Source organism: Protomyctophum parallelum, assembly GCF_964188405.1.
Source record: "Protomyctophum parallelum genome assembly, chromosome: 21".
Lineage (NCBI taxonomy): Eukaryota > Metazoa > Chordata > Actinopteri > Myctophiformes > Myctophidae > Protomyctophum > Protomyctophum parallelum.
Genome location: NC_139713.1, coordinates 20,316,106 through 20,455,550, shown reverse-complemented (window position 1 = coordinate 20,455,550; position 139,445 = coordinate 20,316,106). Strand labels below are relative to the sequence as shown.

Genomic DNA, 139,445 nt, shown 5'->3' with positions numbered 1-139,445 from the left:
TTTCTTCTACCGGAGCGAACATAATCGGTCTCGTTTGCAATAAAGCCCTACTTTCTAAAAAAAGAAAAAGAAAAAGAGAAGAACAATCTCCTCAGTCAGCATCTAAACCATATTCCTATCTTCAAAAACCGCAGCTCACTGTGTGATGTGATGGTGTGTATCATCTTTGTGTTCTGTGGAGTGTGTGTGTGTGTGTGTGTGTGTGTGTGTGTGTGTGTGTGTGTGTGTGTGTGTGTGTGTGTGTGTGAGGCTCCGCTGTGAAGTGATTCCACTGATGATGCGACGCTGCAGGCGACCCTATATGCGCTGTCCTTGGTGCTGACAGCTGTGTGTTTGTGTGTGTGCGCAGCCTATATAAGTATGTAGGCTATGTATGTGCATGCGCGCGTGCGCGCGCGCCCCCACCTTATAGCCGAGCTAGTCATATACCTCCACTGGTTTTTCGCGTTGGCAATACAACTGAAACGAAGTTTATCGTTAAAGATGAAATGCTCTAATATAAAGGACATATAGGACACGTAAGATCCAGATTGAGAACAATAGGCTCTATATAGACCAAAGACAGACACATTAGGATCATCACATATACAAATATGCTCGTCTTAACAGGCTATAGCCATAGGCGTTATAGGCAACAAAACCTGTGCCAATTGATGGCAACGCATATGCGCCTTATGTCTTGTTATCCACACAGTAAAATCTGTTAATTTATGAGTGCTCAGAGTGCACACATTGATAGATGAACACCGAGGAGTTTGCTGCGCAGACGCCTTTGATGTTTGACTCCTGTTTTATGTATTTGTCCTCAAATGGACACAAACAGCAGATGGAGAGAGAGGGGTGTTCATTCCGCTGGAACGGCCGGTCACAAAGTTGAGTCGGAAATGCATTAAAATGCATTGATGTATAAGGAAATAAATAACAGAAAAAGAAATCCACCATTCCTATACTGGACGGAATTAAAGGAAAGTATGACATGCAATGATGCACAGCACATAGCCGCCCTATAATGAAAACAGGCAAACAGCAAATTGCTCATGCATCCATGCTGTTCATCATTTCAGCTTTAAATCATGCACACACACACACACACACACACACACACACACACACACACACACACACACACACACACACACACACACACACACACACACACACACACACACACACACACACACACACACACACACACACACACACACACACACAAATCCAAACAAACATGTTTAAATTACTAACATTTTGCCAAACATCACACACACTCTCCTGGAGACCTGTGCCCAGAAGGGCACTTTTTCTAGTTAATTTCTGCATCTCTTAAGGCCCATTTAACCATATAATGCATTTGGATGGCAAAAATGGCAGATCTGCAAGTTCAGTGTCTTGAATGAGATGTGCTGTGAGTTTGCATATCTGCTATTTTCCAGCATAGGACCGTTGCACAGTGAAGTATAAACAAGGCTTTAGGATTTATAAGTCGTTTTTAGAATCCTCCTCCTCAGGAGCATATCCATAATCCACGGATATCCCAAGCTAGCCGTGCATATCCACGTCTTCACAAACCGTGCACATCCATGCCTATTCCCACTATAGGCTGAGGAAGAAATGCCACTTGACATCAGTTTTAAAATCAGCCTCATGGTGGCGCTACAACAGGCCAAGTTGCGTCACCCACACACACATACCACACACCACACACCACCACACACCACACACACACACACACACACACACACACACACACACACACACACACACACACACACACACACACACACACACACACACACACACACACACTAACCCTGCACCCTGGTGCTAACAAGGTGCAACGTCATGGCAGCCCATTCATCCAAACAGAAAAGTCCTATCTGATTATTACACAACGTCAAACTCACCAACATGTACGAAAAGCTTGAATTATCCTCTTTCTATCCTCATCCAAGTGTTTGTTTCATAAAAATCCACTGCAGACATGTTATGAGCTACTTTCTGTCCTTGCAGGTGATTCTTTTTCTAAGTGTTGCAGTTTGGAAGCGCTATCACTCAACTGCGCCCTGGTACCACCTGTTTTTTTGCATTTTGCACATAATGCAGGAGGCATTACTGAAAATGAGTGCTTCCAAACTCTGATGGCAAGATGGCCTCGTCTGCAAATTATGTTCAAAGACATTTCCATGTCATGGTAGTTTGTTGTTGTTGTTGTTGTTTGTTCAAGATTGTTTTTATTTTTATTATTATTAAATTCATGATTTAAAATGTAGTCCTATACAATACACTTGCCACGTTGGAGACCAACACAGGTGTTTGAATTTGTCTGATTGGCGGAGAACATTAGTTCTATGCCAATCAGACAAATTGAAACACCCTGTGTTGGTCTCCAAGGTGTATAGGACTACATTATGAATAGCAGATCTACAAGCTCACAAGTCAAATCTGAGCTTGCGTTATTTTCAAATAGGCTAGCTATAGGTAAAAGTAGTTAAACCAAACTGATGTTATCATGTTGATGCTATTAGCACATTTAGCTGGGGGCCATTAGTCCTGCACATTCTAAGACATTGACCTTATATGCTCAGTGGTGTGTAAACTGTAAAGTAATATTATACTATACATGTACTCAAGTACTGTACTTAAGAGGTATTTTTACTTTACTGGAGTATTTTAAAATATCAGTACTTTTACTTTTACTCCAATTATTTGAAGACTTTAGTTACTTAGATTTTGATTATTATTACAAAGGCTACAATATATACCAGCTCAGTGGCCTTGTGGTTAGACGTTAGAGTGTCCGCCCTGAGACGGGAGGTTGGGGTTCAATCCCTGGCCGGGTCATACAAAAGACTCTAAAAATGGGACCGAATGCCTCCCTGCTTGACACTCAGCATCAAGGGTTGGATTGGGGGTAAGTCCCTGCGACATACTAGCGTCATGTCCAGGGGGTGTACTTGTACATCAAGCTGCCTCACGCTACAGAAGATAGGCTCCTGCCCTATGGGCCTCATGGCTCGGCAAGGCTACTTACTTTACAATATAGCCTAGTAGCCAAAAAATTAACCCGGACATGTTGAGTATACACCAACGTTTTATGTTAGAAATGTTTAGTATGGGTCCCCAGCATGTAGAAACTGCCGGATGCTAACTTGCATATGTTGAGCAATTTTCATAATTGGCATAATATGTGACAATACCATTAACAACCTATAGAAGGTAAAATATTAAAAATTTCATCATGCTTTATCTAGCATGTGATGTGTCAAACTAGGGGCTTGTCATGATGCTGAATCCATTCCATTCATTGGGCTAAAAACGGCCAATGCCGTCATCACAAATTGATAATGTTAGTGGGCATGGTCGTTTTAAGCCCAATGAGTGTTTTTTTGCAAAACTAATGCTTGGAATGGATTCAGCATCATGAAAACCCCTCTAGTTTGACACTAGGCTATATTGTAGCCTTTGTAATAATAAGTCCTTCATTTAATTTAATCAGGCTCGCGAAAATGTATAACAGGCAGTGCATGGAGTGAGGTCATTTCATTAAAGGACAACCATCCCGCATAGAAGAGATGGAGCCCAGCATTTAAGTAACCGTGAGGGCATCCCCAATAGTGAGGGGGGAAAAATCAACCTCTTGGTTACCTAGGAAACTAGCTCCCTCTTACGAGAGGCTGTGCGAGAGCGCAGGCAGGGAGGCGTGCGCGCGCGCGCGCACACACACACACACACACACACACACACACACACACACACACACACACACACACACGATTATTAACATGCACACAGTATGGCAAACCTTTTCCACCACGGAGGCAAATGTCATATCACTCTGATCCGCTAAAATAGAACCCATAAGTGAGGTAAACACACGACACAAAACATGCCCTAATAGGCATTACCAAGTAGATGGATAGTGGTTTATTCTGTGATATATTAATCAATTTTAAAATGTCCCTCTCGAGGGGAATCATTCCTTGGCCTGCTGGGTTTCTATCACAAACACACTTGGCCTTGATTGAAAATGAAATTGGAAAAAGGTGGTTTTGGGCCAGTAAAGCCGTTGGTTGAACGGTCTTCTGAATAATAAATCAAACAACACAGTCATGTCCCAGTGTGTTCCTGTGAGCTGATAAATTAATAACAAGGCTGAAGTTATCGACATGGCCTATAGCTGTGCTGCTGAGATGGAAGCAAACGTTGCTGCTGTGCTGTTATTACTCCAGCATGCTGCTGCATCATTTAAAAACAAAATCACGTAAGTGTTTAATACCGTATGTATAGGCTACTGCATATGGATATTAAATAGGTATATGACAGGGTTCTTCCCATATTACGTAAACATTTTCTATCTCGTCAATTCCTATGCCATGTGATGATAATACATGGATGCTTTGCTGATGCAGCATGGCACAAATGCACATTAGGCTACTCTTACTCAGTACAATCCTCCAGCAACGCATGCACACTTGACTGTGTTGGAGTGTGATATTGTGCAGTTGAAGGTGTTTATGAATAATACTGAAATAGTATCGTCTTTGTTTTCTGTGGCCAAATGCAGCATTTTAATGATCCTATACCATCCGTGTGATAGTGAGTGATGTGTTGCTCAAGTAGCCACTAGAGGGCCTAACCTCCAACCCGCCCCCTCTTCAAACATCAATAAAGCTGGACGAATGGGCAAAGCAATCATTATAACAGTCCTCTGCCAGAGAAACCTGCCACTGTGCTGCACTCACAAATTCGAAACACGTGTTTTGTCTGTGTTCTGGGGGCAGAACAGCTCCAATTCATTTTCAATGGAAGTGCATGGTTTGACGAGACAGCCTTGTTTGATGGCTGTGTTCTGCCCACCCCCTCCCCCCATCAAACAAGGCTCTCTCGTCAAACCATGTGCGACTTCCATTTAAAATGAATTGGAGCTGTTCTCCCACCTTCTCCCCCCAGAACACAGACAAAACACGTGTTTTGAATGAGTGGGTGCAGCCTCATGGCCTGTTTGGACAAACCGTTGAGACACTGAAAAGTGTATCATGCAAAAACGAATGCGCGTGTGTGTGCGTGCACGCACACACACACACACACACACACACACACACACACACACACACACACACACACACACACACACACACACACACACACACACAGTAATCCGCCCACACACACTAAGAAGTGATAGACTCATATATGCCGCCTACAGAACCGTTGCTGTTTGAACTGTATATAGGAGCAAAACATGCAGTAGACTCACATACTAGACGATTCACACTGTGTGATTTGTCTGTATGTCTGTGCACATGCATGTGATGGACATAATATGAAACTAGAAAAAGTGCCCTTCTGGGCACAGGTCTCCACCAGGTTATCCACAGATCCGTGCAGTTAGAGGTAAAAACACTTTTCGGCCAGTTATAGCGCCACCTTGAGGCTGAGTTGAAATTGTTCATGTGGCATTTCGTCCTCGGCCTAGTGGGAATGTGGGTGCACAATTTCACGGAAATCACGCGATGTGTTCATGATTTGCAGCATTTTGTTTGAAACTGAGCCAATCTTAACCAATCAGGATGGAGTCTGAGAAATCTGAAAGACCGGTTTCGTTGAATGGCTCTAGAGAGACTGTGTACCAATTTGCGTGATGTTTGGACAAAATCTGTAGGTGTGCTGTGCAAAAACTTGTTTTGCACAAAGTGGCCTCCTGGTGGCGCTATAACAGGCCGTTCTGGAAAGTTTGGGGCAGAGGTTCATCGTTGGCATCCAGGGAGTGTGTGTGCAAAATTTGGCATCGACCGGGTTAACGGTGGCCGAGATTAGCTGGTCACGGACGGACACACACACACACACACGGACGGACGGACGGACGGACGGACGGACGGAGTGCAAAACATACTCTCTCCCCATGCCTTCGGCTTGGTGGAGACAAAAAGGGCGGATTAAGAGGAAGAACAGCGATATAACATGTGACGCATGTCGCACTTTACCCTTACATGCTTTACGGTTTAGCCTGACAGTAGTGCATTTGTCGACATACACTGTACATCTTAGACCCTCACATTACCCGTTTGTGCATTCATTCAGAGGACAATGTGCTCTGACTGGCTAACCATGTTGTAGCGGAGTGGCGCGAGGAAGCGATAAATAACACCACATCCACTTTACGAGCTATAGAGCACAGCATCACAGCACCAGATGTGCTCTCGCAGAGTTCATCTGTGTAGGCGGCACCGGTTGGTTGGACACGGAGTCCACATTAGCTGATTGAGAGATTGGCCAACGCAAGAAATAATTCTTAGTCCACTGATTTGTTGACACGTGCGTGAGAAGATGAGCCCTCTTCAGTTGTTGGAAGTGCATTCCCGGAGTAGTAGCATGTGCCATCTTCAGATGCATCAGCGCTGCTCGCTGATGTGTTTCTCATGTAGTGTGAATCCCTGCATGAATTAGTAATGCACAAGCTAGCCCTCCAATGCTTACTTTGGTCGTTTCCCCAAGGTAAACTGAACTATACATGCTTTGGTAAATACAGATAAAATTCCCAAAGTAGATTCTATTTTTGTCTATACTAGAGTGGTGCCCGTTGGGCACTGGCCTACATGGAATGATGCAAGTTGGAAATGCATGCCCCACCCAGTTATTATGTGTGTCCCTTTTATGCCCATATGGAGTTCTTTGTCAGGCATGCAGATGTCAGAACATCATTGTGATGTCAGAACAGGCCAGATCCAAATATGGAGATCAGGGAGTGATCAGGTACGATAAAATTGGCTAATTTGGGCCCTGTCCAGAGCCCGCGGGAAGGGCTCTGTCCAGAGCCTGAGCAGAGCCTTTTGTGGTGGTTCTGGACAACCGTGTATCTGACCGACTCAAGGCCGGGCACTGCACTCCCTGTGGTGTGGAATGTGTGTGTCAAATTTGAAGTCCGTGGGAAATACCACCTGCTTTCATTAATCCACGTATTAATGCAACTAATGTTTTAGACAGCCCTGGGTAGGCAACCCAGCCTGGTGGATCGATATGCGCTCCTTTCTAGTTTTGTTTTCTAGATAGATAGATAGATAGATAGATAGATAGATAGATAGATAGATAGATAGATAGATAGATAGATAGATAGATAGATAGATAGATAGATAGATAGATAGATAGATAGATAGATAGATAGATAGATAGATAGATAGATAGATAGATAGATAGATAGATAGATAGATAGATAGATAGATAGATAGATAGATAGATAGATAGATAGATAGATAGATAGATAGATAGATAGATAGATAGATAGATAGATAGATAGATAGATAGATAGATAGATAGATAGATAGATAGATAGATAGATAGATAGATAGATAGATAGATAGATAGATAGATAGATAGATAGATAGATAGATAGATAGATAGATAGATAGATAGATAGATAGATAGATAGATAGATAGATAGATAGATAGATAGATAGATAGATAGATAGATAGATAGATAGATAGATAGATAGATAGATAGATAGATAGATAGATAGATAGATAGATAGATAGATAGATAGATAGATAGATAGATAGATAGATAGATAGATAGATAGATAGATAGATAGATAGATAGGGTACTAGGTTTGATGTTACCTGGCATCCTAGTTACTTTGTAGCCGTTGATTTCTTTGCACTCCATTTACTGTTGACCATTACTGGTCATATTGACCATTACTTGTTTATTGACTGGGGTTCATGCAATCTTGCTCTTTGTAAATTACCCTGGAGAGCCTCTGCTAAATGCCTCAATTGCAAGGTGTGTCTTGGAAAAACGTCCTTTATTTGACTTTATCTCTAGTGCTGTAATGCAGTATGTCATGGGAAATGTCATAGACCTATGCATCAAGGAATAGGACTCACACACAGAACAAAAAAAAACAGATTCTGGGTTTGATTTTATATGTTTCTATTTCTCAACATTATAGGGCTGCACAGTCACAGACAAGACAAGTGTACAGACTCTCTCAACTGAGATAGACTTCATATGCATCTTGTCTGCACAGCCCTAGCTCTGGTCCATAGCCCTAAAAAAGTACATTTTATACGTGTGGTGGGGGGCTCAGAGTGCGTCCACTAAGGAAAGTAGGCTTTCTAATTACACAAGCCGCTTTTGTTTTGGTGAGTAAGTAAAACGTTTTTAATATTTACGCTACAGACGAGAGGCTGGTCTGCATTTATGCGAGCATAGGAAGAGAACAGTCCCAAAGCTGTAATGGCTAAAATAGGGACACAATCCAGACCTAGTTTGAACTATTTTGTTTTATGTACTCCTTGTGCTCCTTGCTGGGCATAGATACAGTATAAAATAGGTCATAATACTTCCGTGTTCACAGCCACCTACTTTAGTGAGGACCAGCTTATCACTATGGATACCAATGAATCGATCGCATTGCATTAAACAAGCTTGTCATGGAGGCTCCCATAGCTTGATTACTTCCTGTTTTGTCTAGACACAGAAGCACAGCAATATTTTGAATAGAACGGTCTACTTTTTAGGTCCATCCATATGAGTATGCTATGGCAATATCTATGAGCATTTATTATAATATAAGTGTTTATATTTGTATTGATGCAGATTGCATACGGTGTAGACCATGGGCCTAGTCAAAACAGTATTGTGTAATGTAGTGTATTGTAGTGTATAAAATATATTCTTAAGATAGGCCTACAGTTTCCCTCTCGTATAAATTATTTGTTTGCTTTTGTACATTTACCTTATCCTCCACTTTTATAGATTAACGGATATGTTTAGATGAACAACAAGTGTATTAGAACCTTTTTTTGTATACTGTGAATGGGTACCATTTTAAAAGTAAGTACCGGTAACAGGCCTTTCACTAGTAGGTGAGGTAGGGAAAGAGCTGACAGCCATCATTGCTCTACTCAGGGAGCGGTCGGTCGTGTCTGCTCTGTCAATACCCCCCTGCAGATTAGAGACAGAAGGAAGAAGGGTGAGAAGCGAGGAGGAGGAACTTGAAAGCAATGAATAGCAGAAATATCTACATATGCAGTGCTCACAACCTATGTTTGGTCTGTCATGAAGTAGAACAAAAAAGTTGGTTGAGATAGCAGATGTAACAAAGGATTGGCTGTGATGAGTGGAGGCAGGTGTAGTGGATACGGGTGATTGTGAATGGGGAATATGGCTAACAGCGCAGGCACACCTGAGATTCCATGCGTGGCCAAAAGCCGCTGTCTGCCGGCGTCTCTTCCGGGTTTTTAGACAGCTGGTGAATGGAAATGAAGCTCCACCCATGCGGCAGAATGCCGCGGGGCAAGCTTTTCCGGCAATCTGCCGCGTGGGTGGAGCTCCTTTTCCATCCACCAGCTGTCTAAAAACCTGGAAGAGACGACGGCAGACAGCGGATTTTGGCCTCGCATGGAATCCTAGGTGTGCTTACACCCTAGGCCTAAGTGATGGCGCATGGGAGGCGATTGAGAATGGGTTAGGGTAATGTTATAGAAATATAATGCATTACATTGTGGGGCCAAGCCTCCCTCGACCATAATATGAAAATGGGATGACGTTGAGTGAACTTGTCATATTGAATATTTTCAGCACGCAATGCCGTCATACAACAAGAACACTAAGAATATGCAGCAGCTATAGCAGCATCTGATCTGCTCGGCTGAGAACAGAAGTAGGTCAAAGAGGAGAGAATAGCACAGGACTGAGACACTGCAAAGATAGTTGGGTTTAAAAAGGTGGCACAAGGAAAATTACCTATGAGAGTCACTGGCTTTTATGTAATTGGCATATGAAATGAATACTTCTCTTAAGATACTTCATATTCCAGAGATATGGTGACATGATGAATGTTTAACTTGATTGATTTCCCACACAAAATGTACATTTCAACTGATTCCAGTGGCTTTGTTAGTTGTCAGATTCAGATGTATGCCAGTGTTACCATTCATTGTTAGTTACCATACTGAAAAGGGATATTTCACATTCAAAAACACTTTTGGTCATTTTATCGTCTACTCAGGCTTTTGTGAACGCTCCAGACAGTTTTGATTTTTTTAAGTTGCTCGATTCAGTATTTAGATATTTAATATTCATTTTAGCTGCCCCGCACTATACAAAACTTATACAAACCAATAACTTCAACTCCCAAGTTGCATCGTTCCACTGGCCTACTTGGGAATGATGCAACTTGGGAACCTAATGATATACATTGTCATAGCACCCGTTTTAACTGTCAGCCTGACAGTTAAAACGTCCCACATGGAGATCTGTGTATGTGGCTGTGTGCCTGTGTGTGAAGACTGCAAACTGAAAAGTGTACTTGGCAATCAATTCGGCCCACTGGCAGAGCCTGATTGGTTGAGCCTCAATTGGCTGAGGCAGAGGCTGGAAATTGCACAGGTCATCATTAGGCCCACTGGCAGAGCCTGACCAGAGCCTTCTGTGGTGGTTCTGGAGAACCGTGGGTCCGAGTCCGACCGACTCGATACCTGGCACTGCACTCCCTGTGGGGGTGTGGAACGCGTGTGTCGAATGTGAAGTCGGTGGGTCAAACGGTTCTCGAGTTACGTGCATTACAACCGTACACACACACGCACGCAGACAGAGACGTGGCACATTTATAGTAGGATGATTCATCGAAAACACCCAACCTTTTTTCTGGTGACTAATAATGTCCTTATAATACCTCACGTATTAGGCTGTGGCTTTTCATTTATTTTCATATTATTTATTTTTGGTGGTAAATCAACGCACTCAGTGCTCTCAACGCTCCAGAAAAACACCCTGAATAATTATTAAAAATAAATGAAAAAAGTAATAAAAAACACGGCCCCCTCACGTATTAGAGGGACATCATCAGTAACCAGAATAACAATGGGTGTTTTCGATGAATCTATCATGGTTAAAATGAAGTTTGAAGTTTCAATGGGTTTGTATAGGAAGGGGGTGAGGCAGCTAAAATGAATATCAAATATCTAAATACTGACTTGAGCAACTTAAAAACTGTCTGGGGTGTTCACATAAGCCAGAGTAGATGATAAGTGAAATATCCCTTTAAAGGATTGTTATATCTCCTATATTATATCATTGATATATCTTTGCGAGAAAGTAACTCAAAGTCCAAGGGTAAGTTTAATTCCTTGTTTAAGTTGTGGATTTACATTTTGTTTAACGACAGCAACTGGAGCCATTTGATAACAATTGATTAGTTTGAGGACAAGCTGTGAGTGATTACAAAATAAAAACACAGATCACTCCTTATTTGAAATAACTGATCAATAATACATTCTCTAAAATGTCTTTGTGTTGTATACAATACTAGTCCTGACCCGTTCTGAATATATGAACAGCAAATGATGTTCAGTGTGGGTAATGTGATGTAATAGATCACATTACTGATAGGGAGGGAATTGTTTTCAGATGATTGTGGGAAGTTGGGTTGGGCACAAACGTAGGCTAATATGGACGGACGGACAGACAGATAGATGATGTTGCTGGGTGGCCAACCGTTAACCCTAATGGCTACTGGTGAACCGATCAAATGAAACCAAAAGCCTTGATGTGTGATGTAAATTTGTTGGCAATATTCTGCATATAAATTATGAATATGAATATTATTGAATATTTTCACTTTCGGTGTGGCACTTTGCAGACGGTCCCTAACCACCCAGCTAACCGTAGAGCCCACAGAGAGCCATAGAATCGATTAAACTCGGAAGTTAAATTAAACTTTTGTTTGGCAAATAAATGCTGTAGTACAATCATAAGTACACCATTGATGTGTGATGTAAATTTGTTGGCAATATTCTGCATAGAAATGAAGTTATTGAATATTTACACTTTCGGTGTTGCACTTTGTAGACGGTCCCTACTCTCTACTGCCCCATCATAAGTACACCCAACCAAACATTACCAAAACTTTTTTTATGTCACAATCCCTTTAATGAAACTAGTAACAAAAACAGGAGCTCTCAAACAAACTGAAACACAGAACACACAACAAGGGTTGACCCAAGGTCATACACACGAGCAGTGATTACAAAGGAAATACAGCTAGAGCAGACATCAACATAGAACAAAACTAGGCCAGGGAACAAAATATGCATAACTACAAACCTAGACAAGACAACAAATGTTAAGCCCCCCCCCCCCCTCTTGAGTCGACGAGGAAGGGGGACTTTAGTGTAGGAAATTGGGGACAGGAAAGGGACGTGGCGACTTCCATGGTCTTCCTTTTAAAATGTAGTATTTATGGCCTACCAGTTAAAAAAATCAAAGTAGAATTTGTACAGATTCCCAACTGCTTGTTTCTTGTGCTGTCTCATTCTTGATATTTTGTTTTTGTAGAGATCTTTTCAAATGACAAATGGTCACATTTGGCTACACTGCCATTTGAACTAAAGACAATGTATTTATTCATTGGACTATACAGCTAAAAGAAAAGGCCAGGGGAAAAAGGCTGAATTGTTTTTGTTTTGTTCACAGCTCAGATAAAGTAGCTTACTTTTGGCTTCCACTGCCACTGATTTGTAGTGTAAACTAAAGCAATGCATTTGTACGTGACTTTATGGTCCAAAAGTACTATATGACAGGAAATGCTGTTGGCCCTAATGTATTTTCATATTTTCAAATTTGACCCCCTTCGAAAAACATTTGGACACCTATATGCATTCACACCTATATGCATTCATTGCATTACACAAATCTCCTCCAACAGTTGACCAACCAGAGCATAACCATACAGGGCTCACCGGGTGAAGGCAGCTAGGCTGTGTGCTAAAGCCTGGTGACGCGAGGACCGGTTAGGCTGTGTGCTGTCCTCTGGGTCCAGATTGGTTGGGTCGTTCTGTCATGTGTTGTTGTGGTAAGGACCCAAGTGTAGACAGTAAGGCAGGGAGAGACCCATGTCATTGTTCTGACCTCCCGTTAGTCCGACCGATTACTAACCCTATAACCTCAGTCTTGCCGGTTAAGACCGGGAGGTCGGACTTATGGGCATGTACCCGTTTTAATGCAGTTGACACAGATAACTAAAATACTGTAGGAGCTCTCAAACATAAACTGAAACATAACACACAACAGTGACTCAACAAGGACTGACTGGCAAACAACTGAAGGGTATAATTACAAAGGAGATACAGCTGGGGCAGACAGCAACATAGAACTAAGAAAACTAGACCAGGGAACAAAATTCACATAGAACAACAATATAGGCTATAGGGCATGGACACTCACTCTCTCACACACACACACACACACACACACACACACACACACACACACACACACACACACACACACACACACACACACACACACACACACACACACACACACACACACACACACACAGGCCTACATCTGAACAATGAATCAAGTACAGCAGACTGTATGTCGATCATTCTCTATGATGAAGTCTAAGGCATCTCCGAACAATCATGTAAAGAAACCAGGCCATCGATATCAGGAACAGCAGCAGCATAAGGCCAGGGCGTGGGGAATATCTTCGGAAGACATGTGCGACTCTCCATGGGAAAGCTTCCAGCTGTAGCTGCAGAGCAACGCAGCATGACGTCGCGGCTGACTCAGGCCGGGGATCTGGTATTTGGGGGTCAGGACCCGGAAGAGGCTCAGATGTTTGAGGGTCATGGCCGGGATGTCTGACCAAGCCCAAAGCCGGTCCACGGTCATGCACGTTGTGGTCATACGACTGCTCCTGCATTCTGCGGATCTCCCACTGCGGGAATGGTGTGTTCTGCCGACAGAAGGGGCACTGCACTCTGGTGGGATCTTTTGCGCGCCTCAGAATGCACGCCAGGCAGTGATGGCACAGCATGTGGTTGCAGTTCAATAAGGCCATACGATGATCTCCCAGTGGGTCGTACAGGTCACTGCAGATGGGGCACTCGTGCCCCGTGCCGTCGTCAACGGCACGACTATTGAGACTTCCGCTGCACCGGGGCCCATCATCAGTGTTGTCAAATCCCGGCTCCTGTGGAACAGCTGTCTTTTGGTCATCCCAGGCTGTTAGAATTTGTGAATCTTTGTGATTCTGTCGCAGCCCCTGTCTGCCCTGCTGTTGTTGATGCTGAAGCAATGGTTGCCTTACTGGCACCCTGCTATCCACCCTGTGTTCTTCTGGTTGCATAGCCATGGTGGCTGTTACTCCAAGACAAACCTCTTCCAAAACAGGCAGATACTTTACCCTGACTGTCACAGTTTCCTCCTCCCCGATGTCAACAGTTTCGTCCATGTTTAGCAACCAAAATAATTGTGAGGTTTGCCCTGTTGTGAATCAAAGAATGCTTCCCTGGTAGAGTAAGCTCACTTTCCACCTGGACAATATCTCACCGAATGCAGTGTTGTTGACGTAATGTTTGTTTATAACAAAGCTTTACAAACTGTTTGACCCCAGCTCAGATTACATTAATAGATAAGGAATGATAAGTTGAATTATGAGCGATACACAAGTAGCATTTCACCAAGTTCACTCAATTTATCATGTTAAACCATGATAATGTATGTATGAGTATTATGTATTGTACATATGTATTGTACAGCCTGTATCAAGCATTTTAGGAAGAAATACCCCACAAGGGAAGCTTGTTTTTATTCCTCACAATGTCATGCTGTCAATGCACGCTCACCAGCACAATACAGTTCAATGTCATGCATTATGAGAATGCACGCTCACCACCACAATACAGTTCAATGTCATGCATTATGAGAATGCACGCTCACCAGCACAATACAGTTCAATGTCATGCATTATGAGAATGCACGCTCACCACCACAATACAGTTCAATGTCATGCATTATGAGAATGCACGCTCACCACCACAATACAGTTCAATGTCATGCATTATGAGAATGCACGCTCACCACCACAATACAGTTCAATGTCATGCATTATGAGAATGCACGCTCACCACCACAATACAGTTCAATGTCATGCATTATGAGAATGCACGCTCACCACCACAATACAGTTCAATACAGCTACATTTGTTTTGCAACATATTTTTCAGTTGAAGAGCTATATTTTTATTTGACTGAAAACCATATTTAGGAAAATCTATTATTTTTGTTGAGCAACACAGGCATGCGGCAACGTATAATTGGGCTTTAAATTTGAGAAGAGCCTGTCATCATTGTGGTTGGCACATCATTAATTTCCAAACAGAACAATTACAGTAAATAAACAAAATGCTGTGAAAGTGCTGAAACACAGAATTGCAAACATCTAGCGCGTAATGTCCTGCCAAATGTGGTTTAGGACTTATCAGTTGATAATTCAAAAAGTCAACACTGGATAGCTTAACTGAAAAGGTCATGGTTTTGGACAAATGACAAAATTCATAATGCTCTGAATGATTGTCATGTGTCAAGAATAACCATAACTCGTTTTAACAATCCACAAGCAAAGGTCCCAGGGAAAATAAAATAAGTGGAACTATGGTAACAAACGTTGCATAATCATGTGGTGCCCTTAAAATAATGTAGATATTGTTTTAATTTGTTTCTATTCATGTATGACTATGTACACACACACACACACACACACCCCGCCCCCCCCCCCATTAGACTCAAGAAGTTATATAACCAACAGTCTGACAAGCATAAACCATTAGCATGCTTTATAAGATGTCATTGTTTAGACCTGCTAGGCACATAGCCCAGACTTAATCATTTAACCTCCAGATTGGCGTTTCCCTCAGCCTCAGTAGACAAGTTGAATAACAAGTTAAGGCCATATCATGTAGCATTGTGAGTAATGCCCAGAGAGAGAGAAGGAAAGAGATGCCTTCTCCCTGACCTATTTCTTAATATAGCTATGTAATGTGTCAATAGCGCCTCTGGCTGCATTAATGAAGCTAAGGCCAGATGGAGGAGGAAAGAAACAAACTAAGACCATGTAATAAAAGGCACATTAAGCCAGCAATTAGAAACAAGAAATCTGAACTTGCAGCCCCTGAATGCTGTGCAGATCCTAGTTAAGCCCTAACATCACCAAAGGGTCAAGACGGTTTTAGCGTTGTCCCTGCGGTGTGATATGTTTTGTCGCACGTTGACCCATGTTGACCCAAGTGATTCAAGCATGGAATTCAATGGCCCAAACCACACCAAAGGGTCAAGACGATTTTAGCGTTAACTCCTTGTTTGGATCCAAGGAGTTGCATGGTGAGTTGGTGACCCTTGGGTATGGTTAGGGCTTTACACCCATATTATATTATATTCCATTTAATGGGTGGCACTAGGGTCACTCAAATGGTTGGGGCGGGACCCAAGGGAGTGTGCTCAGTCACACTACTTTGCTGACCATGGCGAGCATAGCCTACAACCGCGGTCAGCCAACCATGCTGGTGCGGGAGGGCTGAATGACGCAGGAATTCAATGATTGGCTTCACAAACACATCGCCACATGTCGCCAATTAGCACCGGCAATTGTTCTACCATCAATTTCAGTGGTGTCATCATGAATGGAATCTCCATGGAAAGCCCCCACCCTGAATTTCCCACAGGATCAATAATCTAATAGGCTTCATAATGCAGAGGTAGGTGCATGCATGCTGGGTATACAGAAGCGGCAGCCCCAACATGCATACTAATTCTTTCCTATTTTGCGTAATTTACATTATAGGGGCCTCTTGCAGTCTGCCTCCTTCTCTCAACTCTGCCCCCCCCCCACCCACACACACACACACACAGTGTACTGTAGCTTTATGTTCATGTAAAGTGTTTTGTGTGTTTGCATTTGGTTGTCTGTGTGCTCCGTTTCCCTGTGTACCCCTCCCCCAGCCCATCCTGTGTCTTGTGTAAGCCTCATCTGTCTTTCCCTACTGACCTGTCTTACGTAAGTCTCATCTCATCAGTCTTGCCCTGTGTATTGTCTGTCAACCATCCCCCCCCACTCAACCACCCACCCACCAGCCTGCCAGACAACTCGTTACCAAACCGCCATGTTTCTCCAGCTAATTCAGGTCCCTGCCCATCCCAGCTGCACCCTTCATTGTCCTGCGATTATATAGTTATCTTATGTCACAGGGAATGTCCCCTTATGTCACAGGTGATTTGGATAATCAGTGAATCCGTGAGGACAGTAAATATTCCCTTGTGGGTTAGGGAGTATTATCATTCCCTAGGGAATAATGTTAGGTAACACTCCCTAGGGAATGTTAATATCCCCTACCCCACCATGCAGGGAATGGGGATGAAAACAAAAATCCCTACTATTCATTATGGCTGAAGAAGAACGTGTCTTCCCTGCGGGAGGAAAATAGTGAATTTCATGTAGATGAAAACAAAAAGGTTGGTAAAGTGGTAAACACGGAGGAAAAAAAGAAGGCCAAAGTTGCTGCAGGAGACTCTGGAGTCCGGGCTGAGTTGATGCCACCACCTCAGTGTATTGGGGAGCGCATGTCTCTCTGCAGTACACAAAGCTGAAAGCGGAACACGGTGCCATGTTGGCAGAGAGGGCTGAGAATTCTCACTGGTGATGACACAGTGATGCTCACGTCTCACTGACGACACAGTGATTGCTAAAGTGGACAACTCTCTTGTGGGACTTGGACAGACCGCTGGAGAATGACTGTAGCCTGGAGCTGCTCAAGTTTGAAGATGAGGAAGCCGTGTATTGGTACTCCAGCACCCATATGAAGGTTTTAACCACTTCAACCCCAACATCCATATACCATTAGCCTAAAATAGATCAAAAAGCTAACAACGTTGTGAACTGGTAGATCTGCCCATTTTTGGTCAAGAGATTACGAGTAGAGGGGCCCAGGGGAAAGTCTAGAGGAGAGATTGCAGTTTGCAGATGATGGCACAGTCAAGGCCTGCAGTGACGAAGCAATGGCACCGAGTCTCCTGGAAATATCAACGTCTGGGTTTCCAGAGGGTACACAGAGTCTGACAACAACACATGCTTCCAGACACACAGTGTAGCTCTAGAGAAGCCTCCAGCAGTGTCTGTCTGGGTTGTTAAAGCAAATCACCACTGCAAGGAAGACCGGTCATCTACATCAGGGGAAGGGTAATGCATTCAGCCAAAGAAAAATGACATTTCCCTTTTTGAGTAAGTGTGTCCCTCACTATGTAGGTGACAAAGTGGCGCTGTTGAGCTTCACACTGTGCACAGGTGCATGATGGGGAGCTGAGTTTTTAGTGTAACAGTGCAGTACAGACTACGCAATAGTGTTTGTTGGCCAAGTGTCACTGTTGCGCAGCCTAACACACATACACACACACACACACACACACACACACACACACACACACACACACACACACACACACACACCAGGGAGGAGGGCTTGTACAGTACAGTACAGTACAGTACACCACTCAGTTCAGACGGGTCTGATTTTTGAGGGTCGCTAGCCCTTCCAATGTCTGGCTTTTGAAATCATGTCATATATAGCACTTTAAACAGAGTGGCAGCCAAGTCTATGGACTTGTAATGTTTGTTAGAGCATTTTAAACAAACAGGCACCCCTCACTTCACACAAATGTGATTTTTTTAATAGCATATCTACAAATTGTAAGCTTGTATAGGTTTAAAGTGCTCATGAAGCCTATAGTAACTTCTTTTGGGTTTGTTTTCATACATACATTTCGTAGACATGGTTGCTAATTTCAATCGCAAAATCTGGCAACACTGTCAGTTTGTGCTGGATTAGATGGGTCAGATGGAGGGGGTGAGCGTTTGTTTTGTCTCACTCTCAATTGAATGACTTTTCACATTAAGTGACAACAAGGCAGGCACGCCGTCAACAAGGCTTTGAGGTTCATGAAGTGCACCCAAGCGAGCCGCTAAGCAAGCGTACACACTGAACAGCCAACAGCCTTGCATGCTAGCAAGCAGGCCGTTCAAGGACGTTCTCCGCCGGTTTTCTCCCCTGTGTGACATAGGAACTTTCCCTCCTGTGTGTACACATGTTACCAACAAGAATCTGTATGATGGAATGCCAAGGGTGAGCCAGATAATATACAGAAGCCAAGAGAAAGAGACTAGCAGGACACTGCCAAAGACACCAAGAGCTGCCAGCCAGCAAATTTGTACTGTGGGAACCAACACATGGGCACCGGTCACGAGGACGTCCCACATTAACATAATGTGGATGTATGCACTCAAGAAAGACACAGGAGCGCAAAGCACCAACGAGCTGGCCATGGACAACCGGGATGACTGGAAGCAACAATGGAGTGCTCCTCTGAGGACGACCTAGACTAGAGAGTGCACCTGTCTTCACCAGTAAAGTAGGTTACATACGATTTGTCAATTAAGCATTCAAAAAACAAAGAGAAAAGAAGAAAAAAATCACACAGATGCCCTTCTTATTCATTATTATTATTGCTTCTGATTTGTGGCAATAGCAGTATAAATCTGCTGAAGTCAAACCCCAAACATGCCAAAGAGTGTGCACTGCATCACCATAGTGGCTGAGGCAGCTATTTTACAAGAGGCCATGCCCACAAATCCCCCAAAACAGTGAAGCATAAACAAAAGGTGACAAAGTTGTGCAATAAACGGGGCCATTCCTTTGGGAGCGTGATGTATCTGTGCTGACACTCGTCCAATCTGACCGAGGAAACATTCCGTGCTTCGCTCTTCTTGCCTGGTAACCTTGGTTGTTTGAATCAGTGGTTCTGAAAGTGAGGTCCGGTGGCCCCCCAGGCGTCCTTGAGTGGGTTCTCAACCCCCTTATTATTTTATTTGTATTTTTTTTTTTTGCAGCTGGAAAATGGAAATGAAGACTTTACATAGTACATGCATACATTTTCTTAATGATTATATCTGGTTTCAGACAGTATTCATTTACGATTATTATTTCGTTATTTTTGCAGTCAGTTTGTACTGGGGTGAGGAGGGGAGGGCGGTGCGGGGCGGGGGTCGCGATACATGGCCAAAGCATTTCCGGGGGTCCCCAGCCAAAAACATTGAGAACCCCTGTTCTAGAGGGTTCCAAGCTGAATCCTGTAATCTATAGTGTCAAAATCATTTAAAACACTTTAACCATACATACTGTAGATCGTCTATTTTATTAAAGAAAAAACTAATTAAATAAATCTTATATGGGGGTACCTGCCACTCTCTAGCTGGCACAACATATTTTTAGATGGGGGGGGGGGGGGGGGGGGGGAAATACATCAGCATGAAAAAGTTTGAGAATCACTGGTCTACATGGCAGTGTTTTAAGACTTTATGAAATGTCATTTCACTTGGTTACTGTGGCAGAAATCTCTTTGGCATTTACTAGAACGGTAGCAGAACAGTGACCATATATCACTATGGGCCTGTCTGTCTGTGTTCCCCTTAGTGGCATCTTGCCCGTTATATTGGAGACTGTTAAAGCCTAAGGCCAGCTCTCTTTAGTACTGCCTCTTGAATTGTGTGTGTGTGTGTGTGTGAGAGAGAGAGGGGAACTGTGTTGTTCCCAGTAAACCCAGTATAGGTTCCACTACCTTCCTGCTTCAGCTATGTTCTGCATGAGTGACCTCTCTTTTTGTTTTGTTTTTTGTGGCTTTCGCCTTTATTTTATTCATTTTTATAGAGAGATAGGTATACAGTAGGCTGACAGGAAATGGGGAGAGCGAGATGGGGGGGGGGGGGGGGGTGTCACGCAGTAAAGGCCATCAGGATCGGGAGTCGAACCCGCGGCACACTTCCAGACGAAGTGAATTTTGGAAATCTATGGGAAATATGAATGGGGTCTGGAACGACGGAACGAGAAAATGGCCACCGCTGCTATGCCCTAGAGTTATCACGCAAATTACAGTTGTCATTGTCCGAATTGAAAAATATTTTGTGAAATTACGTCCATGGCCTTTTGTCAGTGCGCACAAGAAATATGATGCTTATCGGCTTTGTAGTATGCGAGAGTAGCTGCGGATGGACGGACGGCGCACATGCACACACACGTGTAACACACACGCGTAACAATGACCGAGTGAATCAAGCAACAAAAGAAAATCCAACTGAAAGCACCAAAATACTTTGAGCCAGAGTGCATGTTTTGTGTGCAGTCAGCCCTGTCACGTGTGAAAGGTGCTGACATGCCTGTGACACAGAGGGACATTATGTGACAGGGCCTAACGTCTTGGTGTGAGGCCCTGTCACATCCCTGTGACAATTGTGACATGATACTGACCAGGGTACTCAGTATCATGTCAGTATTAAAGACACCTGTGCAAAGTGTGGCGGTACCACAGGGGCTGATGTGGGCACTCAAGAGCACGATAGACAGTCACATTCACATAGTATGGGCTCGACCCCGCTGTCCGTAGGCCAGATAGACAAACCTGTTCTTGGCCATATAGACCGATTCACAGAGGGTTTCCTGGGTGCGGCCATTACTGAGGTGTACCATTAAGCGCAACAGCACTGATTAGCTACACCTGGCCTACGGAGCACCTGCTCCATGGATTACACCTCAGTAATGGCCGCGCCCAGGGCACCCCTCTGTGAATCGGTCTATATTCACAACTCTTTCACTTTTCACTCTTTCACATTTCAGTGCATTCAATTATTCCATGTCAGAGAAATAAATGTGCTCATGGCTTTTTTTTAATTAACAACCACTTTATAATAACAGTAATAGCAATCCTAACAACAGTAGTAGAAGTAATAAAAATAAAAAATAAAATACCATCACATGACAGTCTGGGGTGCAGTTTCTTTCCTGGTAACAGGTAACAGCAGCACTTCTGTCAACTGGCTTGATTCAATCAACAATAAAAGGCCGTCTTCTGCGTGTAGTAACACTAGAAGTATAATATGAAACAGTAACAGTCAAGACATTTGAAGAATCATTTGGCTTTGAACGGTTTGAAACCAGACATGCTGCTTTGTAGAACTAGAGATTGTGTCCCGACCTAAAAGGACCATACCGGCATCAATAAATGCGATTTGCTATTCACAGCTCCGACCATTGTGCCATTAATTAAAGGCTTTATGTTTACACTTGAGGTTTGTTTAAATTTTTTACAGTAATTAAAACGTGGCTGAACTTAGCTGAATAAATTGAGTTGATGTTGGCCAAACATAATTAATACATGTAGCCTACAGCAAAAAGTATCTGAGCAACAATTAACGTGTAAGATTACCTCCAAGTCCATTTCAAGTCTCGGTAAGTGGATTTAGAAAGGAACAGAAACCAATGGCTTCCTGGAAAATCGAACACACCACAGGAGGAGTAAAAAATTATCGTGGTAAATGTGCTAAACATGCCAGACCACCACTATGGTCCTTTAAAAAGGTGAAGTTAACCCAAAATACCACATTTATTATGAGTCAACGGTCTATCTCTGTGCAGATGCAAGCAATAATTATTGTTGGACTGCACAGAGCTAAATGGCTGGCACCTAAGTAACAATGAAAATTCCTGAAAGACATTACTGTTGAGGTTTTCAGTGTTGAGTGTTTTGGTTTTAGCTTTTAGCGTTAAGCTTTTTTGCATCTTGGGTAAACTTCCCCCTTTAGCCTGTGTTCCAACCCATGGAAATAGTGTAAGTACATAGAAACACAACGAGATGGTGTACAATGAAAATGTAGGCCTACCTAAACAAGGCTAATGTAGGTAATATAAGGCGTTTCACCGCAATGGATGTACAAAGTGTACAATAACCGTTTAAACATACCATGTTGCATCACTTTACATTCTGGATTTAGGAGATTCATTATATACTAACACTTTCCCCACATGTTAAAATACAGCTTACCACACTGCCGTTATAATGTAAAGTTTTACCTGGCAAAATAAGTTTGGTCGCATTTTGTCGTAAAATGATCCAGCTTGAAAGCATTGATATGCTGGAAACGTATGTAGAAAATATGTGCTTTCTCAAGAGAAAACATATCAATGACTTTACAGACGGGACAATATCATAACCACCAAAAGAACAAGTGACGATATAGGAACATTTCATAGTAAGATCCAGCACTGAAGGAATGCATGACAACACTAATCTGTTGAAAGAAAGGTGAAATCCCCTCAAATAATGTATGATTGTGACACCAATCTGTAAGTACACTTTGGAGAGCTGATTAAGGCAGTAGAGACAAAACCATTAACTATTCACAACAATATTAAATTAAAAAGGTACGTATGTAACATCCGCCTTCGCTTGCATACCAAACCACATTCAGATTTAAAAAGGATAAAGTGATATCTTGATGTGGCACATTTTAGCCTGTTTATCCAACTCTTGGGCACTTTGTGAAATAATTTGTTTTTTGTTGTTACTGTTACACATTCGTTAAGCAAACCAAAGGTTTGGTTAACGGCTGAATGGAAAAACAGAGAAATATTTGAACATTTTCACCCAAAAATGCTGAATTCCATTCTCAATAAGCTTTTTGCATGTACCTTTATGATTACCGTATGCAAATTATGTTAAACAAAAGGTATGAAACGGACAACTTTAAGGGTTATAACTGATAAAAACAAACATAATATAATTGCTTCACTTTCACAGCAGAAATTAAGCAGTATGTATGTTTCAAAGTGATCAATTTGCCTCTTCTCATTTCCTCTGTACTGTTACAAGTGCTCAGAGAACAATAGGCTAAAACCGCATAATATCAAAGTATCCCTTTAAACGTAGACTCAGTTCCATCCAGCCCATTAGTTCCTATTACTGTCAGAACTATGTACGTAACCCCTGTCAACCTATGGTACCAACTAAGACTACAAAAATAGGGCTTTTAATTTAAAAATCCTGAGTTTAACAACATTGTTATGTCACGCAACAACGTATTGCATGACATCAAACCCCACTGACGGCGGTTTTTGTCTTCGGTGAGCTTTGTTTTGCATGTTAAAAGAGTCTGTGCATAGAGAAAATGCTGCCGTCTGCAGAGTCTATGAGGCCACAAGACCACCGGGGCAGAACCACAGGTTCAACCTACTTAAGGAGGACTTGAATTAAACATTAAAAAAATAAAGAATTTTCACCGTCGCCTTCCAGTGCACCCTCTGTGTTGTAGACACAAGGGATGTAAATCAGAGAAATCACTGGCAAATGAGAACCAACTCAAATCCTCATGTTTCTCCCGTTGGAGACCCGAGCACCCTTGATGTCAATGATCCACCCAACCCGCACACAAACCAAAAGCTAAAACACAAGCGCTCCAATGCATAGTTCCACCTAAACGTATTTACAACATGATTGCCAATGAACCTCCTTAAGTAGCTTTGACCAGTCATTCAGAAACGAACCAATGACAGTTTTGCTCCGTTTCTTAGACCTGCAGCCCCACAACACCTGGTCAGATGTTCTCCGCCTCTCTCTGGGCAGGCTCCGTGACGTTGTCCTGAGGCGGTGCGGGCCGCCGCCGAATGCTTTGCCCGGACGAGATGAGGTCGGCGTAGCCCCGGGAGTGGGAGAAGGCGTAGGCGGAGCGCCGGGAACGTCTGCCTCGCTGGAACGCAGACACGGCTGAGGGCTTCTTCTTCTTGTCCTCTTCCATCTCGTACTTCTTCCTGTTCCGCTGGACCTGGGTGTGCGTGTGAGGTAATGAGAATGATTAAATGTTCAGATATCGTCACGGCTGGATTGGCTATTTGTGCAACTTTTGTGTGACACTCTTCTCTTGTAAGTACCTACTTGTAAGTAGTCCTAGGGGTTCCAAGGAGGCAATAGAGAAGCAATAGAGAAGGGAGGAGACTACTGCACAATGCAAAAATAGATGCAATGCTTTCAAACAGGCATTGTACAAATTCTTGTTTAGGCAAACAAACACAAAATTCGCTTAAAATCTTATAGACTACTCCGCAATGTGTTTTGAGTATATTTCATCAGGCAGCAATCGCCTTCTGATTAGCCTGCGAGTACAGCATTAATTTATTAACAGAAACGTCCTGTCCGACAGCAATGATATGTTGTGACTTAAATGAGCTTCTCAACTTCAATTAAGTCTACTTAATAAACGTATAGAGAAAATAATGAATATAATTAGGGTTGATCATGTGATCGGAAATCGGGGGCGATCACATCATTTTCAAATGATCGGAATCGGATCGGGAGGAAAAAAAACGTGATCGGGACATCCCTAGTATCAATATTATATCCATATCATGGACTATTAGACTGGAGGATATTGTCTTTGATTTTGGATATTGTACTATTGTGATATGGCATAAGTCTGCAAGTCCCTTGAGTGTACAAATGGAACTAAATGAACACTGAGGACCTTACAGTGTAGTTTGGGGTCCCATGGATAGAAATAGTATTATCAAACTGGGGGTCCTTGAAATGAGAAGGGTTGAGAGTCACCGCTATAGAATACAGTTGAAACACTGTCCTACCTTGTCCCCTACAGAAGGCCAGATGACTTTATGCAAGAACTGGATACAGATGACGGGCAGCAGGCTGATCCCTACGGTCAGTATGATGGTCAGCCACAGGTAGGGCTGTCGGAGGGCGTTGGACGCTGCCCCTGTAAAGCACATACAAAGCATTTATACGAGCGTCACTGATGCATGTCACGCGAGTGACACGAGTCCGCCTGTTCACATCGTGTGCTTCATTGTGAAAGCAAACATACAAACATTGCAATACAGGTTTAGATTAGAAAAGAGGTTGCTTTTCTGCATTGCTCAAATTCGTCAACAGGTTTTGACGCACTCAATTGACGCCTCCAGTGTGGTCAGAGTGGCTTCTGGTCTGTACCAGCCGACCCGCGAGGGCGTCTTTCCCCTTACGAGGCACTAGACCAGGAAGTTGGATCTTAGCTCCCACTACTTACTGAACTGTCTTAGGTCACATTCTCACCTAATACTTCGGTAGACTCGATGCAAATGGAGTTGGAATTCTTCCATATTTAATTTGCTGCGGTTTGCCTTCACACTGGCTGTGTCAAGCGCAGCAAGGAAACACAGCAGGGACCTTATCAATGTGTTCAATTCATAAACTATAGCCTACACAAATCTATGGTGTTTTGTGTCGTGCCGTCAGGGACTGGACTGGACTCTCTCTCACCCTCGCTCTCTCTCTCACTATACGCACGCAGCCACGCACTGTTCTTTTGGGCATGGAGGCACAGTGCTGAGCGCATTGAGAACAGACAGCAGCACAAAATGTTTATCGAGATGAAAGTCCCTACTACCCCGTCCCCACACAGTGACAGCACTCCATGTTTACGCACAGAGACAGACAGAATATTCTGTAGGCTACACTGCAGTGTTTTTATGCGTTTCCTTAAGCAATTGATAAATGTACTCGTCCTCATTTCGACCAGGGCTTCAGTCTCCTCATTCGACCACGTCTATCCTTTATAGCTCTATGGTCTATCCACGGTAACGGCACATCTTTGCGCTGCGTAAAATATGCCTTCTCCGTCTCCAACTGTGTTTAGCTCCTCACCCGCCAGTGTTTGCTTCATTTCCTTTATTTGCTGCGGATTGCATTCCCAGCTGCACCGAATCATAATCAAGTGCGATTGGAAGCGAAGCAGTAAAGCTTTCTGGTGTGAATGTCACCTTAGTTACCCAAGCTGTGGTACTCAAACGCAGAGTCTGGGATCAAACCCAGAACATTTAGATTCAAAGGCGAGGGCACGCTCCGTCGACTGAGCTACCCGGACCACAAACGTCTTCTAGTTCTTTTTAAATTACCTGTGAAGGTGAAGTAGGTGGGGAAAATGACATGGATCCCTGCACTGTGGATGTCGAACATGATGCCGAAGTAGATGGCTATACTGCACAGCACCGCAAAACAGTTCACGAATGTCCAGAACGAGGTGTCAAGAGAGATCTGAGGAGAGAAAGTTATCGTCTTTAGTGAAAGTAATGATAGTAATAATAGTAGTAGCACTTGAAGTGGTAGTAATGTTGTAGTAGCTGAGGTAGTAGTAGTAGTAGCATTATAGTAGTAGCATCAGCAATAGCAGTAGTAGCTGCAGTAACAATTGTAGTAGTTGTAGTATTAGAATAATTAGTAGTAGCGTGTCCTATTACAGCAATAGTAGTAGTAGTCATAATAGCACTATTAACCAGTTCTAGAGTATCAAGTATGTTAGTAAGTGAGCAGTTAAGTATTTAACAGTTGTATTCAAGGATGGATATGAATGTCACACCTGCAGGTTGACAGTGATGATGAGCGAGGATGCGGTGACCACGGCTAAGGACTGGTAGTCTGACGGAGCCTCTCCGTCCTGTCCCATGGTCTGGAGGAAGGCTCCGTACGGGATGAAGAAGATGATCAGAGAGGTGTAGATGCCGTGGAACAGGCTCACGAAGAAGTTCTTGTAGTTAAACAGCGACCCCTGCTGGCCCGGTAGATACAGCTTCGGGAACTTACAGCTCAGCTTGTCGTTCACATCCTGTTTGCCAAGAGGGGAGAGGAGGAGGATTCACATTAATAAAAAAAAGGGGGTATAAGTGTATATGTGTTTTGTTAAGATACGTGTTAAATAGTTCCGTATTCTCATTGCTGTAGAGAGCGTTTGCTCAGTAACAGGGGTCTCCCCAGTAGAGTAGAGTCTGTGGGGGCCGGGCCAGGGACCCCATGAGGATTTTCGGGGAATTGCACCCAACCGCACTGAAGACAGTCAAGACACTGTCCAACACCGCCCTCCCCTGGCTAAACCAGGCATGGGCCCCCATGAGGATTATGAAAATTATTCGTTTCTGCTCCCCATCTTTCCAAAATTATTTTTCAGCTCAGGATACCAATTTCATCCAATCAGGAGAGAGAGCTCATACATAATACACAGGGGAAATTGGAAGTGATGAATGAAGTTTGACAGGACTTTGTGTCTTTGTTTACACATTATCTTTTATATGAATCATGTTAAAAGTGTATTTTCAGCCATTTAAATCACTTAAAACCCTCTTGAGACATGAGACCTCTGGCCCTGTATTTGGTCTGCTCTTTCACTCTACACACCAACCTCTTCACCCAAAATAGCCCATATACAAGCTTGTAGATCGGCCATTTTCAGCAAATGTTCCCCACAGAATAAGGATACTAGGGTTCAAGAGGTTCATGTATAATATACAAAACAAATATATATATATATATATATATAAAAAAATATATATAACTTTGGGAATTACAGAACTGAAACTTATTGTATAGATACACATCAGCTAAATTATTAAAATGTATATGGCTAAAGCTAAAGATGAATGTTGTTATTGTGACCTGATCCAGCAGTCCAACCAGCAGAACAGGTAAGCTGCTGTAGCACACGTTGTACAGTGTAATGAACCAGTCTTCATACGCAATCTAGGGGAAAAAAACACAAAGAGTTGAATTACCGTTATGCCAAAATTGATGTCGAGGTGATTCTTTTGATATTCTTCACAATTTTCAAGAGAAGGCAGATCTAGTCACACCGGATAGTCATGTATTATGTACGGTACTCGCTGCATTATGTATGTCGCTGCACAAGATTTATGTCAACTACTGTAAGAAATACAATGTGTTGAATACAAATGCACAACCTCTGTAGACAGCTCAGAGTAATTATACAATACAGACAATGTGTACGAAAAACTATTGTAAACTACTAATATAAGGGTAAATTTTGTCTACTAATCATTTTGATTCGCCGACTGGTAATGAGAGGAGCAAACAAGGTAAAATAAATTATGTATTTTTTTAACTTTTAGAGGCAATTTTTTTTTGTGTAACGTGTATAATGGAAGTATTAAAGAAAAGAAAGACATTGCACAAAAAACAATAATAAAATAAAAACAGGTGCAGGCCAAACTGGTCAAAATAATTAAAGTCTGCATACTGGAAAGTGACTTGTTCCCACTTCCCACTCACTTTTGAGCGAGGCACTGTCTAGTGTGCAGCAGACTCCATTTCTTTTTACGTCATGAAGTATAAAACAGCCTGAGGCATCGATGCATACAGGATCAAACAAGCGTGCCGCGCAACACTCCGGCTCGTGACCGGTGCTCAGTGCTCACCTGGGCGGAGAATCCACTGAAGAAAGAGTACCAGAAGTGGACCAAGGTGCAGGCAAAGTTCTTGAAGAAGAAGTAGCGCAGGAACTTGCACATCCTGATGTAGGACCAGCGGCCGTGCACCAGCAGGAGGCGCTCCAGGAAGCGGAACTGGGCGAAGGCGTAGTCACTGCTCATCACGGCCTGCATGCCCTCCTGACCGCTGATACCCACGCCGATGTCCGCCGCTGTGAGGGAGGGAGGGAAGGGAAGCAGCCGTTAGTGGAACTACAGTAAACAATGTCATTGATTAACAACAATGAAAATTTAATATAAGAATCATTCCCAATTTTGTGAAAGGAAATGTAATGAAATGAAATGAAAATGGCTGACAACGCCATGTCCACACAAATGGTGGTTCATTGTTTTGTTCATATACAAAGTGCACACGTGCACACACGTGTGCGCGCACACACACACACACACACACACACACACACACACCTTCTCAACTAATCTAATTAATGAATAGAAAGGTTGCTAAGATTCATTTATAGTTGCAGCAGTTGGGAATATAAGACACAATAGTCATTATCACTGTCATTATCATCATTATGACTATTAATAATTACTCTTGATCATGTTGACGTCATTCGCTCCGTCTCCAATAGACAGCGTGATGGCCTTCTTGTACTTCTTCACCAGGCTGACGACGTTGGCTTTCTGTTTGGGCGTCACGCGGCAACAGATCACCGCCTCACACTCGCACGCCATGTCCACAAAATCCACCTGGCCAAGACGAAAGAGAACATTAGAGGATGCTCCGCAACCAATACCTACAGCCATGTTATGAAGTGCACATAGTACTATGTTATGTTAAAGTTAAAGTGTAAAGTGTTAAAGTGTGTAAATTAAACTACTGATTTAGAAGGCATTTGTAGAATCGACCTCAGGTCTTAACGGGGTAATATTCAACACACCTGTCTCATCTCCTTCTCCCATTCATCTATGGGCTGTCCGTCTGGCGGGCCGGAGTGAGGCTGCCTCTTCCCCAAGCGAAGCCGCATGCGCCGTCGCTTCTTCTTCTTCTCGTACAGGATCTCGTTCTGGCAAAAAGACAAAACCCATTAGAGCCGACCGGGCGTTTTCATTTCCCAGCGAAGAATGGAGAAAGTGAGGACAGTGCACTCCACTTAGAATGTTGACAGGAGAAAAGCAGAGGGAGACAGAGGCAGTGTAGGAGAGACATACAGTAGCAAAGCTGAGCGAGACAGACAGTAGGAAAGCAGAGAGGGATTCAGAGAGGAGGACAGTGTAGGAGAGTCGCACAGTAGCAAACCTGAGAGAGAGACAGACAGTAGGAAAGCAGAGACGGAGACAGTGTAGGACAGACATACAGTAGCAAAGCTGAGAGGGAGACAGTGTAAGAGAGACAGACGGTAGGAAAGCTGAAGTTTCAGTTCTTTATGCAGGACTCCAAGAATACAACATGCATTTACAGAATCCAACTGTAGTGTATACCTTACTGTCTTTTAGAAATTGTGTTTTTCATTATGCATAATATGTTATTATTTTCAGAATAAATCAACCATTACTGTCAAAGGACAATATGGAAGTTCATGGTTTCATTCTATTACCAAATGTGAGAAATATCTGGGTAAAATGCGAATCCACATGGATTGACTGGGAATTCCATAACGTCAGCCACTAGAGGGAACTAGAGTAGCAGAGATTTGCTTAGTTCAACCTAAATACTAAAGTTTTTAGCACCAGCCATTCTTAACCCATTTTGGGCAGGAACCCCTTTTGGTGTTAGCATTGTTATGCTTTAGCTATTTTTGAAAAATCGACTGACATAGAAACATAGCTTTTTCAGAAAACTGTCAGGATGTAGAAGACATTTTTAGAAGTGGCAGTAACTGTAAATAATATATTTAACTTAACAAAAAAAAACAACAAAAAAAAAAAACAACATTAAATAACAAATATATAATTTAAGTTGACTGCCTGCCTCCAAGGACAATGAAAAATGTGCTATTATTTCCAGTTACCCAGCTATATTGTGGAACGGCACTGGAATGTTTTACATTATACACAGTTCAAAAACCTACTTATTTAGGTTATATGCAGTCCTTTATTTCAGCTTTAAAGTAACTTCTTTTTAAACTGTAACTCACCAGCCATCCTCCAGTGATGATGAGGGCGTTCTTTCCTGGCCCTGTGAAGAATTTTTGCGGAGGTTCTTTCTTCCTGGTGCCAAAGGAAGGAGCTTCATTCCTCCTGTTGGCCTGTCGGAGCGTCAGCTTCTCACTGGAGACACACAGAAGAGCATTCACTGAAGAGTACACACCATGCACTGAGAAGAGCATTCACTGAAGAGTACACAGCATGCACTGAGAAGAGCATTCACTGAAGAGTACACAGCATGCACTGAGAAGAGCATTCACTGAAGAGTACACACCATGCACTGAGAAGAGCATTCACTGAAGAGTACACACCATGCACTGAGAAGAGCATTCACTGAAGAGTACACACCATGCACTGAGAAGAGCATTCACTGAAGAGTACACAGCATGCACTGAGAAGAGCATTCACTGAAGAGTACACACCATGCACTGAGAAGAGCATTCACTGAAGAGTACACACCATGCACTGAGAAGAGCATTCACTGAAGAGTACACACCATGCACTGAGAAGAGCATTCACTGAAGAGTACACACCATGCACTGAGAAGAGCATTCACTGAAGAGTACACACCATGCACTGAGAAGAGCATTCACTGAAGAGTACACAGTACACACCATGCACTGTGAGAAGTACATTCTCTCAAAAATCACTGTCAGTGCTGGTGGTACATGACTCAAGTACTGTACTGTACTGTACGTACTACAACTTTGAGGTACTTTTACTTTAATATTTCCAATTATTAATACTTTTACTTCTACTCCACTACATCTCAGAAACAAATACTGTACTTTTATTCCACTACAATTATTTGAAAACCTTTAGTTACTTGAGATTTTGAGTATTATTACAGTACAAAACATATACATTAACCACTTTGGCCTCTTAAGGACAGAGGAGGTATGCTGTTTAATACTGCAATAGACAGTTCAATTCAATTCCCTTTACATAATAGAGCAGTGAGCCAACATCACCCCCAAGAGGAAGCACACTAAAAAGGCTACTGGTCAATACAGTATATACAAAATATACTGTAGTTTGGAGAGTCAGAACATCTGGAGGTGCACAGGTTCCTAAGAAAAGTTCTGAGACCGCCATTCCGAAGCTCGGAATGACGTCAATTTGTAGTTATCGTCTCCCTTTCCGAAGAAAAGTTCGTACATTGGAAGGAGTATACTGCGCTTCAACTTACTTAACGTCCTCTCCGTAGTGGATCTGCATGTTCTCCGTCAGTAGTTCACAGGCGTAGCCTATGTTCTCAGCAGTTTCTGAAAAAATACACACGAGTTAAAAAACACTTAAGTTGTCTGAGGTTACCCAACCGAATGCCGGCATATCAGCAGGCTACTTTATTGTTGTTGCCCTGCCCTTACCTTATCTTTGCCATCTCTAAACGTCTACCACTGTTTAGTTTTCTTTTTAATCATTCATCAACAAATTAAAAAGAAGGGAGGGACCATACCTTTCTTGTCTCCAGTCAGGACCCAGATCTTGATGTCGGCTTTGGCCAACTTGGCGATACACTCTGGGACTCCGTCCTGGAGTTTATCCTCTATGGCAGTGGCTCCAATCAGCTGGATATATGAATTAAGAGCATTACATAAGTATATGAATTCATATTTTGTTGTTTTAACTATTGAAAAATAGCAGATCTACAAGCTCATAGCGCGCCACCGAGTGGCGCTACAAGCTTGTAGGTCTGCTATTTTTGAAGAATCGTGAAAATGCAGCACAAATCTTTAACATATATTCTTTCAGAATACTTTTTTTTTTTTTATTCGACGTCAGGCCTAAATGGGTTAACCCTGCACTCACCATCAGGTTGCTCTCGATCTGTTCATACACCCGGTCCAGCGCAGCGTCTCGGTCGCTCATTGAGACAGCGGCAGCCTTGTGTTTCTTGGACCAGTTGTCATACTCCTGTTTGCTGATGTCCTTGTAGCAGAGACACAGTGTCCGTAACGTCTCGTTGGCAAAGATCTAACACAAACCAACAGAAGAACATTTATTCAACGGGGTTTCAAAATCAGGAATAGTACATTAAATAATTGCAAAAATGCCATGAAGTTGTCTGTGAAGGATATGTTACAAAATCTTCTAAAATATGCAGAATAAACTGGACCAGTTCTTCTTTCTTTTTTACTATCAACGTAAAGCACGGGGAACTCTTTTTTGCAACTATACCTCTCAGGACGGGAACCCCTTTTGGGGTAGTTATTGCCATGTACAGTATATAGCAACATAGTTTTTTGTAATTTAATTAATATTTGAAGGTTTTGCGAAAACGTAGGTTTTTTTTTTTTTTTTTTTTTTTTAGAATCGGCCTCAGTCCTAAATGGGTTAAAACATAGAAAATACAATACTGTATATGTGCTGTTCTTATAATTCTAATCAATCAGTTAGCAGATCGGAGACAGAAAACAGCAGGATCTGTCAACAACCCGGTAACCTTGAACCAACCGACGCACATCCAAGGCCGTCTGTGATGACTCTTTGTGCCTGGACTCAGGGGACAGACGCTCATAAATGACTGTATCTGCTCCTTTACAGTAGAGACGTATGCGACCATCAGGGAACCGCACTGAGGAAGAGAAGCGTGTACACACACACACACACACACACACACACAAAAGAAAAGAAAGGTGAGTTGTACGACAGAATCTAAAACAATCCAACTCTTCCTCACATTTTTTAATAGAACAATTTCATTGGTATAGTCACTAATGAGCCCATAGGGGACACTACCGTGCAACGTTACTCAGAGACAACGCCATGTTAATGATATACGTGTACATCAGACTTTATGGGTCTGTTCATAAACTTTGATTAGATTTTTATTAGGAATTCAAAGCACAACAACTCTAAGAAAGCTTCATGCCATACAATCCCAGATAATGATATAAAAAGGTAAAATGATTTTTTTTAAATCCAGTATTAGACAAATATGAATTTGAAGTTATATTGTTGTTGTTACTGCAGTTTTATATACGAATATGAGTCTGTCTGTGCTTGTCCATCAGCTATGCATCTATATATACGCTCAGGCCAACTCACAGATTATAGACATGCGTTTGCGGTCAGAGTTGAAGTCGAGGAGGGCCAACATCTCATAGGTCTGCTCATTGCCCAGCTCTCTGATGGTGATGGTGTCCTGGGTACGAGACAAGAACACGAAGCCAAAGTTCCTGGCTGCAGTGACGAGAGCGCCCTCGTCTGGAGATGCAGCCTGGTACACCAAATCACCCGTTTCTATGACGTAACAAACAGAGGTCAATAATGTCCAAATTGTTCTTTAGGTTTGTGACCAAATCATCCGGGGGAAAGCCAACAAAGATCACAAATAGAGAGTGACAATATAAGCAGTGCTACGCTAGGCCCCATTTAATCCACCCTCATCAGCAATTATTTCAATAATACAACATGAGTGCTTCTTTTCGAGTATACCGAGTTTGAATACGCAAATACTATTTTAATGTGGTTAGGTGTGACAAAATCTGAAAAGTAATTTAAAAACAAAACAAAAAACTAGATTGACCATATTAGAGACTGCAGTTGAGCCTATTTTTATTTTATTTCATCCCACCTAGACCTCTGCACTCTCCTTCTCTCCCTCATCGCCTCACCTTCCCTGCCTTTACCGCCCTAATGTTCCCCGCCCCTCCTCCATTTCGCTCCCTCCCTCTTCTTCCCTCTGACCCTCATTACTTCCAACTCCACCCCTCCCCATTAACCTTTGGGTGCGTTCGGAAATGCGCACCGGGAATGTGGTCAGTTTGTTGAGTGTGGTGGGCGGTGACGTCACAGTGTGACTTATTTACGTACGACCACAGCTGTGACGCATTCACACGGCCGACACCAGATAACCCCAGCTTCAGGGTAGGGTTGATCAGTGCGGGCACACACGGTGCGCAGCGCACTGGATTTTCGAACGACAACGCACCGAGTGCACTGAATAAACGAACAACAAGAGAGCACACCAGTGCGTTCAGGGCGCATTTCCGAACGCACCCCTAATCTCTCCCACCGTATGACACCCTCTCCCCGCTCCTCTTCTCTCCAGTCACATCGCTTCATCCCCTTCTCTCCCACCCTTCCTTCCCCCCCCCCCCCCCCCTCTCTCTCTCTCTCTCTCCATCTAGTGGTCCCTCTTTCTCATTCTTCCTTCACCTAAGTTCCTCACCCTGTTTCTGTTCCACCATCACTGTGTGACAAAGTGAGAGCAATTTGAAGAACTCCAGGGCTTCTTTATCCTTCTTGGATCGGATGCAGGCAACAAGGGAATGGTCCATGAACTCGAACTTCTTGTCAGCCAAGTCGTTCCAGCTGAAGTCCACTTGCTGGTAGGAAGGAAATGAATTACATTCTTTAGTCAAAGTAAATGGAACATTGTTTGAGTAACATGGTCCCTTTGTGGCTCAAAGGCTAGGCCGCACAGTTACTTACATTCAACTTTATTAATTAAATAAAAATAGCATTCAGACAGATACCTGGGGAAGGCCGAATGACAGAAATGTAGTATTTGCATTTGATAAAACTACTACAGTATATAAGTGAGGACACTGTGTGCAGTAATTTACTCTTTTCATTTGACTGCCCTCCAACCCACCTTGTCAAGGCACACATGTGTGAAAATATAGACCTGCATAAATTACATTACATGGATAGCACCGTTTTAGACATTTTAACTTAAACACAAGTAAAATTCTGTGTGTACTATGGATCTGTCTTCTGTGGTTAAAGCACAGATGGTATATGGGAAAGCCCCCAGCAGCGCTGCATAAATAATATGGGCTTTTACCTTTCCTCTGTCCAGGGACACTCCTTCTGCAGTTGTAGGGTCACCTGTTGGAAAGCAAACCTGGAGTGAGAAAAGTCTAGAAGGATAATATTCAAATTAATTAATTACATTTGGACAATGAAGATGGAAGTACAACATACTACTAATAATAATAATAATAATAATAATAATAATAATAATAAAGTGAGCAGCACAAACTCGAAATGAACAAAATTCTACCAAGGCAATTGACAGTATTGACAAAATGCTATGACGACCCATTTCTTTTTTCTTTCCACATAATTTCAGCAAGAAAACTAAATTAATTTGCATCAGCATAACTGTAAGCATGTTCTAACCATAGGTGCGTCCCCCGATGGTGCACTTTTTGAAGGCCATGACGTTCTGTGTGAGGGTCCCCGTCTTGTCCGAGAAGATGTACTCTATCTGCCCCAGTTGCTCGTTCAGTGTGGTGGTCCGGGCCTGCAGGGTTTCAACAATCGTTCATTTAACAGAGAAAACCAACACATCCAGGTGCTCACAGGAGGAGAAACAACTAACACAAGTTAGAAGGAGATAAAAGCATCCGAAGTGCTGCTGGATCAAATAAAACATGCAGAAGCAGAGGATCCGGGCACTCCATAGTGGGCTTGATAAGAACCCGGCTTGATAAGCCTGCGATAAGGTGCTCGTTATCAATAAAGAATTAACGAGCTCCACCCCTACTCGATAGTGAAAGGAAGGAAAAGCCAAAACAATGCAAACGGCAACATGTTTCGACCACACAACAGGTCTTCATTATTTTACCCTGACGACTATTGGTGGTTTTAAGTTCCTGGATGAGAACACCAGCTAAATGACTGAAGTGTAAAACTAAACGGTACATGCCTTGGCTGGAGTGTCTTTCTCTGCATAATACATCTGGAGGTCCCAGTTGATGAACTTGCTCTGCCCCAGTCGAATGACCTCCACACTAAAAAAATAACATACAGGACATAAAATCATCTATGATACTAATAAGAAGCAAATAATAGAAGTAAAGAAATTAGGATTATACAAAATAATATTATAAAAAACAAGGTTATTAGAGTAATAATACATACCTGACGTATAGCGATATAGGCACCATGGTGTTCAGGACTATGATATAGCCCCAGAAACTAAGGAATCCTCTGTAGGAGGACGACCGCTCGATCCCGTCATACAGATACCAGGCTTGGCTTCCTACCTCTTCATACCAGAACGTATGGCCAATAGCCAGGCCGGCTGCCACCAAGATCAACACAACAAAGATCTACAGGAGAGGACACACATAATACACATGGACATATTTATAAATGGCTTTGGAAAAATAAGTTTATGAACAGTTATGTCCAATACAAGCTTTATCGAATTCAATTGAGAGGTAGAGAGAGACTGATGGAGGGAATAAATTGAGAGAAACAGAGGGGAGGAGAAAGAGAGAAACAGGAATGGAAGGTGGTTAAGAGAGACAGAGGGGAGGTAAAGATTAGAGTGGAAGGATGAGGGTGATAAGGCAACAGAGGAGAGGGTCAAATTCTGGACGACAAGAAGAGATGCGATAAAAGAGAGGGCAATCAAAAATAAAATAAATGTGTGGATATAGAGAAGAAGACAGGAGCAAATAGGAGACGAAAGGTTAAATTAAGGAGAGGAGGGAATGGATGAGACATTGTTCCGTTGGTGTCTTCAAGAGGAAGGAAACAAATTAAACGTATGAGAATTGTCACTTTGTAGCATGACAAAACTTACCGTGTAAACCATGTAGTTCATCAATTCATCAATTTTCGTCCTCTTAAACCTGGTCTTCCCTCCGTTCCTCATGATTTTAGTGTCAGCACCTAGATAGCATGATACGAAATCAAAGAAATATAAAAAAATAAGATGCATAATATGAAACAAGATGGAGAAAATATGTTAGCGATTTATTTTGTACTCGACTTCATCTTCCATTAATTAATCTGAACGAACCTGCAAAGATGACCAACCCACGACATTCTTCCGTGTTTCTGATCTTACAGCCTCGGAGCAACAGATGGTCCAGATCCAGAGGGTACCGGTCCTTCTTCCAGCGCATGGTCCCAATGAACTTATCCAGACGGTTGTTGGGCTCTTCACACTCGATCAGAGCTACACACAGCGAGGAGAGGAGAGTCACAATGTCACATGGAAGCACAGGAGAGGAGCAGGAAAGGAGCAGAGTGGTGTAGAGGAGAGTGGCGTCATTGCGGTGGCAGAAAACAGCGCTCGGGCACTGTTTGTGCACTGCTGGACAGTGACATGGTGCAGTTTTAAATACATTGTTTTCAATGAGAGCGGCACATACATCAGCAATTTTAGGCATGTGTGCAACATGACAACTGCTTCAAAGTATTGTACAGTGACAACTAAAGTCTCTGTAATGTTTATGTTGTACTATTACTAAAAAGCGATCTAAATTAAAGGGATCATTTCTTTTTAAATGAGAACAAATAAAATAAAGGCAAAATACTCAGTTCCTTTTTTTTCTTTTCTTTCCAATTTTCTAATATGTTATCTATTGTGTAGGAGTGGTTAGCGTGCCATGTCTGGTAAAATCTATCTTCACTCCCTCTCAATTCAAACTTTATCTTTTCCAATTGCAAGTAGTGCATAACATCTTTCATAAGTGTAGTGTGAGTGGGAACCTGTGCTTGTTTCCAATTCAACAGTATCAGTCTGCGTAGTCACATATTTTACCATGTTATATTGGAAAGTAGACAGTTTGACCCCGGGCCCCCTGACCCCCAGAACTGCTGTCAGTGGATCCGGGTCAAAAGGTCTTCCAACAATGTCTGACAGTGATTTAAATATACTTTGCCAATATGATGTTAGTTTAGTGCAGTGCCAGAACATATGAGCTAGAGTGGCCGGCGACTTCAGTAACATTTTTCTAGGTTAGTCTTGAAGGTAAAGGTACGTGCTTCAGCACAATAGCCTTCCTCAGCTATTGTAGAACTGCTCACTATAACAGATACATATAGGCAGGGGTGCGCCAGTGCGCATGCTTAACGACGACGCTGTCTGTGACTAGGTGTACTAGTGTAGCTTTGCATCAGTTGCATCTGCCCCCCCCCTCACTGTGCGCACCAAACTACATGGGCAGGTGCTCCTTTGAGTACTAGCCCAAAATAATAGTGTGCACCCCTGCATATAGGCCTACAATCATAATGAAAATGAATATGTATCACACAATTTAACGTGGCTGTAGTATAGAATTACAGGTTTTCAGAATAATCTGTAGCTCTGATTGTATATTTTGTCCACACAATGTGGGTATTTCAGTCAGTATTTGTTCTCTTTAAAGACAGCTTTACATTCCACTTAGTTGAACGTTCCAACAAGTTGAACGGTGAGTCATCATGGGAGGAGAGTGAGACTACCCTTGTTTTCATTTGTTAAACAACACACGCTCTTTTAAAAGAACACACAATGAAATGGACTACCTGCAAACGTGATGTAATTGATAGGACAGTAAACAGATAGACAGGAAAGGACAGGAGAGATCAGGGGCGGGGGCGCGGGGGGGATGACACATGCAATAAAGTGCCTCTGGGTGGATCTGAACCCAGGCAGATGCAGGAAGGGACTATAGCCATATTTATGTGGCATCATGCATTCTTTCTCGGGTGAGTCACATCAAAAGTAGGTTGTGTTGGGGATGACAGCAGTATTGCAGCAAGGACACTTATTAATAGGCCTTGAAGATAATCTGGGAGAATCTTTGCAACAACAGACACTAATCAAGCGAGAAAGAAATCATCACATAAGTATTGATTAAAGACTTAAGCCCTACACACTTCATCTTACAACAACACATAGCAGAAATATTTTTTTTTGAGTGGTGCAACCACTCCTACATCCAGCAATGTCCGTGTACCTGTGTGTGTACCTGTATGTATGTATGTATAAGTGAGCACGAGTATGTTACTTATTTATACCAGTAGAGGGGACCAGAGTGGTGCAACCACTCCTACAACCAGCAATGATCGATACAGAGAAGAAATTGGAACGATACAGAGAAGAAATTGGAACGATACGAAGAAATTGGACGATACAAATTGGAATGATACAGAGAACCAATAGACGGGAGTTGCAACACTCAGTTCACACTGGTGTGATTTTTTTATATTTATGAAGAAAGCCCCAAAATCACTGACATATACAGTATCTAGTACATACAGGAGAGAGGCGTTACAGAGTTACAAATACATACTGTAAAAGAGGAGTCACATATAGTATGTTCACTCAATATGTAGCCAAAGTGCCAATACTTTATTATAGGACGCAGAACACAGAAACCAACGTTTCAGCAGGTACCAGTGTGGGCTCTCCCTAGATAGGCCAAGTACATCAGAAATGTATTATAGCACCATTACAGTATGTAAAGCAAACATTGTATATCTCAACACAAATACACCATATCTCAAGTTATCCGAGATATCTGCTACAGCAGATACCTGTAGCAGTGAGTGTGTGCAATCACGCAGCAGATGGTGACTGTAATTAATCCATACAGAACAGAATCATGCGATAGTTCTGCTAAATATCGTAGTTGTGAATGTACTGTAGGCAGCGGTGTAGTGCTGCAGTATGCACTGAAGCTCCGCTGCAGACACTCATTCACAGTTTCATACCTGAAATATCTTATCTCAGGCACTGTGTAATTATGTAGATACTGTTTTTCTTGTTCGATCACCCCTCTCCCCTTTCGTTTTTCTAACGAAATACAAATTTCACTCACTTCTTTACTTCTGCAAACCTGTGATGTGACTATAAAGATTCTGATTCACATCCAGAATAGCCTCTCCTTTACTGCACCACTACCAAATTCCTCAAGAAGCAGCAGCATCTACAAAACTTGCTACTCGCCAGAACCCACTGACTCAAGAGACCACATCACGCCAGTCCTTGATCCATTACTGTCACTGGCCAAAGCACCACAACTCAGTTCTCAACCGATTTACAAGCGGTTTGGTTTGGATGATACAGGATTAAGAATGCTGGTTTTCATACCAAAATGCTTATGTGCGTAGATTGTAAAAAATAATATAGCCTAACTAAAACCAAAATACATTTTGTCTGTTGTTAACTTGTTATTGCAGTGAATGGTCAATACAGCAGTATTTTATTATTAGCCTTCAAGTACAAAAAGGTGTAGTACTTTAAACCTGTAAACCTTTGCTCAGACATGCCATTAGTTGTCTGTGTTTCACAAATGATTCTGAATGACTAGTAGCCTAGGGCAGGGCCTATCAAAATAAACTAACATAATATATGTTATTGTTGGCTTAATCTTTGGTGTAGCAATACTTAGGCAAAGATCCACCTGTCGCCATTGCTTTATTGTTATCCTTTTAGCCCACGTGTCTTTCTGTACTGTACTTCTGTGCGGTTTATATTTTTGACTAATAAAGTATTCAATCAATCAAAGCTGCTCCTTCATTTCAAGGACCCATATAGCTCTATATAACTCTCAGAGTTGCAGACCTGTAAAGGTCCCTGCACACTCGACGCGTTTTCTGATTTTTATCAGCGTTTTTCCCATCGGTTTTCTAAAAAACGAGTCCAGTGTGCAACCACCTTAAGGGTCCTTTTGCACGCCTACTCAAGGAACCCTGGACCACTCTTTGAGAACCACTGTCCTACAGCGAACAGTATATTATGACAAGTTGTCAGTCACACATCCACTGAGGACAATGCCTGCAGCCCACTACAACACAGTATGTAGGCTACGGTGATGTGTTAAATATGATCAAAAGTGACAGAGATCACAGAATATCTGGGATGATTATATGAATGGTTATTAAGCAGTGAATAATTTCCAGATGTGTTTACCGTCATAGCGTGCTAGTTGTCTCTCCTCTTGTAGTCGTTCGTCTGTCACTCTCAGACCCATCTTAAACTTCAAATTAGTCTCTCTGGTAAAACATGCAGCACAATACAGAGGAATGTTATTGGGACAAGAAGTACAGTACATTAGCAATCAATCAAAATATGAACAACAAATACAAAATTATTCCGTGTCTCAGTCCCTTCCTTTAGTAACAATGGGATTAAGCACTATTTGATTTACAGGCGTTTACCAATTCATCAGAGAATTTGGCCGGACTGACTACAGGGCTGGGTCAGGTAATGGCTTACTGGAACCATCTTACCATAACCACACACACACATCTTATCAATTTCAAGAAGTAAGTATTGACCCAAGACTATTTGACAGCTCAAATAGCTGACAGCTCAAATAGCCCAAAAGCTGAATAGCTGAAAAGAAGCAGCTTGGACTCCTCATGCATAGAAGGAAGCATGAGGTCTGTCCGCTGCCAGCCCCCCCAGGTTGGCAGAGGAAGTGTAGCGCCCAGGATTACATTAGATAATTTGACACTGGGTGAAGAAATGGGTTGCAAAATCGTGGGATAAAAAAAAAATAAGTGGAAAAAGGAGTGATATGATCTCGTGAGCTTGTAGATCAGTAGCAGATCTACAATCTACAACATTGTATATGTTGTGAGCATGTAGATCGACTATTTTCGCTATTTGTACTACAACAAAACAAACGGGGCTTGTTCGTTACAGAGAAACACTAGGTTTCATGTGAGTAAGGAGAGCAAGTGCAAGTCAGTAAAAACATCTTACCCGTCGAGCTCAGCAGTCTCTACGTACGCCAGACTGTTGGGGTTGGTACTGGATAACATAAGGATGTCAGCCTAGAGGACGACACACACACACACACACACACACACACACACACACACACACACACACACACACACACACACACACACACACACACACACACACACACACAATTAGGGTTGAAATGATGCATCACGTCTATAGATACTGTACATGTGAGCGTGCAGATTGGCTATTTTCACCAGACACTATAATATATAGTATAAACTTACCGGGACAAAATCATTTTTCTTTAGACGAACCACATCCCCAACTTGAATGTTCATCCATTTACACTCTTGAAACCTGACAAGGAGAACAATATGCATGTTAAGTTCCCATATATAAAATAATTAAGCATGAGCAAGAAACGCAAGTAGTAGAAAACAAAAAATGTATGCAGCCATCTTCTACTACCTGCCATCTAGAAGGACTTCAGTTTTCCTATTGTTGATCTCCTTGTCCATCCTGTGACGTGCCTGAGTGACGGAGAGAGAAAGAAGCACATAGGGAGAGATGTAAACAATGCACATAGTGCCATTTAAATGACATATTTCAAAGTGGTCACTGTCTGCTCGTGCACTGTGGTTAAACTCAAATTTGACACACAACAACACACACACACACACACACACACACACACACACACACACACACACACACACACTTACCAGGTCATCTACTAGGTCTTTAATGGCTGTGATTCCCAGGACCAGTACCAGTGGAACCAGTGTCGTGTACCAGGGCAGTGTCGTGATCTCTGGTATGATCTGAAAAACAGACACATCCGAAAGGGGAGATAGTTAGTTTATGTCTAGCCTCGGTACCAGGCTTTCATTTTTGTTGGTGCAAAAATGGAAAGCCTGGAGGAACGCATTGGCCGCTCTGGTCTAAAAGTGGGAGTCAACCCTTCTGGGTGGGCGTCGCTCCAAATGATGTGACGTAGCGCTGCACTAGGGGGGAGAGGAGGGGCCAGGGGTGACGGACAGATCGATGTTTATGTCTAGTTTATGTCTAACTTACCGTTACATTGTTGTAATCATTACAAAAGCATTCATTTGTGAATGTCCTTGCGTTTCATTTTATAATAACGCGTTATTGTTTTTAGTTTAATACATATTAGTTATTTAATTGACAGAAATAGTGGGGGGGAAAAAGTCACTAAATAAGACAGAAATAGTGATGCACTATTGGGACACACAAACATATTAGGAGATGTTGGGCTTCATCTTCAGTTCGTCACATCACACGTTTACACCAGGTATAATAACTACAATACATAATATGAGAATATTTAGCGAGCTAGGAAAAGAACATAAGCACATACAGGTTGGATGTTGTTCACTGTTGTAGGCTAATTGTCCGTTTTGAACCATCTATAGGGGACTCACAGTCACAACTATGTACCACCACTTTACATCACAGCCATGCTGCAGGTAAATACAATGCAAATCCTTCAATCTACAGTCAGCACTAAGTGCCCCTCCTGCTTCTTGGCTGTGATCCAAAATACTTTAAATGAATAGTTGGTCTCTTTCAAATACCAACTTCTAAAATGGTAGGACAGGTTTTTACTGTGGTTTATAAAGCAAACTATACAGATATACCCGTGTTTATATATGCACCAGTCTCTGCATAGTACTGCATATACTTGTGTTTCTATAGGACTGTGTGTGTACTCTGTACCTGTAAGATGTGTTTCTATAGGACGGTGTGTGTACTCTGTACCTGTAAGATGTGTTTCTATAGGACTGTGTGTGAACTCTGTACCTGTAAGATGTGTTTCTATAGGACGGTGTGTGTACTCTGTACCTGTAAGATGTGTTTCTATAGGACAGTGTGTGTACTCTGTACCTGTAAGATGTGTTTCTATAGGACGGTGTGTGTACTCTGTACCTGTAAGATGTGTTTCTATAGGACGGTGTGTGTACTCTGTACCTGTAAGATGTGTTTCTATAGGACGATGTGTGTACTCTGTACCTATAAGATGTGTTTCTATAGGACTGTGTGTACACTCTGTAGTACCTGTAAGATGAGCAAGATCAGGAAGTAGAGATTGGCTGCTCTCTTGAACTGCTCGTACAGGTTGAAAGGGAGGAAGGTCAGAGCGTTGTATTTGTATGTTTTGATGCCATTTCCCTACAGAGAAAAAGAAGGAAAGAAAACACAGAACATACATGAACACACGTCTACTGTGTTGACACACACAGACAGGCGAACACACAGGGCTCCATCTTGCGCCACCCTTATCCCTTATCCCTAAACTTATTTGCCATTTTTTTTACTATTTTGAAAATCATTTTAAAATAGTTAAACTAGCCTAGATCTACATCTACACATTGTGAGCCTGTAGATCAGCTATTTGAACAATTTTTAACGGTTAAATAGTAAAAAAAAAAAAGTTTAGGAATAAGGGTTAAGATATAGCCCACAATCTCCTGGCTGAGATAATAAGAATGTTAGATAAATTGAAATACTGATTATTATTGCAGAAGGGAGACACTGGAGCAGCCTTTTATTCAGGTACAGTAGGTGCTAGTACAAGAAATGACTGACTTTTTGATCTTCCTCAGAGAAGATTGATTATTTTTAAGACCATTTCTTTCTTTAATGAAATTATAGTAGACATTTATCTTTACCCCATTTGTCTCTCAATTCAGTCACTAACCCTCCCCTCACATGTCTGTGCTGCCACTGCTAATGTACCATAAAGGGCACACCTGCCAGTGAGGAGCCCCCACTGAGAGGACATGGCGCCGCCCTCAGCTTCCCGTTCACAGGCGGCACCCAAACGAATATGTAGGCGTCGCTAGCAGAGTGACAAAGATCAAGAACAAGGCCAATTGTGTTTAGAGACGCTAAGCCAGTTATGCTGCGATAGATCCTAGACTCTGTGGTGGTGGACAGGACTTTATTCCTGTGAGTTACTTTTTAATCTGAGAAGAGCAAGATGCTGCTGTACTCTCAACCACAAAACGTTAGAGCGCACACACACACGCAGACACGCAGACACGCACACACACACACACACACACACACACACACACACACACACACACACACACACACACACACACCTATCTGTCTGTCACTCCTACTATAATACACACAGACAGGCACTTTCTCTCTCTCACTCGCATGCTCGCACATATAATGTTACTGCCGTCGAAGTATTACAAATTTCGCTATAAACAGACGCTATCAAATATCACTGACGACACAGAGACAACTCCCTGACACTATCGCTGAGACTTCTATGAGAGTGCTGACATAATGAAGTGACATTATTCCAGGAGTGTCTCAGCCCTGCGGTCACTCCTTGCCTATATTAAGGCGTCTTACTGGTCATAATAACTTATTTTAGTTGCATATTATAATGATACTCCCAAATAGTACTACTACAGTTGTGCTTTCCTTCAGTCTCCTTCTCCCTCAGCCTTTCTCTGTCTCTCACCCCTAGGTTTTCCAGTGCTATTGTGTGGCTCTTGTTCATGTAAATGAGTGCACATGGAAAGTTCCATTTTAGGGGTGTGCGTGTGTGTGTGTCAAACACAGAAACAGGTCAGTTCAACAGAGCTATATCTTCTTACAACCCCGGGGAGAAGTCACATCAGAACACCACTAAAAAAAAAACCTACAGCGCACACGTCTGTTCAAGGCAAAGTTAGAGGTGAATGCCCATCCTTGAATAATATCACTGAATCAAATGTTGATGCTTTTTGTAATCAAAAGAGATTGGCAGAAACTCACACACATGGATGGGGGAAAAGAAAGAGCACCTACTTGCCCAATAATACCTACAGGTACCTTAAGTTCTACTGAACCCCTTACCCCTCCTTGCCGACTGACTGCAAGTCATTCTGGATAGAAGCATCAGATCAGCCAAACTAAATCCATATTATAGTAAATGCATTTTCTATGTGAATACCATTTACCCATTTTTGTGTGCATGTTGCTGATCACACCACAACATAAAATGACTATATTGTGTCTCATGTTTTTCTACTAGTAACCATCTACTACTCATGATGTGCATAATGAGTACATCCATTCAGAATTGCGAGCACTCACCGCATGGTTATTGGTTAATTTATCTTCTTCTCTTCCTCCATCTGTCACTGACATTATCTGCATTCTGCAACCTCCATTAGCTATTCATTTGCTCTACAAATATTTCCTCTCTTTGAGTTATTTACATAAAGAAATAAAAAAGGTACAGATAATTGATATGTACATATGTGTATCCCTGCTATTCACCCGACTAAACCAGCCCTACAATAGACTCCCCAGTGTCCCCACCCACTCATCTATTCCTTTATATTTCACAGGTAACAGGTCTAAAACTGCAGATGTGGTATCGATAGAATAATAGGCCCAAGACATTAAGACATTAAACTGCAAAAATAGCTGTCTGCATGCATAGATGACATGACGATTTCCTGCAGGGCTGGGGTACTACGCCGAATTTGACCATTACAATGGACACAAACATTGAAAGCACTACTAAAAAGGGGAAATGCTCACTGTGTTATCAGTAAATATTGGTAACTTGGCATTCCATTCTGTCTAAAGTCTCAGAACAGGTTCTACCACCTGTGATGACAAGGTGTATACTGGTGTTGACCTGACCTACAGTATGGTTTATTTGATGAAATAAATAAAAATGTTTAAAAGGTTGTGTGATGCTTGTGAAGCAATTTTCATAAGAAACTAAATTAATAAAGTGAAACATTTTGTATCAGAGCCTGAGACGCATGAGAACAGATTGAATATTGAAATACCACAGCTGGTCTGGCCCGCATAAAGTTGCATTTTGCCCAGTCCAGCCTGTGACCTAAAATGAGTTGTGATACTAGAGACTACCATTATAATATATACATTATTAGAGAGAGCACCCAAAATGAAATAGGCTACAGTACATGTCCATTCACAGCTCTGGCCAAATATTGTACTTAAAACATAGATCACTGTGCAATCTTTGCAACGTTAACAAACGTAATATTGGTTAAATATAATTGTGTGTATAAGTCATAGGTGTTTGAATTTTGTTCGCAAATGAAACTTTTCAATTCCACACTTTAAAATGCATTACAAAGCAATGTTAATGTAACTTTGATGGGGGAGGGAAGGCTTCAAGTCGCTGCAAGTAGATTTGCATACCGTACTGGTATCCAACAATGGCTTCCTCAAAAATCAACCAAGCGATGGTATGGTTTGTAAAATGGCCAGCAGGATGTGATTTAAGTCCACAATGTAAGGAAATCAGGAGTGCACAGTCTGCCTACTATACTACATCAAATCAATTCACTATCTATCTATCAATATCAATTCACTATCATTATCTTTGGTGTGCCTTGGCCCTTGGGCACATAAAGTTTGGAAACCGGTTAGACTAAGTGCTTTACAGAGTCGAACGTAATTGACGCAAGAAGTTTGCCCTCTTCAGACACAGGCAGATAAACAAACAGATATCTCCATGTGGGACACATACAGACAGTTAAAACGGGTGCTATGACAAGTTGACCACAGGTATTATTAGGTTCCAAAGTTGCATCGTTCTCAAGTAGGCCGGTGGCCGACGGGCACGTACACGACTATAAATCAAGTCTCTGTCTGTCTGTCTGTCTTCCACGTAACTCCAAAACCGTTTGCCCCGTGGACTTCAAATTCGACACACGCGTTCCACACCGCCACAGGGAGTGCAGTGCCCAGTGTCGAGTCGGTCCAGAACCATCACAAACGCCTCTGGACACGGCCCCTGCCCAGGCTCCATATATGGAACAGGCCTGTTCTGACATCACAAATATGTTCTGACATCTATAGATCTGTCATCAAATATAGACTCCATATTTGGGCATGCCTGACAAAGAACTCCATATATGGGCATAAAAGGGACACTCTGCCCAGACTACGGACAGGGCCCCTGCCCAGGCTCTATATATGGAGCTGGGCTGTTCTGACATCACGACGATGTTCTGATATTGACGCATGCCTGACAAAGAACTCCATATATGGGAATAAAAGGGACACAGACATAATAACTGGGTGGGGCATGCATTTCCAACTTGAATCGGACAGGGCCCAAATTAGCCAATTGGTCACACCTGATCACCCCTAGATCTCCATAATTGGAGCTGGCTTGTTCTAACATCACAATGATGTTCTGACATCTGCATAGACTCCATATTATTTGGGCATGCCTGACATATATGTGCATAAAAGGGACACGGACATAATAACTGGGTGGGGCATCCATTTCCAACTTGCATAATAGTTCCAAGTAGTCCAACGCTTCAATGGTGTAGTACTTTTCAATGGTGCACTTACAGAGTACTTGCTCTTCTTGAAACACAGAATGGTTTTCATCTGGAACTCGGGGAGCTGGTGGAAAGCACGGTCATTGGCCTTCACTTTCCAGCCCATCTCTGAAACACACAAAGCAAAAATTGGCTCTGGCTTAGTTATTAGTCCATCTAAAAAAATATTATAGTACTACTATTACAACTACTACAACTGCATTGAAGTTCCACTTAACGGTCAGTCATTGGTGGGTTATTAGCGTTTCCCAAGCCTATTTTTGAGGGGCGCTAGCCCCTCCTATGTCCAGCTTTGTATAAACACAAACTTTGTCATGACAAACATTAAATGACATTGATAATGAATGGCCAGTTTAACGTCATCTTCCCAACACAAATATTAAATGTCATTGATAATGAATGGCAATGGCAAAAATTAACAGCATCTGAAGACAGTCTGTGGTCGGGATGGATACGATATTTGATGATTCTGTGAGTGTTTGGGTTTCACCACCACCACCTACTAACTACAACCATCATCATCATTCTAAATTGTCTGTTTAGGATACATGACCACCACAAATACTACAGTATAGTTTCTAGTACTGCCCTACCATCACCACTAACACTATAATTTTAATAATATCTGCCATCAACTGACCATTGGGCGATGCAGCGGCTCCTGGGGCTCCTGGGGACCCCTGCCTCTCTCCATCGGAGCCGGGATCCAACTCGTCGTCCGTCTCATCGTCACTGTACGGCATGACCTCATCGTCGGGTCCCTGGGAACCCTGGGACTCTGTACGCACTCGACTCATGGTCACACCCGAAGTCACCTGGAACAAGGACAGAGGACAGTTAACATGTTAACCGGGGTGATCATCAATTCTTCATATTGTAATCGTAATGTAATATGTACTACTTGTTCAATAAATGCAGGCTAAAAGCTGTTGCAACAATGGTAGAAGTTGGTATTCATAATTTGAACCATGCACCGACATTTCCTCTTCATGCCACAAATATAAAAACAGTCAATTTCAGTCAGCAGCAATGTTTAATTCCTTTTTTTTCCTCATCAACAGAATAAAAGAGAAAATGTTCATACTAATGTATTCTATAATAGAACATGGTGAGTTGTATTGCCAATTTGCAGCATCCACGAGCCGGAGCTCTACAATAATTGCTTCTTTTGAACTATAGCCATTTTAGAGCATGGGCATGTTTTAAAGGCATATTTTAAATTGGGAGAGGGAGTATATTTAACTAATTATGTCTAGAGCACTGTCTGACAGATCAACAGGTACTGCAAACCAGTGTCGTTTTTGGCATTTTGGGATTTAGTTTTAGTCACATTTTAGTCACCTGAAATGTTTCAGTGTTAGTCTAGTTTTAGTCGACTAAATATCATAAGATTTTAGTCGACTAAATCTACAGTTGATTTAGTCGAACAAAATGTATTTTGGCGGGCCGTGATGCCATCGTAATGAGTTTTTTTCACTTGCTGAAAATAGCTGATCCACAAGCCCACAACACGTCACGCGTTGTGGACTTGTAGATCGGCTATTTTCAGCATGCACCTAATTGTAAAATTACTTACATAAAATTACTTGTAAAATTACTTACTGGATCTCTTGTCCACTAGACTAGAGCTTTCCTAACATTTTTGTCCAGTTTATATATATATAGAATTGTCAGTATATTTAGTCTTAGTCATCACAGCTTAGTTTTCATTTAGTTTTCCTCAGTGAAAAAAGGTAGTCGAACATTTTTGGTCGACAAAATCAACACGGCTGCAAACAGCAAAATATACAAGGTGCATTAATTGGATTCGCGTGTGGCGTTACAGGAAAGGCATGAGGTCAGCACCAACATAAGTAGGGGAGTTAATCCTCCGAGGAGCATGAATGCCAAAGAAAAGATGGAAAGAAGGTGGAAGGAAGAGGAAATATTATGAAACGAAGAGGATGGAGTATCAGCTTTTTCCTTTAAAAAACGCTTAGTCATCCACCAGTAGCACTGAAGTCAGCATGAGCGACAGGGCTCTTCAGGAGTCACACACCACGACAGTGCACTTCTAAGAGGAAATTACCTCACTATATATACTTTGATACCTGGACTCGAGTCTCAAGGTACTGGGGTGGCAACCAGTAACTGAAAGTGATCCCCAGCTCAGCTGTGTCAGTGACTGTAATTACATCTGCAGTACCCTAGTAATGTGCCATTGAGGAAGTGTGTGTGCGTGTTGCATGCGGCTGTTGTGTATGTGGGACAAATTCATTTGACCTCGTCTAGACTTTACTTAATTCTGTCTGGTCGTAGAGGCCATTTTCCTGATTAACATTGTATTACACATACTCACACCAGGGAGCTTCTCAGTTCAGTACAACCACAGTATTTTACTGTTGGCCAGGAGCTGCCCATGCCAGTTCCTAGTAGGGCTGCAACTACAGATTATGTTGGGTATTTTTACTAACTGTATTAAAAAGATAAAAACAATGTCAGAATTGATTGAATTCCACTGTTGCACACCAACAAGCTCCACTGGAGCACTTACAATTTAAATGACGGATTCAACATGTGACTTACCACTATTACAGTATGTCTTTTGACTCTTTCCAGAGCCCTCCTTTGACTATATGCTTGGTTCTCCAACATCCCAATGTAAGCTTCAAACCTCCCTAAACAAATCTTCTTCTCAGCCTGGGGTCCATGACCCACCTCATTTCAACCCATTTTGCTAGCGAAGGTTGACTCCGGGTAGAAGACAGAGTTAAGCAATTGAAAATGGGATTGACATTCAAAATTGTAAATGCGGCTTTGCTCTCAATGTCTTTTGGTGCTATGCTATCCCTTTTATACCAAACTTTGACTGTACTGCTGTTTTACATTTCTATCTAATAATCTATTCAATCAATACTCAAAAGTCGAGAGGTGTGGCACATTCCTCAAATGTTTTAAAGCCATGGCACTGTAGGGGCCAAGCCATCTAGAAAAGGGTCAGTCTGTCTTTCTTTGGGTGTGTCTGTCTGCCAGGGGCTAATTTCACAATCCACTGGACCAATCAGCAGCACTAAATGTCTTCTGCATGACGGCAGTAGGCCATGGGAGAATATGGCTTACTATAGTTTATATTTTACACTGGCAGTCAGCGAGGACAAATTGGTCAAATGGGAAGATGACTGACATCACAGACTGAGAACACTTGAGATGTAGTTGTTACTAGTGCCAACTGCCAACACACAGAACTAGAGACACACACACACACACACACACACACACACACACACACACACACACACACAGGTCTGGACGTGTAATAAGCGACCCAGAATAAGCTAAATTATTTCAACTGGTGAATACTGGAAATGACGTAAAGATCATCCCCAGATATGGGCTGTGATCTGGCCTAGTCCTGAACGTCATCGGAGGTAGTCATCATGACGTCATTTGGCTTGCATAGGAAGGGGGGGCAGCTAAAAATAATATCAAACTACTGAATCGAGTAACTTAAAACGTGTCTGGGGTGTTCACATAAGCCTGAGATAAATAAACCAAAAGCTTTTTGAAAGTGACTGAACTGAATACATGGACAGTGAGTATCGTCCTGTGAATGACTCCCATAAAGCTTAAGCACACATTTGTATAGCTCTTAGTCACTTTTACACATATAAATCAATTTCTAATTCCGATTGTGCACGAATGTAACCAAATGTATCCGTATTTGACTATTTGTACACATCAAGGGCTTTACATCTAACAAGGAAAGCAAACAACATCACTTCCCCCTTAAGTGCTTTACAGAGTCGAACGTAATCAATGAGACAACGCAACGCAGTCGGAGAAAAGTACCCCTGGCCACCTTTGGCAGAAGAGAGCAAGAAGGCTTTTCCTCCTCTGCTCGACCCCTTTTTCCTTTAAGAGGATGACACTTCCGCCAGCACGAGTTGTAAACATAAACATAATCGGCATGGATAGATCACATTGAAAGTTAAACAGGACAACATGACATCATCGTTCGAAGCACTGTTCGAAGCACTGCTTTGCAAACTCGTCTGTGATTATCAGGCCTGGTATTCAGACGAGAACTCAGCGGATACAAGCTCTGATAGTTGTGTATAATTTATCGTATCCTATGCTTCCATTTGGTGCCAACTTGACCGTTTACTGACGCGACCAACATCGTGACCGTTGCCTAGGGCTCTATGTATGGGCAACGGAGTGCATTGCGTGTGTTATCTCACCCCAACGACCAACGTAAGTGAAAACGGACTATGTCTGGACCTTTAGTCTAGTGGTTTCCAAACTTTTTGTTCCCAAGGGCCAAGGCACAACAAAGGGCAAGTCAAAAACTCAAGGAAAACATTCGAATCCATGCAAATATCACAGTTATCACTCTAGTCTGTAGCAGTATATTTTTTCATACTTGTTTGTGGGGGAAAGCAGGACATTTAAAAATGGATGCCTGGTTTGATTATGTCTGGTACAGAATTCACCTCTGTATTGGGAAATGACACAAAGAAAACTGAACTTTTTGTTTCTTGGTAGATATTGCAATAATAATTGTGTGGTTGTCGCAAACACGAGTGTTCCTCTGAAATGGTGTAGTGGGGGGGCGGGGGGAGGCAAAGAGAGTATCTTGAAAAGATTCAATATAATTTATCGTTACATCCATTGGGATGTTAAGTATCTTGAATGTTTTTTTTTACTTACATTTTTATTGATTTACAAGACAAGACAGTAAGAAAAGAAGAAGAAAAAACTTACAGTACACATAACAGTATCTGGATAGAGATGTTTGAATCTCTATCCCAAACTTGCCTTTCCAACCGCCCGAGACAGAGTAAAGTAGATGCAGGACGTAACGCTCTGTTGGGCTTTGAAGCTTGAACGAACCTAGGCCAGCAGGGATACCTGTGGTTTAAATGGTGAGCATACGTACCAGTACAAACAAATACAGTGCCATGCAGCAACTACAATGCTCATACCCCAACCATGACAACACTGTGTGGAACAATCTGTTGCAACTTTCTATAAATCACATATACTAGTATGGATATGGGTGCAAGTTCAATTCCCACTGGGGTCACGTGGGCTATAAATAAAATGCAGTCATGGTATCCACCCTGCTGTGACATGTTTGTGATCATTGCAGCAACAGAAAGACAAAGACCAAATATACGTGTGTCACACCAGGAAATACACACACCTAAAGTACTAGTAGTCAACAGACAAGCCTGCATACTTCTAAAGTCATTTACGTGCCGTCACCACCAAGGTATGCATGGCCTTCTGCTGTGCTGACGTTTAATCCATTGAAATCTCATATCTTTTCCTTGTTCCTTGTCAAAGACAAAAATTAAAACGAACAGCCAGTCACAGCAACAAACTATTATATTTTGTTGCAAACAATTTTCAACCTAACACCCCTATTTTGGGCATGTAATTAATTTCCAAAAAGGGGCTTAAATCTTGTGTGTGTGAGACAATTATACAGATTCACTTTGTACAAATCACATGTTATTTGGTAGAACTCTTCTATGAAGATGGTCCGAAAAACAGGTTTGGGTGGCTGGCCTGGGCCGACAGCCTGACCCCACAGCAACACGGAAAGAGAAGCAGGGAGGGACACAGGGGAGAGACCGCAGTCAGATCTCCTTCAGGAATCTGACTGCAGTCATTTATTTGTCCTATGCCATTTGAATCACAATGACTTCCTTGTAGGTAGGTGTATAATTGCCTACAATGAAATCCTCAATTAAAAAGAAAAGAGTTGCTCCCAAAAAGGTAAAACAAAAGAAGGAGTCAACAGAGAGGACTGACAATAGCATACCTGACTGCCTGAGCTGTAATATGAGAAGAGGAGGGAGGGGGGTGGGGGATGAGGGATAGGGGGGAGGGTCTGTCACCTCACCGTCTCAGAGGTACAACACAATGTTAAGAAATTGGAGAAAACACTGAAATAAAGGTTTTTTTCTGCCCCTTTGGTTACATTAAGTCTCAGAGTTAAATCAATACTGGGCATTTTAAAATGTGTTAGTCTATGTCTATGTCTTGTAACTGGAGCTCATGAACCCACGAGGGCATGCCTCCCACCGGGGTGCCATCACCAATCAATATTTAATATGGCTTTAATGAAAACAGCAGCACTGAAATATAAACAATGGCCCAGGAGGGTGAGGCCAGTTAAACTTACAATGCCAAAGAAAGGCGTCTTAATTAGCCAAGGTCATAGTGCTTAAACCAGTTTTGAACTTTTGAGTCCGTTAACATTGTAAAATAATAATAATAATAATAATAATAAAAAGTTAGTTTTAAAAATGCTTTTGTGTTTTGTTTGATTAGCTACACAAGCTATGGATACATCAGCTCCCTAAGAATGGCTTACTAGTAGCAAATCAAAGAGATTTATATGTTTTCTCTACATTGATATTTTAATAAAATAAATTACAGATTTTTTTAGATCAGTTCAGAAGTCCAAGAAAAGAGAATAGCTAATGAAAACAGCTCATCTCAGAACAACATTTAGATGATTTATTACAGTCACACACACATCTTTTGCGTCTTTTAAAGGAATTCACCAGTTCAATAACTTCAATCACATCGTGTCAGATGTTGGGGTTTTAACAACAGACAGAGACATACAGGGTGGGGTTAGCTCTAATCAGACGTCTAGCATTTACAGTAAATACCAGGCTCATTACGAAGTAAACAATTGATTTTAGATTTCTCAAACAGATGGGGGGGCATATTCATTTCAAGCCGTTGTTTCTCTAAGTTTGGCCACAGATAAACAGGTCACTTGGTTGTCTCACACACACACACACACACACACACACACACACACACACACACACACACACACACACACACACACACACACACACACACACACACACACACACACACACACACACACACACACACACACACACACACACACACACACACACACACACACACACACACACACACACACACACACACACACACACACACACACACACACACACACCATAATTGGGAGACGATTGTGTGTTTAGACAGTCTTATTATTAAATTGAATGAACACCAACCGTGCTTAGCTTACAGGGTGCCACTCAATGAGGTCAATTATCTCCCACACAGCCACTCAATGGGCCCATTCCCAAGAGCAAACAGTGACTTTGCCTAGTGTTGGAAAAGCTAGATGTCAGCATAATACAGACTACAGTAGGTAGGGCAATATGGGTTCTATTCGTTGTGGTCTTTTGGTTGTTGTTGTTTGAAATAACTACACTACACATGGTGGAAACATATTATGTGTATATGTTTTAAATGAGAATAGATTTTTGAACAAATCATGACCCCAATAATTGACCTTGAATCGTGCATTACATTTTAAAATCAAGTCTGAGGCTGGTGGCTCAGCCCAATACGCTCCTTATGAATTGCGACGATCAGAGTTCAAGTCTGACTCGTCACATATTGCATCTCACATCTCTCTGGCATCAGACAGAGAGATGTGGAGAGACAGGAGGTCTCTCTCCCCAAATAAAGCTGTTGCCACAAATCTTACAATGGCTGCGGTTACATGAGGGCTTTTTCATTCAGAATGAAAACTTCAGAATTAATTAATTCAGAAGTACGTTTTTTGCTGCGTGTTTACATGGGAAATGGTCATTCCGAATGAGTGTTTACATGGACAATACTTTTAAATCCCATTATTTCATTCCACATCAGGTTTGGGGCTGGGAAGGCTTCTGATTGGATGGGGGGCGGGGCGCATATGTTTACGTCCAGTGGTGGAAAGTAAATAAGTACATTTACTTTAGTACTCTACTAAAGTAAAAATTTGAGGTATTTCTACTTTTCCAATACTTTTACTCCACTACATTTCAGGTAAAACAAAATAATAATAAAACACTTTTATGCCATATTACTTTATATTTGATGTATCCTGTAGCCTATGAGAGGTTGCTCTCAGAGATGTGAAATTAAACATGTCTAGTTTCTTATAATTAATCGCAAAACAAGCATGCGCAGAAAGACCAGAATGAACTTAAATCCGAATGAGTGTTTACATGAGTCCACAATTGTTTCAATAGGATTTAAAAATGGAATAATCCGGTCAGTTACATCAGATCTAAGTTTAAATCAGATTGGCCATTTTCATTCCGATTTAAGTTTTTGTAGGTGTTTACACGACAACTTTTAATAGGATTTAACTTTTATTCTGAATGAAAAGGGGATTTAACTGTCCATGTAAACGTAGCCATTGATGCAATCTCAAGTCAGAGCATGTCTTCGAGTCCACATGGCAAGTCTAAGTCAAGTCTCAAAATGACTTTGAAGGTAACAAAATAAAAAAATCCAATAGAGATGAATAGAGATTCTAATTAAAGATGAACAATAGGCATATACAATAATGAAAGCCAATCTAAAAGGTCTGGAAAACTCAAGATGAGCTGGGCTGTCTTGAACTTCCCTCAAGTTCAAAGTACCATTTGCCTCTCAGGGAACTATTCAAATTCTTAGTCACTTCCTCCAAGGTTGTCCATTTCCATAAGGAAAATGAGATTTACTTACTCAAAGGCGGTGTACCGATTTGGTATTTGGTAACAGTATGTCCAATAATATCAGAGATTCTGTTTTTGGTCAAGGGCCTGGCTAGTGCAACAATGCATTGATTATAAATACAGTATATACATGAAGTGCACAAGACGGGCATATTTAAATGCCTGAAAGAGTGCCTAGTCTAGAACAACGCCATCCAATTTAAGCAGAAAACAGGACCGGGTCTAATAACACTGTGACTCCCATGTGGATCTCAGATTTCATGTGGCAAGGCTAGGACCTCAGTTGTACACAGTATGACGTATTTCCGACATAAGACTCCAAATTTGGAGTCAGATGTCAGCCCAAACTTCCATTATAAATGTAAGATATAGTTGAAAAATGTTAATCACAGGGGCAAACAATGTGGATATACTGTACTTCCTTGGCCTAGTGGTGGGCAAGACAGACAGACAGACAGACACACACACACACACACACACCCTCTACAGAGTACAGAGCCACACCGTAAAAATAGAATACAGTTTAAAAGTTTTACCAATCAACATTATTAGGCATTGCAGCCTACTATTAGAGATGTCCCGATACTGTATCGGTAAACTATCGGTATCAGCCCTTATTTGTCATATCGGTATCTGCGAATATGCCAGTCTAACCACCGATCCGACACAGGAGTAAGGGGTTGACAGACACTATGGCAGGTAAATAAAATGTTGGGGCATGTGGAGTTTGCTTTCGAGTTGCCCAAACTGCAAGTGCACATATGAGTGAGGAATTTGCTATAAACACAACACGAGATATATAGCTAGACATCTATAAACACAACACTGGTATCGGTATCGGCTAACACAGAAATTGTGGTATTGGGATCGGATCGAAAAAAAGGGTATCGGGACATCCCTGCATACTGTAAATGTGAAAATCTGTGAACCGCCCTGTAGGGCTGGGTATTGCCTATAGAACCTGATATGATGTGTATCATGATGCATGCTGATTTTTAATAATGACTGTGTGTCCTACATTTAGCCTACTTTTGCACAGTGCTAGACCATGGCGAAATGCCAATTTGTCTGAATTGTTTCCAAATCAATTTGAAAAACGTAGTAAGTTGATAACAAAAACCAAGGAAATTAATGTTGTTTTGATGGTTAACTGCAAAATATCTAATCATATATCAAGATTATTTGAGCACAGACCTACCATCCTGCTGTTGTTTTTATCCTGGAAATAAGTGAAGTTAATATTTAAGTCATAACTTGTAAACATCTGTACACAGACAAAAGCATTAAATATCACCTGAGTTGACTGAATAAGCAGCCCTCCTGGAGTTGGTAGGGTGTGTGTGTTGCTCAAAGGCAAAGGACACAAAGTGCACAACTATTTCTATAGCAGTATGAACATTAATGAAGGGGTAGTAAGTTGTCCATAGTCTGTGTGCCTACCTATCTACAGGTAGGCCTACATTCTGAATACTGCTTTGGCAACAGGTGTATTTGTCATGCTAATAGAGAGAGAGAGAGAGAGAGAGAGAGATAGAAAGAAAATAGATAGGCATGAGCTGACGGCATCAGCCTGGAAACGAGGTTAAGTTTGTAAACACTCCTCCATCCTCATTCATAAGAAATAAAATCAATGTTGCATCATAAGATGGCACAGACTACACATGCAGGGAATTATGGCAGTAATCAAAACACGAGTTGTAAAAGCAGACAGCTCCCCATCTACTACACGCAAGTATCAGCAGCAGCTTGTGACTGCAACTTGTTCCTGTTCGCAGATGACTCAGCACTGCTGGTCTCGGACAGGAACAAACTGCAGGTTGAAAAGACCCTCAGCTCTGAACTCGGTAGAATCTGCACCTGGCTCGCTGATAACAAACTATCCTTACACCTGGGAAAAACTGAATCCATCCTCTTCGGATCAAATAGTAAACTCAGCAAGGCAGATGGCTTCTTGGTTAGAGTGGGTGACAATATTATCACACGAAAAGATCAAATTACCTACCTAGGTTCCATCCTGGAGGCTAATCTTTCCGGTGATAAAATGGCCACCAACGTAATCAAAAAAGTCAATCAAAGAACAAGATTCCTTTACAGGATCTCCTCACTGGTCAGCAAAAACACCTTGAAGACCTTAACAGGAGCCCTCGTACAAGGTTTCTTTGACTATGCATCCACCTCTTGGTACCACAGCACCTCAAAGGCCCTTAAAACAAGGCTCCAGACCTCCCAAAACAAATTGGTCAGGCTCCTACTTGGCCTCACCCCCCGAACCCACCTCACCCCTGCCCACTTTGACAGGCTGGGATGGCTTAGGGTCGTCGACAGAGTACAGCATCTTGCAATGGGTCTGGTCCACAAGATTCGATACACCACCAAGATACCCATGTACCTGTCTAAATACTTCCTTAATGTAAACGAAGTCCACACCCACAACACCAGAGGGAGTGCAACAAACCATGTACAACCCAGATTCGGCACAAACAAGGGACTAAATTCTTTTCGCTCCTATGCCACCAAAATGTGGAACGCCCTACCAACAGTCATTAAGACATGTGAATCCCTTGACTCCTTCAAAACCGCTCTCAAAGGGCACCTACGGATGGCTGCAATTCGAAACTGGCCTCTGTAAAATCTGAATCCCCCCCACCCCATTTCCCTCACTGTATATTGTATATTGTATATTTTCCCAGTGCTTGTATATTTTCCCTTTTTTGCTTCCCATATGATGAATTCCTGTTCTGTTCTTTAGCTACATAGAAATGTCTATTTGTATGTCTCTAAATGGTTGTATGCCTTTAAATGTTTTGATGAATTGAACAATGTGGACCCTGTTGTAAACAAGTGTAATGCTTAATTGGGTCGTCCACTCACAGTTGACAGTCTTTGTATTGAGTTTGTGCTTAAAATGTACTGTAAATTCTACAAACTGTTAATAAATATTTCAATCAATCAAAAAAGCGTGGTTGTTTTGAACTCGTGGTATGGTTTCAAATTGCTCAAATAAAAACATATAGGCTACGACGTGAACGGCGACGACGGGGCAGCAGTAGCAGCAGTTATAGCCCCTGGCCTGGATATAGTCATCCCAAATACAAAAAGGGGCTACACAACAGCAGTGATGTCTACGTGGTGACTGGTGTGGTTAGCCTACGCCGTGATCCATTTGATAGTAGCCAAGATAGTAAAAATAAATAAAGGGGATGAATAAATAATTCAACACAAACTAAACGAAATAAATGCACCCAAACGTACCTTTTATGCTGGTTAATTGGTTGATTGTGTAGGTTTGAAGCACTCCGCGCCAGTAGTTTCATGACCGCACCATGGTCTCTGTGACTTATACTGATCCTTTCTGTTTCTTTACCTTTTCTCTGTGTTCCACTCCCTTCACTTTACCTGTAGCCCGTTGCACCTCCTCCTCTCCTTCCGCACACCTGACAAACCGGTTGGACTGCAGCAGAGGGACTGCAGGGCCCAGGTACTTTACAAATACACACACAACACCAATACTACTTTTTAAGTGTAACAGGTTCGGAGGTGTGGTGATTTTTTGCAAAGTCAAGTTAGGTCAGATTTTTTTTATTTTATTTTCTTTTAATTTGCATGGGGTGGGGGCTACAGGTGGGCCTTGCAGTCAATTGACCATAATAATCATGTTGGGTATCATCTTGTGAACATGTTACAAAATAAATATATAAACTGTACATTTTAGTTTGAGGTTTGTTTAATCTCGTCTGTTTCAGCCATAGAGCTATAGGGCAATTATAGTTAAATTATGGTAATATATTGGTGTGCTGTAATTCGATACGATAGCGCCATCTAGTGGGCGTAAAGTAAACGACGTGTGCACGCGCACGTGCGTGCATGCGTGTATGTAAAAGTGTAAATACAGCTTATGTCCAAAAGATGGCACTGTCTATCGCATCTAATTACGGCACACAGGCTCATCAACATTGGCATACTCTTGCAGTGCTCTTCAACATAGACGTATATGCTCTTCATGCAAGGTCTTCAAGGTAACCAGAAAATGGGCACCTAGAGAACCTGGTCACCATTTATGTAGGGCCCCAATTCATATATTATGCTTTTTTTATAAATAGTTTTTAATGACATTTAAGGCCTAATATTTCTACAATTAACTGCAATTTGCTACATGGATCATGAATCAGTATGGGCATTTAACGAGAAGTTGAAGTGTAAATTTAGGTCTGATATAATGATGTACCGTGCATGTTCAAATCTTGTTGTACTTTACATTCAATTCTGATAATTTCCCAAGGCATATATTTATTGGTATTTAGTTTTAGCACTGAGGACCAGAGCATTTGAGTGTGGGAGATGTTTCAAACCCATCTTCAAGAAATCATCAGAATCATATTAACAAAAGAATCATAGGCTAGGTAATAGGTATGAAAAGAGTGGGTGCAATAGGCCTAATTGATTTATATCGAATATAGACATTTAACACTTATTTTATCACTTACTGTGGGCCTTTAATTATTGCAATTTGGTTTCAAAATAGTGGATAAATGTATTAAATCGGCTACTGATTACAAATGTAATGTTCGGCTCATTGCTCGAATGCAATGTTGACGTCCCAGTCAGACACGGTTTATAATTTATATTCCAGAGCAACATTTGCCTCTCAGCTCAATGGAAATACGACAGGGGGCGGTAATGGGACCTTTTGGAGGTCAAAACAGACACCCAGAAAATGTAGAAGAAGAACTGGAATTCGGATAAAAAAAACAGAGTAGAAGAAGAAGCGACAGACACAGTGCAACAACGTGGGTTCTGTAACTGCACTTTCCCACACATTTCTGTCTTAATCAATCGCACTACTACTATATTTGGAATGAGTTTCATTAGATATATTAGATAGGTTTTTAAATAAGAGGCTCGGGGGTGCTAGCAGATAGGAAAAGGACAACAGGACACTGATACCTGTAAGTTTGATTACTTTCAATTGAAGTTATTCTGTATCATTATTAACTCGTAGCAGTTTATGGAGTTGTAATAACGCTTGACGGTCCCACAATGATAATCAGATAAGATGCTATAGCCTCGTTTCACAAGAAAAAGAAAGCACAGCTGTAATATACAGTAGTCTGATAGTGTACAGTAGTCAAGTTGGTTGATTGCTATGTCTTTCAGGTCTGAATAGACTGTGCTGATCATGGATGACACTGAACCAGAGCAGATGTCTCCTAATGAGGAAGATGAACCATTAGATGACACCTGTACCAAGAACATTAAACTACCCAAGGCAGTAGCCTTATTTACAGGTGAGAATTGTTGTGTGGATTGTACAAAGGATTTTCATTCCCGCCAAGTGTGCTTTATTTCACTTGTTTAGAATATGTTGTCCCTTTGTATCCTCAGAAACACCTCTTGAGTCTGGGTATCACAAGTCCACCAGGACTTGTCTGCAGTATATCAGAGAAGCCATGCTGCATCATCGATGGAAAGAGGCTTCGGAGTACATGTCCAGCTATGCCCAATCACTAGAAGACACGGCACAAGGAGATGTGCCTCCATTGATGAATGAGGTTGGTGTGTGTCCTTTTATGTTCAGAACACGAGTCAACATGAGTCATATGAGATATGACTCATATGACATTGTTGCACTAAAGTAGCAAAAATGGCAAATCTACAAGCTCAGATGTCACAATGCGACAAGTTGTGAGCTTGTACATCAGCTATTTTTGCACACAAATTGTAGTCAGGAATGGCCATATTCCCAAACATAGGAACACAAGATGGAAAGTGATTAAGTCTGTCTTTTATACAAATTCAACCAAAGAACTCTGTTGGATCAGAACGCAGATGGATCACATTTCCTGTAGAGCAAATAACTGCAAATCTGCAATGGCTTTGGACATACAAGGCTTCCACTTTCCACCGAACAGCAGCGATATCGTAAATGAAAGTGCAGCATGCAAGGATGGCTTCCAAGTTCCTACTCTCTTCACAACACAACATGTTCTCTGTACTATGTATCCCAGGTCTATTGGAGAGTTGGCACTGAGATTCTGCACCATCATCACCAACATCCCAACTCAATGATGGATGCCCAGAACGGCTTCTATGCTCAAATGAAAAACGTGGGAGTTAAGGGTTATCTTTTGGTATGTATGACTTCCTTGCGTGTCTAGAGCAGTGATAATGTATATATTTTTTAAGTTACCAGACCGAACTAATATCACTGCGTGCCGTGGGCTAGCTAGCGAGGCTAAGACCGAACCGGAATTAGGCTACTGGTTATATTCTCTCCATGAGGGCCCATGAACGAGAGTGTACATAAGAATCAGGACAACAGAGTGACTTTCACACAGTTTTTATTTCTCACTATCACAAATTGAACACTTCAACCTATACTTAACTGTATGTAAGTAAAATAAGACTTTGGCCTATTGCAACTTGAAAACAATATCCATATTTTCAGGCAGTTTTTACATCATCGCCTCATCTAGGCTTTTCAGCTCACTACTTTAAGTCAGCTTGCATTCCACATTTTTGCCATTTTGGCACACAGTTGTCCTTGTTATTTGCTGCCTTGAAATCGCCACTAAATTGTGCCTGGCTTCGACACACTACTGGCTCTGTATTGTAAACAAACATAATCCACTGTGACACTGTCGGCACAGGTTCGTACTTTAACTTTTAACTTGCCAGCAGCACCGGTTTAAGTTCGTACCCCGGACCAGATGGTGTAAACCTGTAAATCCACCCAACTCTACAGAGGCCTAGTTTTTGTGCTGCATTTGCATCTCTAGTTTCCCCATCTTTCAGATCTCTCTGGAACATGCATTCCACCTATTGGTGAACGGCCAGATCATGGAGGCACATCAACAGCTGTCCATTGCTGAGTGCTGGAGACATGGCAAGATATCACAGGCACAGCATCAGAGGATTCGTCTGATCCAGGCCTACAAGGGCATGCTGGATTATATCATCTGGTGCGACAGAAAATCCCAACTGGCAGGTAACAGAATATTTAGAACACCACACAACCCCTAAGAGTCTGCAAAGCAAAGCAAAGTTCTTCGTTTACCCAGGGAAGTGGACTAAGCTCGAGATGCTTGTTTACAGCCACACCCTGCTCATAGAACATTTCATGGTAGGGGTTCAATGCCTTGCTCAAGGGCACTTCAGCGGTGGTAATTGTAACGTGCCGGTCCGGGGATTCGAACTGGCGACTTTCCGATATCAAGACCGCTCCGCAAACCGTTCGGCCACCGCTGCCCACCTGTTATTTGTTACGATAGAGTGTATGCGCATGCATAAGGTGACTGGCAAATCGAGTGGCAAAGTAAGTGCCAAAGTGAGTTTAACGTTGTTTAACGTCGTTTAATGCATTCAGATGTTTGGATGTATGGGCTGTCAAGGCCAGAAAGTAGTTGTTTGCCACTCAGTAGGCGTTCCCGCATGACTTCCGGGTATGATAATGATGTCACGTGCATAGCCTCTATACATTGAAAGCTCCAGTATCGTGTTGTACTGTCTGTAACCTACAGATGAAAATGTTTAATTTAAATATACCGTACAAGATAATTAGAGGTAAAGAAAAGCAATGTTTAGGGCATGGATGTCTGCGTGTTAGATTGATTAACTGTTACACCCCTAAACAGTTTCAGAAGAATCTGATCTGGAAGCTGACCCAGAGCTGCATCTCTACTTCAGAAAAGCCTCCGTGAGCCTTATGGGAATCCTCAACTTTCCAGGCATCTGGGATCCCTTCATACTTTGTTACGTTGATGTAAGTTCTCAGCACCTTCTCTATCCATTATCTCGAGTCAAGTATTTTCAAAAGAATTGACATATTTTTTCCCCCCACATCCCCATGGCAGCACACATACAAACAAAATCCTATCACAAAATGTTTTGACAATAATAAATACAGAACAAAAATAAATAAATAATGACATAAAGAAAAATAAAACGAAAATAAAACACATTACATACAGTTAAACAAACAAATGCCCAATGTCCGTCACAGTTATTTGCTAAAAATCTAATTTAAAGAAAAAGGCTACAATCATCTGAGTTGCTCCTGAGATACACCGGACCAGCCTGGTTTAGGTTTGAGGCACGATGGAACCTCCCTTTACACCAATATTCTATTAAGATACTGAATAAATAAGCCACACTCACGATGTGGAATAATGCACGTAACTCGAGAACCGTTCGCACCACCGACTTCAAATTCGACACACACGTTCCACATACCCGCAGGGACTCAGGGAGTGCAGTGCCTGGTGTCAAGTTGGTCAGACCCACGGTTGTCCAGAACCGCCACAAAAGGCCTCTCTGCCCGGGCTCTGGACAGGGCCCCTGCCCAGGCTCCATATCTGGAGCTGGCCTGTTCTGACATCACAACACTCCATATTTGGCCATGCCTGACACAGAACTCTATATATAGGAATAAAGGGACGTAGAGAGACAGATACAGAAATCTCCGGGTATTTCATAGTTAGCTGGGTCATGGATCTCCAACTTCTGTTGTTACCGAATTGTTACAGAATCTGTGCTCCACAGATTCGGGCACCAGTCTAGTATTGTAAAAGATAGCTTTTGGTGAGTTAAAAAAAAAAAGGAGGCTCAAATTGAAAACAAAACCTCTGTTTGATATATTGGCAGATGCTGGAATTCTACAGTGATCTCGAGGGGGCTGAGAAGGTCTTGACTGACTATGCGTACGACAGCACGTTTCCATCCAATCCCAACGCATGCATCTACCTGTACCAGTTCTTGAAGCGGCATGGCCGCCCAGAGAATCAGATGAAAGTGTTGAAGGTAGAACCATTCAGACATAAATCTGATTCATACTTTGTTGCATGCCAGTGAGTGTCACGTGCATTCAAGATAGTATATATTTTAGTAATATTCTTTTGTGTCAAGTGTGTAATGCTTTCATATTAGTGCTATAAATATTGTCTCCCCTGGTTATAACTATAAAAGTTAATGGGGTCTCAATAGACATTTTCTTTGACTTCCTTTTGTCTCAGACTCTCCACACACAAGTCCCCAGCCATGAGCTGATGCTGGAATACAGCACTCTGCTGCTTCCGTCAGGTAAACAAAGTGTATTTCAACGCCTCTTGAATGCAAATTTATTGCATAATTCTAAATCTAAAAAAGAATCATTTTCATTATTTATATTTGAGAAATTCAGGCAAATGGAGATACATATAGTGATCATTATTTACATGTTTTCTACTGTGTGTATATATACGCCTATTTGATCATTCATCGTTTCTTCCCCCTCGGTTGTCCCATTGTTCCATAACAACACCCATCTCTTCTTTCCCAGACACAGAAGGTTGTGTCCAGACAGCATTAGAGGTTGTTCTGGATATGCTGGACTATGCCTGTTGGAAGAGCAGTTTGGCTGTATGGAGCCATTTGAAGACCACCATCAGTAGATTAAAGCACCAGTATGTATGAGACATGAACCACACTTCCACTTTCCAAAAAATATCAAACAAACAGTTAATTGAACTAATCAATTTAATTCATTATAACCGCTATGTCGGAGTTCATTTCGTTAAAGCTTACTCTGGTATTTTAATTTCCTTTATAGAAATGAAACAGAATTTCGGAGTGTTGTTTCTGGAACGATGGCGACAAGAAAAGATTGGTGGCCCTCGTACCACTTCACTAGGTTTCATGCCCAGAACGATTATGCAGAGAACCTTGAGTTGATGAAAGTGAAGTTATTACTGGAAAGAAAACTTTGCCCAGGTAAATACCCTCTGGAGCAGTTACTGTGGGTTAACTCTACAAAATAGTGATATTTTCTGTTTTTTTAAAGAAAAGCGTTAAATACACTTGCTTGTAGGTCTATATTCCAATCATTGTTATAGTGTTAGTTCAGTAACATGGGTCTCCAGATCTCACCAGCTTTTTAGTAAACAAAAAATTTCAGTTCGGGATACCAATTGTACAGTCAGGAGAGACAACTCATACGATGATATGACAAAATTGAAACTAAGACAAACTTGAATTATCTTTGTAGGGTTCGCTCTCCTGATTGGATAAAACGTGACTATCCCTTTCGTTAGCTTTTAAATATTACAAACATGACTTGTCAGCAGCAGTCAAATAATTGTTAATTATCATGATTACATTTTACAGTTTGTGTACAAGTTGTCTATGTGTAGACTGTGATCATTGTGTTTTCTTGTTACAGGTCATTCTAGCTATGATGCCGCTGTGAGGAAAATCAACCCAGATGTTTCACCCCAAAAGAAGAAACAGAAAAGATCAAAGAATGACCCCAAGGAGTAACCCCAAAGAAACACAAAACCTGACCCTGGCCTTTACCCACAAAGCTGACCAGGTGGTCAAGTGGACATGGCAAAAAAATAAGGGAGTTTTATTCCTTGACTGTTTGTGCCTGGATTGCCTTTTCTGTTTAAACAACCAATATAAAACACAGTATTGGAGATACTAAACTTGTCCAACCAGTTAGATACGGTTCTGCATAAGTATGTTTATATCCTAAATTTTGCATTGGGACACAATTCAAGTGTCAATGGGTCACAGCACAATTGGTCTCGAGAAGTTCTGCCAAAGAACAACTTTATTTGGGGGAAATATATGGAAATTATTAATGTATTCTGTTAAATCTTTATGGTTAATGCAAATGTATGGTACAGTGGTACCAGTGTGAAACTATTGCAGAGCCAAGTGGTTTAAGGAATAAGTACTGACTTGATACATGGACACGAAGTACAGTCCTCTATGGAGTTTGACAAGAGACTAAAATGATTGGTAGTAAGTTATTTTTTCACAAATGTTTTACATGCTAACTATTAAGATCATATTGATTATTGTATGGGCCCTGGCTCCTTGTTTTTGGGCATGTTAGAAAAAGTGGATTACAACTATACAATGGAGATGGTTGTTTGTTCTTTCACATTTTGCATTCTTTAGCGGTTGCTGAGCATTCCCTGGAACAGTGTTTTCATTCTCTAGAGACAGTAGAGATATGGCTCCATAGAACTTGGATGAGCACAAAGTACAGTACAGTACCTGATGTATCAACATGGCTTCCACAGGTCTACTGTAAAAACTATTGCAACGTTTGGCACATTTCTCTGATAGATGCACTGGCATGCGAGTTGGACATTTCAGTGGAACATTGCAACTTTACAATACAATACAAAAACAGTCCTTGTTTGTCATTTCCATGTCAAAGTACCATAAAAGTGTACTGAATAAGAGATTACCATGCAATAAACAAAATGCACAGCAAAACCCTAAGTGTTCATTTATCTGTTTGTAACTCTTGATTGTCACTTAACCACATGAAATCTAGCATCTTTCTGGGCATGTAACAGGCAAACATTCAGCGAATATAGACAAACTTGTAGCCTCGCCTCGCCTATTTTCATTTGTGATATTTTGTGTAGAGGGAAAATACTCAAATTAGGAGGGGGCCTATTATAGACCTGAGGGACAAGGAGGGGTCAATGGATTTGTTACAGCTTCAGACGCACCTCCTCAGGAGACTTGGCTCTGAACCCATTTGAAGTAGTTAGATTCTACACAGCATGTCAACATTCCAGACAGGATACATCACAAATACCACTGACAGGAGACAGATGATAATTGAATGGCTGCAGGCACTGAAAAGATGCTTAACTTTCTGAGATCAAAGTTTCAGTAACATCTTCCTATAGATCAGTGATTCCCAAACTTCATGTAGAAAAGCCCCAAAATATATATTTGGTGTCTCCACTCTCTGGACCCGTCCCAAACGGACAAAAATATAATGCCTACTAAAACCTAAACTAAAGGTTTTCTGAAAACCTTAAAATCCATACAAAAAATAAATAAAATGTGTTGCTATGTGAGACACAAACACAGCCGATCTACAAGCTCACAATGAATAGGGACCAAATAAGAGCCCAGTCTATGATGTATTGATAGTGAGTCCACCAGTGGTGTCTCCCTCTATCATCTTTCCTACTGTCTGTCGTACCTATACCGTATACGGTCTCCCTCTCGACTTTCCTATTGTCAGTCTCTGTTACACTCAGCATGGAGTGGACTGATTATCTTATGAGAAGAAAGAAAAACTAGAAAAAGTGCCCTTCTGGGCACAGGTCTCCACCAGGATAGGAATGTAGGACATTGCAGCTTGCCTTCATCTGGTGGTTGGATAAAAGGGCAACAAAAGTAAACTAGGGAGTTGGCATACAAAGTTATCCACAGATCTGTGCAGTTAGAGGTAAAAACACTTTTCGGCCAGTTATAGCGCCACCTTGAGGCTGAGTTGAAATTGTTCATGTGGCATTTCTTCCTCGGCCTAGTGGGAATGTGCGTGCACAATTTCACGGAAATCACGCGATGTGTTCATGATTTGCAGCATTTTGTTTGAAACTGAGCACTGAGCCAATCTTAACCAATCAGGATGGAGTCTGAGAAATCTGAAAGACCCGTTTCGTTGAATGGCTCTAGAGAGACTGTGTACCAATTTGCGCGATGTTGGGACAAAATCTGTAGGTGTACGGTGCAAAAACTTGTTTTGCACAAAGCGGCCTCCTGGTGGCGCTATAACAGGCCGTTCTGGAAAGTTTGGGGCAGAGGTTCATCGTTGGCATCCAGGGAGTGTGTGTGCAAAATTTGGCATCGACCGGGTTAACGGTGGCCGAGATTAGCTGCTCACGGACACACACACGGACGGACACACGGACGGACACACACGGACGGACGGACGGACGGAGTGTAAAACATACTCTCCCCCCATGCCTTCGGCCTGGTGGAGACAATAAAGGGAATGCGCACAAACACACACACGTCCAGACATGCACACTAACAATGTGGGTCACCCGAGGGCTGTTAAAGCTAGACTTCACAAGGCTGAACAACAAAAGCCACCAGGCAATGTCAATGAAACCCAACCCACTCTGCAGGTAAGTGCTTGCAAACAGTTTCTCCTTTTTAATGCTTCAGGTGAGAAAACGGACATTGTACAACAATGTCTTAATAAAACTTGTGCTATTTTTTACAGATCATTATGCAGTGAAATACAGAATTAGCTCAGTCACAGAATTAGTATCACTATCCCTCCATTCAGTGTGTGTGTGTGTGTGTGTGTGTGTGCGCGCGTGCACGTGTGCAAAGTTCCGTTTTCAGCAGAGAAAAGATCCTTTGTTATTAAATGTTGATTCAACGTCCGACAATCTGGGAACTGCTTTGGTAAAACAAAACAAAACAAAAATGTGTAAAAATAAGTTACGTCAGAAGAACCTTAGTGTTAATTTAACAAGAGTGTATGAATGTAAGAGTCAGATCATGTCAGAGTTCCTGTCAGTGTGGATGCCTGTGCAAACACACAGAGTACACATACTCAGACCTGAGTCAAACAACATTTGAACAAAATGTGGGTGCCTGACAAAAGGATCCATCTCTATACTGTACATCAGTGGTTCTCAACCTGTGTATATAAAATTAGTCAAACATTGGTCAAATAATATAAGAAAGAGGTGCAAATTGTGAAAATAGTCGATCAACAAGCTCGGGTTGTGAGCTTCACCAGTGGTTCTCAACCTGTGGGTCAGGACCCCCAGGGGGTCCCCCATGTGAGTCATCCCCAGATGACTGTGAAGGACTTTTAAGACCTTTGTAATACCTAAGAAAGGAAGAATACATTTACTACATCAAAAGTAATCAATAAACTATACTATAAAATTTGTCAAACATTGGCCAAATTGTCAAATAATATAAGAAAGAGGTGCAAATTGTGAAAATAGTCGATTGTGAGCTTCACCTTACTCAACTCCTAAACTCCCAAGTGCTTGTGTCAAGGTTGGGGGTCCCCAGTTCAAATATGATTATGTTTGGGGGTCACGGCCTGAAAAGGTTGAGAACCACTGCTGTAAATCACAGCAAAACTAAATTACACTGCTGTCATCCAAACACGCTGTACAACAAGCTGTTTCATCAAGACTTTCAGTAATGCAGAAGAACAGCCCAATTCCCAGACGACTGGCTGCCCTACAGCGGCTTGTCATTGGGTCATACAGTACATCAGGCAAGACAGGTTTGACAGCCAGTTGGTCAGGAAACCAATCTGCCAGTCAGTGAGTCCCATCAGATGTCAGTCAGCAATCCAGCTCACCACCAGCCAGTCCGCCAGTCTCTAAAGTCAAGCTGCCAGCTAGCCAACTAAATGAGAAGTCAGCTGAGCAGCCAGTGAGCAAGTCAGTCGGCCATTGAGTTGGTGAGCTATTATGTACTTGGGTGTGCATCGTGCCACATACTGTATCAAAAAAGGTGCCGATCTTAATCCCAAACCACACCGGTAGTAGGGACTCCTTGGGACTAAACTGCTTTAAGGTCAACCACACCAATGAGTTGCATTGGTGTGGTTGACCTTAAAACGGTTTTGTCCCATGGAGCCCCTACTGCCGGTGTGGTTTGGGCTTTAGAGCTCACAATGATCATCAAGTCCCGGATGACAATGCCAAGTCAGATACTAAAGCATAGAAACCACATAATCTGAAAATAAAATAAACTATTAGTTTCTCTGTTGAGTCTCATGACTTTTTTTTTAAGTCACCATGATTGCGCTGCAACGCATTGTCAGCTTGTAGATTGGCTAAAAATATTAATCAGGCTTTATGCCTATTCAGACAAAGGTGTCCGACTGTTGTCCAGGGAACAGAAGCAGCGATTTATGCTTCAGAAATGCAGCGATAGATGACGACCTCTTAACTCTTGCCGCCGCAGGACTTGAAACGCCTGCCTCCCTGTTGCGATGGTCCTTCTCCCACATGTGTGGTGAGTGGTGACCCTCCCCTCCACTTCCTCCTCCCTCACTCCTCCTGCCACCTCCTCCTCTTCGTCCTCGTCCTTCACAGGCCCACTCAGGAGCACTCAGGAGCTTGAGCATGTCTATGGCCCAGGGCTGATCCAGATACTGCCAGGGCCTCTTACCAGAGGTGTCCCTCAGTCCCACGCTGGCGTTGAACTTTTGGACCAGAAGGCGGATCATTTTCTTGTGTCCGTGGATGGCGGCGAGGTGGAGGGGTGTGTACCCACATGCAGACCTGGCATCGACATCCAGCGTCAAACCAGCTTTACTGACACCGTACCTAGAGCAAGAGAGCAAGGACGACAGGATTGATCTTTGGTCTTTTTTAATTAATTATTGAATCCCTTCTTCATTCAGCAGTGGCTCAGGAGGTAGAGCAGCTGCTTGGATATCTGGAGCTACCCGGGTTGATCCCCCCAGCTCTTCTTGGCTTGTGTTGACATGACTTGAGATATTGAACCACTAACTGCTCCCAGTGAGCAGGTTGATACATTGCATGGTTTCCTCCACTGTTACTTTGTAAATGGGTGAATGCAATGGACGTTGTAATGTGCTTTGGATAAAAGGTACTATCGCACCATTTACCAAACATGCATACATTCAAAATAAACACAATTCAAAGCCTCAGTAGTATTTAGTTTACATTTCAAGGCTTTATCTAACCACTTAAGCCCTATTCTCAATCTCAATATCTAGTAGAAAAGCATGACCTCAAGTATAATGTACCAGTGTTTCCTTAATGACATTTATGATTATTAGAAAACAAAGACCATGAAAATGACATTGTTACTAAGAGCCGACGATGGCCATTGCTATGCCTATGTTACAGGTAGGGTAAAGAGGGTGGATCATCTGTTCAGATTACTGTTGTCATCATAGACATATAAAGGCAGACGCCTCTTCCGGCTCTGGGGTGCGTGTCAAAATTGAAGGTACAGTTTTCCCAAGATTCCTTGCGAAGCATAGCGGAAGCATGAGCGGAAGTAATGGAAGTCCCGGAAAAGACACGCTGTGATTGGCCAGTAGTCAGTTGAGTGACAGCGAGAGACATGGAGCAGTCGCATGAGTGACGTCACCTGGGCAGCCACGCAGCGTGCCTTCAGCACTTCCCTATCATGGCACTTCCGCTTGACATCTTGCCTTCAATGGAGACACGTCGCTCCAATGAACTGCAGCAGCCAATGAGTCAGCTATATTTTTTAAATATCTATAGTTGTCATGAGATACCTGCACACCTCTCAGCCAATCACAAATGCAAGGTTGGGTCTAACTGTGGTGGAACTGACAGTACACTGCAGAACTATTTCCTGTGTTTGCGATGTGTTTTTTCTTTACAGCTTTATCATATTGTAGATCTCCAACGTTTTTTAGGAGACTCAGTTTTCAGTGTGTTGAAGTATTAGCAGCAGTATTTCTAATTCCAACGCATATTGAGTAGTAGTCGTGTCATCCGTAGTAGCAGTATAAGTTATAGTAGTAGTTAGCACCATTATTAGTAGTACGTTTGGTAGAGGTTGAAGTAGCAAGAGTAGTAATAGTACTTGTAGAGGTAATAGTAGCAGCAGTCATAATGTAGTAGTATTACTTGTAGTAGAGCAGTAGAGTACCGTAGTAGAAGTAGCAGCAGTATTGGAAATGTAGTAGTACTGTACTTGTAGCAGAGGCAGCAGTATTAATAGTAGTACATAGTACATGAAGTAACAGCAGTAATTGTACTTGTCGTAGTAGTAGTTATATCTGTTTGCCTCAGCCGGTCAATAATTGTGTTAAGCCCTATCCTAACTTGTGTGTATGTGCGTACAGTATTACCATAAGGTATTGAGGACACGGTGGTCTCCGTGTTTGGCGATCCAGTGCAGGACAGTGTATCCTGAGATGAAGTCTCGTCTGTTGAGAAGGGAAGGGTCTTCTCTGAACAGAGAGTAGATGTCTGTCCAAGACCCCGCCGCACCTTTCACCAGCCAGTCATGTTCCTTACGGTCCAGAGGAACCAACGACTGGAAACACACATGCAGAAATAGCGAAGATTTTAATTTACAAGCTCAGTGCGATGTGCTGTGAGCTATTTTAGCTATAGTCAAGTAATAATTGTGACAGGACTAACCTCTCGATTGAAGTCTGAGGAACAAGGAGAGGTGGTAATGGCGGTAGCGGGGAGTCCCTTCTTTCCTCCAGCTACCGTTTCATGGCATCCGTCCTCCTCTTCCTCTGCCTCTGCCAGGTCCCTGTAGCTGTGGCAGCGAGGGGGAGTGGAGCAGGACTCCAGGGACGAGTTAGAGAAATGGTGGCTCATGCTGAGGGAGGATGAGATGAGGGTGAGACGATCCTGGCGGGACATTTTCACTCCTGAAACATATAGACCTTTGTTGAGTATTCAGTTCTGATTGGTCAGTTAAAGCAGTGGTTCTCACAGTGGTCCTGTAGGGGGTTTCAGGGGGTCTGTTCCTCAGCAAAATGAGGAACAGTTTAAACACTTAAACCCTATTGTATTTGTCAGCTGTGCGTGTTCACCTGGATATTTTTTGAAAAATGTAGACAAAACTTGACAAAGGCTGCAGACTTTGGGAGTCCGCGGCCAGATACATAACAATTTGGGGGGTGACGTGAAAATGTTTGAGAACCACTGAATTAAGGAATTATCTGGTCTGCCATTTCTGAATAATGGACCTGATATTCTGCCTCCGTTTACAGTACATTGGCTGTTAATGCAAATGGTAATAAATACTTAAATCAATATTGTGTTTCTGTCACGAGTTAGTGCTATGGAAATGGTAACCTATCCTCCTTGGTGTGTCTAATTTAGGGATGGCCCTGTCTGTTTGTACAAAGGAATTATTGCTGTGGAAACGGCAGTCGGCCGCAGCTCTGTGCCTGGGTGTGAGTGTGGACTATCCAGTTGCAAACCACAGTTTTAGGATTCTGTTGCAAGAGGCTGCAAGTCGTTGCATTGTGAATCTTTACATGTTTTCAGTCAGTCAGTAAAGAACTTTGACTGACTATTTTAGAAGGACCCCAGAGTCTATACAGTATCGCTGCTGTCGGGCAGAAACCTCTTATCTCCATATTCTAACTTTTTGTTTTTTTTTTTCCAAAATGAATGCTCTGCTTGATCATACTACAGCGCTGCGTCACACAAAAGCATCAAAAGTAGCCGATCTGCAAGCTTGAATTTGCTGATTTAGTCATTTTTGGAATTTGAATCCTGAAAAGTAACAGTTTTGGACATATGAGGTTTCCACCCGACAGAGACGATATATATATTTTTTAAAGTTTTGTAAAGGTGTTTTTGAGTGGTGCAACCACTCCTACAACCAGCTTGCAATGTCCTCGTACCTGTTTGTTTGTTTGTTTGTGTGTGTGTCTGTGTAAGCACGAGTATGTGACTTAATAATAGCAGTAGGGGGCGCCAGAAACAGTGAGAGGGGTAGTGACTCTAATGAGAGAGAGAGAGAGAGAGAGAGAGAGAGAGAGAGAGAGAGAGGGGGGGGGGGGGAATTGTTTTTCTCCACATGTGACTTAAAAGGTGGTGAAACCTCCTTCACCTTTCCTTCCCCGCGGCCGCCTCTCTTCTTCCTCTGGTCCGGACAAGGAGTCGTCGAGGCCGGCGCCAAGACTGCGACACATCCTGCTTCTCAGTCGGCTGCTGATACGCCTGGCGACCGCCGGACGCTTTCGCACGGTCAGAGAAGAGGTGGAACCCTCACTGGACTCCTCCTGGCTGTCATGGAGATGACCTGTGGAAATGTGGTTATGAGTGTGTTGAAATGTAGACACCAAAAGGAGTGGTCAAGGTCAAGGGTTAAATGCATCTGCGTGACGTGTGCAGCTTCGTTTGTAGGTTTCCATGGAGCCAAGGACCCTGGCACATGCTCACTCCATGTGTACATTAGATGTTGACATCCGGGCAGTACATGGCACAGGTCACCTAACAGCTTTGGCATGCTTCTGCATGCCCATTAATTATGTTTACATTAGATGTTGATAACATAGGAGTAGGTCCTAGATGCACAGGATCTTCAAGCACCTTAAACAGAATATGTTGTGTACATGTTGATTTTCTAATTATTATTGGGTCTCTCTCTCTCTGAGGAGATGCAACAATAAAGACCACCTTGAACAAGAGTGAAAGCTGGAGATACAGAGAGAGCAAGAGGTAGACGGAGGCGGAGAGAGGGAGAGAAGATAAAGGCTGATAGAGCAAGCAATACTTTCTTACATAGTGAAAGAGAAGACAAAAGAAGAAAAACAAATAAGAGAGACGGACAGAAGGAGAGCAGAAATTGAGACTATCACTTAACCAGTGATTCTCAACCCTTTTAATCAAGGCCCCCATATGATATGCATTAGGTCACAGGCCCCCGTTTGATACGATTTTTTTTTTATCTCTCAGACCACAATCTAAAATGTTCTATTGTTGACACGATTTGGTTTGATTTAGTGTGATAATAAACTGTGAAAATGATCGAAGTAGACACTGTTGTTATGTCCTCTACTTGTACCTGTAATAATTGACTATCTGGGACTGGGACCCCCTAAAGCAGGGGTTTTCAACATTTTTATACCAAGTACCACCACAGAATATATCTGGCTCTCCAAGTACCACCATAATAACTGATGTTAAAATACAGGAGCGTAGACCTGCCTCATCCTATTCAGCTATTAACACAGGAGGAAAATGTAATTTATACCTTTTTTTTTCTTTTTCAATTCCCAAGCCAATTTAGCTGCTGCTCTGATGAAACTCTGTCTAAGTAGCACAACTGATAATATTTCTAATGTGATTAACCCATCCTCAAATCTTCTATTAACGGCTAGGTGTGCTGTCATGCTCATTTATTTCAGCACAACTAGAGAGCCTATTTCAACCAATTGCTTGGTTAGAAGAACTAATATAGAATTAATATAAATATTTCATTCTACCTTTGTCTTTTTTGGGTGACTCCTCTGAGTACCACCAGAGGGGGGGCTCAAGTACCACTAGTGGTACTAGTACCAGTGGTTGGGAACCTCTGCCCTAAAGGACCCCTGGGGGCCCCCAGACCTTATGCTGAGAACCACTGTCTTAATACATCACTTGACCAATGAGTTACTTAAATGCCAAACCAGTGATACAGGGAGGGACCGGTTCCATTTAATTCCATACCTGTGGAGTGCTGCCATGACGCTACGCTGGCAGGAGCATCTTCATTGTCCAGGAGATGGCCGGTGGAATGATGCCACGGAGCTGTTATTTTCCTCTCAGAGCGGTGCATCAGAGACAGAAGTCTGGTCTCCTCGGCTCGCTGTTGTACTGGCTGGACTTTGGTCTGAGCTGCAGCTTCACCTAGGATTGATTGATTGATTACTTTATTAGTCAAAAGAAATGTAAACGGCACAGAGGTGCAAACAATGTCCAGGGGACTGGTTTCCATTGTGGTCCTCTATTCAATTCATCAACACAGCATAGAATATTAACACATTTAATACACATCAACAAATACTAGCTATATCAAGGTCATTTAATATCCATCTCCACTTGTAGTTTTCAGACAGATGCTTTTTCAGGCCTGTTTTGAATGAAGCCAGTGATCACATTAATGGATGATTTCAGGGCATTGTCCCATCTGTGTGCTACATTTACCATATTACCAGAACAAGTTCAATGTTTACAAAAATAAATGTAAAATGGACTTGTTTGTCCAACTATTGGTCACTACATCTGTGATCATTGGTCTAGGACTCTCTTCCAGAATTGGGATTAGCACCAGATCCAAGGATCTGGTATCGGTCGGGTGGTCACATCTCTGCATGGGTCTACGTCTATAATTATTTTCTATTTTTCTTGTGTTTGTTTTAATTATTTTACTTTTCCTCTGTGTGCTTCTGGCTGCGAAGGGAACTCTGGGATGTGTAGTATTAAAACGCTCTTGATAAGACAAAGTTAATTATAAACGTAACATGCATAATAAATGCATGACAAATGGAGGTGAACTGCCCATTCTCCAAAACCACGAAGTAGCTACCTTCATCGATGTTTAGTGATTCATCACTGTTGCTCCACTCTGATGCTCTAGCAGAACCAGACTGGGGCCAGTCACTAGTGGGGTACTCTGCTGGAGAGACGCACATGGGACTGCTGTGGCTGGAAGACATCCCCACTCCTGGTCCGAGCCCCCTTGGCCCAGATGTCCCTGGGTCTGGATCAAGCCCCGTGCCTGGCCTTGCTTCTGGATTTAACTGTTGTTCTGGATTAGGCCCAACTTGTGTCAACTTTGTAGGGTCACACTGGGAGCTGGGGTGGTTAAGGTGGGCACTTGGATGGCGTTGACTATGAGGTCCGATGCAATGGGCTCTATCCAACGATGAGAGCATGTAGTTTTCGGCTTCTAAGGGCAGGCTGCGTCTAAGTGGGTTCGAGTCCACTGGAGCCGATGCGAGCTGCATCCCCGAGCCAGCAACCTGCCCAAACCCTGTGGTTTGGAATGACACGCATTCCCCTCCTGAGCCCTCGATGTGAATGGCTGGAATGTTGTGCAGCTGGGACTGGGAGCCCAGGGTGCTACAGTTTCTCTCAGAACTCTCAGAAGCAGCGCCCAGCGATGATGAAGGAGCAGGGGAGTTGGAGATGCATGGCGAGGAAGAGGAGATGGCTCTGTTCATGTGTTCAAGAGGAATGTTCAGTGGCCATGCACCTCTTTCAACTGCTTCTGAACATGGCCTCCTTGGGATCTCCAATTCTTCTTCATCCTGTTCATCATCATAAGAGACGGCCGTTTTGTAGCTTTGTCTCTGCCTGGCACGCCGAGTTATTTGGAGCTGGTCGCTGTGATGAAGAAGAGGCACACCTGCTGTTTGTTGTCGTTCAGCTTCAATAAACTTGAGACATGCTTCTCTCCTTTTCTCTGTGTTCTGCTGGGTGGTTTCTCCATGCCTTTCGTGAGCTTTTGTGGGAGGTAGGTGAGGAGGGCAGGACGCCTGATCTCTCTGGGTGTCAATCTGTCCTCTAGGCTGTCCCAATTTAGCACCCACGTCAGCAGCAGACTGGTCTCTAGCACTCTGGTCAAGTAAACCAATAGTAATATGTTCTGTTTTGTCAAAACCATGACTATTATTGTTCCCTGGTGGAGAGGTGGGCTTGGTGCTGCTATAATATGGGACCAGCTGCTCTGGGACTGTGCTGCTGACCAGGGGCTGCTGTGGTGCGTCCTCAGTGCTGTCATGTGGGTAGGAGGGGTGGAGAGACTGGAGAGGAGACATCCCCAAATTAAGATTAGTCTCCCCCGTGTTATTGTTGTTGTTTACGACGATCCCGGCCGACGGAAGGATTTCGTCGATTTTCCCCATGGTTTCGGTGAGGTGGACAGCTCCCGTTGTCTCCCTCGGCGGGGGCGGTTTCTCCCCGCGGCCGTGCCGTGACGACGTTCTCTCCGGGTTTCGGTTCACATCGCGCGGGGAGCGGTCCCTCCGCCCAGCGGCGGTCTGCGTCTGGTCGCTCTTTCTCCCGGCATGGTGCTGCTTCTTGGAAGGCTCACTGGAAGAGACCACCACCCGGGGAGCCTGGTGAGGCGAGGTTACCCGGGGAGGGACCCCGCCACTGCCGCCGGTGGGGGTGCATCTAAACTTCTTCCTCAGCGCAACATACCTCACCCCGTCCTCTTGTCGGACGGTGGCGACGGAGTTGACGAACTGTTTGAAGAGTTCTCTGTGGTGCGCCTGGTTGTCGTTGTCCCGCAGGAAGGCGGCGAAGTGAGCCAACAGCTCGGCGTTCCTCACATTGCCGCCGTTGCTCTGGAGAAAGTACAGAACCGCGTCCTGCGTGAACTCTGTGGCCATTATTAGTAATTTATTCCGGAGTTCCTATGTTCTTATTTTCGCCCAAGTTACAAAGCAAAGGTCGCTGCTGTGGTTTCATGATTCATGTCAGTCAGTGTGTGTGTGGAAACATAACTCCACCCACACTGACAGTACTCCACCCCCCACCTCAGTATATGAGATTTAATTCTGCATGGTTGCACCTGCAGGCTGCCTGCATACCTGGAGTGCCTGCATGCCATTCCTCCATTACTGCCTGACTCAGTAAAATTCAATAGGCCTAGCCGCCTAGGACCTGGGTCCCTGGGAGGTGTAAAAGTGGTACTTTTTGGTAGAATAATATAAATGTTAAATAACTTTATTCTAGAGTGTTTGTTTGTTAAAACGTGTTTCTTTAAAGTCAATTCCTTCTGTCAGATAAGATTATACTAAGATCCCCTGACAGTGACCTCCCTGTCTCTCCAGTGCTTTTGTTAAACAGAAATTTAATTATTTCCCCCCCAATCTAATTCAGTTTCGTTAGGGTGTATTTGCCTATTCTAATGCAAATTAGTCACGGTCCAGTGTATGCTTTATAAATGGATGCGCGAGAGTAAGTTATCACTAGGACAGAAACGACGGATAAGGCAAATGATTTAGCCTACAACATGCACAATTGCGCACATAGTCACTATTACTCACTAGTAATTTGAGCAAACTATAAAACAAAAATACGTACTGCAACTTAACAAACACGGATAACAAAATATAGGCTAGAGCAGTTAACAGAAAAAAATATTTAGCACCTTAATCATGGGCTGTGATTTTGTAGACTTTATTCATGACTATTAGACTAATGTATGCTAGTTTTGTCCTCTAGTACACCAGTTATCCTTAATTTAAATTAAGGAACCCCAGTTTTATATTAGGCCACACAATGGACCCCATGTGATACTGTTGGTCCAAAACAATAGGCTATCCTCCAAGGAAGCCAGGAGGACCCCACAGTGAGAACCTGGGGTTCAGGTTCCCATTACACATATAACTGGATATAAAAATTGCACAGCATTAAACCTCTGAATGCATTTCCCCCACAGTTGTGTAGTTTTGTTCCTCGAGTTAAAGTCCAAGTAGGTTCTTCGTATAGCAGTGGTCAGGTGCCATGTTGCAACTCCTTGCAACGGCCATTGGGAATAATGGTTGCAAGTAGTTGCAAGACCCTATGGTGTAGTTAGGACTTTAGGCCCAAACCACACCAATGATTCACCACGCAACATGCAACTAAATGTAGTTGCAAGATTGGTGTGACATGCCTTAAAACGGTTTTGTTGCAAGAAGTTGCGACTAGTGATGGTTTGGTCCTTAGGATACTTGTCAAACAACTAAAAACACTGATGATTCTACAGTATGGTCAACAACTTGGCATGTTCCCAAACTACATACTTTCAGTTCAAGTGTTTAATTGGAATCCTATACTTTGCCATGAATAGAGTAATGAGTAAATTGTTAATTAAAATACATTTTAATACACATAACATAAACATTTACATAAGAAAATACAGCTATAATAATATAAAACAGTTAAAATGTTCAGGTTGGAGTTTTCATGCTGCAGGCCTGGATGTTAGCCTCCGTTTCACCAGTGTCACAGCCATATGGATCCCTTGTGGAGTGATGATTCTGTGCCTGTTGGTCTTAGACAGCCGGGAAGCCTCCAGGGCCACCACTTGAAGCAGAAACCTTTTTGGACAGCCACATTGGCCTGCCAGGGAGACTCTTCCAGTCCCATCAGAACCGCCCTGTAGAAGAGACATTTCACATAATGTGTTGTAAATGTACAATGATAAATGCACTTGTTTTATAGTGGGATTCAAATTAGTTCATGTACCACACAACAAAATACCCCATAAAAAAAGCATCTACAATGCAATGTGTTGTGATGCAATTAATATAGATTTTAAATAAGCTTTCAAATCTTTGCTGAAGAATGGCACTACTGACCTCTTTTATAGCTCTGTAGATGAAGGTGGAGTGAGCCCTTGCTCTCATTTTCTTTGGTTGTTTCATTTTTCTTGTTCCTCTAACAGGGGCCTTCATCACTCTTATCGTTTGTAAATGCAGGAGGATTGAAACAAACTGGTGCAACAGACGTGGCTCTTTCAAATGCAGCTGGAGAAGAAGAAAGTGGTGAGAAAATAAAACAAGTTCCATTTAAAACAGATTTGTGCAGTTAGGCTGGATTGCTTTCACCTGCATGGCCCACACTGATTCGTTGGGGTTCACATTCAAACCAGCAAACCTGAGCATGATTGGACGGTGGATGAGATGTTTTTATCTGGGTTTTTTATTGCTCTACTTGACCAAAAAGGCCTTCAGGATTGAGTCAACCCATGGACTCAGGATGGATCGGCCCTGAATGGGAATTATGTGTTTGAGTGTGTGTGAAGGAAACTGTCAATATTTCTGCCTTTTACTTTCAGAACAGTGGCTGTTGTAATATAAAAAGACAAAACTATGAAAATTACACGAATTCTACCTGAATTATTGAGAGATTAATTGTCACAACATCAATTTCAGTAAATAAACTGTATCTGTGTTAACTGTGAATAAGCAGCACACAATCATCTGTGCTTCGAGCAAACAACATAATATCACTCTTTGCTTGGCACAGATGATGAGTACAGAGCATAGCCAATCTTCATTGGTAAGAGGAATGGCTGGAAGAAATGAGAGCTGGTGTGCTCATCCAAACAAAATGGATTCAGGTAGGCCTACAGGGTAGAGAAATTAACAAATATCCAGACACTGAAAGATAAGCTCCCAATATTTGATTAAGGATGCCTGATGCAGGATGCCTCAGTCCATATGACTCTAATGTCTATAATGACATCTGTAAGGGAACCATAGATGAACTACTGCCAGCCTGTAGATTAAAGAGTGATGGGGAGCTTGTCCCTGTCCTGAGCTGACCACCAGCTCCACAGCGACTCTTACAGGTCATTAGCTGCACCTGCAAGACACACTGCAGCAGCCTGCCCAATGCAAAAAGCATGACTTTAGTAGTAGTGTGAAAGATCAGGGTGAGCTAATTAATCTCAGTTTGCATGTGATGATGACAATGTACATATAGCTGGATGCCAGCCTGTAAAAAATAAAATAAATTACCGGTAGATAAAAAAGATTCTCCCAATACATGTAGGCCTATTGTGATTTGTCTCTTTACACATTCACTCAGTTAGCCTACACATTTACGTTTTTAAGATTTAAGTTATCTTTTAATCAATCAATTTATGTTAAATATGATTAGTGCCCGTAAATTGCCCTTATGCATGCACGTCGCGCGCACACACACACACACACACACACACACACACACACACACACACACACACACACACACACACTACTACTCACTAGTTATTTTGGTGCAAACTAAACAAAAATAAAATGACTGGAAAAATGTCAGTGGGGGTTCTCTCAATCTTGACTGAACCACCTGGAAATGTATTTTCTCTTTACTAAAGCATTGGAGATGGGAGGGGCGCAACTGAACAAACACTATAACAAAATATAGGCTAGAGCAGTTAAAAGAAAAACGTTATTTTAGCCAAAATATCACAGCACCTTAATCATGGGCTGTAATTTTGTAAAATTCATTCATGACTAATGTATGCTAGTTTTGTCCCCTAGAGTCTAGGGCCTAGACTAGTCTACACAACACCAGCTTATCCTTAATTTCAAGGAACCCCAGTTTTATATTAGGCCACACAATGGACCCCATGTGATACTGTTTGTCCAAAACTTGCAATATCCAAGGAACCCAGGAGGACCCCATAGTGAGAACCATTGGGGTTCAGGTTCCCATTACACATAACTGGATATAAAAATAAAAACTGTGTTGCACAGCATTAAACCTCTGATGAATGCATTTCCCCCATACTGCACAGCTGTGTATAGTTTTGTTGCTTGAGTTAAAGTCCAAGTAGGTTCTTTGTATAGCAGTGGTGGATGTTGCACCACAAGCATCCCATTATAGGACTGACATTTCTCTGCTTGACCCAATACATGCATGTGTTGAATGAATCACTAATCTGATACAATGACCATCAACTACTAATAGACGTCATGTGCAGTTGTGCACAATGATACAAAGATGCACTTTTCCTACTCAATTCCATTCTCCAGGTCTCATATTCTGTTCACGCCATGTGTACATATATTCTCTACGTGTATATTTTCTGTATAATACTTGATACCTACTGCCTGGTGTAATGTCGTTCTCTGCTTCACCACACAACTCGGAACTAAATTTAGTTGCATTGGTGTGACATACCTTAAAACGGTTTTGTTGCAAGGAGTTGCAACTAGTGTGGTTTGGGCCTTAGGATACTTTTCAAACAACTAAAACACTGATGATTCTACAGTATGGTCAACAACTTGGCATGTCCCAAAACTACATACTTTCAGTTCAGCGTTTAAGAGCCTAGCTACTTTGCCATGAATGGAGACAGAGTAATGAGTAAATTGTTAATTAAAATACATTTTAATACACATAACAAACATTTACATAAGAAAATACATCTTTAATAATGTAAAAAGTTTAAATGTTCAGGTTGGAGTGTTCATTCTGCAGGCCTGGATGTTAGCCTCCGTTTCACCAGTGTCACAGTGTCACCCTTGTGGAGTGATGAGTCTGTGCCTGTTGGTCTTAGACGGCCGGGAAGCCTCAGACCCACCACTTGAAGCAGAATCCTTTTAGGTTTTGGACAGCCACATTGGCCTGCCAGGGAGACTCTTCCAGTCGCATCAGAAAAGCCCTGTAGAGGAGACATTTCACATAATGTGTTGAAAATGTACAATGATAAATACACTTGTTTTATAGTTGGATTCAAATTAGGCTATATAATTTTCATGTACCACACAACAAAATACCCCATTTAAAAAAAGGTCAGTTATATTTCTTCTAAAATAGCCCATCTACAATGCAATGTGTCGTGATGCAATTCATATAGATTTTAAACAAGCTTTAAAATCTTTGCTGAAGAATGGCACTGTACTGACCTCTTTTATAGCTCTGTAGATGACAGTGGAGTGAGCCCTTGCTCTCATCTTCTTTGGTTGTTTCATTTTCCTTGTTCCTCTAACAGGGGCCTTCATCACTATCGTTTATGAATGCAGGAGGATTGAAACAAACTGGTGCAACAGACAGTGGCTCTTTCAAATGCAGCTGAAGAAGAGACTGGAGAAGACGAAAGTGGTGAGAGAATAAAACAAGTTCCATTTAAAACAGATTTGTGCAGTTAGGCTGGATTGCTTTCACCTGCACAGCCCACACTGATTCGTTGAGGTTCACATTCAAACCAGCAAACCTGAGCATGATTGGACGGTGGATGAGATGTTTTTGTCTGTTTTTTAAAATTGCTCTACTTGACCAAAAAGGCCTTCAGAATTGAGTCAACCCATGGACTCAAGATGGATCGGCCCTGAATGGGAATGATGTGTTTGAGTGTGATGTGAAGGAAACTGTCAAATGTGTCAATATTTCTGCCTTTACTTTCAGAACAGTGGCTGAACCCTAACCCTAACCCTAACCCTAACCCTAATCTGTGTTAACTGTGAATAAGCAGCACACACAATCATCTGTGCTTCGAGCAAACAACATAACAGCACGGTACCTCTTTGCTTGGCCACTGATGATGAGCACAGAACATAGCCAATCTTCATTGGTAAGAGGAATGGCTGGAAGAAATGAGAGCTGGTGTGCTCATCCAAACAAAATGGATTCAGGTACAGGGTAGAGAAATTAAGAAATATCCAGACACTGAAAGATAAGCTCCCAATATTTGATTAGGGATGCCTGATGCAGGATGCCTCGGTCCATATGACTCTAATGTCTATAATGACATCTGTAAGGGAACCATAGATGAACTACTGCCAGCCTGTAGATTAAAGAGTGATGGGGAGCTTGTCCCTGTCCTGAGCTGACCACCAGCTCCACAGCGACTCTTACAGGCCATTAGCTGCACCTGCAAGACAGCAGCCTTCCCAATGCAAAAAGCATGACTTTAGTACTAGTAGTAGTGTGAAAGATCAGGGTGAGCAAATTAATCTCAGCTTGCATGTGATGATGACAATGTACATAGAGCTGGATGCCAGCCTGTAAAATAAAAAAAATAAAAAAATACTGGTAGATAAAAAAGATTCTCCCAATACATGAATTGTGATTTGTCTCTTTACACATTCACTCAGTTAGCCTACATATTGAAGTTTTTAAGATTTAAGTTATCTTTTAATCATGTTTTTAATTAATGTTAAATATGATTAGTGCCCGTAAGTTGCCCTTACGCACTCACGTCGAACGCACACACACACACACACACACACACACACACACACACACACACACACACACACACACACACACACACACACACACACACACACACACACACACACACACACACACACACACACACACACACGCACGCACGCACGCACGCACGCACACACACACACACACACACACACACACACACACGCACACACACACACACACACGTCACACACACACACACACACACACACACACACACACACACACACACACACACACACACACACACGTGCACGCGCATGCACATACATTGTCAATATCCATTTCATTATTATTCACCATAACTGAACTGGGAAAAGTGAATACTGGGCTCTAGCTGTGCACATGCCTGAACATGACAGCATCCGTCTACTCTAGGGTGACATCATCCGTCTACTCTAGGGTGACATTCCACTCACCAACCCCTCTTTCCCTCTATCATCCTAGCCCAGTTTCTAGGTACAGGATGTGCTGCTCAGACTTGTTTGACAGCATGTGAGTCATTAATACTCATTATCAGTGTTAGAAATAACCAGATCATGAAACTTATTATTACTTATTGTCCCCACCAGGCCGAAGGCATGGGGGGAGAGTATGTTTTGCACTCCGTCCGTCCGTCCGTCCGTCCGTCCGTGAGCAGCTAATCTCGGCCACCGTTAACCCGGTCGATGCCAAATTTTGCACACACAGTCCCTGGTTGCCAACGATGAACCTCTGCCCCAAACTTTCCACAACGGCCTGTTATAGCGCCACCAGGAGGCCGCTTTGTGCAAAACAAGTTTTTGCACAGTACACCTACAGATTTTGTCCAAACATCACGCAAATTGGTACACAGTCTCTCTAGAGCCATTCAACCAAACCGGTCTTTCACATTTCTCAGACTCCATCCTGATTGGTTAACATTGGCTTCCAAAGTTCACAGGAGTGCTCAGTTTCAAACAAAATGCTGCAAATGTTCACAGGAGTGCTCAGTTTCAAACAAAATGCTGCAAATCAGGAACACATCGCGTGATTTCCGTGAAATTGTGCACCCACATTCCCACTAGGCCGAGGACGAAATGCCACATGAACAATTTCAACTCAGCCTCAAGGTGGCGCTATAACTGGCCGAAAAGTGTTTTTACCTCTAACTGCACGGATCTGTGGATAACTTTCTATGCCAACTCCCTAGAGGCCAAGGAAAAACCTTTGCCTGGAATTTTTCACATCTGCTCTTTATAGCGCCACCAGGAGGCCGACATATGTAAAACACATTTTCTATTATTACTCCTTCAGATTTTATCCAAATTTCACGCAAATCGGTACACATGATCTCCATAGTCATGTGATCAAGACAGGTTTGTTTGATTTCTCATATTCCATCCTGATTGGCCACAATTGGCTCCTACACTTTTCAGGAGTAGCCCGCTTTGTACAAATCGCCACAACTCCTCAACGCAGCGTCCGATTGCGATGAAACTGTGCACGCATATTCCCAGAAGGGCACTTTTTCTAGTTACTTATATTATTAAATCTAATATTTCCACATTTGAATTTGGTTAAAAAAAATCAACACATACTAGGAGATTTGTTCAACACATACTAGATTTGTTCAGTTAAAGGACCACTTCACCACTTTTCAACCTATCTTCATATAATAGGTCCTCACAAAAAATCATGAAAAAGTGGCGCCATTTTTTTCTACTCGGTCTGTGTCTCATAGGAGGGCTGTGGGCAGTTCAGAAACCGTCTTCCAGTGACATCATCGATGGGGAATCCAAGCTAATAAAAACTGCAGGCTTTCTACTCCTGAAAAGTTGCGAAAATGGAAGCCGTCATTCTCACGACAATGAAAATCTACACATTTTTGTAAAAGAATCTTGTTTAAAAAATAATCTGCCTAATGATGATGTCACTGGAAGACGGTTTCTAAACTGCCCACAGCCCTCCTATGAGACACAGATTGATTAGAAAAAAATCGTGCCATTTTATCATGATTATTAGTGAGGACCTATTATACGAAGATAGGTTGAAAAGTGGTCCTTTAATGTGTAATGGCAAAGAGTGTACATTTTTGTGGTTTAATTCTATTACTCAAAATATTCATTATTTGACACAAGTTCGCACAACAAGACTGTTTTGCTTGCCTCTTCAGTGGATAATGTAACCTTATGTAACTTTTGTAAAATGTATTGCAGAAGTGAGCGTCATCTTATGTAGGAAAACTGTATATTGGTTTAAAATGAAGACCAACGAACAACCAAACAAATGTTAGTTTGGACACTTCTTCTTTATTGGTGGTGCCACAAGGTGTTCACCCATCCAGAGCCAGTTAAAAAACCCTGACAGACAGGAAAAACAATGCCTTTTTCATGTAGAAATATAGAAAACAATAACCTTTAAAAAGATAAAACACAGTTGTTTCACATTTTGTCTTTTGAACTGAAGGTAGTCAATCCTTTACTTTTAGGAGCTCAATACAGTGAACCCCAGTCAAACATCATTGCACAAACTGGTTTGGGCAAGTTCAATAAGCAAATATATTAAAGTTTAGTTTTAGTTTTTTTAGTTTTCTTTTGCAAAGCCTACTTTAATGCATTTTCTCAAGACCGTCAACATAGGTTCAATTTAGTTAGCCTTGACAAGGTCAGTTCAAATTAAATCATAATATTCCTGTCGATACGGTCTCAGAGATGGGATTATTTTATGTATTTAATCTCCTGCTAGTACAAACAAGCTGAGTGAGAAGGGAGTTCAAGGGACTGTTGTGATGAAAAGAGAGAAGGAGAGAGCAAAATGTGCTGTGCAGGGGGATTCTTTTCTTTAGATTAAAAATCAAAATTGCACAAACAAAACAGTTTTCTTCTACTTGGGTGTGTTAGTGCATTTATAATCCTCTACAAACAAAACAGTCCTACTGTACATTAAATGTCTTGACTCTTATTCTCAGTTGGAAACATGCTTGATGTTGAAATTAGACAGAAGAGAAGAAAGGAAAGGAGAGAAACATTACATTAACTCTGTATCCAGTATGACATACACAGTACAGACTCATTCACACATTGTGAGCATGTAGATCAGCTATTTTCAGCACACGACTTGACTCAATCATTCAACCGGGTATAAATACTACAAATACTACTGTTAGCTTATTTTGAAGGGAGATTGTATAGAGAATGACAGGGGTGTGTAAGAAAAACGGGAAATTAAAGGAATAGAGTGAAAAAACCAAACAAATAAATGAAACAACGCAGGAGGACAGCATGGTTACAGTGTGAACAACATATATAATTTGACAAACACCATGTTAAATTACATTAGTGACAAAAAAAAGAGAATAATCCACAAAGAGAGAAAGAGAATGGAGAGAAGAGTGAGGGAGACACATGGAGAAGAATGTTCTACTTTTTTTGAAGGTACATTTTTGCCTTTTTATAGTTATCTTATTTTTTTAAACTTTTGTATTTGTGTTCAACAGATATTAATGAGATCATATAGCAGCAGGTATTTCTTTTATATATATTTTTTTTGGGGGCTCCGCTTTTTAAGCTGTGAGGTCAAAATAACTGGCTTCTAGAACGATGAACACTTGGAACATTTCTGAGGTTGGTTCCCTGCTCTGGGCTTGTTTCCCCATTTCTTCTAAAAACACGTATTCAGCACCGAAATCATCTTTGTTTTTACTGTACTGTATGTACGTCAGTGTTTTTCGCAAATGCATAGCTTATGTTTAGTGGCATCTTCAATTGATTTAAACAACATACAGGGAGGAATGATAGGAAAATATGACAGCAGAGAGGGGTGACTTGTAAATGGGAATCAAACCCAGCACACTGCAGTTATGTTGCCTGGTTGTAAGTTCCACAGCGTATGGTCCCATATATAGATTTAATGTGTAGGACAAAGGAAGTTGAAGGAGATCAAATTTGGCTGACAGTTTGGTCGAAATGAAACGTAAGCTTGTTGCTAGTGATTCTTCCCCAATTTTCAGTGACAGATAAACTACCTGGTATGCCAGTCACCCGTAACTGGACTAGTTGTCTTGTTCTCTTTTGGATATTTTAAAGACCCCCCCCCCCCCCTGTTTCAATTCAGCTTGATTCAACTGAATGTGTTCATGGGGTGAGTCACACACACATTACTTTATAAATAATTCTGTCAATTCGTCAACGTAGCAGACGGCTTCAGTGCTGAAACATGGCTTTTAGTAAAAACGGGGGTTCGCCAAAAAGACAGAAAAGGCCTTGGGTGTCTTCCTTCGTTGCTTCTACATCGTGGCGGGCTGCAGAGGCGGGCAGGGGGAGGAGCTACCTTCGTGTTGCCGGGGCAACAGGACACTGAAGCTTACACCACCTCCACAACATCCAGCACCTTCCCCGCCACCACCTCCGATTAGAGCACCTGTCATCACAGCTGGTGTCCCCCCCTCCTGGAAAGGGGCGGTAGTGTTGGCAGGGTCTTCGTTGTAGAGGCGTTTGATCCCATCAAAGAACTCATCAACTTCCATCTCTTCCACCTGTGGACAGTCGCACACACACACACACACACACACACACACACACACACACACACACACACACACACACACACACACACACACACACACACACACACACACACACACACACACACACACACACACACACACACACACACACACACACACACACACACAATAAGATTGACAGTATTAGAACAGAGACACTTCTGTGCAGTAAGTAAGTTACAATTTGGCTGTCACTCATTTAGACTCAAACCACACCAAAGGGTCAGGTTGGGATGAGTTGCATTGGTGTGGTTTACCTTTTTTTTTTTAAAGTCTCATCCCGACCCGACCCTTTGGTGTGGTTTGGGATTTATACAGCTGTTAATAACTACTTCTGTAGCAGGAAGATTCTTTCCAGCAACGCCCTGAGGAAACCCTCGTTTGGTGGAAATCGGTCAGCTGTTTGTTCTTTGATATCTACTTGTTGTTTTTAGTGGACCTTCCTGCTTCTGTGAGAGTTTGCCGGAAGCAGGAACCTGTATTGGTTCGTTTTTCTATTTCATCGTCTTGTATTTTATTGTTTTAAGAGCACCTTGTTTTCACTGGCGTTCGGTATACTTCCTGTTCTTTCTGTCAATAATTAAGCCTTCTGGTACACTACATTGAACTTAGACAATAGACACTGGTATTCACTCTCTAATGTAACCCATGTGATACGTGCACACACACACACACACACACACACACACACACACACACACACACACACACACACACACACACACACACACACACCTATCTATATTCTATACTGTATATATACGGTTGGGGCGGGCGGTGTCTGGCTGGGGCGTTCACGCAGATATGCCCATATATGGACCTGACATTTACAACTTGTCAACACAATAACCACTGCAATGAAAGGCGGGCTGATAATGTGGTGCTTTGCGCCATATTATCAACTGTGCACCGTCATTGGTGCTGTATGCACATGGCGACAGGGACAGAGATACAGACCTAACCTGTTCTTGACGCCCCTTCAGCGCCACACCATAAAATATAAGGCTTGCAAAATCACGACGTTTCTGCGCACTTGGCCCCAATGTCATGAGTATATATATATATATATATATATATATATATCTTTTGTATGAAGAGAGAGTACCGGTAAGTCATTATTACAAGTAATTATATGAATTCTTAGCAATAAAGTGCTTCTGATATCTATGTCTATTTGTCTGCCTAACCATCTCTTTGCCCATCTACCCATCTGTCTATCTCTCTGTCTGCCCATTAATAGATATGTAAGGGTCATACCTTGCGCTTGGCAGAGGCCTTGCATCGCAATACGACGTTGAGTGGAGGATGGTGTTGGTGGTGTTTTGGTGGAGACAGAAGTGCGGGGCTGGGGCTGGAGGTGGGAGAGGTTGGGACCCAGGGGTGCTGGCTTCCCTCCCCAGACACAGGTGCCTGTGGCTGGGCAGAGGCTGTGTAGACACCCTGGTCTCTGGAGGACTCAGTGATGACTGCAGCATTGGTGGTCCCTGTGTATAGTTCACAAGATTAAAGAGCAAAGAGTCATTTCTAATTAAAACAGCACCTATAACCATACATGCACAATGCTGAGATTGTAATCTATACGATTGGTGTACGACTAGTTGGCCCTGTCTGTATTTACCATAAGGAGAATTGAACAAATTTTTCAGCTCAGAAGGAACATAACCCTTAATGGCCACTTGGTGGCACTGTAATACCATAAGCCAGATGCAACAATCAATGCATAAATGTATCTACTATGAACCCTTCCTTTACAAATATAACTAACCCAAATTTGGCCAAACCTTTGGATCTTAAATATGGTGCAACTTTATTTAATTTTTCTATTTTTATACACATCTTCATAATGTTCTTATCAACATGCATATAGATACATTTTAAGCATCCAACAGGATTTGATACAATTTACGTGAATCGTCACACCCCTAAACCCATGCTACACAGCTCTGCGTACTGCAGCTGTAGCACATCTATGCACAGTCACTCAATATCCTGTCTGTAGTTAGTTTGATCTCATGACTGTTAGTTACCCTGTATATTATTGTTCATTTATCATGCCTACTCCTGTTACACTGGAATTTGGCACTAAGGTACTTACTTAGACTGCACTGTTATACTTCAGTAGCTCACACTACTAATGCTTAATTTATATACGCATTAGTTCATGCAATCAACACATTCTGAACTTATGAACTCATTTTTGGGGCGCTCAACACTGACAGACTTGTATGACAAATGTGAACTCTAAAGTCATCCGTAAGTGTTTTCAGGAATACATTCCACCACATGCCAAATTGTTTTAAGTTGGTCAAGGATAGAGGAAGCTTGTGAGTTTGCAATATGTCATGTGCCATACACAGTATAGGCACAGGGACTATGTATGTGTCTGTATACTGGGCTTATAAGTATACATCGACACCTGTTTGGGCCAAGTGTATATAGACACATATAGGCCCAAAGTAATTTGTAGAAATGGTATCTCAACTTGTCGGTGAATGTAGCCTTGGAGGAAAGAGGACGGGATGCTTTGTAAATGCACAGAAAACTACAAAAAAATTAAAAGTTCTCCACTGGTACCGTGCGTGTTGTTGCAGTGTCCTGGCCGGCCCCGTGTACCATGGGGCTGAGTGGTGGAGGAGCTTATTGGACCGGGCAGGAGAGGAGGCTGGTAGATGTAAACAGTGTTGGGAGGCAGGGAAGATCTTTGTGTGGACAGGCTACGAGCCACAAGCTCTCTACACCTAATCAACTCAGAGCTGTCAATCTGGGAGGGGGATAAGAGAGGAGCAGAGAGGCGGAAAGCAGAGGAGACGAGTGGAGGGAGGAGCAGAGGGGAGGAAAGGAGCCGAGGAGACGAGTGGAGAGAGGAGCAGAGGGGAGGAAAGGGGCCGAGGGGAGGAAAGGAGCAGAGGGGAGGAAAGGAGCAGAGGAGACGAGTGGAGAGAGGAGCAGAGGGGAGGAAAGGAGCCGAGGGGAGGAAAGGAGCCGAGGAGACGAGTGGAGAGAGGAGCAGAGGGGAGGAAAGGAGCCGAGGGAAGGAAAGGAGCCGAGGAGCCGAGTGGAGAGAGGAGCAGAGGGGAGGAAAGGAGCCGAGGGAAGGAAAGGAGCCGAGGAGACGAGTGGAGAGAGGAGCATAGGGGAGGAAAGGAGCCGAGGGGAGGAAAGGAGCCGAGGAGACGAGTGGAGAGAGGAGCAGAGGGGAGGAAAGGAGCCGAGGGGAGGAAAGGAGCCGAGGGGAGGAAAGGAGCAGAGGGGAGAAGGGTGGTGTAGTGGGGGGAGACGGAAAGGGGAGGAAAAGAGAGGAGATTGTAAAGGAGGAGTGAAAAGGAGACAAACATTTATACATTTTTAATTAAACAGAACACCAGAACTTCTCTTTTCTAGTGTTTCACACAGACAGAGACATTCAGACAAGTAACCGTGTCCTTTTAATATTAAAGTAAGAGTGAGCCATTCAGACAGTCAAGTCAAGTCAAGTCAAGTCAAGTCAAGTCACACACACACACACACACACACACACACACACACACACACACACACACACACACACACACACACACACACACACACACACACACACACACACACACACACACACACACACACACACACACACACACACACACACACACACACACACACACACACAACCTCAAGTCCACAGGTTTACTTCCATATACAGTAAGTTACTGCTTAACATGGCTGTTTCAATGTCATTGAAATCTGCATTGTGCAAAAACGAGGCCAGTTGTAGAGTCCGGCTGGATATATAGAACATATACTTGGGAAAGGAGTGTGAGGATATGGAGAGCAAAATTGTCCAAAGTCTGTAACATTATATTTCAATTAAATACATAATATTTTCAGGCATTGTTACTATGAAAATTTCAAAGCATGTTTGCAAAGGTTTGTGTAAACAGACTTTAAAAGTCTGTTTTCACGTACATGGCATATATTGCAAATTATTTAATTTAAGTCATCATAGCAATCTCGATTAAAACACACAAACTGTGGAAACACCCATGGAGCTGTGTCAGAGACCAGCCGTTTTAATGTGTTGTGGTGGACGACAGCGCACAGTCTTGCATGGTCATACTAATGCGCCTCCGATTGTAACCAATGAGTGTTCTTAATTCAAAACTTGCAGACAGTGTTCCCCCCTTTTCATAGCACAGCCAAGCCGTGTCAGACCCATCGGTCTGGTCTGGTAGATATCCTACTGGTGTCAATGTGACAGCTACTGTACCTGTGCCTTCCTGAGCAGGTCAATGGTTAGAGCCAGCCAGTCAGGGCAGCAGGTTTCCAGTTCTAAGGTGATCCGTGCCAAAGCCAGCATGGATCCTTGTACCTACATGAACATAAAAAAATAAATAAAAAAAACATACTTCATACATACATACGTATATGTACATAAGATATTGATTGATGACGCTTCTATTGTCGACGAGTGAGGAGCCTCCCCTCCTCCTGAAGTGAGATAGTTAACTGAAATCCAGTTTCATTCTGCTTTTTATTAGCGTTTCAGTTGGAAATATTCACTGATCTGAACTGAACTTCCATGAAAGAATGGCTCATAAGTGAAACAAAACACAATATCTTTAGTAATCGTAGACAACAAGCTACATCTGCGCTTCCCTGCACTCATCTGTACATGGAGACCAATGTTATTTTCCCAGCTCGGAGGATGGTGGTTTTGTTTGGGTTTTGAGTGAATCAATAGGAGAAGAATGCATGTAAAGCAATCCGTCTGTCATGTTCTGTGGAAGGAAGTAAAAACATTATCATATTTTATCCTCTCCCTCAAAATGTTATATTTAAGTGAGAGTAGCTAATGTGTGTGTCGGGCAATTTCCCTTACGAACGCATCGGAAACAGACATTCCGTGCATGCTGGTGCATGTGTGAAAAGGCCCACACAGGACAATATCCCGATCTAATACCCGGGACGTTTTCCAGTGTGTATATAAGAAAAAGGGCTTAATTGCGGGTACTGCCATGACGACTGAATTTTCCTCCTCAGATAAATAAAGGAGGTCTACAGTATCTATTTCAAGAACCGTTATGTTTTACAATTTTCCAACCATTCATGAATCGTGTGTGTGTGTGTGTGTGTGTGTGTGTGTGTGTGTGTGTGTGTGTGTGTGTGTTTGTGTACCTGTATGAGCGTGTGGTCAGCCAGACAGTGGTACAGTCTCTGTGTGAGCAGTGACAGATGCTGGGAGCGGTTCATTCCTAGGACAGACTCCAGAGACCATGATCGACACGTCAACACCATGGCGTGGAACTACAGGACACAAAGACAAAACAATGACCATGATGACACGCCGAACACCTCGGGGAAAATAGGCACACATTTGGTGAAAATAGCAGATCCACAACCTTAATGCATCTGCTCTTGTAGACACAAATGTAATGGTGTGTGTGTGTGTGTGTGTGTGTGTGTGTACAATACATACTATGTGTAGAAAGTCTAGTGGTGTTGCAGTGTGCAGGTCCCAGTTGAGTTTGTCCAGGATGATTCGCTCCATGCGGAGGATCTCCGATGATGAACAGCCACAGTCACTGGTACTGACCAGCTCCCGAAGAGACGGTACATGCTGCAGCACGCACGCACACGCGCACACACACACACACACACACACACACACACACACACACACACACACACACACACACACACACACACACACACACACACACACACACACACACACAGCACGCACAGAATAAGGGACCTCTTGCTCAAACAAAACACTGAAAGCTTCTCTCCAAATGTTTGTGTTTAATATAATTTACTTGGTACACTATTATTGCAAATTACCGCGTTCTCTAGCGACTTCCTTGGTATGAACCTTTCTGACAATAGTTCAGATTTCTCCATACCTACACAATCATATCTGTATGTGTCTGTGCGCCTGTGTTTGCCGGTGTCCTATATATCTGCCTGCTTTCATTTGTGTGTTTAACTGCATATGCTCTCACCTCGTCCTCCTCACAGGTTTTGGCAGCCAGGAAGAAGCAGGCAATGGCGATGCAGCGCAGGTACTTTGGGCGGGCCTGTGGAACCACATAAGTAATCAATGAATGCTCAACTGGTTAATGAGTGGAGAGAAGAAAAAAACATCCTGGATTCAAATCCACAGGACCTGTATAATCCCTCCTGTCTCTATACCCTGGTCTCCAGTCTCTGTCTGACTCTACATGAAGCAGAAATGTCCAAGACATTATCTTAAAGCGGAAATGTTTCTAAATTCAGCCCCTACTGATAAGCAAATGTAATTACAACAACATAAGCCAGCCTTCCCCCTCCCATACATACAGCACTAGGCTCTCAAAGTTAAGAAGACAAACATAGCTATTATGAAGCAAGCTGTTTTAATTGTGTTATTATATGTCAAGGGAACAGTTAAGTTATTTGAAATGCATCTAGCAATTACAATTTTTGCATGGACAGTGATTGTTCTGGGCTGCAGTCAAAAGGCTGTCTAGACGTCATCAAAGGAGGATCAACAAATCCACCATAATGGAGGAGCAATGGGGGATTTGTACTCCTTTGTACAGCAATAAATCCTGGAGCAGTCGTTAACTTTTTGTGCGAAGCATGATTTGACCATTCAGGGGAAGGAGTCGTGAAATTGTAGTAATTAGTAAATAGCATTTATTTATTTTAGCATTTAGAATAGAATAGAATATGTATATATATTATGTGTGTACGTATAGGAGAACAGTGTGCAAAGTATAAACCACTTTTAAAGCATGAAATCCAACGGAAAACTTTTTTGCTTCCATAGCACAGTTCATAAATGCTAATAATGCAAATACGTTTTGCAGAAGTTCAAGAACACAAATCAGCATTTTGTCACACTGAGCAGTCTCTAGGGGTGAGATACAAATGAGTCAGTGGTTTCTCTGTGGCGCTATGGCATTAATGGACTGACCATATTATTTAGATTACAAATACACACACTCTTGTATCCAAAACAAACACTTTTTTTCACTGATTCTCTGGACTCCCACACACACGGGACTCTTCTTTCTGTTACACGCAGGGTTTAGTTTCACATCCACATACATGCAGGTAGAGAGAGAAAATGCAGGTATGGAGAAAATGCAGGTATATGAGAAAACTGACATTGTAATACAGTGGTTCTCAAAGTGGGGTCCAGGGACCCTTCCCCAGACTCCCGAGTGAGTTCTAAATGGAGCGTTACAGGTCTGGAAATCTGTAAAAAGTTTGAGAACCATTGATCCATTGAGCCTCAGACATGATAGCGAGCGTGTCGGTGAGATCCAAACGCTACGCATCGCCCAAGGCAGCATCGACGCTCAGGTGGGGGTCTCAATAGGACAACAATGACACCACTAGGGTACAGCGGTTTTCAGTCGCACTCGTGAAGACTGCATGTGTTTCCATACACACTTTAACAACCAGAGTGTAATTTTAAATGGAACAGGGAGGACAGCATGAGAGGAAGTCTGGTGAGGGAATGGCTCGGTGAGGAAGGGATTCCTCACCCAAGAGAGGAGAGACAAAAGTAGACAACAATAGTCGAGACAACAATAGATGACGTGAGAAGACATCAGAAAAGAGAATAAATAGATGAGATGAGAGAAGGCGGGACGATTTATCAGCACAACTATAAATCTTTACATTATTTCGCTGCTGTGTTTCTAGAACCTACTCCTTGTTCCTGTAGGGCAGGCTATAAAACACAAAACAAAGCCTCAGAGTTGTGAGGTGAGCTGCCCGTATAGTAAGCCTCATGTCACCATGCATCACTAGAATGGGCCAGTCTGCTGCAAAGGCTGTAAAGCCATTGTAGATCACACAAACAAAGCTATCGGGAACTAATCCAGCAACGATAGCTCAATAACCCCCAACAATCTAGCCCTGGTGCTTAAGAATAGAAAAGAACCTGAGACAAATCAACAGTAATGTCCACGTTCCCACTGATGCTGTAGTAGTCAGTGGCTGAGACAATTGACACCAGAACCACATGTATAAACATATTCTAGCGTACGATCTAATTCCAACCCAACAGCAATCTTCTCTACTGTGTCTCTGCTACATGTGTTCACTCTCAGCCACCGTCTGTATCCCTAAAAATACATTCACCCGACACAATAATGATGATGACACCTCCATATAATGGTCACGCCTCGTGACATCACTCCTCCATATATGGTCATGCCTCGTGACGTCACGCCGGTCATGCCTCGTGACATGGAGACCCTTAGATCTCCATATCTGCATATATGGAGCCGGCCAGCAACTCTATATCTGACCTCAAACCCTTAGATCTCCATATATGGAGCTGACCTGTTCTGACATACCATTACGTTGATCCTCCTCACCCGTCCTTCCTGTTCTGACCTCATCACACACTCCTGTACACTCAAGACACACTCCATATATGGCCAGTACAGAATTCATATGTTGATCTGACCCCCCATGCCAAAGCGCCAGCCCAGCAGTCTGCCGTCACCCAGGCGGATGCGTGGACGCCCTCAGGGCGTCTTACTGGTAATGATATTGTGTGAATCGGGGGAAATGTGTCACCCCCCGCCCTTTCTGTCACTATAGTGGCATTTTGACCCAGAGATTGGCATTTTGACCCAAATCACAACCGAAGCCTCGGTTTTTCCTGAGGAACTATTCCCCAGTGGGCAGCTGCAGCCACCTAAACCACAGTGCTCCAGTCCGAGCCATTGAATTACTACACAAAGAACAAAATACAAACGTTACTCAGTTGATGTTGTGCCCTCCGGTCATTCGTCGTCAAACAGTGAAACCCTGTACTGTGGTCAAATCTGGGAACTAATGGTTTAAAAAAATCACACCAGTGTGAACTGTGAACTGAGTGGTGCAACTCCCCTCTCTCTCTCTCCACCCCCCCCCCCCCCCCCCCCCTCCTCTCCTCTCTCTCTCTCATTAGCAGGCAACAGTGCAGCACTAATAGTATCTCTCTCTCGCTCTCTGTTTCTGGCACAACAGCGCCCCTACTGGTACGGTAGTCATAGTCATACTGGTGCTCATGAACCAACACATACATAGGCACACACATAGGTGAACACGGATATTGCTGTTCCTTGGAGTGGTTGCACCACTCAAAAATTGGATACTGCCTCCTTGTAGTAGTATTACTATTAGCATTATTTACCTTGATAGAAGCTAGGAAGCGGTCCAGTATACTGACAGCTAGCACCAGTGTCTCTGGGTACAGCTGCAGTCGACTGTGGAGCTCTGTCAACCAGCGTACTACCTCATCCCGCTGGGCTGGGGAGATGTCTGTAACCTAAAAACAATCAAAAACAACATGGCAGCTTAATAACATAATTACCAACAACATTCATATTGTATGTAATGACTTGAGGTACTAATGGAGGAGTGGGGTGAGTGTGTGTGTGTGTGTGTGTGTGTGTGTGTGTGTGTGTGTGTGTGTGTGTGTGTGTGTGTGTGTGGGGCTTCTGTGTTTTGACAACAGCAGATTAAACATACAATATCAGACCCTTTTGTTTCCTTTATTTTGCCTCACCTTTCAAGAGTGCAGTGGCTATTTGACTGTAGTACTGGGCTCAAATCCACCAGAGTTTTTAGTGACCCATGAAACATTTATACACTCAGTGTATGAAGTGTAAAGAGTACACAAGTATTTTGCAGTGCATGCCCCTACAAAGAGTTTCAGATGGCTTCTGAAGGTACTGTAAAGTGACATTCTTTTGTTGAAACAAAATTATTTTGTTTAAAGAAAAGCTCTATATTCAGATTTCTATTCAGTAACAGCGGTTTCCCCCTCTCTTTAATAAACAGAAAATACACTTTCAGGTGGGTCACCAATTTAATCCAATCTGGAGAGTGAACAATTTATCAGGATCAATTTTAATGGTGTTCAAATTCTGCTCATTTTTTGGTTGTACCACTTCCAATTGAACGTGTCCTTACTGTACCCTGGAGTGAGTTTTCTCTCCTAATTGGATTAAATTGGTATCCCGACACTAAATGAATTATCTGGTCATCCTTTAACCACTTAAGCCCTGGCCTGTTTTATACTTCACCGCATGACAGTGTTGTGCAAATGTAGCCGGTCTACAAGCACACGACTTGTTGAGAATGAGATGTAATGACATCAGTTTTGGACATGCAAGGTTTCTGCCTGACAGCAAAGATATAGAGATAATGTTGCGAATCATGGTAGTGCCTCTTTAAGCAGCACATATACATGTATTTAGGTCAAACGAAAGCCAAACACGCTACAGCAGGAACTGAAGCTGTCCAGCATGATTCCTCTTGAACAAACTTATTTTGCAAATGCAGGAGGGGGTCACTTTGCACTTGCACAGTTGCACACCACCACAACCACCAAAACAACAACATGAGCACTGAGCAGTAGTTGTCTTGACGGTCCCTAAAAGGCTAGTAGAGCTAAGAGCATGGTGCAATGACTCAGCAAGACAGCAGGCCCTACAGATTAACTGTCAGGGATTCCCTTCTGCGGAGTCCTCTAACTTCATTAGATACACCTCGGCTAAGCCCCTGGGTAGAGAAAGACACTATGTGGGGAGTTGGAACGAGGTCAGATACCAGAATAAAATAGAATAATAGACCAACAGAGAGTCCAACTGAGCATAGTGTGTGTGAGTGTGAGTGTGAGTGTGAGTGTGTGTGTGTGTGTGTGTGTGTGTGTGTGTGTGTGTGTGTGTGTGTGTGTGTGTGTGTGTGTGTGTGTGTGTGTGTGTGTGTGTGTGTGTGTGTGTGTGTGTGTGAGTGTGAACACTGGAGGTAGATTGCCTGTTTTCATCTCGGAATCTGAAGTTTCCCAGACTGAGCCCAATCTCCTCCTGGCTTGGTGTCAAAGTGTCCTTAAGTAAGACACTTAACTTCCAACTTCTCCCGATAAAAGCAGGTTGGTGCCTCGCATGGTTGCCTCTGAATGTGCAGAGTACTGTGAATGTAATGCTAATTTTAAAGTGCTTCGAGATAGGCACTGTATACTTGGGCCATTTAGAATTTAGAAAAGAAACACGTTGGTGTGTGCACCTGTAGACATATTGTAACATATTGGGGGCACCAGAAGAGAAGTCAAAAGAGAAGGGAAGTGAACAGCGTCTTTAGCACCACAGATATCTCTCGCCTCTTCTGTGTGGGCTCTGACACAACTGGGTTGCGCAGCTCGTTTGGTGCTCGCAGGACGTTTTGAGGAAGCAATCTGATTGGTTGAACAGCTTTCTAGCCGTGCTTCAAACCACATTATTTCAACGCCTAATCAAAACAAACAATTCAGCTGTGCTTTTCTCTCAGAGCGCAGCAGACTCGTGGCTAGGCTAGCTAGTTTTGTGGTCGTAGTGACTACATCTGTCATTGAAAAAATATTATTTTTCAGCGATTCTCTTAACTGTTGTATATAATATTACACTCGAGGGGGTGGTTTAACGTCATTAATGCACTTCTGCGTTGCTTTCGGCTTGGTGTCAAAGTGTCCTTAAGTAAGACACTTAACTTTATTAATGCACGCCTGCGATGCTGCAGGAACTCGCCTGCATTAATGATGTTAAACCACCCCCTCGAGTGTAATATTGCTTAATTATCATTCAACAGTGTGGATGCTCACATAATAGTGCTTCGTGTATGGGATAACCATGAATAATATTACTTAATTTTTATATCAAATATTTTTTGTCATCCAGGAGATGGATAACATTTTTAAATCACACCCATGTGAAGTGAGTGGTGCAACTCCGTGTGGGGGTCCCCGGGGGGTCCCTGGAAGTACCAATAAATACCATATTGAATATTTGATTGAAGAAAGTAAGATCTCATAAAGGGGGAATAGTGTTCATTTGTAGGTGGAAGTCACAAGGACACATACTGACCTGTGAGGAGGGCTTCTTTGGCACGTAGATCTTCCACATCTTGGCTTCCCTAGAGGCTGCCTTTTCTAGAAGAAAAGACAGCCTCTGGTGCTCCCAGGGTTCGGTGTACTTCATTACGATCACCCCTGGTTGAGCCTACCTCCCCACTGGATACAGCAACCTGGAAAGGACACATAACAACATCAACACGATCACCTCCTAGGACCTAGTGAAACACTCAATCAGCAATCCGTAGAAAACAGAAGGTGACACTATAGTATAGTGCACCTGCTCTAATGTTGCACATTATACTTGTATATATGCTCATTATGCTGGAATCATCTGGATGTTATATTTATGTGATATATTGCAAAAACAAATAACATTTCTATAATAAGCAGACTTGGCAACCTGACTGTAGAAAGTAACAGTACAATAAAGAACCTGGGGGTTATTATTGATTCTGAATTGAATTTTAATTCACACATTAATCATGTTACCAAGATTGCCTTTTTTCACCTTAGACATATTGCACGAATCAGAGCCTATTTGTCCTTGGACGATGCTAAAACGCTAATCCACGCCTTTGTTTTTTCTCGGCTTGACTACTGCAATGCACTCTTTTCAGGACTGCCTAAGAAAACAACTGACAGACTACAACTTGTCCAAAATGCAGCAGCTAGAGTTTTAACTAGAACTAAGATGAGAGAACATATTACCCCAGTTTTGGCATCACTGCACTGGCTTCCGGTTGTTTTTAGGATTGATTTTAAAATTATTTTACTTGTCTATAAAGCTCTCAATGGTCTCGCACCTTCCTACCTACAGTACATGACTGCCTGCCTAAATATGTCCCAAACCAGCCCCTAAGCCAGGTCTTCCACTGCTGGCCTGCTCGCTTTGCCTAAAAAAATGGCAACTAAAAAATACGGGGAAGCAGCTTTTTGCTTCTACGGGCCGTCGGCATGGAACAAGCTCCCACTGTACCTTCGTCAGGCAGCCTCTGTAGACATTTTTAAAGCTCAGCTCAAGACCCACCTCTACAACATTGCTTTTAAGTGATCTTTTATTTATTTTTTATTATTCATGCTCTCACTGTATTTTATTACTGCTTGTTTCTTTTAATGTCGTTGCCTTGCTTTATCTGTTCTTATCTTTGTACCACTGCCTTCTCCTGATTTGACACTGCGCTATTGTATTTTAACTGCATGCCTGTTTTAATGCTGTTTTGTTTTGCTTTTATTATCTTTTCTGCCCTGTAAAGCACTTTGAGCTACATTTATGTATGAAAGGTGCTATATAAATAAAGTTTATTATTACCAATTGCATACAAAACATAGATAATAAAACATTTTCAATTCAGTTAAATAGCGATCTGTGCAGGCTAACATACGTTCAATTGATTTCCTAACGAGAACGCTTACAAAGAGTCAGACACCAAGATATTACATTTTGTGTCAAAACATTATTCAAGCACAGCATGCTATGGCTTGATGTACAGTACAAATGTAATGGTTCAAGACTCATGGTTAACTGCAAACTATACATTTGACATTTAAATCAAGCTGAAGCAGTGCACTGTCTGCAAATGGAGAGCATTAGCCTTACTTCAACTCTCTAAAGAACTTTTCATTGCCTTGCTGTTGAAATGTGCTATACAATTAAAATGCAACAAACCAGCTAGGGTCAGTGTTACTGCAATGCATTAATTGCATTGTAACAATGAAATGACCCTGGTTTGTTTTATGACTGGGTGAGTGTAGATAGCAGTATTAAATCCCTAAAATCAGTCAGGTTAGTTGACCATACGGATAATGAGGAGTTGGAGTTATCTGACCATCAATGGTGTGCTACTGTGATTTATTTCCACACCTTTGGCATGTATACAGTAAAATCATCTGGATTAATAAATCAAATTTGTATTGTAAGGCAGAGTGTCTATACAAAGTACAAACTACAAAAGGTAACCAAATTGGTCCACTCGGATACATACATTTGTACACTCTCAAGAGTTACATTAACACCCAGTACTAGTTAATATCAGGTTTTGACCTGATTGGAAGAAAAGGTTGCATCCCTCCTTCCTTGCCCTTACATGACATGACATGTAGCACGTACAGTAGGTCACATAGATAAGCTATAGGGCACTGTGTCTGTAATGCGTCACAGTAAACAAAATGATAAAGACGACCTTGGCTTGGATGTGTACATCATAGCCTACAAACAGAATAGCTGCAGTCAGATCTATGCATGGTTTAAGCAGCAGGTGCTGAATGAAGCAGCCTGGCTCAGACTATCCACTGGTACATAAAACAAACAGCTACAGTTGCTGCTGCAACATGACACAGTAAAATCGTTCAGTCTTCATCCATCCAGATCTGTAACTGTGACATTGTACAAATGTAACCAGATTAACCTGTGGCTCCCTTTGGTTTGGTTACATTTGTACACTGTCGAAACTGTTGAAACATCAAAGTACGATAGGGACATTTAAAGGGCTGTCGTTCTTTCTCCAGTATTTAACCTGTGTTCGCTCCAAGGAGTATATTAAAGAAGGAGAGGTCACGTAAGCGTTATAAGCACTTACACAACATTAACGGTACTGGACTGGACACAATTAGTGTTTGAACAATTTAATCTCCCTGAAACGGTTTATTTAACAAAAGTAGGTACAATTCAAATATTCACGTTTATTTTATCAACGTATTATTCATGTTCTGCTCTCTCATCGAATTCTTAATTTCGGCTGTTTAACTAGACGTATCTGAGCTTTCCTTCTTTCCATAGCCCTGGCTGGCTCGCTCCAGTAAGTAAACGGAGCCACTCACCTCCCCTGCGAAGCAGTTGGATTTCATCCGGTCCACTAAATTCATGAAAAAAACAAAGGGGGCAAAATCTTGACTCCCGTCCTTTTATTTATTCGTCCATCTCGCCGTCCATGTTACTCCTTTTTTGGGGAAAAGGGGTATAAAAAATAAAAACGGAATATAGACAGATACCGTCTACTTCCGAGGAAGGGACCAAGAAGGAATAGTGAACACAGACAACAAGATCCCATGGCCCAAAGATACGGCGTGATGTGATTCGATCGCTAGCTGGTTGCTAGGTAGACTAGGTCTAAATTCGCTGTAGCGTACATTGGAATGTATATAAAATAACGTCTGAGGCATAAGTGATTCCGATAAGGTACTGTGATCTGAACCTAATCAATTGCATCAAAAAGAACGTTACAGTAAATGTCGTGGTGTGTGTGTGTGTGTGTGTGTGTGTGTGTGTGAGACTGTGCGTGCGAGCGAGTGAGCGAAACATTTAACCGAAACTCAACATATCTGCATTCCAATAAAAATTTGGATTTCAAATTAATTTTGTTTTCTTTGACTGCAGTCGGAAACCGCAGTTGCTTGACAACGAACACGCCAATCACATCGTGACTGTCCCGCCAGGCAATGGGATCTAGAGGTGCTTCCAGTGCTCACATCTTTGGTAGGAGTGGCGTCAATCCTGTTTATTTTCTATCCAGTTAAAACAAATATATATATATATACAAATAAAATTAACTTTTTATCACGTGAGACGTTTGGCTTTCAATAGGCTCTATCAGGGAATTCTCCATGTAATTACAATTGTATTAGCAGTAGCACATAGTAGAAAATGATTATAATTTAATTATACAGGTATGTTTTGTCACTTGACTCCCTTGACTCCTTCAAAACCGCTCTCAAAGGGCACCTACGGACGGCTGCAATTCGAACCTGGCCACCGTAAAATCTGAATCCCCTCCCCCCTTTTTCCCCTCACTATATGTTTCTTTTCCCTTTTTACCTCCTTTATGACTATATAGAAGTGTCTATTTGTGCGTCTCTAAATGTTTTGATGAATTGAACATGCATGGTGGCCCCTCTTGTAAACAAGTGTAATGCTTGGGTCATTGGGTCGTCCACTCACAGTTAACAGTCTTTGTATTGAGTTTGTGCTTGAAATGTACTGTAATTCTGCAAACTGTCCCTGGGGCTGGCTGTGTCCGAGCACGAAAATGGGGTTTGGTTGGTTTTCACAACAAAGTGTCACTGTTAACACACACACACACACACACACACACACACACACACACACACACACACACACACACACACACACACACACACACACACAGTATGATGATTTGAGGTGTTACAGTACAGTACAGACAGTACAGGACAGTACAGTACAGTAGAGGGACCCCCACACGGTAACTCTGTCATTTCTCAACCATTTCAGACACGGGCTGGCTCGCCGGAACTGGGCCGCCCCCCTGGATGTTCCGGGGACCCCCACACGGAGTTGCAACACTCACTTCACACAGGTGTGATTTTAAATTTTTATCCGTCTCCTACTGGATGACAAAAATTGTATACAATCATAGTGGGAATATCTATCTATATAGTTGTCAACTTGTCTGTCTGTCGCTCACACGCACACACCAAGACAAGGCAAGGCAAGGCAAGGCAAGGCAAGGCAAGGCACGGCAAGACAAGACAAGACAAGACAACACAACAGACAACAAGCGCTACATGATTATGATCGCGTAATTCTTTAAAGGGCAGAATAAGCCAATTAAAATCTCTCATTTTGGGCGGACTATTTGAACGGACCAAAATGACACCTTTTGATTGGCTGCTGGAAACATCAATATTAGAGGAGGGGGCGAGGGGCTCGTCTCGTCTGATACAATGTTAACAATTCCTCAGATTACGATGGCCTAAATTACTCTATCAAAATACATAACCGCACCAAATAAAAACGTATTAAACTACATCATGTAACACCGGCTGTGCTAAAACATTCGAAGAACACATGATACAAAAATAACAAAATACAATAAATATTTTAAATCGCCAAAGTGGGTGCGTCATTGACGCTCGCTCCGTCCTCTGATTGGCTGCTACCGAATAAGTGTCACCGAGTGGGAGTGGCCGTTTTCAACATCAACAAAAGAAGAAAAAAGAGAAAGAGAGAATCATCAGATACAGTAGAGAAGAAAGAAAGAAAGGAACGAAGGAAAGGAAGCCAGGAAGGAAGGACGGACGGACGGACGAACGGAGCAGTAGAAGAAAAATAAAGACTATACGATGTGGATTTAACTAAACATTACAGGTGAACATCTGTCTTATTCAAAACACCCCGTAGTTTCATTATATGTATTAGCAGTGTTTAATTCTGAGCAAAGGGAATGTTGACTGTCGGATGGGAGGAGAAAGGAAATGTAGATGAACACAACAACCTCAAAGTATCTCGAATCTCGATATATATTACACATAAAGCCAGTGTTGAGACTATTGATCAAATGTGACGTGTATTTAACATCGTTTCTGTCCATAATGTGGTTCTATATGCGTATTTTCCGTGCAAAATGCTCGTATTAAAAGGGACATCGAAAAAGATTTTACATTCGATTATTCTTCACTGGTTTAGTCTGCATACTCTGCAACAACACAAATCAAGATCATTGTTCATTTTGTTTCATGGCTACATTTACAGCATTACATGTAATGTAGTTGCATCGATAAATCACCAATGTTTTTCGTATAATGTTCAGAACCTCAGGCTGGACTGGACTCTGTATACAACATACATTGCTTATTATCTTACATGGCCATTATGTAACCCGAAACGTACTATTAATAGGCTTTATGTATCAGAATAATTTGTATCCGTGTGTGTGTGTTTATGTGCGGACACACACTTGTGTATAACATTGTTTGTTAAACGTAGGCTACTAGTCTGTATTTGCTGCGAGGAATAACGCATTAATAGCTCATATGCTCGGTCGTATTATTGTACTCTGCGTGTAATAAATAGAATGTAAATATTTGGATTTGCGTTGGAAGAATTGCGCATTACATTGAGATGTTGTTGTTTTGGCCCGAACGTAAAACCAGCTGATCGGGAAGAATGAAAAAGGCAACCCCTCCCCCGCTTTTCAAATTACTACCATGTTATTACAACAAGGAACTGGGTATGCTTGTGTATATGCATAAACACACCGCACGGCCATGGTTTGGTTATTTGTTATTAATTAAGTGATGATGAATGTTTGGGCTGGGGGGAAAATCTTTGTTTTCGAGTCGAAGTAAGGAAGGCGTTAACCGACGAAATCTGACACTGACTGAATCCCAGCTGAGAGCCAGACATGGAGCCAGAGCAGAGCAGAGGGGGGTTGGGGACTTGGGGTAAAGCTTTGGTATAAGGTACTTTGTTGCCATGAGTAGAGCTCGCTAGCTGAACGTACACAATATGGTTGGGGAATAATATCGCAGGAGATCACACTGTTTTAATGTTTTATAAATGCAATGAACAATTATGATTAATGATTCAATGCCAATTATGTTTTTTTAATGTTTTATAACCTCTAGGGCCGGCTATTTGATAAACACTGATGCTTTTCACAGTCAAGATAAGAGGGCAAAGCACGGCTGCAGTTGATGCAATTAGTGGGGAATTTGATTACCAGTAGCTGCAGCTTGTCTGTTTTTACCGTGATATGTTTGTGAGTGTGAAAACTAAGGATTCACTGCTGCTGCAGAAGTCAGTAGACATTTTCTGGTGCTGCTTAGTTTGAATGGCATCAGCGATTTTTTTTAAAAATTCCCCATCTGAAATTGCCTTTGAACTTTTCTTTGGTAACGTAAGCCTAGAAGTCAGCCTTGTAGACATGATTGAGACAAAAATAAATGCCCGGTGCAAATCTTTGACCCTATCGGTAGGGCTGGGTAAACGCAGGCTATAACAGTAGTTACTATGTCACCTTTTAATAACAACAACACATTTACTTTTTTTCCCCAGTTAACATACTGTGATAAAAGGAATAAACCCGTACTGCATCCAGTGCCAAGTGTCAAGAGAGATGGACGCCTTCAAATTGATGAAAGAGCTGAGGGCGAATTATGAACAAGAAGTTTATTACCTGCCCAAGGAGACAGGGCTAGACTACATTGAATCCACACCACAGGTAACCTGATAGGCGTGACCTATAATTATACAACACATTGACGACATGATATATATTGTATAATGATGTTTGCTCAGTGACACACTTAATGAAGTGAACTGTGCCTCTGCATGTTATGTATGTCATGGTGTTTTTATGGTAATGCTACATTTGTCATTATTTACTTTTTTGTTTGTCGTCTTTTGTTGCTATTTTCCCTGTTTTGGCATAATCAAATTAACTCTTTTTGGTGCTCATATGATGTTAGCCAATGCAATTTGTACAAGCAAATTAACCAGGTTAAAACTCATCATGGATGTGATCCTGCTTTCCAGAATGACAGTCGGATTTCAGCTAAGTGTCGAGATGCCAAAGTGGAAGACCTGTGGAGTCTGACCAGTTTCTTTGGCTACAGCACCCAGACTTTTGTCCTGGCCGTCAATCTACTGGACAGATTCCTAGCCATGATAAGGGTAAACACAATTTAATTTATGATGATAATAAACTTAATTCACATACAGATCTGCCCAGCTGCAATGTATTGGGGTCATATTCTCAGTTGCAGTGTACTGAACATGTAAATAGTAGGCACACAATGAACCTGCTACATTTCAACACTAACCTCTTATATACTGTAGTCATTGGTATTATAGTCTCTCCCCCTGTGTCTTTTGTTCAAATTGTATGTGTTTTAATACAACTTGTACATTCTCCTCAGATTCAGCCCAAACATCTGTCCTGTGTCAGCGTCAGCTGTCTCCACATGGCTGCCAAGGTGACGGAGGAAGAGTGCAACCTCTCCTCCACGGACGAGCTCATCCGTATTGGCCAGTGCAAATTCACTGTGTCCGACCTCAGCCGCATGGAAAAGATTGTGTCCGAGAAGCTAGACTTCAAGTCCAAAGCGATCACTGCCTTAACATTTCTGCACTTGTATCACCAGATAGCACTTTCACACTGCACTGACAGGTGAGTGGTGTGTGTGTGGGAGGGGGGGGGAACAAAACATTCTCAATCCCTGACCTACTGGAACAGTATGTGCATGTCATGATGCAAAACAATGTTATGCGTGCAAAAATGTACAGAACAAGCTGCCAAATGTCCCCAAAAAGGCAGGAGTGATAACTACTGAATGGTGAAAAGGGGTTCCCACATAATATCTCTGAAGCATACATTTTACCATTGTAGGCTAAAAGTCCAAGTTGAGCAGCAGCAGTTAATTATCAAAGTGTCACACTGAACTGCACTGATAAGATTTGCTGCAGTCTGCCTTCATAACAAACACCTCATACTTGCATAACGCTGATAGATTTCAAAGTGATCTCAAGTGCAACTACATTTCTGTTGGTAATCACAGATTACAATGAGCTGTTCTATATCTAAAGGACAAACTTGTCATGGATCAAGTGAAACAACTTTGTCTCCAAGAAGAGAATGTTTTGTGAGAGCATGTTTATCTGCTGTTAATAAGATGAAAGTCCAGCTTCAGCAACTTAAAATAACCAACTCAGTTGTAATTATTCTTGATTAAAAAAAAGCTTAAAATTCCTGCATAGTTCCTGCAAGTGTGACTCAAGTGTTTACTAATGCAATTCATATAACGTCTTTTGATACGACTTGCCTTTTATGTTTTTGCAGGAAGGAGCCACTAAGTCTGGATAAACTGGAAGCTCAGCTCAAAGCCTGCCTGTGTCGCATCTCATTCTCCAAAGCCAAGGTAGGATATTGTCTTAGGAAGCCTAATGCTTAATTATTTATGCTCCATCGTACGACGGTGTTGCTAAAATTTCAGATCTACAAGCTCACTATGTGTCACGAATGCCACTCGTAGCTCTCCTACCTTATATTTATCCCATCTATGTAACTTTCTGTGCCTCTCTTTGCTCTGGGTTTGTCTCATTTCTGTCTGTCTTGCCGTTTCTCTCTCCCTCTCCAGCCGTCCGTGCTGGCCCTGTCTCTCCTGATGCAGGAGATAGAAGCTGGTCAGTTAGCAGACATGTTGGAAATAGCACATCACGTCCAGAGACACCTCAAGGTAAACGCAACTGAATAAGTCCCTTAACTGCCCCTTAGGGCCTTATCTCCAGTACAAGGACACCCAGGGCCAGACATTATCACATTTGCACACACACGATAAACGGAATACAGGGTTTCAACAGATTGTGACTTTCGAGATAGCAAAAGTATAGCATCTTTGTAGATGCTTTCTTTTCTTTACTGGGTACTACATTTCATTGCAAATTACACTGACTGCAACATCAAACATGTTAAATACACCTGTATTTAAGTTGTCCTTTGTCAGCAACAGAATCCGAAATCATGACCCACTTTTGAGAACTGACCCACTAGTTGAGAAGCAAGCAGTCATAGGAGTCAAATGACATTTGGTTTGTAATTTAACACAAAGCCGCAGGTCATTATTAATGACAGGGCGTAACATTTATGACAGGGCATGTCATTTTAAGATCATCTCCTTCCTTGTAGTTGTTTGAATTCACATTCCAGTTGACCCTGTGCCATGCACAGCGGTACTGTATTTAGAATAGCATGGGGTTATTCTTAGTTCAGTGACCTGGCCATGGCCGTGTCTGTAGAGGTCTGGAGGTTTAGAATGCCTTGGCAGTCACCGTCTAGTTGATGCTACGGACCAGTGTGGCAGTTTGTTATCCTGCCCAAATCTTGTTTCCGCTGACAGAGACTATTATGTAAACTGGTGTTGTGTCGCCTCTCTCCACAACCTCATAACCCCAGGGAAGGGCAAGGGTTTCTGTGCTCAAAACAGAGGAAAAACCTGTTATTGAGAACTCCGTGGTCTGCACAAGAGACTCTTGCCACGGCACTGTGGTTCACATAATTTCTTGCTTGCATTGTTTGTTTTTATTCTGTTGGACACATGAGCATCAGTGATAATTACTAGACGCAAGGTATTAACATCCAAATTGTTAGGGTCAGCTAAACATTTATAATGAAAGCTGGCACCTAAGTGTCTCCATATAAATGCTATCCGTATAAACAGTATAGCAGTACGAAAGCATAAACACGCGTGTTGTTTTTCCAGATCTCAGACGGTGAGCTGCTGTACTGGTGTGACCTGGTAGCCAAGTGTCTCTCGGACTATGCCTCTCCCGAGTGCAGCAAGCCAAATCACAAGAGGCTGGTGTGGATCGTGTCCCGCCGGACTGCCCAGAACCTGCAGAGCAGCTACTGCAGCGTGCCGGAGCTGCCCACCATCCCCGAGGGGGGCTGGGATGAGAGCGAGAGGTAAATAACGCAGTTTTTCTTTTTAATACTACTACCTTGTTTCTTCCCTCTTTCCCTCAAATACATTCTAGGGTTGTAGCTAATGATTGTCATTATTGAATAACGGATATGTAGAGCAATGCAATACTCTCTAATTTATACTCTGTTGTATGGTGTCCCATGCAGACAATTGCTGATCTATATAAGGTAACTTTAGCTGCAGACACTGTCATACATATATACAAATAAATCATCAGGCTTTACACTGCCAGAGTTGAGGGTTCCATTCTCTGTGTAACTTGGAGGCACCTATATACAGTGCCACAGTTTAAGGTTTCAGTTCCCCACTGATTCTAGCCATGCTCAGATGCCTCAGAGTTCATGGGAAAGTTTTCTAAGTTCCACACACAGCTCAGTTTCAAAAACAAAACAAAAACCAACCCAGCTATGATGAGCTGGATCCAACACAGAAGTAGCAGCCATGGCACTGGAGTACAAGGCCTACGTCAGAGCGCGCTTGGCACGGAACATTCTATGGAAATTACTCAGCAGTTCACCAACACAACAAACATCCATTTAAAGGAACCATCCAGACACGCCCTCTGCATGTGTCACTAGACTTGACATCATGTCGGTTACTCTACTCTTACGACAGCACTGCAAAAAGTTTCCGTTTTGAAATCTGGTGTCAATTCTTTGTATTTTGTATAATTTATTTTGTCTGATTATTGGATTTGCTAATTGAACAGATTCAGCTTCGAGACAATTTTGTACAACAATAGATAATTTGGGGACAACTCAGGAATAATATTGTTTCACATGAAAAAAACAAATTGTTTACTTTTTTGCTACTGGACTATCCAGGTCAATTACTTGCCGACAGTTTTCAGACTCTCTGTACTGCTCTTCTTATGAAACTAGCTGGGGAACAAGACAGGGAGTTTCTTGTCTATTGTAACTGCACGTCACGCCTGGTTGTATTACACACAAGACAACCGTCTGTCTGTCTCCTCCTTTTTCCCACTCCTTTCTAACAACGCAGTATCTATCTATCGCTCTCCCTTTGCCCCTGGTTTCATAACACCCACTACACCTCCTGTGGACTCTCATATCATTGCCGTCAGGCAAAAACCTCTTATTGCCAAACTTTCTTTTTTTGTTGAATGAATGCCCAATTTTGTCATACTATATAGTGGCACGCATTTTGAGCTTGTAGATCTATGTTTTTTTTAATCCTGAAAAGTAACAGTTCCGGACTTTGAGCTGGCTAATGCTGTCTGGACTTGCTCTCACACACTTCCCTCGTACCTCCAGACATGACCGAGATAATGAGTCTTTGTCGTTGGTAACATCCTAGCAACCACTGTAACTTAGTTTCCGTGACGTCAGAGACAGGGTTAGGGAGCAATGTTTCGTAGCAGTGTGGTAGTTAATGCTAGTAGTGGTGTAGTCAGTGGATGTGTCACAAGGCTGAGTGACAAACACACGACCAACTGATGCAAGTCAAGAACAGATGACAGACTGATGTTGACCAACAGAATGAAGTCCATTGATCAATGGATGCAACAGTTAATCAAAGTATTCAATATAATTGATAAGTTATCCATATTTTGGTAATGTCATGGGCAAAAATGTTGAGCCAAGGTCAGCTATTTTTGCAAACACCATTTGTGCGATGAAGTACAGTATAAAATAGGTGTTAAGTGGTTAATTGATTAGTTGATATGTAAATAAAAATCCACTTCTCGGTTATTTGTTTGATCAAAAAAGTAATCGATAGGATAATAAATCACCAAGTAAAAACACTAGTAGTTGTAGCTCTACATTCATTAATCAGTCAACAGAAGCAAAGGCAGGAACTGTAACTGCACTGGGAGGAGGGCAATTCTGAGCCTCCTCTTTCAAGAGTGATGTTTTTCAGGAAAGAAAACTTCGTTCTTCCAGTGATTATTGAAATGCATAAATACTAAATATGAACCCCTCTCTCCTTCCAGCGAGGACTCCTGCGAAGAAATGAGTTCAGGGGAGGAAAGTCTGAGCAGCTCTCCGGGCAGTGACGCAGAGGGTCTCTACTTCCCTCTCCACCTCCGCAGCCAAAAGCACCGCAAACACCTCAACCCCTAGAACACAACCTCCACCAACAAGTGCCTCGTTTTGAAGAAGAAAACGCCACCTTTCTAACGCAACAAATACTTATTTAGCCAATATCTTTATTTATTATTTAATATTACTAAGGGTCTGTGCTACCGTTTGGCCAGGACCGCATACTGTAACTACAACTATATTGAAAGCAATCATACTGTAGTCTTCAAACATAAGGACCCAGTTCAGGAATTGTACTGAGGTAAAAAAATATATAGGTAAATTGCACAACGATGGCAGCTGAAAACGATAAAAAAAAAGAAACCTGTACTTTCTAGTAGTTTTTAGGACTTATTTTAGTTAAATAGCTGGTGGTGCATGTTGGGATATGTCACATTCCAGGCCACTGGAGACAAAGGAACATGTTGAATCTTTTTTGCCAAGTTCATTTGATCATAGTGCTTTTATTGACAAAAGATCGATATAATTTGTTTAACAGAACGCTGTTGTTTTGACTGTTGTAAAACAAGACTTTTTTTATGATGTCAGGGTTTTTCTTCTTCCCGAGACTATTAATTTGCACAGGTTTGTTTGTTTCATATTAAGTGTTATATCATTGGATGGCTGAAAAACGGTTAGTTGGTGCCTGTTGAGAGAAGAGATTCTTTGACGTTACAGTATTTTTTTTGTTCCTTTCCTCAATGTAATTTGTTTGATAATCAGCTCTATCCTGTTGGAATATTCAGTATGTATTCTGGAACATGATGGAGGCACATTTTCAAACATTTACAATGTTAAACGTCCAGGTATCCCTTTCAAGCATAGCGTTTAATACCCCGTAACCGTTGTATGGCGGTGTCACTCCTCAAACATGGCCAATCTGCGAGCTCTGCAAAGCTTGTAGATACTTGGGCAATTTTCGGCGAGCGACGCTGTTGTGCGACAAAGTAAATGAGGCTTAAGCCCCATGATTAAAACTTAAGGAGCAAATCTCTGATTGTTTGCATGGTGTTATGATCAGAAATGTTAGTGTGTGGATGTATGTATGAGTCTTGTGAAAACGTTTAACAAAATGCCAATTTAGGAAGTAGCGTTAACCTTTTGGTGTTTAGAGCTCTTAAGTGGGAATGTTGTATGGAATAACATGTTGACCGTGAGTCACAAAAAAACCGAAAAAACTTTACAAAATGTAAAAAATGTTGATATAAAAATATGTAAAACTGTACATAATGTAAAAAAAAAATACTGTGAATAGCTCTTTGTAGATAACGTATTTATTCATTTTTTTTGTCAACTGTATGAAAAAAATATCTTTTAAAAAAAAGTTATTTTTTAAACCGTTTTCCTGTCATTTGTTTTAACAATTTACTATCTGGAAGAGTTAATTTGGTGAATGCCTGGTTTGTGTGTTGGGGAAGACAGACAAGAACTCTCTATTTAGGCTAGCAAATCATTCAAAACGAGAGGAAATGCCACAAACAGCCAATGAAAAATCAGCCTAATTCAGTCTACACCCAATGCCACAAAAGCCAGAACATTCAACATTTCATAAATGCATACACAAATAAGTTAACTCACACGAACACAGAATATAAACGGTAAAATAAAACAAACATGGCCGCCATCAAGACAGTGTTTTCTTACCATTCTTCAACAACATCTTTTTATGAGGGCGAGACACCAAGTTTGGCTGGAGAGGAACAAGCTTCACAAAGGGAGATGAGGAAGACCCACACCTGGTAGGTTAGCATCAGGAGTGACGATAAGAGTTCAATCCAGGAGCCCTTGTGCTGACAAAGGCCCTGATAGACGTCACATCTTATTGTTTCATATTGGGGGTCCACATCGATGGCCTAAGATTTCCAAGCAGCTCCAAATCAGTCATTAACATTTGAGAAAAGTCCTCTTATATTAGGGAGATGAAGGCACTGGAAAAATCCAACTGATGGAAGAAAAAAAATAGAAATCGGGAAGTGCAGGTCAGTATTACAAATTGAAAAGTTTTGGAATTAGTGAAAAAGAAAAACGGTTAGTCATTTGTTCTTAGGTAATTCCTTTTCTCACTTCTCATTCAATGAGAACCATTTATCTCGCCACGGTTTTCGGAGGTCATTTCCAGTAATGCAGGAATATCACAGAATCCAAAAAGGATATTTAGAAATCCATTCAGAATAGACAATTTGGGAAGATGTGGAAAATCTTCCCAAAAGAGGTGGTTAATTCCTATGTTCTGTTCTTACCGTTTAAACGTCCTGTGGTGTTGTCCCAAGCTAGTATGTCATACCAACACCACCTTCACCTTTTGTAATTCCTCAGTGATGCCACAAAATAACTCAAAATCCCATGCGTGACTTCTTCTTCTTGGGTGTCTGTAACTGTGTTAGACTCATCCTAACCCCCTTGGCAGGTTGCAAAGAAAAATATGGGAGAACAGAGGGCTGAGAGAATCCCATTTTGGCCATGGGGTCCTGGGGCGTCGATGGGCGAACAGAGGGCTGAGAGAATCCCATTTTGGCCATGGGGTCCTGGGGCGTCGATTTGGGAACAGAGGGCTGAGAGAATCCCATTTTGGCCATGGGGTCCTGGGGCGTCGATGGTGGAACAGAGGGCTCAGATAATCCCATTCTGGCCATGGGGTCCTGGGGCATCGACGGGAGAACAGAGGGCTCAGAGAATCCCATCCTGGCCACCATGGGGTCCTGGGGCGTCGACAGCAGTGTGTTTTGGGAGTCGAGGGGAGAGGAGGACTGCAGGGCGGGAGTGGCGGAACGCTCGGGGGTCGTCGGACCGATGTTAGTAGCCGTAACATTATCCACAGTATCATTCTGTGGCTCTCTGGATTCCTCCTGGGTACAAAAAAAATGAACATTAGCCCTATTTATACCTGGCAATACTACGCATCTCAATTAGTGTCCACATATTATTTAGCCAGTTTATATGTACACATTTACGCAGTGCATTCTGGGTACACACCTGAACGCACTGCTATCGTGATGAGTTTCCTACTCAAAATGTATACGGAAGAAGGCAAGCCACATTGTGTTCCATTACCAACTATCATCTAAATCGGTGGTTCTCAATGTCAGGTCCTTGGGGGGTTTCCAGAGGGTCCCCAGCTAAATTACTGATAGTTTAGGAACCAAATGGACATTTATAAGTCTGTAACTTTAAAAGAACACTGAGGATGTCGTAGATTTGGGCTGTGGCCTAATGCAGTGGCACTGTCAGGGCGTAAAAAGTGTGGGGACAAATGTTTTTTTGTTTGAAAGGGGGGTTCATGACATAGCAGGGCAGCTCATGCCTACAGCCAGCATACAAAGAATGATGAATTGTTAGTGTGTATTAGCTTGTCTGACACCTTGATGAGACTGAGAGAGCAGATGCAGTTACTGCACGTAGACTAGACTACAGCCAGAATGGTCATTGCAGCGAGACGCAAGCATGCAACTCCGGTCGGGGAAGATACATAAATAAATAGACAAGTCATCCCCCGATAGTGCAAGACTCTTCTGACCCCCACTCAAGTAATTTAAAAGTAATAAAAAAACAAAAGTCCCTGCTAGTTTAAATGGCAAGTTTAATCATCTTCTAATCGAGGTGTTTAATGAAGTGGTTAATTTTATTTGCAGTGTTATTTCCTTTAATGTAGTGTGTAAATCAGTAATTATCACATTAATGCATGTATGTGTGGTATGTGTACTATGTGTATGTGTATAGTACATGGTTAACAAAGCTCTCGTAGGTGATAGATAAATCGTATATTGCAGATTGATTGTGTATTAGCATTTAGCAATCAAAAGTAGCCATGATTAGATGACATGAAAATAGAAACCATCACCTGGCACAGGCTGACAGTTGAGTATACTTGTGTGGCAATGAAGTAGGATAAGAATCTGTGTCTGCACGTTCCATCTTACCTGGGGTGGAGCCAAAGAGCCCAAATTCTCCTCAGACTGTTCCACGGGCAAGTCAGGAGAGCGATTGTGCGTCCTTGCATCCAGCTGCTGTTGTTGACCTTGTTCTCCTTCTTCCTGCCTTCCTGCCATAGAAGCCAATGAGTCGGCAAGATGTGTTGCCAACGTACTGGACTGGGATATAAAGTCCTTCTCAGACAAGAACCCACCAAAAGTGCTGTCAAGGTCAATGTCGTACCACCCGTCAACCCCGGGCGCAGAGGAAGACCAGCCGGAACTACTTGAGAAGCTCCCGGAGAATTCCGATGTACCGGAGGCTGCCCTCCTCCTCCTCTTCTCCTCCTTCTGTCTCTTTCTTTTACTCCTCAGCGAATCCATTTTCGCCCCCTTGTTCATTCCCAGGTGCTCTTGCCACCACTTGTTATACTCCTCCTCCCCCCCCTTCCAGGAGACGGTCAGGCGCTCACTGAGATCATCCACCCACACATCGGGGTCCACAGGGTTGGGCAGGGGTACCTGCTCAATAGTGCTGTCGTTAACCAAGACCGACCCCGTTGCCATGCACTCCCTCATGTCTTGCCTCAAGCTCGCCACGCGCTGCTCCTCGATGGCATCTCTGCTCTGGTTGTCGTGGAGGCGCTGAGGAAGCGGGAGTTTTCTGGTTGGGACGATGTGGTAGGTCTGGGGACGTGTGTTCACGTGTTGCGCTTGCAGATGTTTGTTCACGGGTTGTGTTTGCAGCTTCTTTATCGTCAGTTTCTGTAGCCACCGTTTCCACGCAGCAAGGGCACCTTCGCTGAGTTGTACAGACACACTTGGTGGATCGGTGCATTCAACATCAATGTGACTCAAACCGTCTGTGTTTTCCCCCTCAGGGTGAACGGGAAGGACAGTTTCCTGTGTTCCGACATCAGCGTCTTTATCAGTCGATTGCGAATTTGGCAAAAGATTCTCGTCGCAGTCGTCTTGTTCGTCACGTTCTTCATTGACGACCACCTCTAGGCCCAAGGTGGCCAGGATGCGGCGTCGAGGGCCTTCAATCTGTGAATCCTCAGAGGAAGACCCAGACAATCTCCTCATCCCCCTCCCTTGTCTGCCGATGTCCATTGCAGGTGATGGAAACTGCGGCTGTTCCTGCTCTTGGGTTTCAGGCACAAAACTCTGAGACTGAGTTGGCCAAATGACATCCTCATCGCTAGACGTGTCCATTACCAATGGCTTCCCGTCCTGCAACAGCAGTGTTCTTTCTTTGACCGTTGGATTTGGATTGGTGGATTGGATTGGAGCTTCTGGCTGTGGTTGTTGCTTTTGTGGAGACTTGTTTATTCCTCCTGACTCTTCCTGCAATGTCCGTGCAATGTCGTTCTCCTGTTGTTGTTGTTCAAGGATTTGGTAGAAAATATCTCCCGCCTCGGTCAGCTGAAGAACCCAGATGCAATCCACACCGCCACCTCCACCGCCACCATTCTTCTGGATACATGTCAGACCTAGCAATAGATAACCATTCTGGGTTAGTGCACATTACAACCAGAGGAAAAAGCAATGCACATTCATGGACCTGATCAGATGTCTTGTAAATACTTTACATCATGTATTATTATTAATGACAGCATTTATAAACAACAATAACCATGGAGAAACTATCCATACCTGCAGCAGGCTGCGATATTCTGGTGAGGGCTGCCTGCTGGCGATGAGGGATTCGAACAGGCAGATGTGTAAGACTGTCCCTGGGTCTGAGTAATGTCTGGGGAGCACCAACTCTAACACAGGCCTCAGCTCTGCCACCTGCAACACATACATTGTCATTTGTTTTATTGCGTTTTAATCCTCAGAATGTTTCCTATCAAAAATGTAAAACAAACTCATGCATTAAAGCAAAATAAAATCTCACGTGTAAGGCCAAGTCCTATTATGTGACACTGATTTGTGAAACAGTGTAAAAGGAGCACTACTCACACTAGCATAGTTCCCTAAACTATTAACACAATATGTAAAATGATGTTTTAGTAATACTGTTCCTGTTTTATACCGTCTGTCAACCAGATGAAGAAACAACCAGATTAAGAGACTTTAACCTTTGCTTTGATGACACTAGACCGGTGCCCGGCTGTAGAGCATAAAATCGGTAACAATGGAAGTTGGAGATCCATGCCCCACCTGGCTATGCAATACCCGTTGTACCCATGTCACAGTACCCATTCCACCCATCTGTCTGTGTACCTTTTATGCCCATATATGGAGATTTCTGTATCTGTCTCCCTTTATTCCTATATATGGAGTTATTTGTCAGGCATGTCCAAATATGGAGTGTTGTGATGTCAGAACAGGCCAGCTCCATATATGGACCCTGGCCAGGGGCCCTGTCCAGAGCCCGGGGCAGAGAGAGGCCCTTTGTGGCGGTTCTGGACAACCGTGGGTCTGACCGACTCGACACCGGGCACTGCACTCCCTGTGGGGGTGTGGAACGCGCGTCAAATTTAAAGTAACGGGACGAACGGTTCTCGAGTTTACAGACATACGTACACACAGAGACATGGTGCATTTATAGATAGATATCCGAGACCATTAGGTTTTATGGAAAATGCTTCTAAACATATAGTTTGTCCACTTCAAATGCTTGAATCTTAAAAAAAAACTGTAGAATGACACAATCATTCTATAGTTGTGGCCCTTGGCCTAATCTAGTTGCCCCTGCCCTAAACGAATGGGGGGGGGGGGGGGGGGCTATGTCAACTTCCTGTTGATTTGATTTTACGGTTTGAAGACCCAGATACTGTCTTCTTCCTGATACAAATGACAAAATATTTAAATGGCGTACTAGGTGTTATTTGATCATTTGCTTTGTTGTTTGGGATTATTTATGTGCTAAAAGAGTGTCAATGAGGAGACTATTTTGGATAGTCAATTTCTACAGCAACGTAACTACACAACCCAAACCAAAGTGTCAGCTGCTTTTCCTGTTTTTTATGATGGCCTACTGTAAGTGCCTGTCACAAATCAAGTCTTCTTCTCTCTCTCTCCACTCCTGTCTAGACAACACAGAATTCCTTGGACGCCCGTTCCCATAGGGGGCCGCGGCGGTAGGTGCCGAGTGCCAGCTAAGAAGCAAAAGAAGAGCAAAGAAGAGCCCCGGCTAACTGTGCATTGTTAAATTAATCTCGGGATCTCGGTCTTGGCTACAAAGAAGTTAAAATAATCATAACATTGCTGGCGGGAGGAAATCACCCAACTCAATTTGTGCGGTTTTAGATTTCTTTTAGATTAATCAATGCTATTGAATACCTGTTATGTCTGTGTGTTGGTTGGTTGAACCAATGAAAAGTAGTAAAAGGCAATTCGGAAAAAACCTCTTAACCATTGGACCCTCAAACCGTCTGCTAAAACAGCTAACTCAACCACCTCTCATGCAAGACAATATATAAAGTCACAACACCAACTTTGATGAGGCATCATTACTTTGTTTTCAAAATATAAGGTTTTCTTTTTTTCGTTCTTCCCGACAGCAGAGATGAGTTATATCAGAAAGAAGAGGGGAGGGAGAGGTAGACGATTTATAGGTTAATGGTACACCTCAGGCAGCTTGAGGCCCTGGCGTGCCAAGAGGTTATTGCTTCTCCTATGGAAGAGCTATAGGGCCCGACAGATGCCAGACATTTGGGTCGATTTGGAGAGCCCGACATGACAGATTAGAAGTTTCTATTTGAGAACTTAAAAGAACAATATCATATATACATATCTTAATTACACAAGTAAGACGCGCAAACGCGGGAAGCGAACGCAGCTCGTGTGTGTGTGGTTGTGTGTGTGTGTGTGTGTGTGTGTGTGCTACAGCTGCGCCCTGTGTGTGTGTGTGTGTGCTACAGCTGCGCCCTCTGGTGGCGGGCGGGTGGTGTAACAGCGGGACAGACACACACAGACAGACAGACACACAGACATTCAGCCCTTGCTGTCATAGTAAGTGGCTCACTGCGTTCGCAATGATCGCACGCTCTGCTTGCGCAAGTAATACATCGTTTATATGGGCCATTCTATGTATCACATTTTGTCATTATGTATGAGCTTAGATCTGGCAGACCTTGTAAAAAACAATTACAAATATTGGAACGACCAATATTGGTCGGGCTCTGAAGAGCCATTACTTAATATACTTGAACTAGTACACTGTATTATATGCTCTGTGGCCAGTGGATTATGTAGCCCTGCTCAGCAAATCAGTCTATGGTACAAGGTCAGGTGTTCTGTTACTGATTGACTCAACTGTGGTCTCCAATGTTGAGGTCTACATGATGTTGTTGTTGTTTTGAATGGAAAGCAGGGTGAACGTCTGTTGTTTTACAATTTGCAATACAAATACAGGCGACTTGACTTGATCCGACTAAACGGTAGAATGGTTATGCAATTTTGAAGGCCTTATTATTCACATTTGTCTATCGTTTTCTTTCTTGCCATTTTATGCTATCGTTTATTATATTTTTATTTTATATTGTTTCTTTTTTTTATCTATTCCAAATCAGATTACTGACATTTCTATCTCATGCTGTAACTTGTAAAGCAATTTGTAATCCTAATATTTTCAAAAGTGTTTTACAAAATTTGTAAGTTTATAAATAAACAAAGTTTATTATGATGCTAATATCAGACATGATGGTGCCATCATCTCAGGAGAGGGTTCTCCTTTTAATCTCTAGTAGTAAAAAAGAAAATAATTTCACCTTTCATTTAGCCTTTAAATTAAATTAAAACAATTGTGAATTCAGGTGTGCCTTGATATCTTTTACTTTCCCTTCGTGCGCACACACACACACACACACACACACACACCCCCCCCCCCCCTACTCGACTCTTCACCACTCATTCTCCCCCTAGCATTTCAAGCATGTAAAACATGTTTAAATACCATGCTAACAATCCCATGCAAGGAAAGAACGACTGAACTTTCAGCGGTTATGTAACCGACTGGGAGTTGACCCAGTGCTGCGATATATGTCAATGTGTCACGAATGTGTGAACAAGTTCTTCTTGCATGTAATTTTTGTCTGAGCAGTGTTGGGTGCACTCACTGCACTGCATGGGGGATGTAATGAGAATGTATAGGTGATATAACAGGGACATGCTGTGGATATATTGGGAAGCTGTACAGGGAAGCTGTACAGGGATATAATGGGACATTTGGGAACATAGTGGGGATATAAAGATGACTATGTCCCCCGTTAGTTAGTCAATCAATCCAATTACATTTATTTAATCTCTCTCTCTCTCTCTCTCTCTCTCTCTCAGAAATAATCTTAAATAAATGTCACTTCACAATATTGTGACATTATGTCAATATGTGACTTTCAGATTTGCACGTTGAACAGCTAATTTAGGCCAGAAGAAGTTAGTCTAACTAGTTATAGCCAGGGGATGAACCACTTGAGCAAGCACCATGATATCTAACTAAAATTCACAAAATGTCTGAATGAATGAATGTCTGAAACACTGTCGTTCCTCCTCACTGCCTGCACCAATCGCTCTCACTTTCCACACAGGCAATGACCATAATATTAGGTCTATTATAATTTATGCTATTTGCGTATTTGGTATATAATATATATATTGTCACTGTCGGGTAGAAACCATGTATGTCCAAAAAAGAATAGAACATAGTGAAGATAGCCGACCTTCCTCGATGCAAAAGTAGGGCATTGGAAATACGGTCTTTGCCGGCAACGACAATATACTACTTATTTATTCTTAAGCTGCATAGTAGTTTCCGTGCATTTTCACACTTTCCAGACCTGCATAGGAAGTGTTTTTTTTATATATTATATAAAAATGGTTGGGGATTACATATTGAACATTAAAGGTCTCACCAGCGAGTATTTCACATCGAAACTATTAATGCCTCTTTCATATACATTGTGGTGCCTTTAGTCACGGGTATATGAGACTGAATCACTGAATATGAGAACGGGGCGATGCCCCAAATAAACAAACTGAAAAACACACAACCGATGGGTTTAGAACTAAACCCAAGTGATTCCCATCCGCCTCTGAGAAAACGGTATTCATTCATTCACTAGGACACTGGTGTGGCAGATGGTAAACACATCTACAGTAATGTCATCTATATACCTGAATACTGGAGCAGGGTGAGGTCCTGTGAGGTCTGAGCACCCAGCACAACCTTGGTGGTGCTGCTGCTGGCTCCTCCCAGCACACAGGAAGAGGAGGAGCCAGGGAGGACATGACCAAACACGGGCGGGTACTCCATCATGTGTTCCCACTTCAACATGGGCACGCCAGGGACACGCTCGTCCAGGATGTAAGCTGAGAACTAGAGAGAGAGAGACAGACAGACAGAGAGAGAGAGAGAGAGAGAGAGAGAGAGTCAGGAGTCAAGAAGGAAAGGTGAAAAAGTAGGGGAATGGAGAGAGAGGGACGACAGAAGTGTGACGAAAAGGGTAAAAGAGTATGAGAGTAAGGGGAGAGTGAACGCGGGAGGGAGGTATTCGGGGAGGGGACACAGGGAGAAGGAAAAGAAGAGGGGAAGAAGGTTAGGTTGAGAACAGATATATGGATATATGAGAAGGGGAAAGGTTGTGGCAGAAAGAAGGTGGTGGGAAGTGTGTGTGTGTGTGTGTGTGTGTGTGTGGTAACGAGGTGGTGGAAGGTGTGTGTGACTGTGTGTACCTGTGTGGTGACGAGGTGATGGAAGCTATGCGTCTCTCTCAGGTATTTGGTGTTGATGACCCTCTCCCCACTCTTACAGTCTGGACCCTGACCCACACGGAACAGAGTGTGACTGGACATGGGGCTAGTCTGTAGGGAGGATGGAGGACAGGCAGAGATAGAGAACATGAGCAGAGAAAGTGTTGGTTGTAGACCAGAAGCTACACTGATTGTTTTCACTTAAACAAACAAAAATTAACAAAATGAAATGAAAAATAAACAAAATACATCTACATCTGCCTCTACTAGACAATACAAAGTATAACTAGACAGTTTTACAAAGCAGGAGACAAAGGGAGGACAGAAAAGTACTAAAATAACAACCCAGTTTACGTGCAATACTCTGTACATTTAAATGGTATTTTTTATCTGATTTCCAAAGCTGAAGTGGTCCTCAAGTGAGGACCACTGCATTGAGGACCTGATGTCCTTACCCTGATGTCCTTACCCTGATATCTGTGAGATCCGCTCCCGTCCTGTCCGCGTACACCATCACTCTGGGGTGGCCCGAGAAATCACACCATCGCCATGGAGACTGGGCGTTGAAGTACAGGTTACTGTCCTCCTCTCTGACTTTCTGCATCCTGACGGGACAGAGCATCATCTATTGATCACTTTGGGCAAGTTAGCCATGGTATAACGTCGCTGTCGGGTCGGGAATATTCTATGTGCACGTTACTTTTCAGGAAATGGGGGAAAGAAATCATTAAAAATATATATATATTCTAATAAGTTTTGTCTTCTCAACATCTTGTCTCTCCATAGCAGAAGATCTGGTTTGACAATTTCTGTCAAAACTAGCAGCACTCCACGTATTCACAATAGAGGAGAATAGATTTTAAAGCTGCACTGTGCAAGCTTTTTAAGCAAAGACTGAAAAATGTGGAAACTATAAAATGCAGCTTTTATTGCCATAAATACTGCTGTGAGGTTATTAGCCCTCCTCACCCTTTGCCGACAGTCCAGAGATGAGCTGCTCCACTGTTACTTGCTACCAGAACTTCACCCAGAACATGGGGACTGACAAAATAAACAATGGTTAATTAACGGATATATTCATTCATAACAGAAATATTATGTATTTGTGCACAGTGCACATCTGCCTTCAACAATCCATTGATTGATTGACCTTTCTATCAATCCATACTTCCATATATTTGACAGTTATAGTTATATGTTATATTTGACAGTTCTACATTATCTATTAATCAATCAATCTATCCATATATCTACCTATCAATCCACCTCTATAGAGCGCCACAGTCCCGCCCCCTTTCAGAACGACGGGAGACCCAGAAGAGAATTTCCCATGCATTTTTCCCATAGACGTTTCAAAAACGATTTATTTAAAGACCTGTAAGCCTCAGACAAAGCCGACTGGGATCGTGACAAATCATGACAACAAATACATTTGTTTGGGCCGAACAAATAATTAGAAAGAAGAAGAAAAGGGCAGGGTACTTTTTTGTTGTTGTTTTTCTTCTTTGTAATTATTTGTTTGGCCCAAATGTTGGCTTTGTCCGAGGCTTACAGATCTTTAAATTAATACTTTTTGAAACATCTTTGGGAAAAATGCATGGGAAATTCTCTTCTGGGTCCCTCGTCGTTCTGAAAGGGGGGCGGAACTGCGACGCTCTATACAGTCCATCCAGTCCTACCTGACGTTGATACAGGAAGCCGGCTCTCTGGTCTCGACCACCTGCAGTAGACGTGGTGTCATTGTCTCGTCCAGTCTCCAGACCCCACACAGGTAGTCTGACCGCACACCAACACAATCTGCACCCAAGCCATGCCGTTATTTCAACCAGGGCAGCAACCAGACGTGGGTAGAGTAGCCGAAAACCGCACTCGAGTGCAAGCATTGTTACTTTAGAATGAGAAGACTTAAGTAGAAGTAAAAAGTAGTGATATAAAGAATTACTTGAGTAAGAGTAACAAAGTATTTAGTGAATAAACTAGTAACCCAATACTGAGTAACCTCTCATTTACCAAGGCTAGTTGCCAACATACCCCATTTGTATAATCATTATAGGCATTAAAGGCTACATCACATCAATTTATAAACTGTTCACGTGGAGCCAAGCAATTAATGTGATTTTGTTTGAATGTTGTTTGAATGTTTGAATGTTACTTTTTACAGTAAGTTGGCCTGGTTGTACAGTATTTGAATACATCTTCTTCTGAGCTGCTTGAGTATGGCAAAAATACTAATAATTATGATGATTTTAGTCTAGTCAATATGGGGATCACAATTACTCATTGACTATCGAAACATCATGTATTTTAAAGAAAAGTTCTGCCATCTTTCCAAAACAAAATGACAACTAAAGAGAGACCAAGAGGATGTGCCAATTCAATATGAGTGTGTTTACAGTTAAACTCACATTGATTGAGCAGGGAGGCAGAGGAGATCTGTCTGATGGGTCCTTTGAGTTGAAAACAGAGTGGTTTGTTGCTTGTTGTGTCCAGATAGGCAGGCTTCCCTTCCTTGACCTCCACCACCACCTTGTGGAACTCTGTGGTACTGCGTCAAGGAGCTAGACCAGTCTACTTGTTGCATGAGTATTGTTTTGTAAACTTGGAGCTTTCATCATTTTCATGATGTATTAACTAAATATATATATATAAAAAAACTTTTAACACAAAATAAGGAACCTTTAAACGGTTTCCTTTTACAATTAAAATTAAGAAAAATGTCTAACACTCCGTTTGCAGGATCATAGGTTTTAACCACTTCTTAAGGCCCTATTCAAAAACCCATCTACAAGCTAACAACGCGTCATATGAATTTAGGGGTACCTGACATGAACATGTTTTGAGGACCACTGCATTATAACACATACTGTATGAGGAGCGGCTCTAGGAGCCAAGAAATCCACGTAACATGTATCAGTCTGTGGCTTCTCTAAATGTAAAAATGAACCAAAGGATACTGAGCAGGCTGAAGGCTTCTTTCCCGGGGTAGAGGAGACAGCCTTCTGTGCTGCCCTGTGTGAAGGGGACGTACGCTAGGGCGCCCCCTATGGTTTGCTCATTCAACTGCAGTCTGTCCCTGTGCTGATTGAGCTCCTCTTCGACCAGGCTGGCCAGCAGATCGACGGGGACGTCGGGGATGACGTCGTACAGCAAGTTGCTGTAGGCGGTCAGAGAGCGGTTAAAGGAACCGTACTCGCATCTGGAAGGAGAGACAAATACATTTATATGTATAAATACAAATACATTTTTACATATGCAGAAATAGAGATGTCCTCTCACAAAGTTGAGCTATAAAAGCAGTGGTTCCCAACCTTTTCCGGCTCAGGGCCCTTTTGGAAGATCTCAAAAGAGTTTGAGATTGCAGATGTTAAGAGCATTATTTATTTTGATGATCGATCAATATAACTGACGTAGTGTCCTTTTAAGATGCCATCTAATTGGAACCACAACGAATACTCAATTTTCAAGGTTTTAAAAACATTAAATTAATGTTCAAATCATTCAAATCTTATATCCTCAGGGATAAAAGGGGTGGGAATCGAATATATATACAAACCGTTGCACAATTGATAATGCAATGAACGCTGTATTCATAATTAGTGGTTTCACTAGACATGTCAGCTGGCCCCCGCCATGACCTGAAGATCTGTTCATGGCACACTCTTTCACTCATAATGGCATTCATTCTATCCAAATATTATAATAAGGTGATTACGTCTTGTATGGCAGTCTGTCCATGAAACGCCTGGTCCTCCACATGCTTGATGCATTTTTTGCATCATATCTGGCTTCATTTTTTGCACCGACTCTTGTGTCCTTAAACTGAAAAGAGACGTATAGAAATGTTCAGGTCACGTCACACTCCAGAATGACGTCGCTCACAGCACCCTGTGAGATCATACATGGACGCTTGAACTCCCATGAATGCTAGTGGGTCCCATATCCTGGGACGAACATTCAGCCAAAACAGCAGATTTATGTTGTGCACTTGTAGATTGGCCATTTCTTTTAGAGGTGAAAAAAAAAAGCCAGGTATAGAGCCCTGGGGGACACTGTCAACAAAGTATATGTTAACAGTAACACTGAGGTTTTTAGTGTGTAGTAACTCAACACTGCAGTCAGCTGTTTTCTGTTAGGCTCGCTGGCCAACATGAATGTAGTCTAGTATGTTTCTATTTCTAATGCTGGACCAGCTATTTCTGGTCAGCTATTTCTGGTCAATAGACTTTGTTGCTGTCTGCGTGTCTGGCAAAACATTTAACCGGGGCATGGGATTCAAAATGGTGGTACATTACAGTTTTACAGATTCCACTGCCTTTTTATTGCTCTTTTGCCATTTGTATTCCCTTTGTGTCTGTCTCCAATATCACCATTCACCACACACACACACACACACACACACACACACACACACACACACACACACACACACACACACACACACACACACACACACACACACACACACACACACACACACACACACACACACACACACACACACACACACACACACACACACACACACACACACACACACACACACACACACACAAAATGTGTGCACCCACACAGTATAGGGTTTATCTGTACAGCAGCTATTGCATTTTGATTTTGTATCGCAATTTCTATTCTGATTTTAAATCTGAATATTTCAATTTTATCCAAACCTTTGAGGAAGATCAAAGTACTGCACAAATAGTGCAATATTGCTTCCAGCTGTATCGCATTAGCATGCGACAAAAACACTTGAATATTTAGGGATGACACCAAGGTCTCAGAGGCACTTGCCCATCGGCCAAGTACAGCCTAGGTCATGTTCTACTTGCCCAAAGGTCATGCCCACTTTCCCGAAACATAAACCACCCATTATAAAATGATAGGTAAAATTTGAATTACTGTTCAATTTAACACAGGACTCTCATACCTAAATTTGTATGCCAAATACCTACATAGCTATGTATATGAATATGGGTTGACACTTGTTATTTCTGTTGACACAGAGATTTAAGCTAAACTAACCTATAGTTAGAAGTCCTATAGTCTGCCCCCTCAACTATACTGTACAAATACTATTTTACCCATTTTGCCCACCATGCAGAAGTTGTGGGTTCGAATCCACCGTGGTGCATGCGGCTTTGTCGAGCATGTTCTATGCGAACACAATTGGCTTGTGTTCGGGGAGAGTGATTACAGTAACTGCATTTTATCGTACGGCTGGACCTGTCAGCCGGAGGCTCTACATCCTCCCAGTGGGGGCTCCTCACTGGCAGGTGAGTCAGTAGGATACAACAGCAGTGACAACACAGAAATGTGTGTGGGGAGGAATCAATTAGCATAATAACAAAATATATAAATGTTTCTCACCTCATTTCTTTTGTCATGGAAGAAGAAGTGCTCTCCCAACAATTGGCTTGTGGAGTAAAAAGCATCCTCGTAGTTTTCCATGTAAAAGTTATGCATCTAGAAAAGCATGTAATGATAAACGTACACGGTCAGGTCTGACATGTCAGAAAGTGCCCCACAGAACATCAGGTAGGTTGACAGTACACAAAATTTGATTTCAAATTAGTGTTCACAATGTGAGTAATGTGTGTACTGTATACCATAGGTATATACAGTATACAATAGAAACCCATTTGTCCAAAACCCTTTTGCCCTAACCCAGATGAAAGTCTTTTGTCGTGTCTCACTTTAAATGCAGAGTGCTGAGGATGCTTTTTCTGATGGAATGCAGCCAGTTGAATTTGTAGGGCATTGTACCCTCATACCCAGCATGTCAACAAGCATTCATATCTTCTGATTTGACCAGCAACAGAAATAGCTGCTCATACTGTGTGTACAGCACCAGAGCAGATGCATGATGATTACCGATACAGGGCAGGTCACGGACTGCAACTTTTGCAGAGCAGCGCTGCTACAGGTTATGCAGAGCCCCTAATAAATAAGAAACCTGGCTACTAGTTTAACAGCTTCTTCCTTACATCATAGAATGTAGCTTTGCCTGTAGAATTAGGACATAATGTGTTTGTATTGTAATGGATTAAATGCATAACAATGTAGGTTTCCTGCCCTGGTCTGTGTGTTCCTTTCATAACTACTGAATGAATGAATGAATGAATGAATGAATGAACTCACATGGTGTATGAAGTCCATGTCTTCTGGGGAAGGTGAAGGGCATGTCAAACCTATGAGAGAGGGCAGTCATGCAATAAGACAAAGCCATAAAGTTCTTCTGGCCTCTATGAAGATAACAATATTGCCACAAAAAATATATATATACATATATAATATCGGGTTAAGTGGTTAATCAGACTAATCGATTGTCAATTATGATTTTTGTTTTGTATTTTGTTGTATGGATTTGTTGATATATAAGGAATAAAAACAATATACACATGCATATATTTAACAAAACTCTGCTCCTCTGTTAGTGTTAATCAATTAACCTACATGAGCAAGATTAGTAAGTGTGTTATTGGTTTTAAATGTCGATTATGACACAGAATATATTATTTATAATAGGAAAATGTCATATTTTCTGTTAATTGCCCAGCCCTATATCATAGCCCACATCTATCACACCAGTGAATACAGTATATTGATAACCACTAGATTGCAGTGAGTGAGGACTCTAATCAATAGTAGTTTACAAATAAATATACTGGGGCTAACAGTAACAAACCTTTAATACCGGTTTTAGGAGACAGAAGAGGCACTGGCACAGGCTCTGTTGGGAGCCATGTTTCTCCTCTGAACTGATGGCTGGTTGTAAATGTCCAGTCAGCAAGTTGACTGGACCCATCCTGCAAGGACAAGGGAAACCCCTGAAATACTGACAATAAGACACAGAGCCTGTTTTGCTTTAACAGTATCACACTCACACAGAGACCTAAATAATAAATATTGCATACCGACATTAATTGAGGGCACGGGATGTATTAAATTCATGTTTATCGCAATGTGGCAAAATGATAGGTCCTTTACAAGCAGTCCAGAAGAAGAAAAAAAAACACATTGATATTTGTTATACACATGGTTGTAACAATGTCTCCACTGGACCTGTATCCCATTTGTAGTATCCATTTGTAAGGGATTTGATTGATCGATTCAATACTCCTGCTATAAGGAGAACACAAAAAGTTGTTTTCAATTCATTATGGTCCTGTGTATTAAATACACCAAGACACTTAAATTCAAGACATACAATAATGTACAATACCATGCATGATGCAAGAACACATCATATATACCATGCATGATGCAAGAACACATCATATATACTAGTAGTAGCAATGAAAACACATGTACAGAAAACAGTTTGGGGGGCATTTCTGGTAACTTTATACAGGGACCAGTAACCAGTTACAAATTGCAGATAGTTTTGAAAGAGGGTAGGAGTCACACGTTGACGTTATTGAAGTAGTTTGACAGGCCCATTGCTAGTTTCTGAACTGCCATGATGGACCAGAGCTTAATGGGGGACCCCCATTAAGCTCTGGTCCATAGCCTTACTGCTCTTGCTGCCGTTGCTCGGCATTAGAGCTATGGATCAGAGCTAGGACCCCTGCAGGACCCTTGTTTACCTTTTTACGACCAACAGCGTGGTCGTATCGTCCCCATCCATTCGCGGTGTGCTTGAAAACTCCATTCGGCGGCCCGGAGTTGAAATACGTGGGGAAAAGTTGATGCGGGAATTTAGAATCCATCTGATAAGGTACGGGGTCCGCCCCGCCCCGGGGATGTGATGTATCCAAAATGACTTTTGTTACAGTAACATGATTTGACGTTATTTTAATTACGGCGACATTTACATCTTCTTATGTTCTTGACTTCTTCTAGTCAGGAGTCAGGACAATTGTCACAACGTGTCCTGCTTCACATGACAGCCTGCCATGAACACGTTTCTCATACATACTAGTTCGACACACTTGGTTATGGCCCCCAAAAATGTAAAAGAGAAACAAATAAGAGGTCCAATAATCCAGTGATTTTGGTGTATGCGTCCCGAAGTTGCAGACAGTATTCCTTTTAAATGTTTTGGTAAATCCTTGTTGCGTCTCTCACTCATTGATGAAAAGTTGAAAACACGTGTGGACATTAGGATTAAAACATGCAGCAGCCACGGCCGGAAGTACAGCGTGAGCGTGGTGACGTATGCTGCAGCTGGTTTACAATTACAACACATGAAGAAGAAATATGGGAGCAGCGCCTCCTGTGGCCACTCTGGATAAAAGCAGGCATACAATTACTGATCTGTACTGGTTGTCAGTTAAAGTGGGTTCCCCGGATCGGGCAGAGCAGAGCGCAGACCCCCAGGGTTCTTGAAAGGGTTCCAGTGGGTGGTCCCCAGCAAAATGAATAACAGTTCCCCATTTAATTTTTTCGGCTCTTTGAAAATAGCTGATTTGGAATTTGGAAAGATTGATATGGAAATGTTTGAGAATCAATCAATTAAATTCATCCATCCATCTTCAACCGCTTATCCGTAGTCGGGTCGCGGGGGCAACAGCTCCACCAGAGAGCTCCAGATTTCCCTCTCCAGAGCAACATTAGTAACTTCCTCCTGGGGGATCCAGAGGCGTTCCAAGGCCAGTGAGTCGATATAATCCCTCCATCTGCATCTTGGTCTGCCCGGGGTCTCCTCCCAGTGGGACGTGCCTTGAGGACCTCCCTAAGGAGATGCTCGAGAGGCATACTAACCAGATGCTCGAACCACCTGTCTCCTTTCCAGGCAAAGAAGCAGTGACTGTACTCCGAGTCTCTCTTGCGTGACTGAACTACTCACCCTGTGTCTAAGGGAGATGCCAGCCACCCGTCGGAGAAAACTCATTTCGGCCGCTTGAATTTGCGACCTTATTCTTTCGGTCATGACCCACACTTCACCATAGGTGAGAGATTGCTCGTTAGACAGAGAGCTTTGCCTACAGCGACTGTAATACCGCCCCTGCTGCTCTGATTCTCTGGCTGATTTCCTTCTCTGTCCTCCCCTCACTCGTGAACAAGACCCTGAGATACTTAAACTCCTTCACCTGGGGTAATGCCTCATTACCTACCTGGACTGCACAATCCACCGGTTTCCTGCTGAGAACCATGACCTCAGATTTGGAGATGCTAATCTTCATCCCAGCCCTTTATTGGCATGAGAAAACATACGTTTACATTGCCAAAGCAAACACGAAACAAAATAAACATAGATAAAGACGTAGTAGTATATATTCATTCAAGTAAAATAGAATAAAATAAAACAAGCTGTGTCACATTGCATTAGAAAACTATCTTGCCAAATCAGAATGATTGTGCATTTGCTGTTAGGAGAAGTTAAGCATAAATTGCTATAAGCAATAAGCATATCGTTGGAACACATAGCAAAATGTCATGGTTTTGCTGTCATTGGTATAAATAGCAATAGTGTAAATGGGAGCGAGCAGATATGGGAGTTTTCATTTTCATTTCCATTGGTCATGTTTGAAACTCTCCTTATGTAATTGTGATCTGTGGGAAATATACGTGTCTCCTATGTCTTGGTACAGAGGCCATATTCTTGTGTATATCTCCTCTCCTTTGGTTTGATCCACTGTACTTGGATCTGGATCTCCAGGGCCTGTGCAAACAGTGCATGTAACACTAGATGTCAGCAATGCTTTATCTATTGCACATTAGGACCAGCAGTAGCTAGTAGCTACAGGCAACTGACTAGAGGTTTGAAATGAAAATTCACTTGGTGTGTGTGTGTGTGTGTGTGTGTGTGTGTGTGTGTGTGTGTGTGTGTGTGTGTGTGTGTGTGTGTGTGTATGCTATATACAGTATACACATGCATAATGTGTATACATGCACAATCTCACATTACTGGTAATGTGTTGGCATGTTTTAAGGTATATTACTATATCACTACTCAGTTGACATTGCTCAACTCACACTCTAGTTCATGTTAGCACATCATTGCTGATGACCAACTGCAGTTGCACACCAAGTAAGTTGCTAAACATAGCTACAGATTGCAGAGGGAATTAGGGCACGCTTTTGTAGACCCTGTCTTTTTGAGAACGCGATAAAATACACATGGGAAAGAACTATGGGACATCAAATGCATGTGTGCAGGATTTGAATGCGTAATTCTTTTCTGAAGGTATATTCTCTCAAGAAACAAGAAAAACAATGAAACGCATGCAGACTGATGATATGATAGGATGCCTATTGGTGCATGCAATGTCTCGTTCTTTTGAGAACGTGTATATGGAAATCGCCAAAAGAAACACAGAGGAAAGAAACACGGGACGGCAAAACACACAATGCAGCATTTTGAATCCATAATACTATTTAGAAGATCTTTCTTCTCTCAAGAAACAAGGAAACCATGATGAAACCCTGACAGGCTGACATGATGTGCCTCGGTGAGGAGGGATGCCTCATCAAGAACGGCATCGATATCGTTGACAGATGAAATACATGTTTGATTTTTATTTGGGGCAAATTTTTCTTCTCAAGAGCTCACCTTAGGATGAACTCCCTGAAGTGAAGGAAAGAGGGAGAAGTGAGAGAGAGAGAGAGAGAGAGATCCAGAGAGAGAGAGGGGTAAAGCCGATCAAGGAATATGAGGAGGAGGCTTTACTCAGTGGGAAAATAACTTCATTGTTCTTCCTCCTACAAGCATACATGTACTCGCGCGCGTGCGCGCGCACACACACACACACACACACACACACACACACACACACACACACACACACACACACACACACACACACACACACACACACACACACACACACACACACACACACACACACACACACACACACACACATGCACACACGCATGCACGCACACATGCACGCACACACACAAATACCCTTCTCCTACGCCAACTCCCACCTCCTATATAAACCTCACGGTTTATAATGCATCATAATCCTCTTTTTTTCTTGAACATATAAAAGAGCTATCCTTCTCTCTGTAACCGGCTCCGATGTCTGACTGCCACAAGCACATCTAAACACACACACACACACACACACACACACACACACACACACACACACAAAGACAACCACCAGCTCATCAACATGCAGTTATTCCCTTTGGTGCTGGATGGCATGCTGTTAATTGGCTGCCAAGCAGCGTGTGTGGTGATGTCTGTTGTGTGTGTGTGTGTGTGTGTGTGTGTCTGTGTCTATGCAGAGATGGGGGTTGCTTAGAAATTCCCCTCACGTCTCAGAGCCTCGATTAAGACGTTGCTCCAGTTTCAACTAGGCAGATGTGTGCATGCATGTGTGTATCTGTGTGTGTGTGTGTGTGTGTGTGTGTGTGTGTGGGGGGGGTAGATAAAATTGGTACAAAAATGTCCCTTTCCCTTGCTGCAGCTGAGGTATTGTTTCTTAATTGACTGTGTAAAATAATACATTGTATGCGTTTATGATATGTCATCTTGTTCAATGGATGTGAAAAATTAAGCACGCTCATTGACTGTCTCGCAATTCATAATGAATTCATCGTTTTCCGACTGAAGGTGGATGTAATAGTTCTGTGAACTCCCCCGTTAATAACCCCAAGGCCTGGGCGGCCGGCGTGGTGTTCCGGGTTCGAATCCTGATCCCGACGACCATTGCTGCGTGTCACTCCCCAGTCTATTGTCCTTCCAATAAAGACATAAACCCCCCCTCCCCATTCCTGTATGTGTGTGTGTGTGTGTGTGTGTGGTGTAATAATTTGAAGGTTATATTTTCTGAACTCTCAGTTCATGTCCTAATGAAGCCAATAGAGACCATCAGACGTTTCTAGGTCATGAACACATGCACAGATGCACGCACGCACGCACCGACGCACGCACGCACGCACGCACGCACGCACGCACACAACTATGTAGGCCTACACATAAGACACGCAAATGCAAGAAACTGATTTCACCCCAGACCGTTTGTTATGCAATCATTATGGGTCTTCAGAGGCAGATGAGGCCAGGAGCAAGTGAGAGAGAGAGATAGATAGATAGAGAGGGATTTTGTTTTCGTTGTCCTGTTCATTATTCATGCTTAGGCCATGCCTAATGATTATTTATCAAGTTGACATCCAGGGATGTCAGTGCATAGCCAACAGATGCAATCAGCATGTCCCTTGATTGCACAGACCCACAGACATGAAAGGCTAATTTGTGTTTTCTATGGACAGCATATTAAATGTTATAGGCTGCTCCAAAACATGGTGGTAATCAACTATTGATATGATGAAGCTGCGCACGGCACTGAACCTTGTATTTTGCTTTGTAAATGATATATTATACTGTATATTTCATGAGGGGGGGGTTCTTCTGAGTTGGCTTGAATTCCAGAGTCCAGAATAAAACTAATAAGTATAATGACAAATGAATACATGAATCCATTTGTGTGATACAATATATATCTCCCTGTCCCGTTTCTATTCCTCCATCAGTCATGTCATTCTCTCTCCTCTGTCTCTTGCTCCTTTCTCTGTTTCTCTCCTCCTCTAAGTGCGCGTGTGCGTGTGTGTGTGTGTGTGTGTGTGTGTGTGTGTGTGTGTGTGTGTGTGTGTGTGCGTGTGCGTGCGCGTGTGTGTGCGGACGCGTTTGTGTCTATCGATAGAGATGAGAGTAGGCTGGTTTCTATTACCTATTTAATTAACCTCCATCAAACAAACATGATAGCACCCTGACAGCACTTAGACCTAAAACCCTCGCCCCCACCCATGCTCTCTCTCTTTCTCTCTCCCTCTCTCTCTCTCTCTCTCGCACGTGTGCATGCACGCACACACACGCACACACACACACACACACACACACACACACACACACACACACACACACACACACACACACACACACACACACACACACACACACACACACACACACACACACACACACACACACACACACACACACACACACACACACACACACACACACACACACACACACACACACACACACACACACACACACACACACACACACACACACACACACACACACACAGCTTTTAGCCCTGGTATAAGTGAGGATTTATACACCCTCATCAGCTGTCAGCAACCTTTCATCTTTTAATGGTTCTATTTAACCTAATCCCCCCCCCCACACACACACACACGTAATTAGGACCACATTCGGACTGTATATCTGTGCACACACTTCTAAAACTGTGCACCCACCCATTGAAGCTTAACATCAGTCCCAAACCAAATCCATAAACCCTCACTAATCAAGCCTCAGCCTTGAGGAGAAGTGGCCTGCCATGGATTCAGCCCACACTGTGGACCATTGTGCCTAACTTGTACATTGCGGCGCAAGCTTGTAGATGGAGTCGACTATTGTCATGCTGCAGCATCCAATCTAACTAAGTATGAATCAGGCTAGACATTTCTCTCACAAGCTGACACAGAAAGACTGATGCACGCATTCATCACTAGCAGGCTAGACTACTGCAATGCTCTCCTATCTGGTGTCCCCAAAAAAGAAGTTGCCCGGCTACAACTATTCCAGAATGCAGCAGCACGCGTACTGACCAAGACCAGACGGAGAGCACACATCACACCCATTTTAAAATCCCTTCACTGGTTGCCTGTTTTATCTAGAATTGATTTTAAGGTCCTTCTGCTGGTTTTTAAATCTATCCATGGTAATGCACCTACATATTTGTCCGAAATGCTCCCTGGGTACGTGCCTGGAAGAGCTCTTAGATCCTCGGGAACTGCTCTCTTAGAGGTTCCTAAGACTAGACCAAAGACTAAAAGGCATGGAGAAGCAGCCTTTAGCCATTATGGTCCTGTAATGTGGAACAGCCTG

At 42.4% G+C, this 139,445-nt stretch overlaps 6 protein-coding genes across 9 annotated transcripts; 2 read left to right on the top strand and 4 right to left on the bottom strand.

The window, feature by feature from the left end:
- Window positions 1-23,983: 23,983 nt before the first annotated feature.
- Window positions 23,984-60,800, bottom strand: atp8b1 (ATPase phospholipid transporting 8B1). Its single transcript, XM_083792946.1, has 30 exons — window positions 60,666-60,800; window positions 49,520-49,694; window positions 48,890-48,987; window positions 44,588-44,701; window positions 43,234-43,332; window positions 42,980-43,041; window positions 42,796-42,868; window positions 42,524-42,594; window positions 41,726-41,808; window positions 37,841-37,999; window positions 37,622-37,710; window positions 36,952-37,142; window positions 36,737-36,821; window positions 36,208-36,331; window positions 35,870-35,913; window positions 35,252-35,408; window positions 34,126-34,320; window positions 33,540-33,652; window positions 32,887-33,051; window positions 32,534-32,645; window positions 32,264-32,339; window positions 31,065-31,197; window positions 29,868-29,993; window positions 29,520-29,676; window positions 28,912-29,135; window positions 28,136-28,219; window positions 27,066-27,311; window positions 26,605-26,743; window positions 25,297-25,427; window positions 23,984-24,485 (listed from the first exon to the last, which is right to left on the bottom strand). Exons 2-30 carry the CDS (start codon window positions 49,674-49,676, stop codon window positions 24,258-24,260), a joined length of 3,735 nt encoding a protein of 1,244 aa, XP_083649072.1. The 5' UTR covers window positions 49,677-49,694; window positions 60,666-60,800; the 3' UTR covers window positions 23,984-24,257.
- A 1,396-nt stretch (window positions 60,801-62,196) lies between these two features.
- On the top strand, window positions 62,197-68,658 carry taf1a (TATA box binding protein (TBP)-associated factor, RNA polymerase I, A). Of its 2 annotated transcripts, none has more exons than XM_083793627.1 (11): window positions 62,197-62,359; window positions 62,568-62,698; window positions 62,796-62,962; window positions 63,419-63,541; window positions 64,206-64,398; window positions 65,045-65,172; window positions 66,054-66,209; window positions 66,422-66,488; window positions 66,733-66,850; window positions 66,997-67,157; window positions 67,606-68,658. In XM_083793627.1, exons 2-11 carry the CDS (start codon window positions 62,590-62,592, stop codon window positions 67,701-67,703), a joined length of 1,320 nt encoding a protein of 439 aa, XP_083649753.1. In that variant the 5' UTR covers window positions 62,197-62,359; window positions 62,568-62,589; the 3' UTR covers window positions 67,704-68,658. The 2 variants fall into 2 exon arrangements, with proteins under 2 accessions (XP_083649753.1, XP_083649752.1); XM_083793626.1 differs by having other exon boundaries at window positions 66,727-66,850.
- A 3,168-nt stretch (window positions 68,659-71,826) lies between these two features.
- sowahb (sosondowah ankyrin repeat domain family member B) lies at window positions 71,827-80,125 on the bottom strand. The gene is made up of 6 exons (XM_083793058.1): window positions 78,243-80,125; window positions 77,384-77,563; window positions 75,783-75,974; window positions 74,345-74,586; window positions 74,050-74,237; window positions 71,827-72,520 (listed from the first exon to the last, which is right to left on the bottom strand). The coding sequence occupies exons 1-6, from the start codon at window positions 80,050-80,052 to the stop codon at window positions 72,055-72,057; spliced, it is 3,078 nt and encodes a 1,025-aa protein (XP_083649184.1). The 5' UTR covers window positions 80,053-80,125; the 3' UTR covers window positions 71,827-72,054.
- Window positions 80,126-88,633: 8,508 nt separating this feature from the next.
- ccni (cyclin I) lies at window positions 88,634-105,802 on the bottom strand. The gene is made up of 10 exons (XM_083793536.1): window positions 105,583-105,802; window positions 102,776-102,935; window positions 100,066-100,200; window positions 96,887-96,961; window positions 96,361-96,501; window positions 96,060-96,188; window positions 95,152-95,253; window positions 93,483-93,669; window positions 92,166-92,392; window positions 88,634-90,878 (listed from the first exon to the last, which is right to left on the bottom strand). Exons 2-10 carry the CDS (start codon window positions 102,887-102,889, stop codon window positions 90,630-90,632), a joined length of 1,359 nt encoding a protein of 452 aa, XP_083649662.1. The 5' UTR covers window positions 102,890-102,935; window positions 105,583-105,802; the 3' UTR covers window positions 88,634-90,629.
- A 1,933-nt stretch (window positions 105,803-107,735) lies between these two features.
- Window positions 107,736-116,380, top strand: ccng2 (cyclin G2). Its single transcript, XM_083794140.1, has 8 exons — window positions 107,736-107,887; window positions 109,577-109,742; window positions 110,057-110,194; window positions 110,440-110,690; window positions 111,360-111,438; window positions 111,658-111,756; window positions 112,780-112,982; window positions 114,956-116,380. The coding sequence occupies exons 2-8, from the start codon at window positions 109,638-109,640 to the stop codon at window positions 115,083-115,085; spliced, it is 1,005 nt and encodes a 334-aa protein (XP_083650266.1). The 5' UTR covers window positions 107,736-107,887; window positions 109,577-109,637; the 3' UTR covers window positions 115,086-116,380.
- Window positions 116,381-116,519: 139 nt separating this feature from the next.
- Window positions 116,520-133,706, bottom strand: taf1c (TATA-box binding protein associated factor, RNA polymerase I subunit C). 3 transcript variants are annotated; one of them, XR_014571013.1, is made up of 16 exons: window positions 133,234-133,706; window positions 132,333-132,453; window positions 131,786-131,835; window positions 131,015-131,110; window positions 129,363-129,469; window positions 128,605-128,846; window positions 128,056-128,187; window positions 127,330-127,447; window positions 126,620-126,691; window positions 126,120-126,255; window positions 125,633-125,761; window positions 125,075-125,276; window positions 120,608-120,745; window positions 118,961-120,444; window positions 117,284-117,889; window positions 116,520-116,985 (listed from the first exon to the last, which is right to left on the bottom strand). XR_014571013.1 is itself a non-coding variant. In XM_083794138.1 (15 exons), exons 1-15 carry the CDS (start codon window positions 133,354-133,356, stop codon window positions 117,377-117,379), a joined length of 3,663 nt encoding a protein of 1,220 aa, XP_083650264.1. In that variant the 5' UTR covers window positions 133,357-133,706; the 3' UTR covers window positions 116,520-117,376. The 3 variants fall into 3 exon arrangements, 2 of the variants coding, with proteins under 2 accessions (XP_083650264.1, XP_083650265.1); XM_083794138.1 differs by having other exon boundaries at window positions 116,520-117,889; XM_083794139.1 differs by having other exon boundaries at window positions 116,520-117,889; window positions 132,342-132,453.
- Between the last annotated feature and the right edge of the window lie 5,739 nt (window positions 133,707-139,445).

What these genes read in the sequence shown, in the direction of transcription:
- atp8b1 (XM_083792946.1), bottom strand. Translation starts at nt 49,676, where the DNA reads ATGAGTCGAGTGCGTACAGAGTCCCAGGGTTCCCAGGGACCCGACGAT. An exon ending in AAGACCTAGTAGATGACCTG is followed by an intron (nt 43,042 to 43,233) that starts GTAAGTGTGTGT and finishes TCCGTCACTCAG; the next exon opens with GCACGTCACAGGATGGACAA. An exon ending in TGGTTGGACTGCTGGATCAG is followed by an intron (nt 27,312 to 28,135) that starts GTCACAATAACA and finishes CTTGGCAAACAG; the next exon opens with GATGTGAACGACAAGCTGAG.
- taf1a (XM_083793626.1), top strand. Translation starts at nt 62,590, where the DNA reads ATGGATGACACTGAACCAGAGCAGATGTCTCCTAATGAGGAAGATGAA. An exon ending in CACTCTGCTGCTTCCGTCAG is followed by an intron (nt 66,489 to 66,726) that starts GTAAACAAAGTG and finishes CTTCTTTCCCAG; the next exon opens with ACACAGAAGGTTGTGTCCAG. An exon ending in ATCAGTAGATTAAAGCACCA is followed by an intron (nt 66,851 to 66,996) that starts GTATGTATGAGA and finishes TTTCCTTTATAG; the next exon opens with AAATGAAACAGAATTTCGGA.
- sowahb (XM_083793058.1), bottom strand. Translation starts at nt 80,052, where the DNA reads ATGGCCACAGAGTTCACGCAGGACGCGGTTCTGTACTTTCTCCAGAGC. An exon ending in ATCACTAAACATCGATGAAG is followed by an intron (nt 77,564 to 78,242) that starts GTAGCTACTTCG and finishes AATCAATCCTAG; the next exon opens with GTGAAGCTGCAGCTCAGACC. An exon ending in CGTGTCCTCAATACCTTATG is followed by an intron (nt 72,521 to 74,049) that starts GTAATACTGTAC and finishes CTCTTGCTCTAG; the next exon opens with GTACGGTGTCAGTAAAGCTG.
- ccni (XM_083793536.1), bottom strand. Translation starts at nt 102,889, where the DNA reads ATGAAGTACACCGAACCCTGGGAGCACCAGAGGCTGTCTTTTCTTCTA. An exon ending in CACTAGACTTTCTACACATA is followed by an intron (nt 96,189 to 96,360) that starts GTATGTATTGTA and finishes TGTGTCCTGTAG; the next exon opens with TTCCACGCCATGGTGTTGAC. An exon ending in ACCTGCTCAGGAAGGCACAG is followed by an intron (nt 93,670 to 95,151) that starts GTACAGTAGCTG and finishes TCCCCCTCCCAG; the next exon opens with ATTGACAGCTCTGAGTTGAT.
- ccng2 (XM_083794140.1), top strand. Translation starts at nt 109,638, where the DNA reads ATGGACGCCTTCAAATTGATGAAAGAGCTGAGGGCGAATTATGAACAA. An exon ending in GATTCCTAGCCATGATAAGG is followed by an intron (nt 110,195 to 110,439) that starts GTAAACACAATT and finishes CATTCTCCTCAG; the next exon opens with ATTCAGCCCAAACATCTGTC. An exon ending in GGCTGGGATGAGAGCGAGAG is followed by an intron (nt 112,983 to 114,955) that starts GTAAATAACGCA and finishes CTCTCCTTCCAG; the next exon opens with CGAGGACTCCTGCGAAGAAA.
- taf1c (XM_083794138.1), bottom strand. Translation starts at nt 133,356, where the DNA reads ATGGATTCTAAATTCCCGCATCAACTTTTCCCCACGTATTTCAACTCC. An exon ending in GACAGACTGCCATACAAGAC is followed by an intron (nt 128,847 to 129,362) that starts GTAATCACCTTA and finishes CTCTCCTTCCAG; the next exon opens with ATGCGAGTACGGTTCCTTTA. An exon ending in AATATCGCAGCCTGCTGCAG is followed by an intron (nt 120,445 to 120,607) that starts GTATGGATAGTT and finishes ATCTATTGCTAG; the next exon opens with GTCTGACATGTATCCAGAAG.